Here is a 125,622-nt window from a genome sequence, read left to right on the forward strand (position 1 = left end):
CCTCCCCACCCTCTTGCTGTCCCCAAACTCTTTTTCCTGGGAAAAGCGGTAAATACCCTGAAGGCACTCTGTGGGATGCAAGCTATTGGAGTGCAAATGCTCAACCCACATCAGCAGGCCCCGCCTCCTGCGAGCCTGGGAACGCAAGGCCTGACAGGGGTGGTAGTCCGGTGCCTCCACTGCATCCCGGTTCCACTGAGCCCAACACTACAACTCCCAGGATGCCTCTGATCCCCGCCCCGCCCCGTCGCCCCTCCTCCCGCTAGAAAGCGTGTACCACCGAGAAGACGAGGCAACATGGCTCCCGGAGGTGGAAGGCACAGGCTTCACCCGCTTTGCAGCGGTTAAGAACAGCCAGAGAGGAAAAAAAGCAATGAGACGTGACTAGAGCCCATCATCGCTTTTATCCTCGCAACCTCTTCTGAGTCCGGTCGGCCTGCCCCCGCTCCTCCGCACCCCATTCCAGCCTGTGCTCCCCTCCCCTCCCCGCCTTCATCCCACCGCTCCCAGACCCCTCCCCTCGGGAATCCTTTTCCCGCCCCCTGCCGCCCCCCGCGGAGTGCGCACGCGCCCGCCCCCAGCTTCGCGCCCTGCTCGCAGCCTTAGCCTGCTCGCGCAGCCTCCGTCTCATCTTGCCTGCCGACGAAGCATGGGCGTCCAGGGCTTCCAAGAGTTCCTGGAGAAGCGCTGTCCCGGGGCCGTGGTGCCCGTGGACCTCCTCAAGCTCGCACGCACGGTTTCTCGCCAGCAGCAGCACCAGCAGCACCACCAGCAGCAGCACCTGCACCTGCACCGCCAGCTGCCCCCGACGGCAGCCCTAGCGCCCGGAGCTCCTCGCACCACCAGGGGCTCCACGCCTCTGCAACCGCCGCTCCCGCCCGCTGCCTTTGGTGCCTATTCCGGGGGCGCAGGGCCGACCCGGCACCATCACCCCGCTCACCACTTCCACCACCACGGCCAGGCACCGCCCGGGCTGCACCCACCGCTGCCCCCGCCGCCGCCCCCACCACTGCCTGGTGCCAGGGTGCTGGTAGACGCGGGCTCGGCGCTGCCGCGGCTTTATGGCGGCTACCAAACGGATTGGGTGTGTGGCGGCCAATGGAATGCCATGCTGGGCTACTTGTCAGCGCTGTGCCAGGCTTGTGCCTATCCCGGCGGCGACGGCCTGGAACTGGTGGTCATGTTCCCAGGGGGCCTGGGCAAGGACCGGCTGGCCGAATGGGGCCGTCGGTGCCAGGCTGAGCGGCAGACAGCGCAACTGATCGTGGGACACGTGGGCAACAAGGGCACCCCTCCACCACGGGCCTGGTTCCTGCCACCGGCCTGCCTGAGCCACTGCGTGAGGCTAGCACTCATCCGCTTCCGGGTCAAGGTGAGGGAGGGGCCGGATCTTAAATAACACGCCCCACACCTGTTCCCTCTGAACTAAACACCTAACCACCTACCCGCTTCCCTGCCCCCCATCTATTCACTTACCTGCCCAATCGGCTAACCTGCTCCCCAACTACCCTCTGCCATCTTACGTCTCCTATCCCCTCCCCCTTCATACCACCTCCTGCTACATCTCTACCCGTGTCACCCTGGTGGCTTCTGTCACACTCTGGTAAGTGACCAGAGTGGACCAGCATTCAGTTGTTTGGCCTTTTTTCTCCCTCCTCCAAGTGATGTGACTTTCCCGCCCCGTTTGCAATTGGCATCTTCTCTCTCTTAAACCTTTGTTCTAGCAAATCAATGAAAAGGATGTTAATGGAACACCTTTCTTAAGCTTTGTTATTCTGTTTGCCTCGATTCTTTTTCTGTCCATCTGTCACTCAACCTTTTTCAGGCTTCTGTGCCCTCCTATGTTACCCTAAGGATGCGAGCAGGCCAAAAAAAAAAAAAAAATCCCACTGGTTTGAGTCACTGTTCAACACCTAGGGACCCACTGAGTGCCATGGCTTTGAAAAACATGTGAGGCTAGTTCTCGCCCTTAGGAAAGGACATCTGTACACACAGAACTGTGATCTCATGGTGTACATGTATGTGACTGTGTTTTGCTGCAGACAGTAAATATGGCAGCTGTTTGTTGGGAGTGCGAGGAAGGGAGGTCTGTGGGCTAAAATGGTTCCCAGGAGGCTTCCCTGGCAAAGTGGTGGCTCACCTGGCTCTTCAGGCATGCCTTGGGTTGGAATGGGCTACAGCTTTGGGGCTGGAGCGGGGGGGGGTTGCTTCAAGGGGGAAGAAGAAAATGACCAGAAGCACAAAGGAATATCAGCTGTGTGAGGCGCCCTGGGCATGTAGTTGGGCCAGTGCATGTGGGGCCCGGGGAAGTGCCTGGCAGCAGCCCCGCTTCTTGGCACCCCTGCTATTGCTCGGTGGCTTTGCCATAATCTGAGGTTTCAAGTTCCTACGTGTGGTGAATAGCAAGGCTGCACACTGTAAAGAGGGGGGCAGGAGGAAGAGAAGGATTGTTCAGGGTGGCATAGCCCTAAGGAGCAAACCCACTCTGCAGCTGAGGTTATGGGAGACATCACCACTCTAGTTTTGTGTTGGAAAGATTGATTTTGTTTTCATTGTAAAAGCATTTACAGACAAGAGGGACAGAGAGAAACATCTTCCATCCGCTGGTTCACCCTCCAAATGGCTGTAACGGCTGGAACTGAGCTGATCCAAAGCCAGGAGCCAGGAGTCTCTTCTGGATGTCCCACACGGGTGCAGGGACCCAGGGCTTTGGGCCGTCCTCAGCGGCTTTCCCAGGCCACAAGCAGGGAGCTGGATGGGAAGTGGAGCAGCCAGGACATGAACTGGTGCCCATAGGGGATGCTGCTGCTTGAAGGTGTAGGATCAGCCTAGTGAGCCACAGCGCCAGCCCTAAAAATTGCCACACTTAGGGATTCCCGACGTTGGGTGGAGTTATGGGGAGGAAGGAAATGGCTAAGAGCCTGGCTGAGCCCCAGAGAGGAGCTTGTAGCATTTGCAGTTTGTGGCCAGAATCCAGCCCCACTGGAGTCCCATGTGCCCAGCATCAAGTCTGCATAGGCTGAGCACATGATAGTTGGTTTTTTTTAAAAAAGAATTATTTTTATTGGAGTCAGATATACAGAGAGGAGGAGAGACAGAGAGGAAGATCTTCCGTCCGATGACTCACTCCCCAAGTGAGCGCAACAGCCGGTGCTGTGCCGATCTGAAGCCAGGAACCAGGAACCTCTTCCAGGTCTCCCACACGGGTGCAGGGTCCCAAGGCTTTGGGCCGTCCTCAACTGCTTTCCCAGGCCACAAGCAGGGAGCTGGATGCTGGCGGGATTAGAACCGGTGCCCATATGGGATCCAGGTGGGTTCAAGGCGAGGACTTTAACCACTAGGCCACGCCGCCACACCCAGTGGTTGGGTTTTGCTAATGAAAGATCTAGTCATGTTTGGCCTGAGGAATGGAACAAATGGAAAATGGTCTCATTTGCTTGCTCTGCTGACCAGACATGCTAAAGGAGATTCTTCCTGCCCAGCCATTCTTGCCTCCTTCCTTTTCACTGTTACCTCCCAGACTTGAGAGCTTTTAACCTGCTTGCAGGCCGTAGCAGCTAGTTGATGAAACTCTGGATACCAGGTTATCCTTAACAATGTAACAAATGAATAAATAATATCTGTTTTCCAAACGAGGAAACTGAAGCATGGTATGTTTAGAGCCTTTGCCCACTGGGCTTGGGGTTCTGGGGTTTGTCGCCATGGGGTCTGTTTCTAGAGCTCAAGCGCTTGAGACCAGAGCTCTAAGTTGAGTCTTTGGAAAGAGCCACTGTGATTTGCATCACTTCCAGATGCAGCTAAACTCACTCCTGGCTCCAAGCTAAAGACAGGTTCAGGTCCTTGATTTTGACTATGCCTTTCTTGTGCTTGCTGAGGCCTAAGTGTTCTGCTGGTTGCTGTGATTCAGAGGCAAATAAGTGGTCCTTGCCATCATCCATGAGGTCTGGGTTTCCTAAGAGACAGACTGGAAGCCCCATAGCAGATATTGTGTATCAGTTACAGATGATGTAGAATGTAGCCCCTTGGCAGGTGTGGTTAACTCTGATAAAGGGAGGTGAAAGTTGGGAAAGGCTTCAGGGGTTGCACTGAGTGGTGAGGAGGCCTGATGGTGGTCCAGGGTGTCGCCACCTCAAGTAATCAATCGTGAGCTCTCAGTAGATTTTCATTGGAGGTTGGCAGAACATGAACATTGGAATATTGATTTGTATTTTCTAAACTTTTTTAATACATACTTCATCTGTCAAAATTGGTTTGAAAGGCAGCAGTTTTGTTGTGTTTTGTTATACTTAACATAAAATCTCATTTGAAAAAATCCAGCAGATGATCCAAAAAAAATCAGATGAACATGTGATCAATCGAGGCTAGTACATGGTAGAATCTTAGTGGTAAATGGATGTTTACCAAAGAGTTATTTCAACTATGGCGTGTTTGAAGATTTTCATAGTAAAAGATTGGGGAAAATATTTCCAGCAGTCCATTTTAAGTTGCCAGGATCACTATTGGGGAAATGCTCCACAAAGCTAGATTCTAAACAACCGCTTGACTTCCATGTTCCTCATGTCTTCTGTGCTTTGGGTACAGGATACATGGTTGTCCCCTAAATGATAGGTCAGTGAGCCTAAGAGAATGGGTTGGAGCGACTTCCTGAAGCATGTCATGTGGCTCCAAAATTGCTTTGTCAAGTATCTGTCCCAGTTACCAGTGAGGTTCTCTTGCTTCCGTCACTGGCTGTTTTGCTGGTGGAGCAGTGGAAAAACTGGACGCGATGAAGACTTGGGATGACTGATTGTAGTTTACAGTGTCGCACTGTGTCGTTGGCGTGGATGATCTGTGTTCCGTTTCTTTTCACTGCTGGATCTCTCCTCTCCTTGGTGGTGTTCTTCAGGCTCTAAAGAGAGCACAAAGTAGTCTCACGCTTCTTTAGATTGAGGATGGAGAACATGGAGGTTAACTGATTAAATAGTAGAGAAGTTTCTTGTTTGCTTATCTGTTCAGCAGTAGACATTTGGGATGTCAATGGAAAGATTCAGTGTATATTGCTGGAATGAATTTTCTCATGTGGTTTCTTTTATGTGCTCAACAGTGCTTTGTGAATGGTCACGGTTAGGGGTAGGAAGATTTAATGAATGTACAGATGGCTTGCTGGGTCTCTTGCTAAGGGTTTCAGAAGTAAACTAAAGCAGTTTTAGACTGAATCAGGAAATGATGTAGGGTGATTACGGGAATGAATGCTTTATTTTTGTGAAGGTATATATTAGAAAGATACTTAGCACATGAAACTCAGCTATAGGTTTTTTAGTATGGGGCTAATTACAGGAAAAAGAATTTTTTTTGAACAAATATTAAACTGCAGTGATTAGATGTGGCGGAAAACATGTTGTTAGTCCATGAACAATGAGATCTTGAGAAGCCCAATGCTTCTCATCTTGTGCTTCGGTTCTCCAGAATGCAGTAGAGCAATGGCTGCTCTGCTTCTTGACTGTTGACCTGTCCTCAGTCCTAGACGGTCTGAAAACTCAGGGACTTTTCTAGGTGCTTTAACTGCCAGGGAAAATGATTAAAATGTATCTCTTGTTACAGTCTGAGCAACAGCGGTATATAAAGTACTTTTTAAAAACCGTTTGTTTGAATGTCAGAGTTGACACAGAGAGAAGGAGAGAACTGGTTTACTCCTTAGATGGCTACATGGCCAGGGCTCCACCAGGCCACAAAAATGAAGCCAGGAACCAGGAGGTTCTTCCAGGTCTCCCCTATGGGTCGCAGAAGCCCAAGTACCTGGGCCCTATTTCCTGGGCCACTAGCAAGGAGCTAGATCAGAAGTGGACCAGCTGGGACTTGACCCATATGAGGTGCTGATATTATAGGCAGTGGCTTTAGCTGCTTTGCCACAAACCAAAACATTGCCCCATAAAGTACTTCTAAGTAGTTCAATGAATCCTTATGGGCTTGCAAGGTACATGGTTTTCTCCCCCATTTAAATTCGAGTAAGTGAGGTGCAAAGAGAGAAAATGATTTTCTGTGGTCTGGCACCATGAATTAGTGGCTGAAAAATCCTTGTTCTACACCTTTATTACTCAAGAGTCCCTTTCTACCCTGTTTCCTTTTTTTGGGGATGGGGCGGTACATTCTTGTGTAATACACATTTTTATTGGCTAGATAATATGGGTAGGTACATGCACAAAAACACTAATAAGTAGATTTATTGAGCACTTAGCTGGTGCCAGCATTGCTAAATGTACACTCGTGCCAATGCAAGGCAAATGTGTGAGCTCACTGCCAAGCCAGTGAGTCACATGGCGATGCTATAGGCATTCAAAGCGGCAGGCCCTTTCCTTGCTGCATTTCCAGTCTCCCCCTCAGATTTCTTTCACTTAGGCATGCACAAATAAACGGTAAAAAACAAAAACTTCTCCTTTCCTTTGTTATTCCCTGAAGCCATTAGCCTTAGCCCTTTCTTCCCTTTTTACCATTTTTGAAAAAGAATAATGAAGTGCCTGTTGCTGCTTTGTTATCTGATGTCACCACTCTGAATCTCCCACATCCATTCCCATGGCCTTGCAGCCTGTCTTTGAGCTCTGCCTTGCTTTGCTTCTACATTCTTGCCTCTGATTGTGAGTCTCTGGTTCTTTCTCCTCCTCTCCTTCCTTCCTCTTCTGCCTGCTGCCTTAACTATCAGTGCTTTCAAGGCCTCTGTCCTAGTCACACTGCTTTGCTACATTTGTTTCTTCAGCAGTATCGTTCGGACTGGAACTATGTCTGGATGATTTCTGTAGCTCTCTAGCCCCACGTATTTCCAGCTCTCAGATATCCAAGGTGAAATTCACTCTTGCTCCAAAACTAGTTCTGTTTCCAGTGATTGTTTTTTAACAAGTGGTATTTTTTTTCGCACATTTCATTTTGGATACCACAAAATCCTCACTTCTTCAGTCTGTCAGTTCCCACATTGACTTATTCAGCAAATCTTCACAGGTTTATCTGAAAATACTTCTGAGTCCAGCTACTTACCTGCTTCCTGTTCCTTTATTGGACTGCAGGCCCCCGTTAACTATCTGAAAGGAAGCAGTTCAACCTGTTTCTTCCCCATCACATTCCCGGGCTCCATCCATCCACCACATCACTGTCAGACATGTGAGGGGACCTTCAGAAAGTTTATGGACATTGTGTATTATGAAAAAACTATGCCTGAATTTCAAACGTTTTGCACTGAAATGATTTTTAGATCCCGTTTCCTGTGAGTGAGCTGTCTGATGTCCCCTGATAGCATCCTGAAGGCCCTGGCTGACAATGTTGCATGGCCAGAGGTAGGCACTGGCTCGCTGTGCCTTTCTCACCAGACCCACGCATCTCATCCTGGCGCACAGCGTGCCTTTCGTACACAGTCTCCTCACAGAGTCTCTTCAGGCCACTCCTGTGCTCATTTGCTCCCAACAGCCGCCCCAACCATTCCTAACTTTCTTTGCTTAGACATGCCATGGCCTCTCACACAGTGCTTTTCTTACATAAAAATCGGCCTTTGCATAGCACGTTCCTGTTCAAAAGTTGCCACTGTGAACTCTGTCCCAGCCAACCTCTGAGCTTCCTTCGCCTGTGCTACCAGCAATTCTGTTCCTAACTCCTCTGATATCCCCCTACATGCACCGTATTTTCTCATGTTACATACATTTTTCTTTTAAATGAGTTTTGAGAGGGCAGAGCATTTGCTGTAGGGCTTGACACAGTCTACACAACAATGGTTGCTGCAATGGAGAGTGCTTGTTTGACTGTAGAGGGCTTTGAAGGTCAGGTAGGTGAGAATTTGAAATGTTTGTTTTATAATGTTATATGGTAATTCTATGTAAATCAACTCAGATTGCAAAGTAAATTACCATATTTTTTTCCTGTAGAAATTCTAAGAATCACTTTGCAATGCAGTTACACGGTGTACTGCTCTTTGCTCTTTGCATGATAGCGCACTGGTGTGCAGGCCCTGCGTCCTGTGTGTGTGTGTGTGTGTGTGTGTGTGTGTATATATATATAATTTTTTTTTTGCTGCTCCACTTCTGATCTACCTGCCTGCTACTGCGCCTGGGAAGGCAGTGAGAGATGATCGGGATGTTTGCAAATCTGCCACCCATGTGGGAGACATGCATGGAATTCCAGGCTCCTGTTTGGCCTGGCACAGCTGCAGCTTTTGTAGCCATTTGGGAGTGAACCAGGAGCTGGAAGAGAGCTGTTCTCCCTCCCTTGATGTCTCTTCCTCCCTACCCCTATAATACATAAATAAATAAAACTTAAGATGTAGCTACCTCATGGATTAAGTGTCTGCCATAGATTTATTAGGTCATTTACTTTTCACAGCAACCCCCATAATGGGTATTAAGCATTAAAATTTTTTTTTTGCTTTTTAAAAATAAAAGTATTTATTTTTATTGGGAAAGTAGATTTACAGAGAGAAGAGGAGACAAAGAGGAAGATATTCCATTCATTAGTTCACTCCCCAAGTGGCCATGTTGACTGGAGCTGTGCCCTTCTGAAGCCAGTAGTAAAGAGCCTCCTCCAGGTCTCCCACACGGGTGCAGGGTCCCAATGCATTGGGCCGTCCTCGACTGCTTTCCCAGGCCACAGGCAGGGAGCTGGATGGGAAGTGGAACAGTCAGAATAGGAACCAGGGCCCAACCATATTTTAATATGAAGAAGTTTTTAACATTTATTAGTGTTCCCATTTCCTGGTTCACTCCTCAAATTCTTAAAATGGCTAGGACTGGGGGTTAGGGTGGTTGAAACCTGGAATTGGAAACTCAACCCAGGTTTCCCATATGGTTGGCAGAAACTCAATCACTGGACATTACTGTGGCCTCTTGGGGTCTGCTCTAGCAGGAAGCTGAAATCTGTAGCTAGAGCTGAAAATGCAAGCCAGGTATTCTGATGTGGTTGCCTTAATTGCTAAGCTAAATGTCCACTCACTGTAGTTAAAATATTAGCAGGCTCAGCACAGTCATGCACGATTGTGCTGCTAGAACATGATTAGTTTGAGATTTGAGCCCTAGTCTGTTTGACACTGGAAACAATATGGTTACATTTTGTTGAAAGATTTGTTTGTTTGAAAATCAGAATTACAGAGAGATCTTTGGTCCAGTGCTTCCCACCCAGATAAGCTGTAATGAGCAGTGTGGAGCCGGGCTAAAGCCAGGGGCTGGAGGCTTTATCCAGGTCTCTCCTGTTCCTAGCAGGGACACAAGTACTTAGGCCATGCATCTTTCCCTGGTTTTCCCGAAGCCTTAGCAGGAAGCTGGATCAAGTTGGAGCAGCCAGGACATGAACCATGCCCATATGGGGTGCAAGCATTGCAATCAGTGGCTTTACTCAGTATGCCACTCCGGTTCAGTTGCATTTTGTTTTTTTCTATTTATTTTCTGTTATTTATCTGAAAGGTTGAGAGAGAGATCACTTTTCCTCCCATGTGCTTGTTCTCCAAATGTCCACAGTAGCCAGGGCAGGTCAGGTCAAAGCCAGGATTCTGCAAACTGCATTTAGGTCTTCCAAATGGCTGGCAGGAGCCCAGATACTTAGACTGTCTTCTGATGCTTGTCAGGACTGTTAAGGAGCTAGAGATCGGAAGGCCAGCAGGTGGGAATTGGATGGGTGTTGCTATGTGATACAGATGTTACAATTGGTGGTTTACCCTGCTGTGCCACAGCACTGGCCCTGAAATACTCTTTCTTATGTTTAGGTTGTATAGCTTGAGTTTGTAGCCCTGATCTAGTTATGTAACTCTAGGGAAGTTTAACTCTTTTGTGTCTTGGTTCCTTCATTTGGAACGATGAGGGTAGTCACAATATCTCCATCATAGATGTTATCAGAAGCATTGAGTGATTGATCAGAAGTGCTAGAGCATTATGGTGCATAGTATATGGCACAAAAGTAGCAGCTATGGTTATTGAACCGAGATATCATGTGTGTGAAATCAGACATTGGTCATCTTATTCTCAGGTTTTAAGTTTAGCGCAGTATGAAATGCACACTCCATGATTTGCCTCCCAATATCTAGACTCATTTCACTCAATATTTCCTTTTAAAATTAACTAGCTTTTTTTGCAAGAAAGCTTTTTTTTTTTTAAGAACATTTTACTTATTGTATTGGAAAGTGAGATATACAGAGGAGGAGAGACAGACAGGAGGATCTTCTGTCCGATGATTCACTCCCCAAGTGACCGCAACGGCTGGAGCTGAGCCAATCTAAAGCCAGAATCCTGGAGCTTCTTCTGGGTCTCCCACACGGGTGCAGGGTCCCAAAGCTTTGGGCTGTGGGCTGTCCTCAACTGCTTTCCCAGGCCACAAGCAGGGAACTGGATGGGAATTGGAACAGCCAGGATTAGAACTGGTGCCCAAATGGGATCCCGGCGCATTCAAGGTGAGGACTTCAGCCGCTAGGCCATCGTGCTGGGGCCCCAAGAAAGCTTTCATCTACTTGTTTCACTCCCCAAATTCTTACCAGTGGCCAGGGCTGGACTGCAAGCAGAGCTAGGGACTGGGGACTCACGCCTGGCCTCCTGTATGGATGGCAGGAATCCCTGTCAGAGCCTGCTGTAGCAGGAAGCCGGAGGCAGGAACTGCAGCTGGCAGTCAAGCCCCGATGCGCCGATGTGGGACGTGGGTATCCTAGTTACTAGGCCAGTTGTGTTGAAGAACGGGTTTTGTCTGTTCAATCAATATTTATTTGACTCCTATGTGTACCAAGCAGAGACCAAGACTGTGAAGATGTGAATGAAACAGACTTCTGAGCTTATGAAGCTTATAATCTATTGGGAAAAAACACAGTAAAGAGGACAAAACAGTTAATATTTTCCAGAATTGTTGTGACTGACAGTGAAGCAGGTGAGTGAGATAAGCGTGTTGAGGTCCTGGGTGCCACAAGAAGCCTGTAGTCCAATAGCGGAGGCAATTGAGAAAATGTAGTCGGCGCTTTTAGTATTATTTCTGTGGCTCTTCTTATTGGCCTGGATCATAACCAGTAAATGATAGAGCCATATTTGCGTACCAGACACCAAAACCTTGGCCTTGCCATATAGGAAATTCTTTTTTTTTTTTTTTTAAGATTTATTTTTTTTTATTGCAAAGTCAGATATACAGAGAGGAGGAGAGACAGAGAGGAAGATCTTCCATCTGATGATTCACTCCCCAAGTGGCTGCAACGGCCGGTGTTGCGCTGATCCAAAGCCAGGAGCCAGGAACTTCCTCCAGGTCTCCCACGTGGGTGCAGGGTCCCAAGGCTTTGGGCCGTCCTCAACTGCTTTCCCAGGCCACAAGCAGGGAGCTGGATGGGAAGTGGGGCTGCTGGGATTAGAACCAGTGCCCATATGGGATCCCGGCGCATTCAAGGCAAGGACTTTAGCTGCTAGACCACGCCGCTGGGCCCAGAAAATTCTAAAGGTTGTGGCAGAGATAGCAAACTGTCAGCCCATTTCCACAAACGATCCATGCCCATATTTTTGTCTTGGCCTCCACATTTTTCTTTTTTTTTCTTTCTTTTATGATTTATTTATTTGAAAGGCAAGGTTACAGTGAGGGAGGAAGAGATACACATGTTTCATTCCCTGGTTCACTCTCCCAGTTAGCTGCAGTGGCAAGAGCTGGGCAGGTCCAAAGCCAACTGCCAGGAACAACGTCTGGATGCATGGCCCCATGCATTTGGGCCATCTGCTGCTTTTCCAGACCATTAGCATGGAGCTGGATCAGAAGTAGAGCAGCCAGGACTCGAACCAGCACCCATATGGGATGCTGATTTTGCAGGTGGCAGCTTTACCAGCTACGCCAAAAGACTAGCCCCACTGTTTTTTTTTTTTTTTCTGAAAGGCCTTTTGTTTTTATTGTCATGAATGTTCACCAGAATCTGTAATGAAGAAATAGCTTTGTACTGATTTATTAAATTATCTAGTTGTACAAGTTTAACAATTGTCATTTTCTGCTGTCACTTCTCTTGCATTAGATGAACAACTTTTTAACAAATCAGAATTCTGGGCCAACTTCTAAACATTGTGAAGTGTTGCAAGAAGGCTGACTTTTCAACTATTAAGATATTAGATCCTCAGGCAGTACCAGTTGCCTGTTTTTGGCAAGCCACCTTGTCTTCATTTCTTAGTGTCTCTATTTCATGGGATCCCCATCCAAGTGCAAATTGTTCATGGTAGATATGTTCTACAGTGACTCTAAATGCTTACCACTTTGTGGTATTCATACCCTTGTGTAATTTCCTGACTCCGGTATGTGGGCTGGACTTAGTGGTTTACTTCAAATGAGCCAAAGCAATGGGATGTTGCTTTCAAGGTATGTATGTATGTATGTATGTATGAATGATATAGTACATACATAAGTATGTATATTTAAAGAAACAAACCCTGCAACTTGCACCTTGCTTGCATTCTCTTTCTCTCTGGCTCTTCTTGCTTGATCTCTCTGATGAAGCAAGCTGCCATGTTGTGAACTGCCCTCTGGGAAGGTCCGCGTGGAACCGAGGGCAGCCACCAGCCACCAACCCGCCAGAAGTTGAATCCTGCCAACAGCCACGTGAGTGAGCTTGGAAGTGGATCCTTCCCCAGTGAAGCCCTGAGAGGACTGCATCCCAGCTGACAGTTTGGTGGCAAGCCCGTGAGAGACCCCGGGTGCAAGGGCCTGCAGTGCTGTGCCCACAGCTATTCTGAAATAATAAATGTTGATGGCGCTTATACTTTTGTCTAATAGTTTTGATGAACAGGAGACATTTCTTGTACCCACCTCTTTCAAGTGAAAAAGAAATGGTACAAGAAACTCGTCACATTTCAAAGGAGACAGTAGAGAACCCATTTCTTTGTGGGATGGATGCATTTTCCTCCATATCTAAATAAAATGTGTCTGTTGAAAGACTTCAATTTCAGATACCAGTTAAACATAACAAAGCTTAGTAAGAAAATATGACCAGTATCCAAAAATGAGAATAACTTTAAAAAATATTTTACAATTTTACCAGGCTGTGTGTTTGAATATAGAAGCAATGCTTCTATGGAATAGTTATGTGCTAAATGAAAAAAAAAAATCCTACGCTGGAAAGGCTGTTTTCTAAGCAGTAGTTTTACTAAAAAGTGTACACTGAATGGATCCAAAATTACATCATAAGCATGCATTTGCAAAGGTTAGAAATACTCTTGCTTAGGGAGTTGACAAAGAGTAGATACTTTTAGGAAAAATAACACAAGAAGTCCATTTATCTAAAGTTTTGCACCTGACACAGCAAGTATAAACACCACTCACATAGCTGTCCACTTAGCTGTATATGTAGCTTAATGGTGCTCAAAGTATGCTCTTTGACCAACTTCATAGCGATACAAATTCCTAGGACCTGTCCCAGACCTACTCGAGCAGAAGCTAGGGAGAGGGTTCATCTGTCTTTGAACAAGCCCTCCAGCAAATTCTGATTCAGGCTCAGTTTTGAGAACTGCTGCACCCAAGTAAAATATGTGTGCTAAGAATGTCAGTGTAACTCAAGTCTTCAATTTACAGCCAGCTCCAGGTACATCTGGAAATGATCTAGTTTTGTGTGTTTTTCAAAGTCCTGGAAAGTTTGATACCAGCTGGTCGGAATACTTGTGCAATACTGTTACTGTTGGACTTTGGAAACCTAAATTTGAGGCAGAAGCCCTTTGCAGAGACTTAAAATTATCACTGTAGCAGCATTCAGGATTAATTTTGTGCTGGCCAGGAGCTGGTAAGGAACGTTGTGGTGTGCTCCAAGCACAGCTGAACACTTTGCTGAATGAATTACTAGGTGTGTGTTTACAGAAATTGCCCTGTTAACATAAGTTGGAGGGCAGTTGGCTTGGTGGAAGCACTGTGCTCAAGGTACTGAAAAAGGTAACTTGGTGGGCATTCAACCCATCTGCAAAGATTGAAATAAAACATTTGCCTTGTTTCGTTGGCGTTGACTGCTGTCTAGACATTTTGGCTAAAAGCAGGTTGTTCACTAATACTTTTGTAAACATACAATTTGTTTTACTCATTCCTCGCAGAATTATGCCTTTGGGAAACTCATTTGGCAAAAGAGAAACTGGCTGACCTTCCTTTGCTAAAATTAATTTCCGAGAAATGGAAAGTGATGGCCTGACTTACATTCCCATACTTGTGGAGTTGTATACTGGGTTCCAGAAAACATTTTCTGACATTTTCTGAAAATGAACTAGTGTTGTTTAATTAGTCTTTCTAAATTAACATTCCTTGGGTGAAAGAAGAGTTACAATGGAGATACAGAATTACCATACTATGATACTGAAAATGAACCATGATGTCATTGATCAAATTTTCTGCGACTTTCTTGGTGCTAGTTACCCTACTGCACTGTGCCAAACATCTGGCCAGTGATGTGGCAGAGCATGTGATAATGGCTTCCCACATGCGCGCCAGTTCGACTCCTGGCTTCTCTGCTTCCAATCCAGCTCCCTTGCTATTGCACCTGGGAAAGCAGTGGACAAATTGAAGCCAGGAGCCAGGAGCCAGGAACTTCTTTTGGGTCTCCCATATAGGTGCAAGCACTTGGGTCACCTGCTGCCTTCCAGGCCCCCTAGCAGGTAACTAGATCAGAATGGAGCAGCAGGATTCAAATTGGTGCCCATATGGGATGTCAGTGTCACAGCCGGTGGCTTTAGTCATTGCACCAGAATGCCATCCTCAAAATGCCTATATTTCTAACCAACTGTTTCTCATTATGAAATTGGGTGAAATAGAATCACAGTGGAAGCATCCAAGGGTAAATTCTGTGTTGCATACTGGGAAAAAATATGTAAGACCTAGCATTGACCAACTCCTGGCACATAAAGACATCAGGCCTCTGATTCTAAGTCAAAGGATATCAGACTGAACCAAATGTAATAATCAAATTTTTTCTATTTTAAAACTTGTTTTTCATTTCGAATGTAAACTCCCATATCTTGCATGTATATATTGTTAACACATAGTTTGCTAAAAAAATAATAAATAAAATTACACTTCTGGAACTTGATCTTTGTTAATTCAGCCCCCTCGATTCATTCGTATTAGCTGCCCACTCCTGTGAGTATTTGCAGGCAAGGACTCTTGGAGATGTCTTGTCATCTAGCCTTTGCTGTCTTCTTTACCAAGGCAAACTCTGAAGAGCCCTGGAAGCTGCCGGTTTGGTCCTGAAAATTTGCTTTGGGCAGAACAAATGCCAATCTTGGGTGATTCCGGAGGACCTCTAGACAGCAGTACTTGCCATAGATTTTTCTGAACAGATATGTTGTAGCCAGTTTTTCCAGAGCTTGTGTGTCAGATATTTTACATTAATTTCTTGCATTCAGGTAGGAATGAGCTTATATCTACATCCTGAGTGACTTAACTCTCCCAATTTCAATTTGGACATAGGTCTGCCAGATGACAAGAATTTTCTGCTGTCTACTGCTTACAAAAATCAATAGCAGAGTACAGTCTCTAGCTCACACACAAACGGCACCAGGTTAGAACTCTTCCTTTGGTTCTGCTACGTGATAAAAATAACACCCATAGAAAGAGGCCAGCTCTTGGGGAAGAGTTAATCGAAGTACTGAGATGCCAGTGAAGATGAGCATCTAATAGTGTATGCTGATCATTGAGTCTCTACTTGAAACCTCTGCCTTTAATGCTGTATTCCACGCCTGTTTTCATGTGGGTAATTAACATATCTGCAGCTGGAAGAGACGGACAGTGTATCAGTGTCAGGGAATGAGCCGTGATGCTTTTCTTGCTCCTGTTCTCCATTGTTCTTTCAGCTGATTGGTTCTCAGTGTAGTCAGCTTAATGGTTGTTGTGCTCCACGGTGTGTAATGATGAACATTTGCCTCAACAGTAGTTTCATCCTGATTCGATAGACTTCAGAGCATTAGGGCTTTGCAGAGGAGATAATAAATCAGTCACTCCAAGTCTCCTTTTAAGATGATGCTTCCTTTCCTTTTCTTTGGCCTTGAAATTGAGGTCAGATAAGGAAAGTAGCCCACTTGAGTGGGGCACCCGGTGGTGTATTTCATATGGTGGATGGGAGGGAGGCTAAGATCCCAATAGAATAGGAAGTAAGCTGGAAGGAGTCATGGTACAAAACTTTGAAGATAGCATTGTTTCTTGGTTCTAAAGTTAAATAGCAAGCAAGCAAGCGTTAAGCTCTTTCTATGGTCCAGGCAGTGTGTTAGAGATGGCTGCAACGCAGCTCCGCCACGAGGGAGTGGACCATCTCAGTCCTGTTTATGCCCCTGTGTTTATTGTGTTGTGAATTGATCGGAGTTTTGTATTTGCTCAGTATTCCAGGTGCTTTTATTAGAGAAACAACACTATTGATAACAGGAAGATTATTTTGAAAATCTGGCCTAACTGTATTCATAGCCAAGTTCTGCCACATTGGTAGCGTGATGTGGGGCAAGTTATTTAAATTTTTCGGGCTTCTGTATTCCATATTTGAAAAGGCAGTAAGAGGGCAATTAATGTGATCCCCGTTTCATAGGATTAGGAGGACAAATGAGATGTTCCTAAATTGCTTAGCTCCATGTCTGTCTTGAAGTATTTTTATAGCATTCGAATTATAGAAAGAGTTCTATCCAAATGCCTGCAGTAGCCAGGCCTGGCCAGGTTGAAGTCAGGCGTTGGGAACTTAATATGGGTTTCTCACATGCCTGCAAGGATCCAACAACTTGGGCCTTCTGCTTTCTCAGGCTCATTCATAGAGAGTTGGATTGGAGGTAGAACAGCCGGGACTTGAACCAGCATCCATATGTTATGCTGTTGCTGCAGACAATGGTTTAACTCTCTGTGCCACAACACTGGCCCCCTGCCTGTCATATTAATCACTACCATGTCAGCTCTGCTAAAGCAGGTGTATTTATTCATTTCTATATCCCAACCCAACTATATCAGCACTTGGCTGAAGAAGTACTGGTTGAAAGCTTTTTTTTAAAATTAATTTTATTCATTAATTACATTGTGTTGTAATTTTGTAGGAACTGGGATTCTCCCCACCCCTCCCCACACCCTCCCCCCATGGTGGGTTCCTCCACCTTGTTGCTTAACCTTAGTTCAAGTTCTGGTTGAAAGTTGTGTGACTATTGTATATATTGGAGATACCACAGTGAGTAAACAGATTTTTAAACCCTAGCCATGTTGAAGCTCACTTCCTAGGGAGCTTTTACATGTTGTATTTTAAAAAGATTTATTTGTTTATTTATTTATTACTTTTTTGAAAGGAGAGACAGAGAATCTTCACCTGCTGGTGCGCTTCCCGAATGGCTGCAACGGCCAGGCTGAAGCCAGGAGGTGGTAGCTTCTTCTGGCTTTTCCAAGTTCGTGCAGGGACCCAAGCACTTGGAACGTCTTCAGCTGCTTTCCCAGGTGCATTAGCTGGCAGATGAATTGGAAATGGAGCAGCTTGGCCTCAAACTGGCGCCCTGTGGGATGCCAGTGTGGCAGGTAGAGGCTTAACATGCTGTGCCATGATGCCAGTCCCTCCTAGGTATTTTTCATAGTAAATCTTCAACTAAAATATTTCTAAATAAAACAAACTATGACATCAGGGATACAAGCTCAGGTTGAAGAGAGAATCACCCATCCTTTCTGGTTATTGGGTGCTTTTTTCATTTACCCAGGACAAAGTTTAAGGAGCATATGATTTGAAAGCCACTGCTTTAGACTATTTCAGGGTGGGAAATGAGGCATTCAATTTCTTAGAGAGTGGTTGTCACTCAACTTTTATGAATAGATTTCAGTTCCTCTAAAAGAAGTCACCCCACTGGGAGGTTCGGTGTCTCCCTTGTGTGCTCACAGTACTGTGTGCTTACAGGTTCTCACGGTTGTCTTACTCTGCGCTGCCTGCACCTTGGCACTTAGGAGACCCTTGATGCCTAGTCCTGAAATGAATGGCGAACCAGCAATTAAAAGCTATAATCAATTGTTCAGACTCTCACTTCCTTTAGAACTCAAATTTGCTGCTTTTCTATTTCATTTCTGTGCTATGGTTCTGGTTTCTCTAAATCATTGTACTGCCTGGGAAATAGCAAGACTCCAGCAAGCTGGACCACATTGGGCCAGACACTGGAGATGTGTGTGCTTCTAGGTGGTGGCAGTGAGCATGCGTGTGTGAGTGGAACCAGGGTGTTCACTCTTTTGGTGGTCATGTGGCTGGAAGAGTATTTGTTTGCCTTGGTCAGAATGCAGCGACCGTCGGTCATTCTAGCTTGTGTTATGTTGGGGAGAAAATGCCATGATATGTCATCTGTTTCTCAAGTTGGTCTTGCCATGAGAATCATTGGGCTTGTTGTTAAAAAGAGCTTTGCAACCTGACCCTGTAGCTGCCGAATCGACACTGCACGGGGGAAGTGTATAGAATAGCCGCTCTCTTCAGGGAGTGGAGGTAAAAGGACTTCTAGTTTTCACCATGACTCTCCTATAGATTTCTTTTTCTTCTGCCCTGTATGTGTTCTTTTATTCAGCTGTAGTTAATCTTTTGCATTAAGCTTGTGATTCATTGTACAAAATGCGTACAAAATGTTAAAAGGTATAAGAGGATATATAGTAAAGAAATATCCCCCAACCCCACCCCCCCACCCATTAGGTTCTTCTCCCAGAGGTGACCAGTAGCAGTTTGTTATGTATTCTTCCTGGGATACTAATTATATAAAAGCATACACATTTAATTATCTACATAAATATTTACTGTAAATGTTCAAATATTTTAAAAATCTACACTTGTAAAAACAAACAGCATGCAATAGCTGATGTTCTATACCTTGCTTTTATCATTTAATATATTGGCAATATTTCCATATGTGTACTTGTGTCTTGTTATTTTTTTATGGGTCTTTACTATCTCATTCTCTGAATACATTAGTTTATCTTATTCGTGTTCAGCAGTTGTAGGTGATACTGCAGGGAATATCTTCTACATTTACAAGGCTGTGTTCACACTTAAGCATTGTTGTTCCAAGTGTTTTATCTAAAAGATAACTCTTTGGCAGCACAATTGCTGGGTCAAAGGATATGGGTGCATGTGCACACGTGTGCGTGTGTGTGTGTTTAATTATTTGAGAGCAAGAAAGAAATCTCTTCCAATGCTCTGGTCATCTCCCCCCCACACACACCCACCCGCAACTGCAGTGGTGCCAGCTACCTGAGCCATCGGTGTTGCTGCCCGTCTGCATTACCGGGAAGCTGGGGGCAGCTATCAAACCCTGGCACCCACCCGCAACTGCAGTGGTGCCAGCTACCTGAGCCATCGGTGTTGCTGCCAGTCTGCATTACCGGGAAGCTGGGGGCAGCTATCAAACCCTGGGACTCCAGTGTGAGACTGGATGTCTTTAAGTGCTGGCCAAAGGCCCACCCCTCCTATGTGTGTTTCTGTTCATTGGGCTTGCTACTGTGCTCCTGAAATATGCTACCATTCATACTGCTGCCAATAACATTTGTGAGGGCCTGTTTTTCTCAACAATGTATTTTTTGCTAATCTTATAAATTACAATTTAAAAAATTGTTTTGACTTCTTATGAGTAAATTGATCATTTTTATATATTCATAAGTACATTGTATATCTCCTTTTGGTGACAATTTCTCTTGGATTGCTAAGGCTTTTTTTTTTCTATTAAGAAGATTGGCCATCTTTGCATTGTGAATTTTTTTTGTGGTTTGTCTTTTTTAAAAAAGATTTTTTATTTTTATTAGAAAGGCAGATTTACAGAGAAGAGAGAAAGAGAAACCATCTGTGGGCCTGGCGGTGTGGCCTAGCATCTAAAGTCCTCGCCTTGAAAGCCCCGGGATCCCATATGGGCGCCGGTTCTAATCCCGGCAGCCCCACTTCCCATCCAGCTCCCTGCTTGTGGCCTGGGAAGGCAGTTGAGGACGGCCCAAAGCTTTGGGACCCTGCACCTGCGTGGGAGACCAGGAAGAGGTTCCAGGTTCCCGGCTTCGGATCGGTGCAGCATCGGCCTGTTGCGGCTCACTTGGGGAGTGAATCATCAGATGGAAGATCTTCCTCTCTGTCTCTCCTCCTCTCTGTATATCCGGCTTTCCAATAATAATAAAATCTTCAAAAAAAAAAAAAAAAAAAGAGAAACCATCAGTTAGCTGATTCACTCCCTGAGTGGCAGCAATGAATAGAGCTGACCCCTTCTGAAGCCAGGAACCAGGAGCCTCTTCCAGGTCTCCCATGCGGGGGCAGGGTCCCAAGGCTTTGGGCCGTCCTCGACTGCTTTCCCAGGTTACAGGTAGGGAGCTGGATGGGAAGCAGAGTGGCCAGGACATGAACTGGTATCCATATAGTATGCCAATGCTTGAAAGTGGAGGATTAGCTTGTTGAGCCATGGCATAGCCCTCATCATCTGTCTTTTTAAAATATTTATTCATTTTTATTGGAAAGGCAGATCTACAGAGAGAAGGAGAGACAGAAAGATTCTCCATCCGCTGGTTCACATCCCATGTTGCTGCAACAGCCGGATCTGAGCTGATCTGAAGCCAGGAGCTAGGAGTTTCTTCCAGGGTCTCCCACACGGGTGCAGGATCCCAAGGCTTTGGGCCGTCCTACACTGCTTTTCAGGGCTACAAGCAGGGAGCTGGATGGGAAGTGGAGCAGCCAGGACATGAACCAGCGCCCACCTATATGGACTTTATCCACTAGGCTACCACAGTGGACCCCAACATTTGTCTTTTGAGTTTACTTACATTGCTTTCTCCCAAACAGAAATGTTTGAATTTTCTTTGTCATGAGGCATTCATGTGTTCACATCATGGCAATATTTGATTTTTTTCTTGTAGTTCATGGAATTGATCTTTTTGTTGTTGTTGTTACTGAATGTTCTCTTATAAAAGTCATGTACTAGCTAATGGTGAGTCCATTCTGTGAACTGCATGATTAAGGTGATTTGAGTTACACAAACCTAGTATAGATGCTATAGTCTACCATATTCCCAGGCTAAATGTCATCTGCATGCACAGACACTAGTTGATTTCCAAAAGTTCATGAGAAATTGAGTTAAAAGATTATGAGGGGCCCGGTGGCGTGGCCTAGCGGCTAAAGTCCTCGCCTTGAACGTCCTGGGATCCCATATGGGCGCCGGTTCTAATCCCGGCAGCTCCACTTCCCATCCAGCTCCCTGCTTGTGGCCTGGGAAGGCAGTCGAGGACGGCCCAATGCATTGGGACCCTGCACCCGCGTGGGAGACCCGGAAGAGGTTCCAGGTTCCCGGCATTGGATCGGCGCGCATCGGCCCGTTGCGGCTCACTTGGGGAGTGAATCATCGGACGGAAGATCTTCCTCTCTGTCTCTCCTCCTCTGTGTATATCTGGCTGTAATAAAATGAATAAATCTTTAAAAAAAAGATTATGAGGATTTCCCATGAAATTTTTGAAGCCCCTGTCCTATATATTTTGGCCTATTGCTCTGCCTATGGTCAACAGCACAACGTAAGATTAAAGAAGGGGTAGGAGAATTGACGTGATCAAGAGGATTCAGAGCAGGTGTGACACAGCGTGCTCTTGGACAGTAAGTTTTTTTGTAAGGAGTATACTCTGAAATAATAATAAAACATACATTGAAGTAGATACATAACCCAGCATTCATTTATTATCATTATGAAGTGTTAAGTATCATTGTACATATTGTACATAATTGACTGAAGATTTAGCAAGTTGGTTTATACCAGCCTCACTACAGTCATGTGAATGGCATTGCACTAGGCCATCAAGATGAATGTGATTTTACTAGGAAGGCAACAAGCATTTTCCCAGATTCATTATAATCTTATGGGAACACCATGATCTATGCTTCCCACCACTGCCCGAAATGACAGAATACATAGTATGATTATAATTGTATTCATCTTTTCAACACTCTGAGTTTCTGTGCAATTTCATCTATGGTGTCTTCTATTTTTTTAGAAAGAGATTTCTTTGGAAGACAGATTGGCAGAGAGAGAGGGAACGATGGAGACAGAGGTCTTCCATCTGCTGGTTTACTCCCCAAATCCAGGCAACATCCAGAGCTAGGCCAGGTGAACGCCAGGAGTCAGGAAGTGTGCAGGTCTCCCGTGTGCGTGGCAGGAGCTGAAGCCCTTGGGCCGTCATCAGTTGCCTCCTAGGCGCATGAGCAGGAAGCAGCCACTCCAGTCCTACATGGTAGCTTAAGCTCCTGTTCCAAAATGACGCCCTATTTTTAAAAAAGATTTAATTTATGTTGTTTGAAAGGCAGAAGTACACACACACAGCAGGAGACGGCAAGACAGACCCTCAGACCCTCTGTCTGCTAGTTTGTCCCCAGAATGGCTGAAATGGTCAGGGCCGGACCAGTCTGAAGGCAGGAGCTTCATCCGTGTCTCTCATGTGAGTTACAGGGCCGCAAGCACATGGACCAGCTTCTGCTGCTGTTCCCAGGGCATTAGCAGGATTCTGAATCAGAAGTGGAGTAGGTGGGATTTGAACCTACACCCATATGAGAAGCTGACTCTGCAGATGATGGCTTTTAACCACTACACCACAGTGTTGGCCCCTACTCTGATGCTCTTACGGCTACGTTGCTTAAAGTATGAGGTAGGAACTGCAGTTTTTTTCTCTTCAAATTATTCTTCAGGTATCCTGACACCATGTGTGAGTAATATCTGTTTGATCTATGCTTTTTTAAATTGAGGGTTTTTTCCCCAAGCAGATACATTGCATTTAAATGAAAGGAAAAAGGAGTTGCTTTAAATTCAAAGTTACCTCAGCCAAGCGCAGAATGTGGACCCTATTTGTGCCATGGTTTGAACAAACCTGCTTTCCTTCCCCCATCAGACATTTTGGAGGTAGTTGTGGGAGATACAGTAAGGTGAGGGTATTACAGTAGTGAGACACTTCATTTTATTGGGTGTGTTACCGTATTGTGATCATGTTATTTCTTAAAGTACTTAACTACCAGATAAATAATGCAGGATTTCTGAGTCAAGGAGTTTGATGTCTGGAATTTGCTTTGTAGTGTGCCAGACATGGCCACCAGCTGTGAAAAGTTACTCAGTATCACTAGTTGGAAAAAGAAATGGAAATTCAAAGCACGGTGCGTCATCACCTCACATCCGTTAGGACGGCAGCTCTAAAATCTACAAATCACACAGCAGACAGCTGTTGTGGGGGATGTGCAGATACTGGCACACTTGTACACTGTTGCTGGAACCGAAAAATGATGCAGTCGTTAAGAGCAGTGTGGAGGTTCCTCCAGAAAATATAACTGGAATTCCCGAGTCAGGAATTCTGCCACTTGGGATAGAAGTGAGAGAACTGCAGGCAGGATCTCAAAGATGTAGCAGCACACTGTTCACAAGAGCCCAGAACGGGAAGCAGCTCAAATGTCCCCGGGCTGAAGGGGTAAATGAAACGTGTGTGTGCGTGGTGAGCCCTGCCGCGCCAGAGTGGGACTCCGCGACACAGCTGGGCCGTGCACTTACAAGTGGGGATGGTGGCGCAGTTCACGTAGGTTTCTAAATACACAGGAAGAATATGCAAGAAGCAAGGGCCAAGTATTTGAAGAAAGAGTGACTTAACATTGGTTTCAATGAAAACTGGATATTCTTGTCCTGGGAGTTCATTATGTTCTCTGTATGTTTAAAATCTTCTGTAATAAAATGTTCTTAAAATGAGGACTAGAGGAGTGGGGCTTTGTGCACAAAACTGAATTTGAACCCTAGCCCCACTTTCAAAAATTTGAGACGTAAAAATCAGTCATGCTTAATGTATGCAGACAGGCACACAGTTGTCACCATTGTCTAATTCCAGAACTTTGGAAAGCTAAAAAGAGCCCTTATACCTACTAGCAATCACTCCTCATTATCTTCCCCTCCTCATGGTTCTATTTTGGGACATTTTATACATAAGGAGTCATGGAATATGTGGCCACTTTTATCTAGCGTATTTCATTTACCATAGTGATTTCCTGGTATATTTCGTTGTAGCATGAATCGTTACTTTGTTCCTTTGTGGCTGGGTAATGCTCCCTTATCTGAGTATATTACATTTGTACATTGTATATGACAGGCATTTGGGAGCTTTCTACTTTTTTCAGCTGTTATTTAAAAATTCATTTCAGGGGCCAGTGGTTGTGGTATAGTCGATTCAGCCACTACCTTCTGTGCCAGCAGCCCAAATGGACACCAGTTAGTGTTCAGCTGCTTCACTTCTAGTACAGCTCCTTGCAATTGTACCTGGGAAAGCAGAAGATGGTCTGAGTGGTTGAGCCCATGCCATCCACGTGGGCATCACAGATAAAAGTTCTGGCTTTTGCCATGGCCTGTGCCATCTGGGGAGTGAACCAGTGGCTAGTTCTCTCTCTCTCTCTGATTTTCAGAATAAATAAAAAAAAAAACACTTTTAAAAATAAAAAATCTATTTGGAAGACCAGCAAGACCAAGAGAAGTCCTGTGTCTGCTGATTCCCTTCCAAAATGACTCCTGTCTCCAACAGTGCATGCTCACAGAAAGCAGGACCAGAAACCGAGCTAGCGCTTGAACCCAGCTACTCCAATGTGGAATGCAGGTTCCCAAGCAGGTTTCTAGTCCTGTGTCAAACACCTGCCTTGACAATGTTTCTTTTTTCATTATTTGAGGGATGGAGAGAGAGAAAGGAAGATAGAAGAAGGTAAAGGGAGGGAGGAGAGAAAGATGCTTGCAGGAGGCGGATTGTTGGAAAGCAGGTGCCCCTGGGAGCTGGGAATGTACTGCAGGTCTTCCACCGTGGGTGGCAGGACCCCAATGATATAAGTCGTCACTTCTCCCTGCCATGGTTCATATTAGTAGGAAACTGTAATTGGGAGCTGGAGTTAGGACTTACAACCACGTACTTCCATGTGGGATGCCTAAACAACATCCTCAATGACATGGTAACTACTAGGCCAAATGCTCACCATGTGGACACATTTTTGTGTTGACATAGTTTTTCAATTTTCTTGTGGGTATATACCTAAGAGTGGAATTGCTTTATCATGTGGGTGTCATATAGGTCCATATATTTGGACCATCTTCCGCTGCTTTCCCATGTGCATTAGCAAGGAGCCAAAAGTAGAGCAGCCTACTCTGAAACCAGCATTCATTGGGAGTACTGGTAATGGGCTACACCACAACAATGACCCCCAAATTAATGTTTTATATTGGACCTTGGTTTTGGTGCACCCATCATATCCATGTTGTATACAGCTCCCCTTGCAGTAACCATTCAGCAGTTGTCTTGTTTGTCAGGTGTACCATGGTGGTATCAACGATGCTCTGATGTACTAACCCTGGTCTTCCTTAGTAATAAGCCCAAAGTACAAAAGTAATGATTCTGGCTGGCAATTTGAAAATAGCAAAGACAAGCTGCAAACTGTTCTTTGTAGTGAAGTATACATTCTCAACGCAGTAAAGATAGGAAAAACAAAGCCCTCCTATTCGGAGATTCCCAAGCTCAGAGGTTGAAAACAAAACGTCTTTCCTTGAATTTGTGAGGGAGGAAAAGTATGTTTTACTTAGTTTTTCTGTTACACCTGCAAATTGCAAAAGTTACAATGGTGTGCGATCACTAGTGAATTAGCATCAAAAGAGTATTAAAGGTAGGCATTTTAGAGCAAAACCAGTTTATATAGTGCTTAGTTTGAGGCATCCTCTGGGGAGTCTTGGACTGTGTCCCTTGGGGTGATGGGGGCCAGGAGCTACTGTACTAATGCCTCATGGTGTTATTGCAAAGTTAGTGGGCGTGAAGAAGTTTGGGAAGAGTGCATGGTGCATGGCAGGTGCTCAGTTGGAACCTAATACTGCTTTGCCGCTGGAGCAGTAGGTCAGCTGCCAGTCGGGGAAAGGTGTCCCTGTCATTCAGTCTGTGAACTATGGAATCCAGATGCTGAGAGGAGGCTGGCCTCCCATTGGCCACAGCTGCTTTTCTGCTCCCTAATCCCAGTAGATCTTTTGTTGCTCAATACCAGCCAACACCTGCTCTCTGTCTGCCCCTCCCCCCACGCACGTGCACACATACCTTCTGAAGTAAATCTAAAACTGGTGCTCTCAGAGGATGATGCTGTTGTCCATTCAGTTCTGTCACTGTGTCATCTGTCGTAAGTCCTGTAAGAGTGAAGAGGAAAGTATGATGAGGTTGCTCAACAGGCTAATCCTCCATCTTTAAGTGCCAGAATCCCAAATGGGCAGCGGTTCAAGTCCTGGCTGCTCCACTTCCACTGCTTATGGCCTGGGGAAGCAGTAGAGCATGGCTCAAGTCCTTAGGCCCCTGCACCCATGTAGGAGACCCCAAAGAGACTCCAAAGAGACCCCAAAGAGACTCCTGCCTCCTGTCTTCAGATCAGTTCAGCTCTGGCTGTTGCATCCAATTGGGGAGTGAATCAGCAGATGGAAGAGTTCTCTCTGTCTCTCCTCTCTATAAATCTTCCTTTCCCATAAAAAATATTTTTCAAAAAAGAAAATTTAAGCATTCTCTCAAATACATTACACAAACAAAACGACAGAAGGGGTCAGTCCTAGCCAAGCAGTTGATCTACAAGGGTATTTGAAATGTCGAGAGAGAGAGGCAGGAAGCCGTTCTGGGCCCAGAAAGCAGAAGTCAACGGCAGGAGCGTTCTTAGAAATGAGCGCTTTTATTTTTTGCTTACAATAAACAGGCTCAGAAATGATTGATTTTGTGCTGGTAATAGTGATTGCCTTGTGCTTGGGGACATTATTTGTGCATTTTGCCCAACAAGTGGTCCTTCCCAGTGTCCAATACAGCTGTCAGAGTTCCAAATCAACTCATTGGAGTACTAAAGAAAGCACGCCAGTATTCACACATGTGTTACTTGTCCTTCAAGAAGTATTATTGAAAGTTCTTATGAAACTTCTTACTTTCATTGTCCAGAAGTTAATCTTAAGGTCATGTAATTGTAAGCCAGATTTAAAAATATGTAATTTCTTTTTTGGAGCAATTGTCTACAACAATTAAATTGTATTATATTTATAAAAATGTGATGATTGACAGTAAATAATACATTCTATGAAAAAAAAAGAAATGAGCGCTGTAAGAGTGAGGCACTGGTGAATTCTGAATGAGATTCTATTTTTTTAAAGTGAGGATGCAGAATTGAGATATTAAGCTTTTTAAGAGGATTTTATTTTCATTTGAAAGGTAGAGCTGCAGAGAGAGAAGGAGAGACAGAGAAATTTCTTCCATTTGCTGCTGCACTCTGCAAGTGGTCGCATGAGCCAAAGCTGGGCCAGGCCAAAGCCAGGAGTCTGGAGCCTCCTCCAGGCCTTCCAGGTGGGTGCAGGGGCCCAAGCACTTGGACCATCTTATGCTGCTTTCCCAGGCACATTGTTAGGGTGCTGGGTTGATAATGGAGCAGTCAAATTTGAACTACTGCCATGAGAGATGTTGTTGTTGCAAGCAGAGGCTCAGCTTGCCATGCCACAGTGCCAGCCCCATCGTTGTTTTCCGTTACCACCTATCCTGCACCTGAAGTCATGGGACTTTTTTTTTTCTATTCCTGGTCCTCATGCTAATCAGGTACTCATGCCAAGTTATTTGTCCTCTCAAGGCCTCAGTTGCCAAGCAACAGAGTTCAGCCCTTCAGACTAGATAAAAATCACCAGTCTTTGGCGTTCCGGAGCTCAAGTAGCTTGAGTGGTACATAATTTGCGTCAAACCAGCTGCTGGTTATGCGCACAAAGAGCATGGCTGTGGGTCACCTTGACCCAGGTGACTGTTTCCAAGTTCGTTGTCTCAGAGCAGGGCACCTTACCTTTCTGAGCCTTGGTTGGCTCTGCTCTTAGATGCGCTGTATAATGCCTACATGTTCCGGGGGTGCTGCTAGAAGTGAGCATGGCACATTTCCCATGCACGTGCCTGGGACCAGGCAGATGCGTGCTCCACTAGGGATAGCCTAAAGCTATAGTGTTCTATCACGTCTGGAGCTACCCATAACTCTATATAAATGGATTGCAATGATTTTTGGCTCTTTTGCCTAGGTAGCAAACAAACACAGACCTTTCCTTCATTCTCTACCAACCAACATCCTTCCTTCGGAGTGACCTAATGTGTGATGTGCCTTTAACTATGACTAGACTCTTTCCATAATCCTGCAAAAAATGTGATGTGTGAGGATTCCTGTTAGACTCCAGGAAACTATGACAGTTAGATTAATTGCATTCATCAAAATTATGTAGTTCCATGGTCTCTAGAGCAAAAATATTAGCTTTGCTCTTTCTAGTCCTATGACCTTAGGGTAATAAAAATCGCTGTGACCTTATAAGATTATATTGTTTAGCAAGCTAATGCATGTAAGTACTTGGAGCATTACTTTGCACTAGGTACATATTCAGTCACTTGGTCATTGCTATTCTATTATTTTTTTAAAAAGATTTATTTATGGGCCCGGAATGGTAGCCTAGTGGCTAAAGTCCTCATCTTACATGTGCCGGGATCCCATATGGACACTAGTTCGTGCCCTGGATTCCCCAGTTCCCATCCAGCTCCCTGCTTGTAGCCTGGGAAAGCAGTCAAGGACGGCCCAAGGCCTTGGGTCTTTTGCCTGGGGTAGCAAACAAACCTGCCTGGGAGACCCGGAAAAACCTCCTGACTCCTGGCTTTGGATTGGCTCAGCTCCAGATGTTGTGGCCACTTAAAGTGGCCAATTGTTGAAAGATCTTTGTCTCTCTTTCCCTCTCTGTATGTCTACCTTTCCAATAAAAATAAATAAACATTTAAGAAAAAGCTTGGTGTGGTGAGCCAGTGTACAGCTAAATTTTAGTAAAGTCCCAGTGCCGTTCGAGTCTGGCACAAGAAGGGTACTTAACAGTCTGCCAGGCCTGTCCCTGTGGCACACCTGCTAAGCTACTGAGTCCATTCTTTGTGAGAGCCACTCTGAGTTCTGGTTGCTGCATGGCAGACCTGGATGGAGTTCCATGTGTCTCCTTGGGGTCTGTTCAAGTCATCACCTTTTAGCAACTTGGGAAAATTAACCAGCTTACAGAAGAGCTCTTTCCAGCTCTGGTTCTCCCTCTATCTCTGTAACTTCCTTTAAAAAAAAAAACTTTTTAAAACATAATGTGGGGCCTGGCACAATAGCGTAATGGTTAAGTTCCTCACCTTTAATGTGCCAGGATCCCATATGGGCGCCGGTTCTAATCCTGTCAGCTCCACTTCCCATCCAGCTCCCTGCTTGTGACTTGGGAAAGCAGTCGAGGACAGCCCAAATCCTTGGGACCCTGCAGTTATGTGGGAGACCCGGAGGAAGCTCCTGGCTGCTAGCTTCAGATCAGTTCAGCTTGGGTAGCTGGGGTCCTGCCATCCATGCAAGAGACCTAGTTTGAGTTCCTAGCTACTAGCTTGGTCTTGACTCTTCTGAGTGTTTTGGGAACGTGAACCAGTGGATGAGAGCTCTCTCCATCTTTGTCTATCCATCTCTGAAACAGGTAAACAATTTGGAAAACTGAAGTCATACGGACCTTGTTAATTTCAGTATTCTGTGCAGCAAGGTGGAGGAATCCACCATGGGGGGAGGGTTTGGGGAGGGATGGGGGGGAAGCCCAGTACCTATAAAACTGTCACATAATGCAATGTAATTAATAAACAAAAAAATGCAAAAAAATTTTCAGTATTCTGATTCTGAAGCACTTCAGGCCAACTTCATTAAAGGAGGCTAAAAAAGGTTGGATAGTTGAATGACAAACTCTACAAATTCTAGGCTGGGAGAGTATTTTTCTTATTGTTTTTTAATTGTGATTTATAATTTTTATTTTTGTTTTTTGTTTGGAAAGGCCGAGAGACTGTGCTATAGATGGAAAGGTCTTGCATATGCTGCTTCATTCCCCAGATGCCTCTTACAGCTGTGCTGCGCCTGCCTGAAGCAGGGAGCCAGAAACCCAGGTCCTTCAGCAAGGAGCACTTGAACCTCTCTTCCTGACCTCACTGTGTGCATTCCCTCAGAAACAGAGCCAGGACTGAAACCCAGGCTCTCCACTATGGGATGTGGGTGGCCCAAGCAGCACTGGAACCGCTATACTGGAGAGCTTTCCTGGTGATATTATGTGTCCTTTTTTTTTCATGTAATTATTCTGTTGAAACACACATAAGCTTAAATTTCACCAAACTCTGCAGTGTAGTTCTTAACCTTGCTAATTTCTAACAAAATCTGGATCAATTTCAATGGCGTGACGTGTTCTCCTCTGCTTCCCCTGCAGGTCTTTCAGAGCCTTGAGGATCACCATCTGGAAGTGGTAGCATTTTTCAGGGAAAATGGTTTCCATGGCCTTCTTGCTCATGACTCCGAGTACGCACTCTACAATATCCCCTCTTACTATAGTTCCCACGCTCTGAAGCTGAGCTGGAATGGCAAGAACCTCACCACAAACCAGTTCCTGATGCAGGAGGTGGCCAAACAGCTGGGCCTGAAGCGGATGAATTTTCCCATATTTGCTGCATTGCTAGGTGGGTAGCCCAAAGAGGAGACTCCATGAATTGGTAAAGCTTCCTCTTCTGTTATTAGCAGATTAAGAGTAAAGTGAATTGGACTGTCGAGATTGGATTTGTCTTTGAAAGGGAGAACCCAGCAGGCTATTGGGCTTCCTAGTAGACCATACTAAAACTCATCATATTTGTGTGATAGATTGCTACAGAATATTCTAGAACCTTACTCTGATTCTTGTAAAGCTTTTTTCTTGGGTTTTCATTTATTAGCTGTCTTATGCAGAGCATGATTTTGGCCAGTTGTTTTGTTAGTCCTGTACAAGTTTGAATCACTCAAAGCATTAGCATTTATTCCAAAGTATTAAATTTAGATCAGAAACAAAAATTGTTGCGTATGTTTTTTTTTCTCTTTGATTCTTTTGTGCTAAGATTTTATGGTGAAAGTTTCCAAGAAATACAAGAAATAAGACGAAATCTTTTTTTTTAAAAAAGATTTATTCATTTTATTACAGCCAGATATACACAGAGGAGGAGAGATAGAGAGGAAGATCTTCCGTCCAATGATTCACTCCCCAAGTGAGCCGCAACGGGCTGGTGCATGCCGATCCGAAGCTGGGAACCTGGAACCTCTTCCGGGTCTCCCACACAGGTGCAGTGTCCCAATGCATTGGGCTGTCCTCCACTGCTTTCCCAGGCCACAAGCAGGGAGCTGGATGGAAAGTGGAGCTGCCGGGATTAGAACCGGCGGCCGTATGGGATCCCGGGGCTTTCAAGGCGAGGACTTTAACAGCTAGGCCACACCGCTGGGCCCAGACAAAAATCTTTGTAATGAAAACCCTATATCCACCACGTGTATCTCACCATTAACATTTTATTATACTTGCTTTATTGTATGTCTATCCACCCAGCAATCTCTTTTATATATATATTCCAAAATAAATTGCAGAGTTTATGTTTTGAGTTGGTTTTCTAGTACTGGTCAGGTATGCCCCCTCTCCTCTATAATCCCAAATAACGTGATTTTGGAAAATCTAATGACGTCAGCATGAATTTTGGAATTAAGCTTCATGAGAATCACTGAATTCACATCTCCCTGGTTTGTTTCCTCTTCTGGTAGACGGAAACGTTAATAATATTCCATGGTGTTCTTAGTGGGCTCAGACAAATTGAAATGCAAGAATGCTTTTAAAAAGTCTGTGCAGAAAGACAAGTTTCTTTGGGTACAAAGCATTTCTGAAATCCATGTATAGCTCATAATGTAAACTTGCCACAGACCTTTGAAAGGCCTCGCTTATGTATGGCTTCCACATTTTTTTTCACTGAAAAGCTTACCTTTTAGTTCCATTTTGCATGAACCTTCTGAAGTTTCTTAGTATATACAATGTCCAACACTTACTGGAAATTCAGTAACAGAGTCTGCTGTAACAGAAGGCAGCCCGACTGGGTGATGAAAGCTAGCTTTGGAGCATGATGGTCCTCTTTTTTTAATATAAATTTTAAAATTTATTTTCATTTTATTTGAAAGGCAAAGGAGGGCGGTGCAAAGTTCTTGCATCCGCTGATCAATTTCCCAAATGCCCTCAGCAGCCAGGGCTGCACCAGGCTGAAACCAGGAGCCTGGTTCTCAGTCCTGGTCTCCCACACAGATGACAGAAATCCAAGCACTTGAGCCGTTGTCTGCTTCCCCCAGGGTGTGTCCGAGCACGAAGCTGGGTTGGAAGGAGAGAAAGTGGGACGTGAATCAGGCTCTTGGACAAGGGAGACCTGTGTCCCAGGCAGGATCTTCACCGCTGTGTGACATGCCTACTGCGAAACAATTCTCACTTCATAACCCAGTATAGGCACATACTAAGCAGCTGCCTTGGCCAACTTGCCAAACTTGTCCAAACATTAGTTTCCTGAGAATCAAGATGGCAGAATAGGGTAAGGACACGTTTAAATGGACGGAAAAACATTTAATCAGGATGAAGCAGAGAGGACATATTCCAGGAAATAGGAGAGGACAGAACAACAGCAGAGGGGTACCTGGAGACTGACAGACACAGGAAAGCAGCGGACACAACGGTGTGGTGTTGCAGTGACTGATACTCCAGTGGCATTCATCTAACGGCGATCTGAACTCCACCAGCAGCCAGAACTCCACCAGCAACCAGGTGGGAAGGGACTTTCACTGGGAGCTTGGGAGGTAAACCCAGACAAAGAACTGTCCATCCTACTGGTCCGTTTGATTTGACCAGGAGCAGAGACAGAGCGGCAGGTCCCAAACAGGCAGTGCGAGAACAGGGTGGATTTCACAGCCCAGTCAGTCCCCTAGAGCCGAATTGGCACCATTTTGCTTAAGGAGACAAAAGCAAGGGAAAGGACTGAGCATACGCAGAGCTGGGAATGAACTCATTTCTGATTCAGTGAACCGCAGCAACATGGCATTCTACAGGTTCCACCCAAGACAGGTCTGGGTAGTCCTCAGACCTGATGGCCAGCAGATCAAGAACTGCAGTAGTGGTATGTCAGGCACCATTTTGTACACTGTGGCAAACGCTTTAGGACTGCAGGGGACAACAGTGAACTGTGCATGTGCTGAGTTCACGAGAACTTGCTGTGTTCCGTGGATTGCACTGCACCCGCAGGGAAATAATACCGACTGTGGTATCGTACCGGTCAAAATAGGTCCGTGTGGCCCTCAGACCTAACGTCCAACAGGTTCCAGCAAGATTAGCACCACCAACAACCTAATTATATAGGACACCTGGTGTCTCTAATCCTGCGACCTACTCCAACCAGAAGTGGGATAAAGTTTGCTGCGACAATGGTGCAGCCTCAGCATGGTATCACAGGAGGTGGAGACTGGTGAGCCAGGAGTTGGGGCTGTGGAGCCCACGGTGGAAATCTGACGTAAGAACCCAGACCTGGAACTCGCTGGAGGGAGTGGCTACAAGCAAAGAGTTGTGTACCAACTGCAATAAGTAAAATCTCATTGTAGACCTGTGGTGACACAGCTTAAAAACCTGCCCCAAGGAGAAGACTCTGCTAACCAGAATGCAATAATCAACAGCAAAAGAAGAGACAAAGGCACAATGAATATTACTGAAAACTCCCCTGCAAAGGAGCAAAACCCTATGCCAACCTCAGAGTTAACTGAGGAAGACATCGAGAAAATGGGGCATACAGAATTCATAAAACTGATTTTAAAGCTGCTGATCAAAAATGAGGAACACATGCAAGAGTTCAAAGAATTTAAGGAAGCAATAAAGCAAATCAAGGCTGGTATATCAGAAATTAAGAACACAGTAGAGAGGGCCTGGCACAGTGGCATAGCGCCTAAGGTCCTCGCCTTAAATGCGCCAGGATCCCATATGGGCGCTGGTTCTGGTCCTGGCAGCTCCACTTCCCATCCAGCTTCCTGCTTGTGACCTGGAAAAGCAGTCGAGGATGGCCCAATGCTTTGGAACCCTGCACCCATGTGGGAGACCAGGAAGAGGTTCCAGGTTCCTGGCTTTGGATCGGTGCAGCACTGGCCATTGTGCTCACTTGGGGAGTGAATCACCAGACGGAAGATCTTCCTCTCTGTTTCTCCTCTCTGTATATCTGACTTTGTAATAAAAATAAATAAATCTTAAAAAAAAATCTTAAGGCACAAAGCAAACTTAAAAAAAAAAAAGAACACAGTAGAGCAAATTAAAAGTACAGTGGAGAGTCTCCAAGATAGAATGAAGTAAGCAGAAGAAAGAATCTCAGAATTGGAAGATATTTCCTGTCATCAGGGGGAAGCAAACAAAAAGCTGGAAGCAGAGCTGGATCAGGCCAAAAAAGGGATTCAAGAATTGAAAGACACTCTTAAGAGGCCAGATTGTAAGAGTTACGGGAGTCCCAGAAGGTGCAGAAAGAGAAGCTGGGTTTGCAAATGTATTTAATAAAATAATAAAGGAGGGCCCAATGGCGTGGCCTAGCATCTAAAGTCCTCGCCTTGAAAGCCCCGGGATCCCATATGGGCGCTGGTTCTAATCCCGGCAGCGCCACTTCCCATCCAGCTCCCTGCTTGTGGCCTGGGGAAGCAGTCGAGGACGGCCCAAAGCTTTGGGACCCTGCACCCATGTGGGAGACCTGGAAGAGGTTCCTGGTTCCCGGCTTTGGATCGGTGTGCATCAGCCCGTTGCAGCTCACTTGGGGAGTGAATCATCGGATGGAAAATTTTCCTCTCTGTCTCTCCTCCTCTGTGTATATCTGGCTGTAATAAAATGAATAAATCTTTAAAAAAAATAAAATAATAAAGGAAAATTTCCCTAATCTGGAGAAAGAATTGAGAAACAAGATCCAGGAGGGGCACAGAACTCCCAACAGGCTTGATCAAAAGCGATCTTCACCAAGACACATGATCATCAAGCTCTCTTCAATTGAACATAAGGAAAAGATCCTGAAATGTGCACATGAAAAAAATCAATTGACATATAAAGGAATGCCAATTAAACACACAGGAGATCTCTCACAGGAAACTCTACAGGCAAGAAGAGAATGGAGTGACATATTCCAGATTCTAAAAGAAAAAAAAAATTGTTGGCCTAGGATAACATATCCAGCAAAGCTTTCTTTTGTCTTTGAAAATGAAATAAAATTCTTCCACAGTAAAGAAAAGTTAAAAGAATTTGCCTCTTCCAAACCTGCCCTACAAATGATACTTCAAGATGTTCTCTTGACAGAGAAGAGGAATAGCACCCAGCAAAACCAAAGGCAAATGGGAAGAACATCCCAGTAAAATGACACCAGAAGCTAAACCAATGAACAAGCCATTCCTAAAATGACAGGACCAAAGTACTACACATACATATTAACTCTGAATGTAAATGGCTTAAGCTCAATCACACGTCATAGATTAGTAGACTGGATTAAAAAACAAAACAACATCTATTTATTGTCTAGAAGAGACACACTTCAACAAAAATCAGTGGAAACTGTATCACATGGGTTTTGTTGTTTTCTGTTAGTTTCATCTCTTCAAAACACTTCTGGTTAAATGATTCAATGACTCGTAGATCATACAGTAGCATCATTTTCTTCAAGAAGGTTCTTGATTTTCATTTCTTCAGCTACACGTTAGTCATTTAGTAGCATGTTATTTAACTTCATGGTGTTATTTATATCTTTTTTTTCTTCCTTTGTTGATTTTGTTTTGTGGCTTTTCATTTAAGGGGATGTATAGTAGCTGTGTAATGGAGACTATCCTATCCAGATGTGAAGATACAATGTAGTATGCATTTCTACTTCCAGACAAAGATGGACTTACAATGAAACTGTTCACTATATCTTGACAATAGGATGCTGGACTCTCTGCCATTGTCCATGCCCGCAATGATGGACATATGACTGTGTATGAAGAACTATATGTTAGTAATGATATAGAGGAACTAGGTTGGGGGAGAGGGAATTGGGGAGGGGATAATGCCAGGAGCCTATGGAACTGTATCATAAAATGATAATAATAACAATAAAATGTAAAAATAAGTAAATAAATAAATAAATAAATGAAAGAAAGAAAAACATTAGTTTCCTTTTCTAAAAAGATGGGGATAATGTTGATGTGCAAGTCATGACAGCAGTGACTCATTTTAGGCACTTGATACCTAGTAGGTTATCAACATATAGCTACTACAATTATGGTAGGAGGAATATGGTCCCTTGGGAATAATGTGATCATTTTCTGCTCCCAGACTCCTTTCATGGCCTGCAGGTTCTAAGAAAACCTTGTAAACAATCAATAACCAATGTGCTTTGTAGGCAACCACATTCTCCCAGATGAGGACCTGGCTGCCTTTCACTGGAGCCTCTTAGGACCAGAACATCCGCTTGCATCACTTAAGGTAAAGTACCCCCGTCTCCCCAATTCCTGCCCACCGCGATTAAGGGGACATCTGGTTTTGACTGGCTTTCTGATGTAATAATCGGCATGGAATTGCAAGAATTTCAAATATGTGCAGATAAAAATTAGTTATGGTTTATACTTTTCGTATCTTAAGAACTCATAGAAATCTGTGAAGAACGCCAGTACCTCAGTAATTCAATCACAAGAAAAGAACAGCGGCAGGAAATTCACCGCAGGGCCATGCCATGGCCAGTTACAGCCTGAGCTCCGCAGCGAGGAGGAACGCAGATTAACAGAGCAGTGTGGTCACAGTTTTAAGCACACATTGAAAAGTTTCTCCACCTATTTCTGTGAAGGCTGGAGCAAGAGATCCTCATGCATTTCTGGTGGTTGTGTGAAAATTGTGTTCATTTTAACTGTTTCATTCTTTTCGTCCCTCCCCCAAGCCACTAACACTGGCGCTCTCTCCTCATTGGCTCACTCTCAGTTCATGGGCTTATCTGCTATTTCAAGGACAGAATGGGGGCAAGGAGCAGCGGGAATATCTCCACAGTCTCTTGATCTCACCTGTAGGTGTCTGTGTGTTCTGCCTGCCTCCTGTGAACTGAGGGTAGCCTATCCACTTACACTAGCGCCTCGCATTCTCACCAGCTGAGGAACATCAGCACAATAGTTCTCCCACACTGCCTCTTGCATCATCCATTTTTCTCTTTCCATTATAAACATACAGCCAATGGAAAAAAAAACAGAAAGAGAAACTCACTCTTGCTCTCACTTTCCCCGGCAAAGCTCCTGCTCCTGTGAAGTGTTGTCTCTAACCCGACCTGCTCACTATCCTCTTCCTCTGCTCTCTCTTCCATCTGATTTGCTGAGGTTGCCCTGATGAGGTCTCCAGGACTCTCCAAGTTAAAAAGCTCGCTGGCCAGCTGGCAGTTTCCATCTCTCCTGACCATCAACAGCATTGTTTAGAGTTGCTGATTCTTCACTTGGGTATAATGTCACTGCTGTCTTCTAGCTTCTTTATTTATTTAAACATTTTTCCGTTTGTATTGGGAAGACAGATTTACAGAGAGGAGGAGAGACAGAAAGGTGTTCCATCCACTGGTTCACTCTCCAAGTGGCTTCAATGGCCAGAGCTGGGGAGATCCAAAACCAGGAGCCAGAAGCATCTTCTGGTTCTCCCACTTGGGTGCAGAGTCCCAAGGTTTTGGGCTGTCCTCCTCTGCTTTTCCAGGCCATTAGCAAGGATCTAAAAGGGAGGTGGAGCAGCCAGGACATGAACCGGTGCCCACATGGGATTCTGGCACCTGCAAAGAGATAGTTAAGTGAATTGAGTCATTGCATCAAGTCCTCTAGCTTCTTTCTCAATTTGACAACCGCTTTTTTTTTGCCTCCTGTGCTGGTTCTCTATCTTCTTTTATAATTGTTTTTGGTGAAATTTTCTTCCATTGCTTTTCAAAGGCAGAGAGACAGAGAGACCGGGAGCCAGGAACTTAACTTGGTTCTTCTTCATGCGTGGTAGAGCTCTGTATTAACTGACAGCTGGGTTGAGCACAGTATCTGGCACTCAAAGCAGGTCCTCTGATAGGGAATCCATGGTTGCCAAGTAATAACATAGTCTCTGAGCAAAATGCCTGCCCCTCCTTCTACCACTGTAATGGTAGCATATTCCAGAGTTCCATCCCGATTCCCTTCCCTTCTCTGTCGCCACACATGAGTTTTCTCAGCCGGGATCAGGAGTGAATACTATCTGCCATTAATGACTTCCAAGTTTGTTTTCTACTTCTGACCTCCCTTGAACTCTGGATTTTAAAATCAAACTGCCTGCTGAACTTCTTCATTCATATACCTAATAGGTATCTGAAAGTATTACATCCAAATGGAAACTCTCGGACTTTCTTCAAAACACTCGTGGGCCTGGCACGGTGACCTGGTGGCTAAAGTCCTCGTCTTGAATGCGCCAGGATCCCATATGGGCGCCAGTACTATTCCCTGCTACCCCGCTTCCCATCCAGCTCCCTGCTTGTGGCCTGGGAAAGCAGTGGAGGATGGCCCAAAGCCTTGGGACCCTGTACCCACGTGGGATACCCAAAAGAGCTCCTGGCTCCTGGCTTTGGATTGGCTCAGCTCCAGCCGTTGCACTCACTTGGGGAGTGAACCATCAGACGAAATATCTTCCTCTCTGTCCCTCCTCCTCTCTGTATATCTGATTTTGCAATAAAAATAAATGAATCTTAAAAAAGCACTCACAACATCTTTTAGCAAGTATCATTGGCTCCTCCTTTAATGCTTTTTGAAACTTAAAGCAATTTTTTAAAAAAAATTAACAGGTATAGAAATGATTTATGTGGAATTATGTAGCCTCATTGGCCAGGGCTATGCCAGTCCAAAGCCAGGAGCCAGTTGCTTCTTCCAGATCTCCCATGTGGGTACAGGAGCCTAAGCACTTAGGCCATGCTGTGCTGCTTTCCCATGTGCGTTAGAAAGCACCTGGATCTGAAGTGGAGCAGCTGGAATTCACTGGTCCCCACATGGGATGCTGGTATCACAAGTGGTAGCTTAACTTGCTATGCTATAATGTTAGCCCCAGCATCGAACATTTCCTAGCTGAAACTATCCTCTAGTTTTAAATGTTTTTTTTTAAAAAGTAGGAAATAAACAGTACATTACCGTTATCTGTAGTCATCCTACAATTCAGTAACCCCCAAGAACTTCTTATTCCTATTTACCTATACCTTAGTACTCAGTAAACATTTCCCCATCCCTTCCCTCCTTCTTCCCAACCCATCCTTTGGTAATAATTGTTATATTTTAATTTTTAGGAAATCTATTATTTAGAGTCCACATGAGTGAGAATCCATGACGTTTGTCTTTCTGTATCTGGCTTATTCCAGTTTCATTCGTGGTGTTGTAAATGATGACATTACATCCATTTTTATGATTATGTACTTAGTATTCCACTGTGTGCATGGACCACATTTGCTTTAACCATTTATTTGTGGCTAGACACTTCAGTTGTTTGCATGTCTTGGCTCTATGAATAGTGCTGCAATAAGCGTGGGAACGTAGAATGTTCTCCAGCTGGCTATCACTTCCCTTGGATACATTATATATATGCATGAGTGTAGCATCGGTGCATCGAATGGTAATTCTATTTTTAATATGAGGGGAGCCTCCCTACTGTTTTCTACAATGGCTGTTCTGATTTACATTCCCACAAGCAGTATGAAAATTTCCCTTTCCTTAACATCCTCCCAAGCACCCAGTGTCTTTTGTGTTTTTGATAAAAAGGCAATGTTACTAGAGTGAGGCTATCTCATCATGGCTTTTATTTGCATTTCCATGGCCATTAGTGATGTTAGACACTTTTTTTTATATATTTCTGGTAGCCTGTGTATGTCTTTCTTTGAGAAATATCTATTTAAATTTACTAACCATTTTTAGGTTTCTCTTTTGGTTAAAAAAGATTTTTTTTTTTGAAAGACATTTTACAGGGAGAGGAAACACACAGAGGGAGAGAGAGAACCTTCCATTTGCTGGTTCACTCAGTCAGAGCTGAGCCAATTCGAACCCAGGAGAGGGGCTTCTTGCAGGTCTCCCTCATCAGTGCAGGGGCCCAAGGCTTTGGACCATAGTCTGCTGCTTTCCCAGGCCACAGGCAGGGAGCTGGGTGAGAACTGGGTGAGAACTGGATCAGTGGGAACGCGAGTTGGTGCCCATATGGGCTGCCGATGCTGTGGGTAAAGGATTAGCTTTTGAGTTGAGTTCCTCATATATGCTGGATATAAATTTGCTATGGCTCGCAAATATATATTGCCATTTGAAATTTACTTCTTTACTCTGTTGGTTGATTCTTTTCCTCCTGTAAAAGTTTTCTGGTTTGTTGAAATCTCATTTTTCTATTTTGCCTTTTATTTCCTGTGCCTTTGGTGTTTAATCTAGAAAATCCTTGTCCATTCCAGTGTCTTAACATATTTTCCCTACATTTTATTTTCAAAATGCATTTATTAATTTGGAAGGTAGAGTGACAGAGAAAGGCACACACATGTCCACTCATGCACACACATCTTCTGTCCATTGATTCACTCCCTTACCAGGCGCATGAATAGCAATCTGAGCCGGAAGCTGACTGGCTGGGACTGGAACTGGCACTCTAGTAGTGAGATGCCACTGTTATGTTCTATACCATACTGCCAACTCCTTCCCTGTAGTTCCTTCTGGTTTCAAAGTTTCAGGTCTCATATTTAGGTCTTAACTCCATTTTGAGGTGATTTTTATATATGGTGAAAGATAAGGATCTAGCTTTATTCTTCTACAAATGGATATCTAATTTTCCCAGTATGGTTTGTTGAAAAGACCATTCTTTTTGGATTACATGTTCTTACCACCTTTGTCAAAGATCAGTTGGCTGTGAATGTTTCGATTTGTTTCTAGGGTCTCTATTCTGTTCCGTTGATCTATGGATCTGTCTTTATGCCAACACACACCATGCTGTTTGGTTTGGTTTTTTTTTTTTTTTCGGGGTTTGAGGAATCTTTATTTTACTTATTTTACTGTTTCTTCTAATTTGTTTTTTTATTAATTATTTTGCATTATGTGACAGTTTCACCATGCTGTTTTAATCACTGTGACTTTGTAAAATTTTAAAGTCACGTAGTGTTATGCTTCCTGCTTTGCTCTTTTTGCTTATGATTGCTTTGGAAATTCATGGTTTTTTATAGTTCAATATAAGTTTTTGTAGTTTTTTTTTTTTACTATTTATGTGAAAAATGTCATTGCTGTTTGAAAAGGATCGAATTAAATCTGTAAATCACTTTGGATAATGTGCACATTTCAATTATATTTAGTGTCTCAGTCTGTGAGTGCAAGATGTTTTTCCAGTCCTTTGTGTTCTTTTCAGTTCTTTCATCAATGATTTACAGTTGCATTGTAGAGTTCTTTCACTTCTTTGGTTAAACTTGCTCCCAGGTATGTTTTTGTACGTATTCAGAATGAGATTACTTTCTGGATTTCTTTTTTAGATGGTTCAAAATACTGCTACTGATTTTTTACCTTGCTTTTGTATTTTTTTTTAAGATTTATTTATTTTTATTACAGTCAGATATACAGAGAGGAGGAGACACAGAGAGGAAGATCTTCCGTCTGATGATTCATTCCCCAAGTGAGACGCAACGGGCCGGTGCTGCGCCGATCCAAAGCCGGGAACCAGGAGCTTCCTCCAGGTCTCCCACGCGGGTGCAGGGTCCCAGTGCATTGGGCCGTCCTGAACTGCTTTCCCAGGCCACAAGCAGGGAGCTGGATGGGAAGTGGAGCTGCCAGGATTAGAACCGGCGCCCATATGGGATCCCGGGGCTTTCAAGGCGAGGACTTTAGATGCTAGGCCACTGTGCAGGGCCCCTGCTTTTGTATTCTTAAACGTTGTTCAGTTTATCAGTTTGGATAGCCTTTTGGTGGAGTTTTCGGGCTGTTTATGTCAGATCACATCATCTACGAACAGAGAGAGTTTGATTTTTTTTTTAAAGATTTTATTAATTTATTACAAAGTCAGATACACAGAGAGGAGGAGAGACAGAGAGGAAGATCTTCTGTCCGATGATTCACTCGCCAAGTGAGCCGCAACGGGCCGGAGCGCGCAGATCCGATGCCGGGAACCAGGAACCAGGAACCAGGAACCTCTTCCGGGTCTCCCACGAGGGTGCAGGGTCCCAAAGTTTTGGGCCGTCCTCGTCCAGCTCCCCACACAGGTGCAGGGAGCTGGATGGGAAGTGGAGCTGCCGGGATTAGAACCAGTGCCCATATGGGATCCCGGGGCGTTCAAGGCGAGGACTTTAGCCGCTAGGCCACGCCGCCGGGCCCGAGAGAGTTTGATTTATCCCTCTGCAGTTTGGACACCTCTTGCCTAACTGCTGTAAGACTGTGTTGGATCAAAGGGGTGAAAGCAGTCATCCTTCCCTTGTTCCTGATCTTATCTTATGTATGGCCTTTATTAAGTTGAGGTATTTTTTTTATCTAATGTGGTCAAAATTTTAATCATTAATGAATGTAGATTTTTTTCAGTGTCTTTTCTGCAGTTACTGAGATGATCATATGACATCCCTCATTCTGTTGGTGTGATATATTTATTGATTTACATGTCTTGAAGCCTCATTATACCCCTATAATGCATCCCATATGATCAATGTTGAATACAATGTGCTGTTGGATTTGAGTTGCTAGTAGCTTTGCATCCATGTTCATCAAGGATCTTAGCCTGTAGCTTTTTTCTTTAAAAGAGGTATCTATCTGTCTATTTGAAAGAACTGCAGAGAGGGAAGGAAGAAGGGAGGAACAGAGAGAGAGAAATTTTCCATTCACCGGGTCACTTCCCAAATGGCCACAGTGGCCAGAGCTAGGCTGGTTTGAAGCCAGGAGCCAAGTGTCCCACATGGATGAAGGGTCCCAAGGCTTTGGGCCATCCTCTACTGTTTTTCCAGGCCATTAACGTGGAACTGGTTTGGGATAGAGCAACCAAGACTTGAGTAATCGCCTTTATGGAATGTTGGCATTGCAGGCAGAAACTTAACCCAATATGCCGCAATGTTGGATCCAACTTTCACTTTTTTGTTGTATGGTTGTGTGATTTTGATATTCATGTAATGCTGACATCATAGAATGAATTTGGAAGAATTCCCTCTTCATTTTTTTTGAAATAATATAAAAAAATTGGTGTTAACTTTTTTTAGATAATTATTTTTATTGTTGATGATTTTTATATAGTTCATTAGGGGGCAAAGGTTCAAGGGCTACAGTGGGGTGGGTGAGACCATTATTCCCACATTCTCTTTTCCTTCCTGTATATGGGGGAAGGGGGAGATAAGGGCATAAGCCACCCCCAGCCTCCATACCCTGGGATGGAGGACAGTCACCAAATGCCATCTCAGGGTCCCTGTTGTAGGGCATGCTCTGAGGTTCTGCTCAGGTGATTTTGATATTTCAACAGTTCTGAATTACTGCCAGTTTTGCTACTCCAAGCACGATGAAACCTCTCCAGAATCCACTGGCTGACATAGTCCACCTTAGAGTCTTCGTTTGCCCAGGTATTCACTGCCAACACTTGGCTGGGGTAGTTGATCCATTTATTCAGTCCTCTGTCCTCTCTTATGGTACCAGGTGTCCTCTACAGGCTCCAAATTACTGCCCTATCCTTCATGTGCACCTGGACATGCTGTCCACTGCTCCATCTGAGCCACTGAGGCGGCCTAGCTCTGACACATGCATTCCACAGTCAGACCGTGGAACCTTCAGTTCTTTCCATGGTTGGAGTTCAGTGAGTCAGTTGGGGCGATCCCCAATGAAACTTCATCTGAGGTGATCCCAGACCTGATTTTTATGAGTGCTCGCCAATACAGGGTCCGACACAGTTCATTGCATCGCCCCAATCAGCTCATGCACATGCTGGTAGTTGTAATTGCTGGATCAGTTGTGTCTCCATCCCTCTACACACACCAGGGTCTGTTGCAGCCAACCCCAATCCTGCCCACCACACACTTGGCCCTTATGCAAACCACTGGGAGCTACGGCCTAGTAGGAGCAACCCGTAATAGCCCCCACCAGGTCCACCCCTGCCCTGGTTCCCATGCTTGCCAGTATGTACAGCAGACTTGTCCAGTCTGTCCCACATCCCATTCAGTTCTCATACATGTCAATGGGCATTGAATCCTAGTTCATCCAACCAGCCCCACTATCCAGCCCACACACATGCTGGCAGGTGCCACTCTGTCTAGCCACGCCTGCTCCAGTCCTAGTTCTCATGCTCACCAGTCAGAGTGGCAACTCAAGAGGGAGGTGCCCACTGTTGCCCTACTGGGCCCACTCTCACTCCAGGATCTTGCACTTTCCAGGTGGTATTGCAGTTCAACTTGACAGAATTAGTATCCTGTGCCAGCATCTGCCAGCTGATGATGCAGCAAGCAACTCACATGAAGCCAACATGTGTTACTGCCCTGCCTGGCCTGGTCTGCCCCCATCACAGCTCTCACGTTCACCAGTGGAAGTAGTGACCCAACAGGGGAGCCCCATGCATCCCCCCCACTGGATTAGCCTCCTCCCCAACTGGGTCTCACATGTGCTGGTTGGGTGGTGTTGCCCAGTCTGGCATGGCCCGCCTCAACTCAACATTTGCCAGTGGGTGCTGTAGCCTGGCCAGGCCCAGCCCACACCCAATTCCAGCTCAGTGGTGAGGGCTCCAGCCTAGCCAAGCCCAGCCGCCCCAGTCCTGGCCCTCATGTGAACTGGCTTGTGTTGTGACCCAACCCAGGTGATAAGATTCACCAGCTGATGATATGAACTTGGCCAGACTAGTTTGTCCCCGACCCATGCCAAATGTATGCCGGTGGGTACCTTTCCCTGGCTTGGTCTGGGCTGCTCCCTATTGTGGTTCTTGCACTCACCTGCAGGGACTGTGTCCTGCCAGAGGAGTTGCCCAGGCTCCTCCATCAGACCCTCTCCCAGTGCCAGATCTTGCTCATACTGGTGGGTCCTTGGGCCAGCCCTGTTTAGTCCACCTCCTGTCCTTGCGAGAACAGAGACCTTTCCTGACTGACTTCCACTCATTCTGGTTTTTACTTTTGGGTGTTACAGCCCAGCCAAGCCTGGACCACATCTCAACACAGCTCACACATGGCTCAATAGAGGCAGAGACCTAGCCCAGCCCATCCTACACCTACCCTGGTTCTCACAAGCAGCAGTGGGTGCTAGAGTCTAGCCCGGTCTTGCACACCCCCGACCCAGTCCACACTTGTGCCAAGGGGCACTGCAGCCATGTCCAGTCCAGACTGCAGCCCCCACTCAGGCCTGTGCACTCACCAGTGGTAACCACAACCCAGCAGGGGTGTCTCGTTTGCTCCGCAACCAGTCCTGATCCCAGCCATTGATACTATGTGTCCCAGTGGTTGCTCTGACCCAGCTTGTCATAGTCCCTTCCCTGTCTTGGCCCTTGCCTTTGGATGTTACAGGCAGGCCTGACCCAGCCTGCCCACAATCCCAACTCTTGCTGGTGGGTGCTGGAACCTGGCCCTGCTCAGTCTGCTCCCATCCCTGGCTCATGCAAAATGGTAGGTATGACAGCCTAACCTGGCATGACCTGCACTCCAGTCTGGTTTCTGCTCTTGCCAGTAAACTAAGGTTTGCTCAGCCCTGCCTGGTCTGACCCCTTCCAAAACCAAGCCACACATTTGCCAACAGTTGGAGCTGCCTTGCCCAGCCTGCCTGATCCCCAATCCTGGACCATGTGCTCACCTGTGGAAGCTACGACTCCTAGGGGAGTTTTCCAACTTCCCCCAATTGGCCCATTCCCAGACCCAAATCTCATGCATGCCAGTGGTGCTAGACCCTTGTCTGGCGTAGCCTGTCCCTCCACCTTGGCTTGTATGAGCTGGTGAATGTTATGGTCAGGCCCGCACCACACCCTGTTTTAGGATGCATATGCGTGTGCTGCAGCCTAGACCTGCCCAGCCTATTCTCTGTCCCTGTGCCCGTGAGTGATGGCAGGTTCCATGGTCACACCTAACTCAGCCCATTCCCACCCCAAATCTTAAGCTAATCAGTGGGACTTGTGTTTCCACAGGGTTGGGCCCAGTTATCCGCCATAGAATCTACCCCATACCTGGTTCTCCCGTGTTATGGTTAGTGTCATGACCCTGTCTAATGTGACCCATCCCCTGATCCAACACTCACTGTCAGGTACTGCAATCTAGGCCTGCCAGAAAGGTCCCCAGCCATAGCTTGCATGTGCACTGGCATGTGGTCAATAATGTTCCATGCAAACAAACGTAACCCAGGACTCCCTTATGGGCTGCTATGTGAGTCTGACCCATAAAGATATTCAGGTTTCTCCCCGCCAAACCACCAGGTCTCAGTCCCCTTGCTTACTTGCAAGTACAGTTGCCTGTTGTTGGGAGTCCCTTAGGATTCATTCCTCACCTGCACGTACAGTGGCCTTATCCATGGATGTCCCAAGGCAGCAATTCCACTCCCCTAGGTCCCCAGAACTCATTACTGGGTGGCCAACAGGTGATGCCCACAAGCCCAGGATTCGTCCACTGCTTGGCAGTGGTGGCTGGGGCCAGAACCTCAAGTATTGAGCCTGACCTGGCCCAGGTCCTCCTGGAAGGCACCATGCTTGCCGGTAGGTCTATCCACTAAAGCCCTGAGATCGAACTCTCCTGGGACTCTCCCACCTTAACTCTTTTTTTTTTTTTTAAGATTAATTTATTTGTTTGTCTTTATTTGAAAGTCAGACACACAGAGAGGAGGAGAGACTGAGAGGAAGATCTTCTGTTCGCTGATTCACTCCCCAAGTGGCCCCAGTGGCCAGAGCTCAGCTGATCCAAAGCCAGGAGCCAGGAGCTTGTTCAGGGTCTTCCAGGCAGGTGTAGGGTTCCAAGACTTTTGGCCCATCCTTGACTGCTTTCCCAGGCCACAAGCAGGGAGCTGGATGGGAAGCGAGGCTGCCAGGATTAGAACCAGCGCCCATATTGGATCCCAGCGTGTGCAAGACGAGGGCTTTAGCCACTAGGCTACCTGGCCTGGTGTTAACTCTAAAAGTTTTGTAACAGGGTCCAGTGCTGTTGTGCAGCAGTCTAAGCCTCTGCTTGCAGTGCTGGCATCGCATAAGGGCACCAGTTCAAGTCCTAGCTTCTCCCCAGGCAGAGGATGGCTCAAATCCTTGAGCCCCTGCACTCATGTGAGAGCCCGGAATGAAGTTCCTGGTTCCAGCCATTGTGGTCATCTGGGGAGTGAGACAGCAATTAGAAGATCTCTCTGTCTCCTTTTTTCTCTGTCATTTTTCTATTCAATTACCATTCATAGCTGTTGTCTGTATTCTCCTTAAATGAAGATTTTTGTTGTTGTTGTTGTTTTGTTTTTGACTTGTTAAGCATCGGTTTTGGTGGAGTATTAAGCCGTCTTATTGTAATGGAAATTTATACAAATTTGTACTATGTTATGTCAACAGCTAAAATGTCAGACCGTGAGAAAGAAAGAAGGAAAGAGGGTGGGAGGGAGGAGATGTCATTATGTTCTTAGAATTGTATCTACAAATGACATTGAATCTGTTAAAAAGTATCTAAAAATGTGAAAAATAGCAAAAAAGGACATTTTATAGCATGCAGCAGCGAGGTCTACTAGTCCTGGGCTTTTCTTTGGCAGGACATGTTTTTTTATTATTATTATTATTATTGTTTATTCCATCTCACTACTCATAACTGATCTGCTTAGATGTTTTGTTTCCTCAAGGGTCCTTCTTAGTAAGGTAGGTATGCCCAAGAACTTGTCATAATCTTCTAAGCACTTGAATGTGTTGCTGTATAATTGTTCGAAGTACTCTCAGCGATCCTTCGTAGTTGTGCAATGTCACAATCTTTCCATTTTCAACTCTGGTTCTATGTATGAGGAGTTTTTCTTGGTTTGTCTAGCTGAGAGTTGATCACTTTTCTTTGTTCAATGAACAAGCTTTTTATTTCATTGATTTTCTTTTGTACTGTGCTTGGCTCAAGTCCTGGAGTCCTTTCTTTGTGTTCTGAGTTTTATTAGCTTTTTACTTCTACCAGTTTGGGGTTTGATTTGTTCCCAATTTTCTATTATTTTGAGATGCAGGCATTGATGTGCATAAAATTCCCTCTTGTACTTTTGTGGTACCTGTAAGTTTTGGTATGTTATATTTCTGGTTTCATTTATTTTAAGAAATGTTTTCATTTCCTTCTTCATCCATTGACTGTTCAAGATTAAGTTGTTTAACTACCATGTGGTTGTGTAGTTTCCAATGTTTCTCTTGGTAGTGACTTCCAGTTTTGTTGCATTGTGGTCCTAAAAGCTATTTGGTATGATTCTGTGCTTTTAAATTTGTTGAGACATGCTTTGTCGCCTGTCATATGATCTATGCTGGAAGATTTTCCCTGTGCTGCTGAGACAGGTGGGGAGTCTGCTGACGTTGGGTGGAAAGCCCCGTAGATGTCTGCTGGGCCCAGGGATGAAGACTGCAATCTAGCTCTTCCTCTTTTATGATTTTCTATCTGGATGCGGTATCCATTTCTAAAAGTGGAATGTTAAAGTTCTCTAGTGTTGCAGTATTATGATATCTTTATAATTATTATATAATATATTATTATGATACAATAAGATCACATACTATATAGTAAAAAGATTATATACTATATAATAATAAAGTATATTATAATGTTATAATATCTGGTATTGTGTCATCTCTGCTTTTAGTTCTATTAATATTTGCTTTATGGGAGTTGGCATTTTGGCATAGTGGCTTTAAGCCACTACTTGCAAATTCCAGCATTCCCATGTGCTGGCTCAACTCCTAGCTGCTCAACTTCTTTCTCTGTCCTTCCCTCTCTTTGTAACTCCTGACTTTCAAATGAATAGATGATTATATATATACAAATACATATAAAATACATATGCATACACGTATGTATTATACACACACATATATTTGTTTTATGTACTGGGTGCTCCAGTATTGAGTACATACAGTTTATCAGTGTTATTTCCTCATAGGGATTGAATCCTTTATATAAAGACCTTCCAATTCTCTTGCTCCTGGTTTCCAATCTATTTTATCTGATATAGGTATGGCTGTGCCTGCTTTTTTGGGGGTTCCATTTCTATGGAACATCCTCTTCCATCTTTTCATCTTTGGACTATGTGTCTGCAGAGGTGAAATCAGTTCTTTGCAGCAGTATACATACAATTGGGTACTTTAAAAAATCCATTCAGTCATTCTCTGTCTTTTAATTGGAAAATGTAGGCCATTGACATTTAAGGTAATTGTTCTTGGGTAAGATCTTACTACTGTCATGTTGATACTTCATTGTATTTTTATTGTAGTTCCTCTCTCTGCCCTTCTAACCACAGCTTCACTTGTGGTTAAGTGGTTTTCTCTAGTGGTGTACTTTGATTCATTTCTTTTATAACTGTTATAGCTTCTTGCTTTGTGGTTTCCATCCATGAGATTTATAGCAAAATTCTTTTAGCTATCACAGGCCATCTTAGATGTAAGCAAAGAAATAAGAAATAGTAATAATAAGGAACTTTATGCTTTTCTGTTCCTCCCCACATTTTGAATTTTTGACAGTACACTTATTTTAATATTGCCTTAAGATTTTAATATAGTGATTATAAAGTTTTTGATCTTCATAGTAAAAATAAACAGCACATTTACAATGTTAGAGTAAAGCTTCTCTTACCAGTGAGTTTTCTGCCCGCTGATATTTTCTACTTATTTATTAAAACCTTCTCCCAGTTTGAAGAATTCCTTTTAGCATTTCTTATGTAGCATTTATCTGGTGGTGATAAATTTTTGAACATTTGTCTGGGAATCTCTTTGTGTCTTCCACACATGTGAAAGATAGTATTGCTGGAGACAGTATTTTTTTTTTTATTTGAAAGAGTTACAGAGGCAGAAACACACACACACACACACACACACACACACACTCTTTGGTTTCCTGCTTTATTCTCTAAGTGGCCGCAATGGCCTGGGCTGAGCCAGGCTGAAGCAGAGCTGGATTGCAAATGGAGCAGCCCGTGTGGGATGCCACTGTCACGGGCTGTGGAGTCACCCATTAGGCCACAATACCAGTCCCTAGGGACAGTATTTTTGACTGGCATTTTTTTTGCCTCAGTACAGTATCACATTTCTCATTTCGCACGATAAACTTTTCAATTGACGAATTTCTATTTTAATTCCATTTTGGTTGAATCTCTGTTGGAACATCGAATTATTTTTCTGTGTTCTCTTGACATGTTTAAGTGTTTGTAAATGGCGGTTGCTGGATGGTTGCTCTCTGGCAACTTTATCTTTTGATGAGCTCAGCGTTCCCTGGGAGCCCTGGCTGCTTGTTGGTGTGTGACTCCACTGCATGTTGAAGGATTAGTTTTTAGTTATCTAGATTCATCTGGGGCCATCCTTCTAGAAATCTAAGCGGTCTGATGCTTTTCTGTGAGCCTATGGATGTCTCTCTATTTCTGTACTAGATTGCAACTGAAGTCACAGTCTACTCCATAACACTGCTAGAATGTTCTTACTGACTCATTTCTACACTGCTCCCCAGATGCCCTTGTATCTGTAATCTGCAGTTGCTGTGTCATTCAATATTACTGGGAAGCACCTGCAAACAAGTAGCCTGTCCCTTTAAGCCTCTCCCTTTTGCCTATGGTAGTCTCAGATTCCTTGTCCTCCATGCACCAATGTCATGATTCTGTACCACATCTGGAGCCCACCAAGACCAGTACAGCATGGGGTCAGGCAGTTAGGCACAAGGGTCACATTAGCCAACAGCTAATGAGCGCTAGAGTGTAGGAGTGCCCACCTGGAGCCGTGCATCAACATAGGCGGAGGTCCTGGGGATAGGCACTGTTAGGATGTGTTCCAGGCTGGATTTCTTCAGCCTGGTACTAGGTCCCCAAACAGCTCTGTGATTCCTTGCGGCATTCCCTGAGATTGCCAGGCGTGTGGTATGGGCCGCCCGTCAGCTATGCAGGCAGGCCCTAGGTGGATCTCACCTGAGTCTCACAGTTACCAGGCCCTGTGCAAATATTAGGGACACACCAGGGCTGCCAGAAGCTCATGCTACACACCAAAACAACTAATATGTCTTCCCAGGCTAGAGAGGCTTGGTGAGCTGCAGGTGTAGGCTGGTCTTTGCGCTCCCTGGCGCGATCCTGAGCTCCCTCTTGTGGCGTCTCCGCACAATTGCACTTTGACTTTCTGCAGGAGATGGCGGGGGTGGGGGGGGGGTGGGAGGCGCCTAACTTACAGTGGTTCCCTCAGACAAAAGTCTGGGGTTGGGTCTGGGGTGGGAAGGCGGAGTAGTACAAGAGAACTCTGACCTAGGCAATTTTTTCACAGTGGGCCTGACACTGGCATTCAGTCCGCTCTCCTTTTCCCAAGCAGGAGTGTGTGTCCACGTTGTGTTCTTTACAGCTGGGGGCAACATTAGCACAGCCAATGCTTTCCTTGGTTGCTTTCTTCCCTAAGACGTTGCGTATGATTGGAACGCAAGGAGGCGCTGTGCTTGGCTTCCTTGGTGCTTGTGAAGGTGGCTTGCCCTGGCATATGGCTGCTCACATTGCTGGCGCCGGGGGGAGATGTTTGCCGTCATGGTTCCCCCTTCTTGCAAACTGTATCTGTTGCTCATCATTTTCCACACAGCTACCCTTGGCAACCCGCCATGACTTTTTGTTGTTGTTAAGATTTCATTTACTTACTTACTTAGTTACTTGAAAACGAGAGATCTTCTGTTCTGTCTCCACCACTACTTTGGGCAAACCACCATGATTTTTGTTAAGATTTTAATTAATTAATTAATTAGAGCTTCCTTCCGCTGAGTGAGTGCCTAAATGACCATAACAGCCAAGTCTCCCATGTGTGTGGCAGGGGTGCCTTTCTGGCCTCACTGCCAGCCAGGCAGCCTGGGCTCAAACCAGAATTCCTATAGGAGATGCCAACATCATGAGCTTAACGCGCTACGCCACAACTCCAGCCCCACTTGCTTGGATTATTATAATAGTTTGTTAGCAGTTCATTTTGTGCTTCCTCTGTTCACGTCTCTTCATATATTTTCTCAATGTATCAGCAGTGTAAGGCTTCCCCCCCAAAAAAAGAAAAGAAAAGAAAGAAAAACTGACTCATACCCTGTCACCTCTGTCTGAAATCCTCCAGTGTCGCTGCGTCATGCCCCAGGGCCTCGGCCGAGGAGGCTCAGCCCGTGGGCCTGGTGCTCTGTCTCATCTTCGCCCTTGCTCTTAGGAACTTGACACTCAGCAGGCCTTCCACTTAGCAATGCTTTTGCCTCCCGTCCAGCTCGCTTCGCCTTTCCAAAGGTTTGCACAGACGTCATTTGCTCAGGGAGGCCTTCCACTTCCTGCCCTGAAAGGGCACACGGGTGCACGTGCACATACACACACAGGCGTGCATGGCACCGCCCAGCTCCTTGCCCGCTCACCTGTTCGCCATAGCACTGAGCTACCTGGAGCACACTGTGTGTTCCTACGGATTTCCCTCTTTTGACCCCTTTCAGCCCATCCCGGCCTACAAGGACGGGCCTTTGCTGTCTTGGTCACTGCTGTGTCCCTGGGACCTGGGACAGTGCTCAGAGTAGGCAGCAAACATTTTTGAACAGATTGAATGATAATGGCCTTTTAGCAAAGCCGTTTCTGTAGAAATGATTGAAGTTGTTTATGCCTATGACTCAATCATGACAATTCACGGGAGCTTGCAATTAACTGACTGGAACGTGGGCAGCAAGCTACACTCGCGTTTCACCAGAGCAGTAACATTTTTTTTTCTCCTTAAAATTGCAAGTGTCATACGAGCAGGGAAAGGGGCCTTATAGCCTAGTGAGTCAGCATTGTGCCATCTCCCAGATTTGACGGCTGGCAGGCTGCTGCCACATTTTCTGGGTTTCATTGTTATCATTGCTAATGTGATTCAAGGCACACAGCGTATTTCAAGGCACTTCATTGCTATGTCCTTGTGTATGCATCACTAAAACACCTGGGTACTATCTTCCATAAACATGAAAGACCTTGATAATGTCTTAATAGGCATTCCATTTTCCTGATGGACTCTTAAAAAAACCCCACCTTTATGATGTTGCTTCAAGCACGTTCTGCACGTGGCAACATTATTTTTTTAGACAGTTGTTTGAAAGAAAGAAAAGCAGAGAGAGAGAAAGAGCAAGAGATGGATCTTCCATCTGTGGATTCGTGCTCCAAGTGGCTGAGACAGCCAGGGCTGGGCCATAGCAGAGCCAGGAGCCAGGAGCTGCACCCTAGTCTCCCATGTAGGTGCAGGACTCTAGCACTGGGGCCATCTGCTACTTTCCCCCAGCTGTATTAACTTGGAACTAGAAAAACCAGGACTAAACACCAGTGCCCATACAGGACGCTTTTATAGGTGGTAGCTTTTACCCCTATCCTACAATGGCAGCCCCACAATGTTGCTTTTCAAAGCACAAATGCTGGAAGCAGTCAAAATGTCTTAGGTGATAAATGAAGATGACAGCATAAGGTAGTAGTTATCGCTATAGGAGGATTATGGAGACTGTGTTTTTATATCTACAACTGTTCGGTCTCTTGAAAGTGTACCTACACTGAGAATAAGAGAGGGGAACTATTTTTCAAAATAAAAATAGTTTTACTCCTGTGGGTCAATGGATTGACTCGCTTTGCAGTCCTCATGTCATCCGCCTTACGCTTTTCCTCAGTTATCCATCTTGCATATCAATGCCCCTTCCTTGTCTTGCCTGTTCTAGGTTCGAGCTCACCAGCTGGTTCTCCCTCCCTGCGATGTGGTGATCAAGGCTGTTTCCGAGTATGTGAGTTCCATCAAGGACCCCTCAAACCTCGATGTGGTTGGGAAGGATGTTTTCAAGCAGTCTCAGGTGAGCCAGCGTTCCCCTTTCTCAAAACTGGGACAGCCAGCCTCTCTCCTCCCAGCTGCTTGTCCCGGACAGGCTTACAGGTTACACCCTCAGCGTTTCCTGGGCTCTCCGAAAATATCACTAGGCCTCAATTGAGAGAGTCCTATTTTGTACTAGAATGATGAACATCCAGTCTGGGAAATTTGGAACATGGGGAAATCACTTAAAATCTCACTGGGCAGAAAGCCTGCTGACTCCTCTCCCAGTTTTGTTTGTTTTTGTTTGTATGTATATGTGTATGCTAAGGTAAAGCAGACCTCCCTTGGTGGATTTGATAGTGGGCGATGAAAACGGCCCCTAGTGAGTCTGCATAAAACAAGAATGGGGCAGGCATTTGACACAGTAGTTCAGACTGCTCTTGGGACAGCCACATCCCCTATGGGATTGCCTGCTGCTGTTGCCACTCCTCCAACTCTGCTTCCCATCCAGTTAACAGCTGATAGCTGAGTCCTTGGCACCCACATGGGGAACCTGGGCTGACTGCCAGTCTCCAGCTTCAGCCTGGCCCAGCTCCAGCTGGCAAAGGCATTTGGGAAGTGAGCCAGAGGATGGGAAATCTCTCTCCTCTCTTACCCTTCAAACAAATCACAGTCAAAATTTCATTGTTAATTGTGGAGAAAAAACTCAGCTGGTAATTTATCCTCTTAAAATGAAACTAACTTTTCGAAAAATAACAGTTTTATTTATAACAATTTGATTTATACTTACAACAGTGGATTTTTCACTTTTCTTTTTAATATACAAGAGAAACATAAACTTCTGTTGAAGTACGTCCCCAAATTTCTCATGTTATGCCTCTGTAATAACACCAAGCCTATCCCTGGTTCCTGGTAAGTCATGTTTGCTCTCTGTCGCAGTAGTTATGCCTTCTAGAGAAAATTCGTATGAATGTAATTCAATAGTAGGCCATTTCTTGAGAACAGCTTCTTTCATTCACATAATGCCTTGGGATTTTTCTAACTTCTTAAATATTGACATTCGGATGATTCATTTCTTACTGAATAACATTCATTCTGTGGATACACCATAAATTTCACGGGATAGTGAGACTGACTCCAGTTTTTGGTGCTTGTGAGTAGAGCTGATATAACATTTATGGACAAGTATTGGTACTAACATAATTATTCATTTCCCTAGCGTAAGTACCCAGAGGTGGGATTTCTGGTAACACGGTGAGTGCGTGTGCAAATTCTTATGAACCTTGCCAAGCCGTTTTCCAGAGGAACTGCTCCATGCCTTTCTGGTACTTGGTACTCACTGTATTTTTTTTTAATTGTCAAATAAAATCTCTCTATATTATATACAACACATCAGTTTGAAATATGCATATGTTTCGGAATGGCTAAATTGAGCTGATTAACATACACATTACTTCACATGCTTTTCCTTTCTTTGTGATAGATACTTAAAACCTACCCTTGGGCCCTGTGCAATGGCTTTGATTGGCTAATCTTCCACCTCCAAGAGCCAGCATCCCATATGGACACCGGTTCATGTCCCACCTGCTCCGCTTCCCATCCAGCTCCCTGCTTGTGGCCTGGGAAAGCAGGGAAGAATGGCCCAAGTGCTTGGGACTGCACATGTATAGGAGACCTGGAAGAAGCTCTTGGTCTCAGATTGGCTCAGCAGTTCATAGATCCTCTTTGGTGGATGGTCTTTTCATGAGCAGTCTTTTTCCTGTTTCATTTAATGTCTTTGCTTGTTTATTCACTGTTGAGCTGGGATAATTCTTCACATATTTGTATACAAGTCTTTGTCAGGTTTCTGGTGTGAAAATATTTTCCCGTCTATTAATTCTTTAAGATTTATTTCATTCATTAGAAAAGCAGAGTTACACAGAAAGAGGGGGAGACAGAGAAAGATCTGTCATCCACTGGATCACTCGCTAATTGGCTGTGACAATCGGGACTGGGCCAGACCAAAGCCAGGTGCCCAGAATTCTGTCTGGGTATCTCATGTGAGTGGCAGGGAATAAAGTACTTAGACCATCTTCTGCTGCCTTCCCAGGCACATTAGCAAAGAGATGGATTGGAAGTGTAAAAGCTGGGACTCGAACTGGTGCTCTGATATGATATGCTGGTGTTTCTGGTGGTAGCTTAATGTGCTGTGCCCCAACACTAGTCCTATTATCAGTACTTTTGACAACATCTATTACAGAATAGAGTTTTTGATTTTCATCTAGTTTTATCTCATAGATCATGCTTTTGATGTTTTATCCAAGAGTTCTTTGCCTAATTTTTTCCTGCTTTCTTTCACATTGTGGGCTAATCAGTGTACAATGTACTAGTTTTTTATTTGTCTCTTTGAATATGAATGCTTGATTATCTGTACAGTTGATGGAGAAAACTTTTATCCATTCACTTCCCTTTTCACTTTTGTCAATAATCGGGTAGTCATATTCATGTGAGGCTATTTCTGGACTATCTTGTTCAGTTGCTCTGTGTCCTTTCACAGTAACACACATTCTTGATTATTGTAGCCTTATAATAAGTCTTTAAATTGGCTAGTGACTCCTCTAATTTTATTCATTTTCAGTACTATTTTTTTAAGTTCAATTGCCTTCCCATGCAAATTATAGAACAGCCTTATTTATATATACCAAAACAGAAATCTTAGGGTTTAGATTAGAATTATGTTAAATAAGTATATAGATGATTTTTGCTGAGTGTCTGAATCCATGAATATAGTATGCCTCTCTAGTGAGGTCTTTGATTTCTTTCAACAACTAAAACTCTCATAATTTTAAACATGTAAGCCATGTACATGTTATTTTATATTTAAGGTAACCAATATAAAGACTATTGCTTTGCTCATTTCAATGTATAGGAATATGATTGCATTTTATGTATTGACTTTATACTCTGTGAGCTTTCTAAACTCACTTATTAGATCTAGGAGGTTTTTTGGGGGCAGATTTGATGTTGTCTGTGTTTGGGTACAGCTTTATTTTTTTGTTTACCATCTCTGTGCCATCTTTTGACTTACACACTGTTTAGGATTTCCAAGTAATCTTGACTAGCAATACTAAGAGTAGGTATCCTTATCTCATTTCTGATCCTTAGAGTGCTTAGTCATCGTTAAGTGTGATATTTCGTATTGATTATGTACATGTATGTAATCAGGCTGAAGGAATTCTTATATTTTAAAATATGATTTATTTTATTTGAGAGGTAGAGGCCTTATGGCCAATGATGCTGGCATTTGCATGTGGAGTTTAATAAGCCTTTTGTACAAACTTTTTGAAGTACCCACATGTATGTATGTTAGTAGCCAGTATGTGTCTATTTCTGTCTCTTTAAAAAAGAAAGAGATTTATTTTTGGGCCCAGCACAATGGCTCAATTAGCTACTCTTCCATCTTCAAGTGCCAGGATCCCATATGAGACTGGATTGTGTCCTGGCTGTTCTATTTCCCTTCCAGCTCCCTGCTTGTGGCCTGGGAAAGCAGTCGAGAACGACCTGGGGCCTTGGGACCCTGCATCCTCGTGGGAGACCTGGAAGAGGCTCCTGGCTTCAGATCAGCTCAGCTCTGACCACTGTGGCCACTTGGGAGGGGTGGGTTACCAGCAGATGGAAGATCTTTTTCTCTGTCTCTCCTTTTTTCTGTACATCTCTGCCTTTCCAATAAAATAAGATTTGTCAAATGAGAGTGGATGAAGGAAGGGACAGAAAGAGATCTGCCAGCCACTGGTTTACTCCCACAAATGGGCCCAAGAGTCAGATGTTAGGTAGGCTGAAGCTAGGAGCCGGGAACTCCATCTGAGTCCCCTGTGTGAGTGGCAGGGGCTCAGTTACTCGGACCGTCATTTGCGGCCTTCCCAGGTGCGTGAGGAAGAGCCGCATCAGAAGCGGAGCAGCTGGGACTTGAACTGGTTCTCTGATATGCAATGCTGGCATCCTGAGCATCAACTTAACCCACTTGGCCACAGCAGCTGTTGCTGTCATGTATTCTTAAAATGTGTGATCTGTTATCAGATGGGCAGCTCAGGGTGGGGAAGTCCAAGAACTCCTCAACAACTTTTTGTAGTTGCCGTTTGAGCTCTTGCATGTCTGTGACTTCTTCACCACTTTCTGCCTAGGGGCCACTCCCTTTTCAGTCCACCTGTCATTAAGTCAGGAATTTAAATTGTTCAACTCTTCCATGTCATTTTGGGGACTGTCCTTGTGGCTGGTACCAAACAACAGAAGGACAGAGGAGGGCAGGGAAAGCCAAACCAAATTTTAGTTTCCTGCTGTTCCATTATTGTCATTGCTGCCTCCAAAAGGTTGTTCTGGGTTGACATGTAACAGTTGCAGCAACTCCCCTCACCCTCCCAAGACACCAACCTGAGGCAGTAGCCTAGTGATTAAAGTCCTCACCTTGCACACGCTGGCATCCCATATGGGTGCTGGTTCTAATCCCAGTGTCCCCATTTCCCATCCAGCTCCCTGCTTGTGGCCTGGGAAAGAACTCGAAAACAGCCCAAAGCCTTGGGACCCTGCACCAGCATGGGAGACCCGGAAGAGGCTTCTGGCTCCTGGCTTTGGATCAGCTTTGCTGTTGCTGAAGCAGCCACTTTGGGAGTGAATCAGCAGATAGAACATCTTCCTCTTTGTCTCTCTTCTTCTCTATATATCCGAATTTGCAATAAAAAATGGAAATGGTATGGAAAGTGGAGCAAGCTGAGACACGAGTCAGTGCTCATATGGGATCCTGGCATGCGCAAGGCAAGGACTTTAGTTACTAGGCTACCACACTGGGCTCAGATTTCCTTATTCTTAAAAAAATAATAATAATAAAAAATAAAAAGAACACCAAAATCGGGACATAGAGGCCTCATTTCTGGTTTTCCTCCTAGTCTCTCTATTTTGATAAGATGATCATCTCAGTGAAAATCTTTTAAGATGCAGTTTTGGCTTAGCGTTATAGTCCATACTTTTCACTAGTGCCGCATGATCCTTCAGAAATCCTTTTTGCCAGCTGCAGAGTTAGGAGGAAATACCCAGGAATGGCTCCAGGCAGCTGCCCGAGGCCGCTGTGCCTCTACTCCGCCAAGGACAGAGCACCGTTAAATGCCATCTTAGAGCGCATGCGGAGTGAACTGCTGTATGCAACATCCTGCGCTGGCCCTGGACAGGAATGTGAAGAAACCGTTTAACTTTTTAATTAGTTAAATTTTATTTTTGTTTTGTTTTTATATTTTATTTTTTTTAAAAATTTTATGATACAATCCCTTTTTGTTTTTGTTTTAAGGATTTACTTGTTTTTATTGGAAAGATGAAGTTACAGAAAGAGGAGAGAGAAAGATTGTTCATCTGCTAGTTTCCTTCCAAAGTTGCTACAAAGGCCAGAGCTGAGTTGATCTAAAGCCAGGAGCCAGGAGCTTCCTCCAGGTCTCCCATACCGGTGCAGGGTCCCAAGGCTTTGGGCCATCCTCGACTGCTTTCCCAGGCCACAGGCAGGGAGCTGGATGGGAAGCAGGGCTGCCGGGATTAGAACTGGTGCCCATATAGGATGCTATCACCACGGGCAGAAGCTTAGTGTGCCATTGCACCATGCCATGCCCCAGAAACCATTTTCTGTCCTTCCAAAACTTGAGGCTAAATGAAGGGGAGGCAGAAGCCAATCAGTAAGCCCGATAAAGAGAACACAGATGATGAAGCAGGAAAGGGATGTCAGGAAGATCTTTCGAGAAGTGGGACTCAGGAAGGGAGGGTGTTCACCTGGCAGGACACAGAGCAGGACTGTGTGCGAGGGATGTGCGTGTGTAACTCAGGATATCTGGAGATCGGATCGTAGATCTCAACTTACTGGCGTTAAATATTCTGCAAGACATACAAGGGCTCCTTAAAATGGTAATGGGAAGTGTGTATTATAAAAGTTATGCATGAATTTCAGAAGGTTTGCACCATAATAAACCTTTATTTTGTAAATTCGTATTTATTGAAAGAGATAGAAATCTTTTTTAATAAATAATTTTTAAATTATGCTTTTCCTGAATTTGAAAGACAGAGTTAGAGAAGGAGGGACAGAGAAAGAGACAGAGCATCAATCTGCTGCCTCACTCCTTAAATGGGTACAGAGGCCGGAGCTAAGCAGATCTGAAGCCAGGAGTCCGGAGCTTTATCTGGGTCTCCCAGGCACGTGCAGGGACCCAAGGCTTTTCCAGGCCACAAGTAGGGAGCTGGAATGGAAGCGGAGCAGCTGGGACACAAATCGGTGTCCATATGGGATGCTGATGGTGGAGGCTTAGCCTACTCTGTTGCAGGACAGTGAGGTCTTGATTTCTTTTGTTTGTGCATGTATTCATGTAAATGAGGGAGGCTGGCGTTCCAGAGAAACGTGGCGCACTAGCACTCTTAGGCTCTGGGAGATGGCACTGTAGATGCTTTAAAATTTTTTTCCGTCATGGGTTCAAAGTTTTCTACAAGAAACAAATACTCTTTTGCAATGGTCAATTGTTTTTGTAAAAAAAAAAAAAGAAACCTCTTCAGCCTTTGTGCTGTCTGGCGAAATGAGCATCCTTGGCTGCTGATGGGAGGAGTGTAGCTCGAGACATGTGTTTTGGAAAGAGATTTGGTACCATGTTGTCAAGAGTCTGTTAACATGGTAACACCCTTTGACCTAGTAAATTGTACTTCTCAGAAGCTTCCCCTATTAAATAATTCAAAGAGATTTATTTATACATATGTTTATGAGAGCTTGTTTTGTAATGAGAAGGTAGAAATGACTAAAGAGGCCCAGCGTGATGGCCAAGTGGCTTAATGCTTGCCTTGCATGTGCTGGGATCCCATGTGGGCGCCGGTTCATGTCCCGGCAGCCCCACTTCCCATCCAGCTCCCTGCTTGTGGCCTGGGAAAGCAGTCGGGGATGGCCCAAAGCCTTGGGACTCTGAACCTGAGTGGGAGACCTGGTAGAAGCTCCTGGCTTCGGATTGGCTTAACTCTGGCCCTGGCGACCTCTGGGGATTTGAACCAGCAGACAGAAAATCTTTCTCTTTGTCTTTACTTCTCTTTGTAGATCTGTGTTTCCAATAAAAATAAATAAATCTAAAAAATGACTTAAGGATAACATAGTCTTACAATCCATTTGATCAAAATAGCAAGAGGATTTCTAAATAACTGTGGAAAGGGCTTGACAACTGAAGAACTCCTCAATTGGCATCCCCCCCAAGAAATAAACAGTAATTTTTACCTGTTCTGCCATACATTACATTAACAGAACTTTATATGTCCTCATATGTGTCTCTCCTTTTATTCAGTATGATCATATCAAGGACATTTAGACATGTCATTGTGTATATCAATGCTTTTTCTTTTTATTGCTATATGACATTCCTCTGTATGATTATACTGTAATTTATTTGTTCTCTTTTTGATATATATTTGATTTATCTCAAGTTTAAGATATATATAAATGAAGGTATATTAATAGCCTTCCATGGTTTTTTTTGGTATACATATCTGCTAATTTCTTCTGGGTCATGGTGCCAAATGATAAGATATGTTTAATTTATTAAAACATTTATTTTGCTTGGCAAATCAGATTTACAGAGACAAAGAGATACAGAGAGAAAGATCTTCCATCCACTGCTCATTCCCCAAGTGGCCAAAATGGCTGGACCTGAGTTGATCTGAAACCAGGAGTCAGGAGTCTCTTCTGGGTCTCCCATGTGAATGCAGGGTCCTAAGGCTTTGGGCCGTCCTCCACTACTTTCCCAGGGCACAAGCAGGGAGCTGGATGGGAAGCGGAGCAGCCAGAATACGAAACAGCACCCATATGAGATCCCAGCATGTGTAAGGCAAGGATTTAGCCGTTAGACCATCATGCTTGCCCCGATATATTTAATCTTATAAGAAGCTACCATAATGTTTTGCAAACTGTACCAATGTGTTATCCTGCAAACAGCCTGCTGGAATTCAGTTAGGTATATTCTTGAAAGTGCTTCACACTGATAATCTTTCATTTCAGCCATTCTGGTGAATATGTGCTTTTAAAGATTTATTTATTGGAAAGTCAGATATACAGAGAAGGGGAGAGACAGAGGAAGATCTCCCTCTGATGATTCACCCCCAAGTAACCGCAATGGCCGGTGCTGTGCCAATCTGAAGCCAGGAGTCAGGAACTTCTTCTGGGTCTCCCCCGCGAGTGCAGGGTCCCAAGGCTTTGGGCCATCCTCTACTGATTTCAGGGCACAAGCATGGAGCTGGATGCGAAATGGGGACACTGGGATTAGAACCAGCATTCATATGGGATCCCGGCGTGTGCAAGGCGAGTACTTTAGCCACTAGGTTACTGCACCAGGCTGAAATATGTGGTTTTATACACATTTAAGTGCTTTTAGACCTTTTGGACCAATATAATTTAATTTTTACGTTATTGTCCTAAGGATATTACCTGAAATCCACAAATGACTTATATGAACAGTATCTACTCTTTGTAGATACCCTTTTTAGCATTTTTAAATTTTATTTCAAAGGCAGAGAGACAGAGATTCTCCACCTGCTCTTTTACTTTCAAATGTTCACAACCAGTGGGACTGGTTCACGGAGCCTAGAACTCAATGCAGGTCTCCCCTGTGGGTGACACAGACACAAGTACTTGTGTCATTACCTACTGCCTCCCAAAATTCACATGAACAGGAATTAGTTCAAAAGCAGAGCAGCCAAGGCTTGAACCAGGCAGCCTGATTTTAGTGCCTCCTTGGCAGCTTAACCAGTGACCCTCCATCCCCTGCTTGACTTATAATAGCTAATAGTGTTAGAGTTAGATAAATGTTCAATATTAAGAAAATTGTCCCATAATTGATGATACATTCATAGGGATAAAATATGTAAGCCATTCAAAATTATTTAAGTAGTTTAGTTTAATGTAATAAAAGCAAGACAAAAGGGCCAGCATTATGGTGTGGTAGGTAATGCTGGCATCCCATGGGGGTGCTGGCTTGACTCCTGGCTGCTCCATTTACCATCCATCTTGAGGCTAATGTGTTTGGGAAAGCAGCAAAAGGCAGCCCATGTGCTTAGGCCTCTGCATCCTCATGGATGCTCGTTCAAATCCCAGCTGCTCCACTTAAAGATTTTTTTAATTTGAAAGACAAAGTCACAGAGCAAGATCTTTCATTCGCTGACTGGTTCACTTGCCAAATGGCCGCAATGGCCAGAGCTGAGCCAATACAACCAAAGACCCAGGAAGTTCCTCTGGGTCTCCCATGTGGGTTCAGGGTGCTAAGGATTTGAGCCATCTTCTAATGCCTTCCCAGGCCACAGGCAGGGAGCTGGATTGCACAGGTAGGATCTGGAGTGCAAATTAATGCCATATGCCATGCTGGCACACAATTGAATCCTTAGTCTACCATGCCAAGGCATCAGCCCTGCTTCTGCTCTGGAGGAAGCTCCTGGCTCCTGACTCCTGACTTCGGATCGGCTCAGCTCAGGCTGTTGTGATCATGTGGGGAGTGAACCAGCAGCTGAAGATTTTTCTGTCTCTCCTTCTCTCTGTAAATCTGCCTTTCCATTAAGATAAATAAATCCTTTTTTTTAAAAGCAATAGTGTAAGTAAACAGCACATAATATCTTTAGATAGTGCTACCATGTGATTTTTCCCCTGATCCGTAGGCACTTTTGAATGATCACGGAATCATTTTCAATAGCAAACAATATAAATCAAGTTAAATTTATCTAAGGATTTAATAGTATTTGTTTTCGAGGCACAAAGAAAAAGAATGAGAGAGAGAGAGAGAGAGAGAGAGAGAGAGAAAGCTCCCCTCCACTGATTCAGTGTGCAGTTGTCTGCAGTGACTGGGGCCAGAACCAGGAGGCAGGAACACAACCAGGTTTCCCATACAGGTGATAGAAACTCAATGACTTGCATTCTCACTGCTGCCTCTCCAGGTGGCCAGTGGCAGGAAGCTGGTGTCTGGAGTCGGAGCCTGGGCTTGAATGCAGGCCCGCTAGGATGGGACACAGAGACCTGAACTGTTTAGGCTGAATGACCATTGCCTTTCCTCTTATGTCTCCCTGCCTGATGTTCTGTGAAGTGGAAATCTGTTCTCTTGTATTTAATAAAATAATGATTTCTGCTGTTGTTTTGACTCCCAGATTGTAAGTTATATGAAACAGATGCATTCTCATAGTTTCTTCTAAAAAGTTGATGTTCTCTCATGCAGTCCAGGACCGAAGATAAAATAGAACGATTCAAGAAAGCCGTTGAGTACTACTCAGTTACAACCAAGCTCTCTTCGCTGCCAGTGGGTCCCTCTTTCCTTGGTAAGGTTGCCATTTGACCCCCAACTACTTTGTTACTGTGGCAAATTGAGGTGATCTCTCAGGAACACTGCGGTCAGAGTAATCACCTGTTCATGTTGTGCTGTCTTAAATGTCACTCCTATGTCATGGCAGTTAGAACATAAAGAAGATTCTTGAACTCTCCAGTTGATAGATGAGGTACAATTGCTATTTCCCTAGCGTGGCTGCCGGGCGCTCAGTACCTGTTCTTGCCTGACCTATGTGAAGTGGCCCTATCTTTAGGGCTGAGTTTGAGTCTGACCTCTGCTGTTTCCCAGCTGTGTGACTGTGGCAAGTCACTTTTGTACGAAATGTGGCTCATGAGTCCTACTCATAGTTATCAGAGTAATATACATAAACTCCTAGCATAACACATAGTAGTTATTCAGTTCATCATAAATTATTTCTTGATAAATTTTCATATGCTATTGTGTTAGCAGAATGTAACGTGATCAAATTATTGGGCTTGAATAAAGTATAGATCTTTCTGTTGGCCTTTAGGCTTTCGGAATAATCGCCTTGGAAATCCTCCCCTTCCACGAAATCAAATGGGCACCATTTCTACTGGAAAGCCAATGGTAAGCGTCCTTTCCATGGTCCTGAGGCTCTTTGTTAGTGCTGCTCAGTTTGCTTCCCAATCTTTTTTTTTTTTTAAAAGATTTATCCATTTTATTACAGCCAGATATACACAGAGGAGGAGAGACAGAGAGGAAGATCTTCCGTCCGATGATTCACTCCCCAAGTGAGCCGCAATGGGCCGGTGCACGCCGATCCGAAGCTGGGAACCTGGAACCTCTTCCGGGTCTCCCACGCGGGTGCAGGGTCCCAATGCATTGGCCGTCCTTGACTGCTTTCCCAGGCCACAAGCAGGGAGCTGGATGGGAAGTGGAGCTGCCGGGATTAGAACCGGCGCCCATATGGAATCCCGGGGCTTTCAAGACGAGGACTTTAGCCGCTAGGCCACGCCGCTGGGCCCGCTTCCCAATCTATAATCTTGGGCTAAGGCATGAGAGCGATTCAGTATCGGCAGAACTCCAAAGCTCTCTAAGCCTATAACCAACATTCTCCACTTGAGGCTGGCACACTATGTCACGAGAACATCCAAGTCCATCACCTGAGGACTCTGCAGAGATGGATTAGCTGATGTCAAAGAGTGGTCCTTGGAGACCCTGAGCAGGTTCCTTCTCCAGCCTCTGGAGGAATCTGTCCCTGTGCCTCTATTAGAATTCTTCCTTGTTCCTCCATTTGTATCTCAACACTCCCTGCTCCTGGCACCAACTACTGTATTGAAGCTACTGAAGGACCCACCTTGGAGCTGATGTTAAATAATTTTTCTGTCTGCTTCATCCTTTAGTTTTCTCACCAAGTACCCCGGAAAATGAAATATCCACCACCATTCCCGATGGGACCCAGCTCATCACTTCTCTTGTCTCCCCACACTTTGGGGGAGTCACACGCTTTTTCTGAGGACCCCGTGCTTCAGGACAGCCCCTTTGCCAACTGGGCTGTCTCTTATGACTCATCTACATCTCAGTTCCCCAATTACCTGCCTTCCAAAGCATCACCGCCTTTGAGGCCAGACTCGTCGCACTCATCCTCTTCTGATGGTGATGAGCCCAATGGAGCTGGCTCTGAGTAAGTATGTGTATGGATCAGCAGCCTCTGCGTGCTTGTGTTGGGAACCTGGCCAGAGGGTGTGGGCAAAGTGTGCCTTGTTGGATTTCCTCTTAAGAAAGTAAAGTGGGAAACCATTCTCTGCACTTACTCACTGCATGCCCACTTGACCCCATGCTTGGGGGTGATTTTCAGCCCCTCAGGCTGCTGAAGTGAAAGGCAACAAAAGTGGTTGGTGAAGGCAGCATTGCCATGGATATGGTGCGTGTCATGACTGTCACCTCCCAATTCTTGAAGGAGCTGGATAAGCTTGGTTGACTACTGAAAGAGTTTCTCCCCAGCTGTAGGCAGCTGCCTAGGTTGGGGCTGAGTTAGTCTGTTAGAAGCAGGTGTTATACTGCTGGGAGTAAAGCAGCCAATAGCTGGCATTCATTCTGGACCTGGATAACGCCAGTGTGCCAGGATAGTTACCTATTATTATTATCATTATTATTACTATTACTATTTCAGATACGTAGGGAAGACAAGGGAACGCTGGGCAGGGACATACCATCAATCCCCTAGGCCAGGGGCTGTGGCACTGCAGATTGCCTGGGGAAGGAGGCTCTGGGGATGTATTGGTGTGGAAACAGCTGAGGGCATGTATGACAGGGGAAGAATGACTTCTGAGATCTTTCATAGACCAAGCCAAAGTACTCACAGATATGCGACAAAGCTGAGATCAGGTAGTTTAGAGGGGAAAATCCAAAGGGCATGTCCAGGTCAGGCCAAGGCACCTGTCCACGTGGGAAATCTGGGCTGGGCTAAATAGCATCGCCCACTTCCTACTAGCACATGCAAAAGCTTGGTCTTGCGGGGCATGCCTGGCTGGGCTAGGCCGCAGTACTCACCCACAAGCGTTAGGGTCCAGAGTGGGCCATATCAGCCTAGGCTATAGTACCTACCAGAATGTGAGAGAACTGTATATGGGGGCAAAATCTGTAAGGAACTTGTGGGCCTCTGGGGGACTACAGTACTCACTGGTTTATGCAGAGTGCTGATGGTGGTGACAAACTGAGCCAGGCTGGACCGTGTAACTCACCTGACACTCTTGGGAGCCAGGACTGAGAGGGGTGGGCCAGGCTACTTCATCTGCCAGGACTGAGAACATACCTTGCAAAGAAGGGTCACAGCACCCACGGGCACACATGCAATCTGGGGCTAAGAGCAGGTAGGGGAACTTGGAAACTTTCCTGCTCTGCTGCAACTCCTACTGGGGAACACAAGGGTCTGGGCTGGGGCTGGGCTGGGGCTGGGCTGGGCTGGGCCAGACTGTACTACTTGCTGGCACACATGGGAACTGGAACTTGGGCCAGGCCAGGCCAGGCCAGGCAAGGCTGAAGCACTTGTGTGAGCTGGGTCTAGGGGCAGACCAGGCTGAACCAGGCCACAGCACCTGTTGCATGCACAAGAATCAGGACAGGGTGTGGGCTGTGCCCAGGTGGGCTAAGCTGAAATACTTGCCATTGAGAGCTGAAACTATGGGTGGGCCATGCCAGGTTGAGTTGAGCCTCCACCAGCATGGTAAGCATCCGCTGTAGTATCCACCAGTGAGTGCCAGGACTGGGGGCCAGCCATGTCATGCTGGGCCACAGCATCTGCTGGCACATGCAAGATCTAGGGCAGGGATCAGGCCTGGTACGGGAAGTTGGAAAATTCCTCTGCTAGGTTGCATTTCCCACTGGTAAAAGCAAGAACTGAGTCAAAAAAAAAATTGAGTCTAGGGGCAGGGACAGGTCAGATTAGGCAGCAGCACCTGTTAGCATATGTGTGAGTGGAGCCTGGGGATGGGCTGGTTGGGACAAGTCCACAGCACACACTGGCACAAACAAGAGCCAGGACAGGTTGGACCCTAACACCTGCCAGTTCACACGAGGACTAGAGGTGGGCCAGGCTAGGCTGCTGAACCCACCAGCAAGAGCAAGACTGGGTATGGGCTAGGCTGAACCATGCTGTAACACCTGCTGGTGAATGCTGAGACTGAGGGCAGGCCATCTCAGACTGGGCCACAGTGCCCACTAGCACACATAGGAGCCAAGACTGGGAGTAGGCCTAGCAGGGGATCTTCAGGGATTCCCTTGCTGCACCACTGCGTCCACTGGTGGGCATGAGAGCTGGGACTGGGAGTAGGCCAGTCTTGGGGAGGGCCAGCCTGGGCTCAGCTGTTGTACCCACTGACAAGCATGAGAGCCACAGTGGGTGCAGGCCAGTGGGCTAGGCCACAGAACCCTCTGGCAAGTGCCGAGACTGGATGCAAGTTATGTTAGGCTAGACTGCAGTAACCCCTGGCAGGGCTGGGTTACAGGGCTGGGAGCAGGCTTGGTAGGGGAACTGTGGGCACTCCCTTGGTGGACTGCACCTCCTGCTGGTGAGCGTGAGAGCCAGGGCTAAGGGCTGGCCAGGCTGGTCAAGGTGGCAGCACCTGTCGGCATTCATGTGGGCCAGGTCTGGGGGCAGTTTCAGCTTAGCTAAGGAGCAATACCTATGGGTGTGCAGCCTGATGGGATGTGGTACAGACTGGGCTAGGCTGCAGCACATGCTGGCACAGGCAAAAACTGGGGCTGGAATGGCCTGCTGTGGTTATTGGGGGTCACCTCAACTAAGCTGTGACAGCCAGTGGTATGTGTAAAGTCCAAGCCTGTGGTGGACTGGGTTAGGCTGGAGCACTGTCAGTTCACATGAGAGACAGGGCTAGGGTTGGAACTGAGCAGGCAGCTGCATCCACTGCTGTCTGCACTGGCTGGTGAAGATGAACCTGACCCTGCACTGGCTGGTGAAGATGAACCTGACCCTGCACTGGCTGGTGCACACAAGAGTCTAGTGAGATCACTGCAAGCGTGGTTTCTTGAGGGAACTCTCCAAGCAGACCACTGGACCCAGACCTTGGCCACCCTGGAAAAATCACAGGTTGTGTGGTCCGACCTTGGAGTGCATGTATCAGGACTGGGCCTGTTCAGTGGTTGATGCCTGTGCAGTGGACAGCAGTTGTGTCGGGTAAATGTGGCCCTGAAGGCAGTGAGCCTCTGAGCGGAAAGAGGGCAGGTTGAATACTCAGCCTAGGAGATGCCGTAGGATCTCTCTACCAGACTCACTTTTCTGTTTTTTTTTTTTTCCCAGTCATATCACAGAGGCACTTCAACAGCAGCCTGGATGGACAGATCCCAGTGGCGAGCGGGAGTCTTGGGGACAGCCCATGGATGCTGGAGTTTCAGAATCCAGCCTCGGGGACGGAGAGCCCCACATCCCGTCTCTGCTCTCTATGTCCACAAGGAACCACATGGATATCACCATCCCACCCTTGCCTCCAGTCGCCCCGGAAGTCTTGCGGGTTGCGGAGCACAGACACCGCAGGGGTCTCATGTACCCATACATCTACCACATCCTCACAAAGGTAGGCTGGCACGCCCCGCCTCCTCCAGGAGCTTAGACCATATTACATCCTCCCTAAGACTGCGCGAACCAGAGGGAACTCAACCACCAGTGTCTGAAGGGAGGAAAAAAGAGACCAAAGGTTCTCTGTCTCTCTGGTTTTTTTTAAAGATTTATTTATTTCTATTGGAAAGGCAGATTTACAGAGAGAAGAAGAGACAAGGAGAAAAATATTCCATCCACTGGTTCACTCCCCATGTGGTCATAACAGCTGGAGCTGAGCTGAGCTAAAACCAGGAGCCAGGGACTTCTTCCTGGTCTCCCATGCAGGTGCAGGGTTCCAAAGCTTTGGGCTGTCTTCTCTTGCTTTCCCAGGCCACAAGCAGGGAGCTGGATGGAAAGTAGAGTAGCCAGGATATGAACAATGCCCAGATGGGATCCTGGCACTTGCAAGGCGAGGACCTAGCCAATGAGCCATCATGCTGGGCCCGAACCCAAGGGTTCTGGTAGGAGCCTCATTCTATTCAGGGCCTCACCTGATGAGAAACCACTAGAAGATGGGACTGAGTGGCAAACTAAGCCCCCAGAAGAGGAGTGTAACTGATATATTTTTAAAATGTCATCTTTCCTTTCATCAATTTGAAAGGCAGAAATCTTCCATATGCTCATTCACTTCCCAGATGCTGCCAACAGCCCCACACTGGAAGCCTGGACTTGCATCCAGGTCTCCAACATGGGCCCAAGCACTTGGCCCATCCTTAGCTGCTTTCCCAGATGCATTTGCTGGATCAGATATGCAGCAGCCTGGACTTCGGCTGTCACTCTGATACAGGATGCATGTGTCTGCAAGTGGTTGGTTCCCCTCCCGTAGGATGCCCAGCCCTCACTGTGGACTTCTGCAGGGTATAGATCCCATGCTGCTGGACTGCAGATCTGGGAATGGATACAGCCTAAGGAGAGGCTTTAGGCCCTGCTACCTTATTTCTTCCTGTTTTACTATAGAGTTGCTCTTCACATGTCATGCATAACCACATGTACCCAGCCCCAGCAAGGCTTCCAAAATGGTCCTGCCCACTAGTCAGCTACGGATGGTCAAAGCTGACACTTTAAAAATAGAATGTACTGGGCCTGGTGCCATAGCCTAGTGGCTGGGGTCCTTGCCTTGCACGCACCAGAATCCCATATGGGTTCCCGTTCATGTCCTGGCTGCTCTACTTTCCTTCCAACTCCCTGCTTGTGGCCTGGGAAAGCAGTCGAGGACAACCCAAAGCCTTGGGACCCTGCACCCACGTGGGCAATCCGGAGGAAGCTCCTGGCTCCTGGCTTCAGATTAGCTCAATTCTGGCTGCTGTGGCCTCTGGGGTAGTGAACCAGTGGATGAAAGACTTTTGTCTGTCTCTCCTCTCTGTGTTATGTCTTTCCAATAAAAAATAAGTCAATCTTGTAAAAAATGGAATGTAGCTTAAAATAGGCTGTGGTGGGCTGGGTTACTTGGGCTTCCTGTTAGTCCAGCATTCTGTCTGAGTATAAACAGAGAAGGTAGCAAGATTCACGGAGGCTTCTGTCATTGAGTTGATCTCCTCAGGTCTGTTCTAAAGCTTGCCGTGACTGATTTTTCTCCGGGGCCCCGCACTCTTCTCTCGTTAGGGGGAGATTAAGATTCCTGTGTGTATCGAGGATGAGTGCAACATGGAGTTACCCCCAGCTGCTCTCCTGTTCCGGTCAGCTCGTCAGTACGTGTACGGAGTTCTCTTCAGTCTGGCAGAGACCCAGCGGAAAATGGAGCGCCTGGCCATACGGCGCCGGCTGCCTGTGCAAAGTAAGTGTGCTGCTGAAGTTGGCACAGCTCTCCTGACTTGACACATACATTCTACGTTTGGCCCTGGAGCAATCTTGAAGAAGATGTGTCACTCACCGGAGTATAGATTGGCATAAACGATACATGGAGTGAAGCCTGATTCTGAGTGAGTTCTCACTGAAAGAACTGTGCTGGACTTGGAGAATGTACAGGTGTATCTGGCACAATTTCTCCTCCATGAGTTTTTGTTTGTTTGTTTGTTTGGGATTTGATCCTGTGGGAATTTAAGGCCTTGAGATGTTTTGAAGCTGTAGAGTGACACAGTGAAATTAGCATATTCAAATGAACACTCTAGCTTTCTGCTTCCAGGAAGATGGAGTATATCAGAATTACTGCTCCCTACCCTGCCTGCTAAGTACAACTGAAAGTCTAGGGCATTATATGGGAAACAGGCACAAGGTATTCCAGGGGGGAAAGAAAAGGCAGACTGGCTGAAGACCTTGAGGCCATAGAGTGACCTGGCAGTACAGTGATGAATTCCCTGGGATCTCTTTCTCTTTTTATGACTTATTTGCTTTTATTGATAAGGCAGATTTATAGAAAAAGAGAAGAGAAACAGAGAGAGATCTTCCATCTGCTGGTTTGCTCTTCAAACGGCTGCAATAACCAGAGATGAGCCAGTCTGAAGCTACCACTGCTTTCCCAGGCCCCAAGCAGGGAGCTGGGTGGGAAGTGGGGCAACCGGGGCATGAACCAGAGTCCATGTGGGATGCTGTCACTGCGAGCAAGGGATTAGTGTGCTCCAACTCCCTAGTTTTCCTGAACTCACATTTCCAATACTTGGGTGTTGGACAAGCTGGCATCGCAGCAATGGCAATAGCTCCAGACATAAAAGTCCTTGAAAAGCCTGTTTTCTCTGTGTGAAAGACCAAAATAAAGGAGTAACCTGACTAGATAGTAACCCGTGAGCCACTCCCACCCTCATCAGCAATGCCCACGGAACAACTTCAGACTTCTACCCTGACTGGGCTGTAATGAGGAACCTCACCTGCTCCTGCTAGGGAGGACTCAGACAAGGTCAAGTCAAAAGGCAAGATTTCCACTCACAAATGGCCATAGTTAGGCGGTGTCCCCTTCACCTACTGCAGAAAAGATATGCTAACACGAAGCTTTTTTAATAAAGAGGTGTTGATTTATTATAAAGTCAGAGTTACAGAGAGGGAGAGAGACAGACTGACATGGTAGCCATTGGTTTACTCCCCACATGGAGTTCATCTGGGCCTTCCCATAGGTGACCAAATTCCCCAGGCCATTCAGTGAGACCAAGAGGCTTTTAAAATAGTCCTCCAAATGTCTGCACTTTACTAGGAAATTCCTCATTATGCCCCAAACCAGAAAGATTTCAAATTTACATCTCACACTGACTGAGCGACAGAAGCTGGACTTCCCTGTCGAGGATTTCAACACAGTGATCGTAAAACTGTTTTATAGAAAATTAGGTATCTGCTTGAAATGAATGCAGGATCACTCAGCCAAGGAATAGAAGACGTGAAGAAGACCCAGCAGAAATTAAGAGTCAAAAAAAAAAAAAAAATAGAATACCCAAACTAAAGTACTTGACAGCCCAAGGACTTGAGCCATCCTCCACTGCTGTCCTAGGCCCAGGTGGGCAGGGAGTTCGATCACAAGTGTAAAAGCTGGCACTCATATGGGATGCTGGCACCACCGTTGTAGGCTTAATTTACTACGCCATAGCACTGGCGCACAAAATTGCTTTTTCTTTATTTAAAAGGCACGGGAGAGGGGAGAGACTGAGACTGACATTGCTCATCTATCAACATGTTCACTTCCCAAAGGCCTGCAGCAGCAGCTAGCACTATGCCACCTCATGCTGGAAGCCAGTAACTCAATTCAACTTTCTCATGTGTGTGGCAGGAGCTCCTTGAGCCAGTGTCTTGAGCAGTATCTGAATCGTTATGTTAAATGCTTTCGCCAAAATAGCCACGCTTGACTTTTTAAAAAATATTAAAAATATAGCTATTTGGGCCCGATGCGGTAGCCCAGTAGCGAAAGTTCTCGCCTTGCATATGCCAGGATCCCATATGGATGCTGATTCTAATCCCAGCTGCTCCACTTCCCATCCAGCTCCCTGCTTATGGCCTGGGAAAACAGTCAAGGACGGCCCAGTGCCCTGGGACCCTGCACCCGTGTGGGAAATCCAGAAGAACCCCCTGGCTCCTGGCTTTGGATTGGCTTAGCTCCAACCATTGCGGTCACTTGGGGAGTAAACCAGCAGATGGAAGATCTTTCTCTCTGTATCTCCTTCTCCCTCTATATCTGCCTTTTCAATAAAAATAATAAATAAATATTTTAAAAATAAGTATTTATTTATTTGGAAGGCAGAGTGCTGGAGTGCACTGGCGGCATCCCAGCACCCCACTGGGCCAGGCTGAAACCCGGAGCCTGGAACTCCAGCCAGGACTCCAGTTGATGGCCATAAGCAAAGCTCCCAAGCCGTAGCTGTTGCCCTCCAGGCACATTACTAGGAAGTTGGATCTGAAGCAGAGGATCCAGAACTCATACCAGCATGCCACTGTTGTGTGTCTTGGTGTCCCAAGCAGTGACTTAACCCACTACACCACAAAGACACCTGTATGTATAATTTGGTACCTAAAAATCTAAAACATGTACTGAAAAGGATACACAAAAAAGATACACTCAAAAACAAGTGTGTTCAAATCAAAGTGGAATTTTAAAAGTGTTCAAGTTATTCATAGGAAGGGATGAGCAAGAAAGCAGAGAAATGAAAAATGGAAAAATTTACAAGGACAGACTTAAGCCTACCTAATGTGACTAGTATACACCAATTAAAATGCAGGGATTGGGAGCCTGTGCTGTGGGTGAAACTGCTCACCTGCAATGAGTGCAGAGTCAAGTCCTCCATATGAGAAGTTCAAGTTCCAGCTGCTCCGCTTCTGATCCAGCTCCCTAGCGAGGATAACAAAAGTGCTTAGGTGCCTGCCATGCATGTGAGTGACTTGGATTAAGTTCCTGGCCTCAGCATTCCCCCGGGCCAGCTGAAGCCATTGCAAGCTTACAGAGAGTGACCAAGAGATGAGAGCTCTCAGTCTGTCCTCTACCCCAACCGCAGTATAGACTGAATAGACAGAATAGACTGTCAGATCACTGTGGAACCCAACTGGAAACCAGCAACAGCAATAACAGGAAAATATAGCACTACTTGGAAAAATATCGAAGCATATATCTGTGTCTATATATCTATATCTATACACATGCACATAATATATATAATTCCTGAGTCAAATATATATATATATATATATATATAAAATATATATATATATATATATAATTCCTGAGTCAAATATATAAAATTTTCAAGTCAAAAAGGGACTCTCAAGAGAAATATATTAATCTAAGTGAAAGTAGAAATCTAGGGGCTCCTTGATGTACGATAGGATTACATACCATGAAGCCTATTATAAATTGCACATATCCTAGTTTGAAATGCAGTTAGAACACTTACTAAACATCACAGCTTGGCAGCACTCTGCACTGTAGACTCTTGGTTGTTTATCCTTGTGATCACATGAGTGGGAGCTGCGACACACGCCCACTGCCCTGGAGGAGAAGATGGTATTCTACTTCACAGGAGTAGCCTAGGGACAGAGCAACATTTAGAACTGAAAAACAACTTCTACCGAGTAAACCTGTGAACACCATGGAGTCTGAGAACCAGCCAAGCTGAGCCGTCATAAATCAAGGACCACCAGCACAACCTCCTAAGATTTGTGTGATGGAACTGAAGCGCTGCTGAGAAACAGCTGTAGCGTACAGCTGCTGACGCCAGGGCATGCGGGGAGTAGTTGAGGAGCAAAGACTGGCTTTGTGGTTCATGGGAAAGATGTCAAATTTTAGATCGAGAGTGAGTGTGCTGTTACAAAAAATTAGTGACAGTCTAGTGTGTGGCTATGCACTTGGCCTCAGAGGACTTGGTGGCTGCTTGGTGACGCTCCAAGAACACTCGGGATATGATGATGCTGGAAAACGAGAAAAACGTTCATCTCCGCGGGTTCTGCAGTTCCCCAAGGGTGGCAGTGTGAGGCGGGACAGGGGCGGAAGCTGTGCGAGGTGAAGGGCAAGAAAGTCGGCAGGGGAGCTGTCTCGAGTTGATGCAGGAGAGAAATTGGATGGATGTAGGAACGTGGCAAGGCCTTTGCTGACGCATCCATGCCCCTCATGCGTCAGAGAATCCATTCAGGTGAGAAACCCCAGAGATTTATTGGTTGTGACAAAGAGTTCAGCCAGAAATGACAGCTCTTGAAGCAGCACATTCAGTGAGCGACACAATAAATGGAATACACTGAAGACGCTTTCCCGGAAAAACATCTCATTCTCTAGCAGCAGAATCATAAAAATAGAAAGTGACAAGGCTTTTCAGCAGCAGAGTCCGTCATGAAAATAACCCTAGCAGTTCAATTTATATGGAAAAACTTGTCATGAATTTCATGTTCTGTCCTACTGATTTCACAGATAAACGTTTGAGTTATAGACAACTTTATAAAATATTGAAAGTTGTGAAACATTGACTAACATGGCAACAGATTGGCTGCACTTACATGTAATAGTGTGCAGTGCCCCCGATGAATAATCTTCACACCCAGGACGGCCCAAAGCCCTGGGACCCTGCACCCACGTGGGAGACCCGGAAGAGGTTCCTGGTTCCCGGCATCGGATCGGAGCACATCGGCCAGTTGTGGTCACTTGGGGAGTGAATCATCAGATGGAAGATCTTCCTCTCTGTCTCTCCTCCTTTCTGTATATCCGGCTGTAATAAAATGAATAAATCTTAAAAAAAAAAAAAAAGAAGAAGCCAGTACTATTCTAACGTTAAAACCAACCTAGCATCAGCCATTTGGCATTGTGGTTATGACACTGCTTGGGATACCCACAATGCTTCTTGGAGTGTCTGGGTTAGAGGCTAGCCCCAAGTCTAGCTTCCTGCTGATGGACATTCTGGGAGGCAGGAGATGATAGGCCAAGTAGTTGTGTTTCTGCCACCCGCATGGGAACCCAGGTGCGGTTCCTGGCTCCTGGCTGTGACCTGGCCCAGCCCTGGCAGGTGCAGCATGTGAGGATGAACCAGTGCATGACAAGGATCAGTCTGTCAGTTTCTCTCTTCTCTATTCTGTTCAAATACAGGAAGTAAACAAAACATTTCTTTACAAACACTGGACAGTACATACACTTCATGCCAATATCCACCAATATATTTTATGGACTGGATGTTTGTGTTCCCTGCACATGTTTTTGTCGAAATGCCTACTCCCTATGTGATGGTTCTAAGATTAGCCTTTGCTAGGTAATTGGGTTAAGGGGTTCGAGACTTCCTGATAGGATTAGTGTTTTTAGAGAATGGGCCTGTCACCGCATGGGTCATGCAGGAACATCGTTTTCAACAAGAAGGTTTTTGATTTTTTTTTCCATCACTTTGGTGATGCATTGGTCATTCTGTAGCATGTTTGACTTCATGTTGATGTAAATTTTCTGTTTTTCTCCCTGTTGTAGATTGTGTTTTCTGGCTCTGTATTTAAGGGGATGTATAATAGAAGTACAGCAGAGACTGACATGTCCAGATGTGGAGACATAGTGTAGCATGCCTCTCTGCATCCAGACCAAAGGTGGACTCCCAGGGAAACTGTTGAAAATATCTTGACAGTAGGATGCTCCGACAGTAGGATGCTCCGACATTGTCCATGCCTACATTGTTGGGAAACACTTCAATAACAGCATGATGGACTTAGGACTGGTGATGAAGGACTACCTATTTTGATACTAGAAGGAAAGTCAGTAGGTGGCAGGGGACTTGGGGAGAGGGATAGGAAATTCCAGAGCCTAAGGAACAGTATCATAAGATAATAATGATGATGATGATGATGATGATGATGATAAAAGACAATGGGCCCAAGAAAGCTGTCCCTGTGTTCCACCACCTGCAAGCCAGGCAGCTGACTCTTCCCAGATGCCTCTGCCAGCATCTTGAGGTTGGACTTCTCGGCCTCTAAAAACTATGAGAAGTGGATATCTGTTAACAGCCACCCAGTCTATAGCACTTTGTTATCCCAGTCAAAATTGACGAAGACAATATCAGTGCAAAATTGTTAAACATTTTATTAGGGAATAGAATTCAGCATTATATAAAAAGAGTAATATGTCAATGCCAGATGAGGGCCATCATTGCAAGGCTGGTTCAATGTTCACACACTCACAATCAGTGTGGATTGTCATATAAAATGGAAGAAAATCACATGGTTTTATCAATAGGTGCAGAAAAAGCATTTGACAAAATCTGATATTCACTTATAATAAAAAATTCTCTGGAAACTACAAATGGAAGGAATATGCTAAATGATATTTATGAAAAAATCTTACAGTTAATATATCTAATGGCAACAGAGTAAATGTTTTTTGTTTGTTTATATCAGGAACAAAACCAGGAGGTTTTCTCTTTCCACTGTTCTTCAATAGAGTACTGAGTTTTAGCTGCAGCAATAAAGTAAGAAAAGGGAATAAAAGGCATAACACATTACAACAAAAGAAAAAATGCAAATTATATATAATGTATTTAGAAAATGACAAGGAATCTACAGTGAAACTTCTGGGACTAATAAGATAGTTTATTAATGCTACAGGATTCAAAATAAACATATCAAATTTTACTATGTTTATATTACCACTGAATATGTGGAACTGAAATTTAAAAAATAGCATACTGTTTACAGTTCCTCCAAAGAAAATTAAAAATTTAGTTATTTAACAAAAGATACTCAAAGTCTGCATAAATCAAGTTACAAAATTATGAAAAAAATCCGCAAAGGTCTAAATAAATAAAAACACACAAATATTCACGGATTAGAAGAATCAACATAGATATAAGTTCTCCCCAAATTAATACACAGGTTTGGAACAATTCCTATCAAATTTTCAGCACAATTCTTTATATAGACCAGATCATACTAATAATTATATAGAAAGACAAAGGATTGAGATGATGGCTCAATGGTTAAATCCTCACTTTGCAAGCACCGGGATCCCATATGAGCCCCAGTTCTAATCCCAGCAGCTCCACTTCCCATCCAGCTCCCTGCTTGTGGCCTGGGAAAGCAGTGAAGGATGGCCGAAGGCCTTGGGACCCTGCACCTGCATGGGAGACCTGGAAGAGGCTCTTGGCTCCTAGTTTTAGATTGGCTCAGCTCCAGCTCTTGCGGCCATTTGGGGAGTAAAACAGCAGATGGAGGACGTTTGTCTCGCCTTCTCTGAATAAAGCTAATATGCCTTTCCAATAAAAATAAATAAATCATTTAAAAAAGAAAAAGAATTTAAACAAGCTAAAATGATAGTGATAAGGAAGAGTAAGTTGAACTTGATTTGTTACACGACTTACATAGTTAAATAAAATTATTCTGTATTGGCAGAGACATCAACACAAAGATCTGTTTTCATCCTGTTTATTATTTGAAAGGCAGAGTGATAGACAGCCAGAGAAAGATGGGGAGCAAGAGGGAGAAAGTAGAAGGCCTCTAGCCACCGATCCACTTTCCAAGTTAGCAGAGGTGGTTGTGGCGGTGCAGCACTTCAATACAATGCTTTAATGGCAGTATCCCATATTATAGTGTGGCTATTTTTTTTTAAGATTTTTTTATTTTTATTGGGAAGTCATATTTACAAAGAGAAGGAGACACAAATACAAAGATCTTCCATCTGCTGGTTCACTCCCCAAGTGGCCACAGTGGCCAGAGTTGAGCCAATCTGATCCCAGGAGCTTCTTCTGGGTCTCCCAAGTGGGTGCAGGATCCCAAAGATTTGAACCATCCTTGACTGTTTTCCCAGGCCACAGCAGGGAGCTGAAGGGAAAGTGGAGCTGCCAGGATATGAATTGGAGCTCATATGGGATCCTGGGGCATGCAAGATGAGGACTTCAGCCACTAGGCTGCCACACCAGGCCTGATGCAGTGCTTCTGATCCAGTTCCATACTGATGTGCCTAGGACAGCAGCAGAGGATCCAGGCTTTGGCCTGGCTCAACTGGATGTTGCAGGTATCTGGGAAGTGAATCTGGAGGTGGAAGATCTCTGTGTTTCTCAACATCTCTGTCAGTCTGTGAGAGAAGTAAATAAATCTTAAAACAAAACAAAAAAGAGTAGCTCAGTCTCCAACCAGCTCTCCCATACAGGAGTCTGCCACTACAAGTGGTGTCTTTTTTTTCCCCCATGTATTTGTTTTCAGGTGGTGTCTTAATCAGTGTGCCACAACACCAGCCGTAATAGCTACTGATTTTTGAAAAGCTGTAATAGCAGTTCTTTAAAAGGAGGAGGAATTTTTTAATGATGGTCAATCAAGTAGACATCCATAGGCAGACAAGTATATATCCAGACTAAAATCGGAAATATTTAAACTCTGAAAAACTTAAAAAAATAACGTAATTTAGAAAATTGCCAAAAAAGACATCAATGAATTTTTTTTTTAAACCGGAGAAGATACATATCTTAAGATCTTGTGACCCTGCACATACAAGGGAGAACCAGAAGAAGCTCCTGGCTCCTGGCTTTGGATCAGCTCAGCTGTCGCTATTGTGGTCATTTGGGGAGTGAAGCAGTACATGGAAGACCTTTCTGTCTGTCTCTCCTTCTCTCTGTAAATCTGCCTTTGCAATAAAAATAAGTAAATCTTCAAAGTGGCTATGGTGAATGACATGATAATATCTGCATGCCCAAGTATACAGAAAATTGAATCATTTACAAATTCCTGCTAGGAATGTAAGAATGAGACCACCACTTGAAAAGATTAGTCCTTTGCAATACTAAAAATCAACTTACCATACAGGCAAGCCTAGACATGGTTGGACATTTATTCCAGAGAATTGAAGATTTATTTTCATGCAGGGGCTTGTTCACAAAGCACCTTTATTAATAGCCCAGCCTGGAAACATCACAGATACTCTTCAGTCATTGAATCATTAAACTCCGTTACATTCCTATCATGAATTAGTATTCATTCAGGTAAAAAGGGAATGAACCATTGATTAAACCACGTGGATGACCCTCAAGGGTATTATGCCGAGTGAATATGACCATCTGAAAAGGTCACATATTGCACGATCCTGGTTATGTAACAGCCTCAACATGGCGAGCTGGTGGAGATGGAGGACAGATGATTACCGGTGTGAGTTAGAGAATACTAGAAGGCACTGGGTGTGACAGTGCAAAAGTTCTGTAGCTCAATTACAGTGGAGGTTGCATGAGTCTGTACGATCTGCAGCCTTGTGTACATGTTGTCCCAGTGTCCATCTCCTGACTTCAATGTTATAATCATTTCAAATCCAACCCTTGGGAAAATTAGGTGACAGGCATCTAAGACCTCAATACAACATTTTTTTTGCAACTCCCTGTGAATCTATAATTGTTCCAAACAAAGACTCTTTTTCCTGAACGAGTGTTCTAGAGCAATGGATGTGAGGTGGGCACCAGACAGGGTGAAAGTAGGAACCTTCCAGCTGGAGACTTCAGGAAGTGAAAGGACCACGACAGTGTTTGTCGTGATGGAGTGAAGGGGACAGAGAGAAGGCTACTAAGAGGGCAGTCGATAGGACCTCAACAATAGGCAAGCGTGTAGGAAGTGAGAGAAACAAGAGGCCAGGCTGACTCCTGGGGCTCCATCTTCGGAGGCTCGGATGTACTACAAGTAGGAAGAAAATGTTAGTTTTGAGAATTTTGTGAGATTCCTTAAGTTCTTTGTGCTTCTTTCTTTGCCCAGCCTGATAGATACTCTTAGGAAATTAGTTTATTTTTCTCTGAAATGAGTTTGTTTTAAAATTTTGTTTATATAATTGAATGGAAGAGAGAGAGAGAACACACACTCCCATTGGATGACCACTCTGCTGATGAAGAACTGTGGGGCACTGGGCCTTCATTTCTTCATCCACAAAAGGAACACTGTGTTTTGTGATAATGTCATAATAGTTCTGAGATTCCCTGAGGATTAGATGAGATGGAAGGTGCTTAGCATGCGCCAAGCAGGTAATGCTTCCTGTTCTTCGTGTTAGTATTGCTAACAATAAAAACGATAGTCATAGTATATATGAGTGTTGAAATGTCGCGTGTATGAGTATTGTTAACATTTTCCAAAAGATGTGGTTGATAAAAAATTATGACATGTTGAAATACAAGATGTTGTCATTTGTGATCAGTTTCAGAAATACTGAGACAATGGCCAGAGGCCATTTTTTTTCCCACTCAATCTCTGTTTTCCAGTTCCTTCGGTGATCCTTAAGGAGTGGTCTGCCTACAAAGGCAAGTCACCTCAAACCCCTGAGCTTGTGTCTGCCCTGACATTCCGGGAATGGACTTGCCCAAACCTCAAGAAGCTCTGGCTCGGCAAAGCCGTCGAAGACAAGAACCGAAGAATGAGGGCCTTCCTGGCCTGTATGAAGTCAGACACACCGAGCATGCTTAACCCAGCTAACGTTCCCACCCACCTGCTGCTCATGTGCTGTGTACTCCGGTAAGCCACATGACTGGCAGGCGGCTGGTTCCCTTCACCTTTAAATTTCTGGTATTTTCGTTATACAGTCTTTTTAAAAAAAAAAAGTGTTTCAAGTCAGGGAGAGTGTTTTTGCTTGTTGTTTAGCTCTAAGGAAAAACAGAGTGCTTTCAGCTTATGATCTGTCAGTGTATGATCTATTTTGTGTTTAGTTTTCTTTCGTTTTTGTTCACTTCAGCTCTCATGCCTCATCCGGTTCCCCTCTCCTGCGTATCCAGGCAGCCCTTCTTGGGTGTCTGGGGTGTGTGTCCTTCCAACCCTTCTTGCATGTGTGTATTTAAACCATCTGTGTGTTTATGCACACAACAAAAGTTTGTTCATCTGGTAATTCTCTTCTCTGTTATCCAGGAAAGGTATAGTGCTTTACTTCTTAATTTTCTTCTTCTTCTTCTTTTTTTTTACTTTTCTTTAATTATTAGCATTTTATGATACAGTTCCATAGGCCCTGGGATTTCCCTTACCCCCTCCCCAAGTCTCCTCCCCTCTCCCCCCACTGAGTTCCTCTGTATTATTACTATAGTATAGTTCTTCATACACAGTCATATGTCCATCATTGCAGGCCTGGACAATGGCAGAGAGTCCAGCATCCTATTGTCAAGATATAGTGAACAGTTTCATTGGGAGTCCATCTTTGATCTGGATGTAGACATGCATACTACATTGTATCCTCACATCTGGATAGAATAGTCTCCATTTCACAGTCACTATATATCCCCTTAAATGAAAAATAAACAACAGGAAGAAAAATAGAAATTTACAATGCCATGAAGTTAACATGCTACTGGATATGATAGTCTCCATTACATAGTTACTGTACATAACCTTAAATGAAAAGCAACAAAACAGAATCAGCAACAGGAAGAAAAGAAGAAATTGAAAGCATCATGAAGTTAAATAACATGCTTCTGAATGACTAATGTGTCACTGAAGAAATGAAAATCAAGAACCTTCTTGAAGAAAATGATGCTACTGTATGATCTATGAGTCAGTAAAGAATTTAATGAGGAAGAAAGTATTTTGAAGAAATGGAATAAATATAAAACTATAAAAATCCACGAGATGTAGTTTCTGCTGGTCTTTGCTGGTAAAATGTGTCTCCTGTAGACAACAAATAGATTTTAAAAAATTTTTAATCCAGTTTACTAATCTGTGACATTTGATTGATGAGTTTAAGCCATTTACATTCAGTGTTAATATGATTGGGTGATATTTTGATCCTGTCATTTTAGCAATGGGTTGTTCATTTATTTAGTCTTCTGTTGTTATTTTGCTGGGATGTTCTTCACATGTGCCTTTGATTTTGGTGGGTGCTATTCCTCTTCTCTGTCAAGAAAACATCTTTAAATATCCTTTGTAGGGCAGGTTTGGAAGAAGGATATTCTTTTTTTTAAAGATTTATTTATTTTTATTACAAAGTCAGATATACAGAGAGAGGAGGAGAGACAGAGAGGAAGATCTTCCATCCGGCACAGTCCAGCACTTCAATCAAGCTGGTGGTTGCAATTGCTGGGTTGGTTCTGTTTCCAGCCCTGTCTTCCGCTGGAACCAATGGGTGTTGCAGTCCAGCCTGATTCTGCCCAGCACACACTCAAGTGCCTTATATGTTCTTTAAGATATGTTTATTTTTAGAGTTGGACAAAATGGGATTGCTTTATTTGATTTCTTCTTCAGAAAACTCACTATTGGTGAATAATATCAATACTGATTTTTTTTAAAGATTTATTTTTATTACAAAGTCAGATATACAGAGACAGGAGGAGAAACAGAGAGGAAGATCCTCCATCCGATGATTCACTCCCCAAGTGAGCCGCAACGGGCCGGTGCACACCGGTCCGATGCCGGGAACCAGGAACCTCTTCCGGGTCTCCCACGTGGGTGCAGTGTCCCAATGCATTGGGCCGTCCTCGACTGCTTTCCCAGGCCACAAGCAGGGAGCTGGATGGAAAGTGGAGCTGCCGGGATTAGAACCGGCGCCCATATGGGATCCCAGGGCGTTCAAGGCGAGGACTTTAGCCGCTAGGCCACGCCATTGGGCCCTAGTACTGATTTTTGTACATTGATGCTCTAATCTTTAACGTTGCTGAATCTGATCATTCTGATCATTTTTTCATCACTTCTTTGGGTTGGAATTTATATATATGTGTGTGTGTGTATATATATATGTATATATATATATATTTTTAGATAATGTCAGAAACTGACAATTTGACCCCTTCCTTTCCAATTTGAATGGCTTTCATTTTGTTTCTCTTGCCTAACTGCTATAGGACTTTCAGTACTTCCACAAATACATAAAGGTTTATTTATTTTTTTATCTATTTGAAAAACACAGAGAGAGAGATCCTCCGTTTGCTGGTTCACTCCGCAAATGGCCACCATGGCCAAAGCTGTGCTAGTCCAAAGCTAGGTAGGTGCCTAAAGCCTCTTCTGGTTCTCCCATGTGGGTGCAGATGCCCAAGCACTTGGGCTGCTTTTCCATGCACATTAGCAAAAGTGGAGTAGGTGGAATTCGAACCAGTGCCCATAAAGGGATGCTACTGCCATACGTGGCAGCTTTACTCACCACAGAGCTGGTCTCTAGGACTTCATTTCTATGTCCAATAAAGGTGAGACATCTTTAACATGTTTCACATCTGAGAGAGAAAGCCTGCAACTTTGCTCATTCCGTATGATGCGCTAGCTGTTGGTTTGTTATACTTGGCCTTTATTTAGCTAAAGTAGGTTTCTTCTGTGCTTAATTTTTTTTCTCTGTTTTTATCACAAAAGAATGTTGGATTTTATCGTATTTTTTCTACATCTGTTGAGATGATCACATGATTTTTGTCCTTCATCCTATTGTCATGGAATATTGCATTTATTGACTTATGAATGTTGAATTATCCTTGTATCCTTGGGATGAATAATCTTTTAAATGTGTTGTTGGATTCAGTTTGCTAGTATTTTGCTGAGGCTTTTGGCACCCACATTCATCAAGAGTGTTAACCTTAGCTTTTTCTGTGTGTTGAGTCCTTGTCTAGTTTGGATGTCAAGGTAATGCTGATCTCATAGAAGGAGTTTGGAAGAATTCCCTCCTCTTCTTTTTTCTGGAGTATTTTTTCTTAATATAAAGAGAACAGAATTTTATTCATTCCATACATGCAGTTGATAATCAAATTTTGATCACTGCTTTGTTTCCCCCACTCCCCTTCTTCCTGCCTGTATCTTCATTCATTTTTACTAAGATGTAATTTTAATCCACTTGATGCTTGGTTTAATTTGTCACAAGTTCTAACCCTGAACAAGTAAAAAGTAGGAAGACCCCCGTTCCATAGAAGTATAAACATACCCAAGAGACCCTTTCATTACTAAACGTTTTTTGAATCATTTAAGAAAAGTTTGTGTTAGCTCTCAGTGTTTGGTTAACTTTCTGCAGTGAAGCCATTTGATCCTGGCCTTTTTCTCTAATATGTGGTTAAGACTTATTTATTCAAATATATATGTATGTATTTGAAAGGCAGAGCGACAGAGAGATGGAGAGACACAGAGAGATCTTCCGTCCATTGGTTCACTCCCCAAATGGCTGCAGCAACCAAGACTAGGCCAGGTCAAAGTCAGGAACCTGACCAAGCTTCATCCCAATCTCCCACAAGGGTGGCAGGGACACAAGTACTTAGGCCAGCATCCACTGCCTTGCTGGGCACACGAGCAGGAATGCTGGCTTAGAAGCTGAGTAGCTGGTACTTAAATTGCTATTTTGATATGAAGGTGCAGAGTCCTAAACAGAGACCTAAACTACTATACCACAATGCCCACCCACCATTGTCTTTCTGTCTTGTCACCAGTTTTATTTAATTCTTCTCTCTTTTTTTCTTACTTACATAGCGACTTTATCAATGTTTTTTATTCTTTTGAAGAATCATCTCTTTGTTTAATTGATATTTAATATTTTTCTTTTGGTCTCTGCCATTTATTACTCTCTTTTTGTTTAAAAGAAAAAAGGATATTTTTTTAAGGCAGAGTAGGTATGGGATGATGGCTATATTGGCTAATCCTCCAGCTCAAAGCACTGGGAACCCATATGAGTGCCAGTTCGTGCCATTGCTGCTGCATTTCCTATCCAGCTCTCTGCTTGTGCCCTGGGAAAGCAACAGAAGATGGCCCAAAGCCTTGGGACCCTGCATCCACATGGGAGACCTGGAGGAAGCTGCTGAATACTAGCTTCTGGCTTCAGACTGGCTCAGCTCTGGCCTTTGTGGCTACTTGGGGAGTGGACCAGCAGATGAAAGATTTCTTTCTGTCTCTCTCTCTCTCTCTCCTTATCTCTATAAATGTACCTTCCCAATAAAAATGCAGAGCAACCAAGAAATGTATATGTATATGTATATGTATATATTCTGTCTACTGGTTCACTCCTTCCCCAGATGCCTGCAATAGCTGGAATGGAGACTGAGACTAAAAGCCTGCAACTCTGTCCTGGTCTCCCACATGTGTGATAGGGACTGAACTACTTGCCATAATCTACCTGCTTCCAAGATGCATTAGTAGGAAGCTGGATCAGAAGCAGAGTAGTAAGCCCTAATGAGGCACCTAACATTGTATGCAGGCAAGCACCACAAGATGCAGTCTCATTTACTGCACCACAATACCCTCCCCTATACCATCTGGTCTGCTCTGAATTTCATTGTTTCCAGCTACTGATTTGGGATTTGATTTGTTTTCCTTTTCCTGGTTCCCTAGGGTTGAGTAATATGAGTCCCTGTCATCCATGTGGAAGTCCTGGATTGAATTTCAGGTTCCTGATTTTAGCCAGATGGAACTTGAACCAAAAGTTGGAGGATTCTCTTTATCTCTCTCTCTCTCCCTCTGTTTTCTTCAAATACATTTTATTCTATTTTTATTGCATTGTGACCAAGAAAGATACTTAATAAAATCTTGTTTTTAAAAGAGGATTTACTTATTTGAAAGACAAGGAAGACAGAGGGAAAACTTTCATTCATTGGTCACTCCCTAAATGCTCTCAATACCCGATCCTGAGCCAGGTGCTGGGAACTCTAACTGGTGGCAGTGATCCAAGTTTGGGGCCATCATCTCCAACCTTCCCATGTGTATTTGAAAGGAGCTGGATCAAAAGCCGTGTAGTGGGACTTAAACCAGCACTCTGATATGGGGAGGCTGATGTTCCAAGCAGTGGTTTAACTTACTGCCCTGCAATGCTATTCCATTCTTTAAATTTTGAGACTTGTGACCTGTGATATGATCTGTTCTAGAGAATGTTCCATGTATCACATTTATGGATTTCCGAATGTTGAACCATCCCTGCATTCCAGGAATGAATCCTACTTGATCCGGATGAATGATCTGTCTGATGTTTTTTTGAATTCTATTGGCTAGGATTTTGTTGAGAATCTTAGCATCAATGTTCATCAGAGAGATAGGTCTGTAGTTTTCCTTCTCTGTTAGTTCTCTATCCGGTTTTGGGATTAAGGTAATATTGGCTTCATAGAATGAGTTTGGAAGGGTTGCTTCCTTTTCTATTGTTTTGAAGAGTTTGTGGAGGATTGGAGTCAGTTCTGTTCGGAATGTTTTGTAGAATTCTGTAGTGAAGCCGTCTGGGCCTGGGCTTTTCTTTGTTGGGAGATCTTTAATCACTGATTCAATCTCGAGCAGGAATCGTCTAAGGGCTCCTGTAGGTCAGTTGTTCTTGCACGGTAGGAAGGATGTGGCTGAGATGGTTATGCTTTGGAGGAGTTACTGCTGTCAAAGTTTGTTGTGTTTTCTTCTGTTTGCTTTGACATGACCAAGAAACATTTACTGATATCTGCTCTTTACTGTGTACCGTGCTAGATAGATGACAAACGGGGCATCTTAAACAAAGAGGAACCAGTTTTTAATTTTTTAAAAAAATTTCTCTTTAATATTCCTTACCTAGTTGAGAGGGCTGCATCCCCATGAGGACCTCTCATCAGGGTGTGGTTTCAGGAACAGAGGAAGTTGGGTGGGGCTTATGCCTCAGTGTCCTTTTTTTCCTGTATTTCCAGTGGAGAAGGGGAAGGGGCTGCTCCTTGCTGTGAAACTACATCAACACCAAGGACAGGGAACAGTCGTCAGCTGATGCCTTAGAGACCCCTATGTAGGAGAAAGTGCTCCAAGGGGGTTATTCTAGTAGTTTTGATAGTTCTGAGAAGTTGTTTGTGGATTTTCTGTCTCACCCCTTGATTCTAGGAGTCTTAACTCTTACCTTCTTATCATTCCCTCTCAGAAAAGCTGTAACCAAGTACTTGGAAGCCTCCCTGAGCCACCATTTTTCTCCCCTGGAGTGCTTATAATAGTATATGTGTGAAGTCATGGCACCAAGTCTCCTGCTTTTCTCTCATTGTCCTTTGTCCTGCTTTATCCACTCACCCAGCACACTTTTTCAGTCCTGTTTTGACCTCAGTTTGCTGCAGTGTTATCTATGCCTCTTGTTCTTGCCCTCTGAACCACCACAAATTATTAAATCAGTTGCTTTTACTCTTTTGAAAATCTCTTTTGTTTGTTTGTTTAAGGTTTATTTATATTAGAAAGGCAGGTTTACAGAGAGAAGAAGAGACAAAGAGAAAGATCTTCTGTCTGTCGGTTTATTCCCCAAGTGGCTGCAGTAGACAGAGTTGAGCTGATCCAAGGTCAGGAGCCTCTTTCAGGTCTTCCACATGTTTGCAGGGTCCCAAGGTTTTGAGCTGTGCTCAACTGCTTTCCCAGGTCACAAGGAGGGAGCTGGGTGGAAAGTGGAGCAGCCGGGATATGAACCATCACCCAGTATATGCAAGGCAATGATTTAGCCACTAGGCTATTGTACTGGGTCTCTCCTCTGAAAATCTTTAAACATCTTGCTACAGCTTCAGGATAAAGGTAGAAATTTCTTGATCCTAATTTGAGACCCTTCATGATCTGGTCTACTTTGTACTCCCACCTGCTATCACTCCAAACTTGCTTACTCTGCTAATATATGACCTGATATCTTATACTGAAACATAGTTCCATGACTTCACACATATACTATTATAAGTTTTTTTTTTTAATTTGAAAGGCAGAGTTACACAGCGAGAAAGAAAGACTGAGAGAGATGTTCCATCTGCTGGTTCACTCCTCAAATGGCCATAACAGCCAGAGCCGAGTTAATCCAAAGCTAGGAGCCTAGAACTAGAACTCTCCCGTGTGGGTGCAGGGTCCAAGCACTTGCACCATCTTCTGCTGCTTTCCCAGGCCCTAAGCAGGGCGTTGAATCAAAAGTAGAGCAACTAGGATTTGAACTGGTACCCATATGGTTTGCCAGTGCCTCAAGTGGTGGCTTATCCTACTATACCATGGCACCGGCCTCAGCATGTATACCCTTCTCTCAACCTAGAACATCCTCCCCCACTTTTTGTCTCATTGAATACCATAAACCCTTTAAAACTCAGTTTGTGCTGACTTGTTAGCATACTTTCCCTTCCTCTTAAAGTCGCAGCCCTCCATGGGCTCCTTCTCATCTACGTGACTCTTAGTGTGAGATCCAGTCACTGATCTAGTCACTGACAGTGCCTGTCTCACTTAGCTGCAAGGTTGCAGGTAACCACAGGTAACACTTTTATCCTCAGTTGGAATGTACTAGCCGGAAGTGTGGCCTAACAGGTTATTAGCTTAATGGATTGATCTAATTCATAAGCTATTGTTGCCTACTGATGATACTGTCTTTTTCTAGGTACATGATCCAGTGGCCTGGTGGCCGAATCCTGCATCGCCATGAGCTAGACACCTTCCTTGCCCAGGCAGTGTCAACCCAGCTTTATGAACCAGATCAACTCCAAGAACTCAAGGTGATTTGATCTACCCTCATTTATATTCATTTCTGAGCTCATAGGTCTACTTTGGGGTTTCTTTTTCCCTGAAACTAAAGAGTAAGTTCTACAGGTAAGCTTATGATATACTTTAGCTAAACAGATTTATGTCTAGTCATACAGGTGCTTGCTATACTGTCCCATAATGATGGATTCACATCAGAAAAGATGTACAGAAAAAATGAATATCATGTAAAGCAAAGGAATTATGGCCCACAGACTTCAGTAAGGTTTCTGTCCTTACAAGACATTCCACGGGGGACTCATCCTATCGTTTCCTGCTTGTCCCTCAGTAAATGACCACATTCCCTCCTTCTAATAATCCAATTTGGGTAATGGGAAAAAGTATAAAAAAATAAGAAAAAAACTTCCATAAAACAGAAGGCAGTAGAACAAAGTGATAAGCACAAATGAATAGATTTCAATTCTTTGCACCAAAACAAGCTTAAGTTCATTTTTGCACAGATGTTTTCAAGTACACTAGCAGAGATATGGGCTCTGAAGCCAAAGTACCTTGAATTTTAATCCTGGCTTCATTACATCCTAGCTATATGACCTTGGGCTAGTTACTTAGCCTCCTTAACTTCTGTGTCCTTGCATACAGGACTGAGAGTATGAAGTAAAAGGATGCCTTCCTTATATAATTTCTTAAAAGAAATCCATTTGTTTTTATTGGAAATACAGATATACAAAGAGAAGCAGAGATAGAGAGAAAAATCTTCCATCTGCTGGTTCACTCCCCAAGTGGCTGCAATGCCCAGAACTGAGCCTATCCAAAGCCAGGAACCAGGAGCTCCTTCCGGGTCTCCCACATGGGTGCAGGGTCCTAAGGCTTTGGGTCATCCTCTACTGCTTTCCCAGGCCACAAGCAGGGAGCTGGATGGGAAGTGGAGTAGGCAGGACATGAACTGGCACCCATATGAGATCCTGGCACGTGCAAAGCAAGGATTTAGCCACTGAACCATCGTGCAGAGCCCCTTCCTTGCATATCTTAAGTACACAGTACTTAATATATGTTGGCTATTAATATAAGACACTCCTCCCCAGACTTAAATAGCCAAGGTACTTTGAGGTCCTAATAAGGCCTCCAAATCTTGATTTATGTGAAATCAGCTAAGGGAATGATAAAATAGTGTTAGGCAAATAGTGAATGGTTCCTTTCTTCAATAAATGTAGTATTACTTGGTCCTAGAGCAGATATTAGTTACAGACTGCAATAAGGAGGAAACCTGCAGATAACTTCTCTTACTATAGCTGTCCCAGGGGCCAGTGCAGTGGCATCATAAGCTAAGCTTCTGCCTTTGCCACTGATATCCTGTTTGAGCACTGCTACAAGTCCTGTCTGTTCAACTTCCTGTCTAGCTCCCTTCTAATAGCCTAGGAAAGCAGTGGAGAATGACTTAAGTCCTTGGGCACTGGCACCCACCTGGGAGACCAGGAGGACGCTTCTGACTCCTGGCTTGGTATCAGCTCAGCTCTGGCTGCTGCAGCCATCTGGGGAGTGAGACAACAAATGAAAGATTCATATTCTCTCTCTCTCTCTCTCTCTCTCTCTCTCTCTCTCTCTCTCTCCCCCTCCCTCCCTCCCTCCCCCTCCCCTCTTTCCCTGCCTCTGTGTAACTCTGCATTTCCAATGAAAATAAAATAAATCTTAAAAAAAGTAGCTGCTCCAGGACCAATTTCAGATAACCAGTATCGTGGCAACTTTGATGTTTTCTTCCAAACTCTGGCCAGGCAGTCCTCACACTGTTGAAACACTTTACGTCATTGTATACAGTCAGCCCTCCATGGCTGTTGGTTCCGTAGCCAGGCCAAGGGTCAGAAATCCTCAGGGCAAAAACCTGCATCTTGATATGGCTGTTGTGCTGCAGCAGATTAAACTATCTCTTGGCATGCACACATCTTGTTATCAGAGTGTGTTTTGGGTTCCAACTTTGCTTCTGATCAACCCTCCTGATAATGCGCCTCCTGGGAAACAGGCAGGTGATGGCGCAAGCACCTGAGTTCTCACCACTCACATGGCGGGGTGGAGACTTGGATAGAGTTTCAGGCTCCTCTCCGAGCCGTGGCTATTGTGGACATTTGGGCTATGAGCCAGCAGGTGGAAGATGTGTGTGTGTGTCTCACTGTCTACCTCATTTCTGCATTTCAAACAGATTTGTTTTTATTTTAGTGTTTTTTTTTAAAGATCTGTTTATTTGAAAGTCAGAATTAAAGAGAGAAATCTTCCATCCACTGGTATTTTTGTTTAAGATTAATTTTTTTTAATACAAAGTCAGATATACAGAGAGCAGGAGACACAGAGAGGAAGATCTTCCATCTGATGATTCACTCCCCAAGTAAGCGCAACAGCCGGTGCTGTGCCGATCCAAAGCTAGGAACCCAGAACTTCCTCCAAGTCTCCCATGCGGGTGCAGGGTCCCAAGGCTTTGGGCCGTCCTCGACTGCTTTCCCAGGCCACAAGCAGGGAGCTGGATGGGAAGTGGAGCAGCCGGGATTAGAACCATTGCCCATATAGGATCCCGGGGCTTTCAAGGCGAGGACTTTAGCCGCTAGGCCACAGCGCCAGGCCCCTCCTTTATTATTATTACCTAAATAATAAAATGCAGTGGTTACTTACATGACATTTACATTGTGTTCAACATCATACAATAATTTGGAGAAAATTTAAAGGATATGGGAGGATGTGTGAGCAAACACTGCACCATATTTTATTATGGACTTAAGCCAACTTCAGTGAATTTTGATGCGTTTGGGACCCTAGGACCAAGTCCTCTATAACTACTAGACAGCTGTATGAGAGTTTTCAGTCAATATCAGCTGTATTTTCTGTGTCTCAAAACTTTTAGTAAAATATGATTCTGTTGATGTGGCATTTAATTATTATAAGATTGACAATATTCATTTGCTATTGGGCCTGGCATGATGGCTCAGTGACTAAGTACTCACATTACAAGTGCCAGAATACCATATAGGCACCCATTCGTATCCTGGCTGCTCCACTTCTCATCCAACTCCCTGGTTGTGGCCTGGGAAAGTAGTGGAGGACAATCCGAAGCCTTGGGACCCTATACCCACGTGGGAGATCCAAAAGAAACTCCTAGCTTCGGATCAAGCTCATCTCTGGCCAATGTAGCCACTTGGGGAATGTACTAACAGATGGAACATTTTTTTCTCTTTCTCTCCTTCTCTGCATAAATCTGATCTGCCTTTCCAATAAAAATAAATAAATATTCTAAAAATATATATTTATTTTTATTGGAAAGGCAGATACACAAAGAGGTGGAGAGACAGAAAGGAAGGTCCTCCATCTGATGGTTCACTCCCCAAGTGGCCACAATGGCTGGAGCTGAGTCAATCTGATGGCAGGAGCCCTGAACCTCTTCCAGGTCTCCCACGTGGGTGCAGGGTCCCAAGGCTTTGGGCCATTCTCGGCTGCTTTCCCAGGCCACAAGCAGGGAGCTGGATGGGAAGCGAGGCTGCCAGGATTAGAACCGGTGCCCATATGGGATCCTGGTGCGTTCAAGATGAGGACTTTAGCCGCTGGGCCATTACGCCGGGCCCAAAAAGATTTCTTAAAAATTTTCTTGATATGTGTTTCTTAGTTGCAGTATAACTTCCTCGTGAGCTTTATATGAGTGTCCGTTTATTTCACTGTACACTCATCAGCATTCAGTATTGTTTCACTCTTCAGTTTTTGAATATTTTCTAATTTTACAGGCAGAAGAAAGGTCTTCTCTTCATATCTTTTTTCCATTTTAGTGTAATTTTTATTGATGAAATATCAGTTTGCATTCATATCGTTAGTTTCATTATTGTTTGACATAAGTGAGTAGGTGTGGCGCTTGCGTGTGTGCCATAGTAAATGTGAAGACAATGCAGTTTGACGGGCCTGGTGAGCAAAGTGTCACCAATTTTACAGACAAAGAGAACTTGAAGCAGGAGCAGTCATGAAGACAACATTCCTAGAAAGAGGCTGTTTCCCTTCTAGGAGGGTAGCAAGCGTCTTTGCCATCATCTCAGGGGACAGCATGGGCAGAAGCCACTGGTGTGCTCGTATGTCAATAGGGAAGTGTAGCATGCTCAGGCTGAACTAGGATAGCCGGCAGAAGAGGAGTACCAGCAAATGTGGTCAGTAAAAATACAGGTTGGCAGGGCCCCACGCGGTAGCAAAGCAGCAAAAGTCCTTGCCTTGCGCACACTGGGATCCCATGTGGGCACAGGTTCGCTTCCCAGCAGCCCCGCTCCTGGCTCCTGCCTTCAGCTCAGCTCAACTCTGGCCATTGCAGCCACTTGGGGAGTGAATCAACCAATGGAGGCTCTTCCTCTCTGTCTCTTCCCCTCTCTGTATATCTGACTTTCCGATAAAAATAAATAAATCTTTAAAAAAATAATACAGAACAGCTATCCCTTATTTGTAATGTGTGGAACCAGAATATTTTTGAATTCCATTTTTTTTTTTTTTGTTTGCTTGCATTTGGAACATTCCCATGTACCTAATATGACAGCCTGGGGATGGGACTCAAGTGTAAATAGAGAATTTATGTTCCTTTTTTTTTTTTTTAAAGATTTGTTTTTATTACAAAGTCAGATATACAGAGAGGAGGAGAGACAGAGAGGAAGATCTTCCGTCCGATGTTTCACTCCCCAAGTGAGCCGCAATGGGCCGGTGCTGTGCCGATCCAATGCCGGGAACCAGGAACCTCCTCCAGGTCTCCCACACGGGTGCAGGGTCCCAAAGCTTTGGGCCGTCCTCAACTGCTTTCCCAGGCCACAAGCAGGGAGCTGGATGGGAAGTGGAGCAACTGGGATTAGAACCGGCGCCCATATGGGATCCCAGGGCGTTCAAGGCAAGGACTTTAGTTGCTAGGCCATGCCGCCGGGCCCGGTTATACTCTTTTAAGAAAAGATTTATTTATTTTTATTTGAAAGGGATATTTACAGAGAGAAAGAGAGACAGAGAAAGAGATCATCCATCTGCTGGTTCACTTCCTAAGTGGTCACAGTGGCCAGAACTGGACTTTTCTGAAGTCAGGAGCCAGGAGCTTCTTCTGGGCCACCCCCCCTTGGTGTACAGGAGCTAAAGCACTTAGCCCATCCTCCACTGCTTGTCCAGGCACATTAACAGGGAGCTGGATTGGAAGTGGAGCAGCCAGGTGTCAAACTTACATCTGTATGGGTTGCTTTCTTTCTCTATCTCTGCCTACCTTCCTTCCTTCCTTCCTTCCTTCCTTCCTTCCTTCCTTCCTTCCTTCCTTTTTTCTTACTGGAAAGTCAGATATACAGAGAGGGTGAGAGACAGAGAGGAAGATCTTCCGTCCGATGATTCACTCCCCAAGTGGCCGCAATGGCTAGAGCTGAGCCGATCCAAAGCCAGGAGCCTCTTCTGGGTCTCCCATGCAGGTGCAGGGTCCCAAGGCCTTGGGTCATCCCCAACTGCCTTCCCAGGCCACAAGCAGGGAGCTGGATGGGAAGTAGGGCTGCCGGGATTAGAACCGGCGCCCATATGGAATCCCAGGCGTGCAAGGCGGGGACCTTAACCACTACGCTATCGTACCAGGCCTCTTCCTTCCTTTTTCGTACTAGTTTCTGACTAGTAATTTTTCCTTTGTGTTTGTTTCAGATTGAAAAACTGGATGCCCGAGGGATTCAACTTGCTGCTCTCTTCATGAGTGGGGTCGACACAGCTCTGTTTGCCAATGACGCCTGTGGCCAACCAGTGCCTTGGGAGCACTGCTGTCCCTGGATTTACTTCGACGGCAAGCTCTTCCAGAGCAAGCTCATTAAAGCAGGCCGAGAACGCGTGTCCCTGGTTGAGCTCTGTGACGGCCAGGTACTGGCATGCCGGAGGTGGTGGCTAAGGCCCCTCTGTGTTCTGCTGTGGGGACGCATGGCAAGGAGGGGAGGGGGCAAAGACAGGAGGGACAGGCGGGGAGCCTGCAGTCTGAATATATGTTATAAAATTGTGATGTCAGAAAAAGTTATGATGAGCTGAGAGTCTTCGTATGCCCCTCTGTTTTTTGTGGTATAGATTTTTTTCCTCATGGACTACTCAGATATACTCATATGCCTCTCCTCCTAGTTTGGGGATTTTATTTCGCTTATTTACGAAAAAAAAAAAAAAACACTGTGAAGTCACTTTGGCATTGATGCTGTTGTCACTAAAGGGACTGTGTTTAGGAGTGGAAGGCACTAGTGAAAAGCACAGGTGGAGTAGAGGCTGACTGGTTGGCAGGGCAACCTTGCGGAAGGTGAAGGAAGGCAAGGGAAAGGAACCTACCTCATTCCTTTACCCATTTGGCGGCAGTGCATTGAGGGACCAGGACAGGGGTCGGCAAAATACCCAGCCTGCCCCCGCTTTTGTTTTTTAAATAGTGCTCATCCTGTACTTGTTAAAGAAAAAAAAAAGCTTTATTGGAACCCAGCTATATTCATTTTCACTTACACTGCTTTCATGCTATAATGGCAGAGACAACATGGCCCCTAAAACCTAAAATATTTACTATTTACTATCTCACCCTTTTCAGAAGAAGTTTGCTGACCTCTGGACTAGAGGTATGGACTTACCCTGGACAGAGCCCAGGGTCTTCAATCCTGGGTATGGGGAAAATGGTTAAAAGGCTTTGTGCACTTCAAGATCTCTTCCACTTTATCTTTCTCTCTCTTTCTCTTGCAAGTCTTTTACCTCTTGCATTAAAAGAATGACTTAGTCCATTGCTGACCATGTACTAGATCACCAATAAGTCCTTATTGTTACAAGGGCCTGAAGCGTGGGAGAGGGGCAATAAAATTGCAGTTGCTGTTATTTTGTTCCTCGTTTGAAGGCTGACCTGGCAACCAAAGTGGAAAAGATGAGACAGAGTATCCTTGAAGGAGTCAACATGAACCATCCACCACCTTCGGCTCTACTTCCGTCACCTACTCTTGTGCCTCCTATGATGCCCCCTCTCTACCCTGTTTCACTTTATTCCCGAGCTATGGGCTCAATGCCACCTCACGCTCAGGGAAGGAGCCGAGGCTTTGCAGGTCAGTACCTCAGAATGAGCTATTTGTCATCCTCAGTTTCTTTTATAATAACCCATGCAGTCATTCTTGCCAAGTATCATATAGCAGTTTCACATGTGTCTTATCTCGCTTACTTTCCATTCTGGGTTGTGGCAGACAAATGAACAGCTTACCAGCATGGAGGGTGGAGAATAAAGCTCATTGGATTCCCAGTCCTCTATCTGTGGAGGTCTTTGGCCCGAGGAATTTGCTTCTCACCAACCATACTCAGGCAACCCCTGATGCGGAAACCAGGAGTGACTTTATTAATATCTATGACTCATATGAACGGTATCTTCATGGCTGCTCTTAATATATTCATCCTCTGTAGGCAGATGCACACAGGAACTTGCAAGAAGAACAACAAGAATTGATGGCCAGCGTCGATAGCTCCTTGTGCCCATTTCCACTCTGGGGGTAGATCTGACATGTTCCCCTTTCCTTCAACTTCCAGATTCGTGGAGAGAAAAAAGTCATCATATATGCCCCTCAAAGGGTTGCAGTTTAGTAGGGAAAATAAACATGCATGCCTAAATGCATATACCTGTATGAGGGGTCTTCAAAAATTTCATGGAAAATGCCTTTGTAAAAAAAAAGAAAAAACTACACAACTATACATGGCTTTCCAAAAGATTGTTCACCAAACTTAACTTCTTAATTCCATTTTTCCACAGACTTTCTGAAGTACCCCTGTATATGCATACACCCATACATATGTATTAACTGTGGGGACACCTGAAGTGCCACTTATGGATGACTAGACAGTCATGTTTAGGTAACTCAGACACTGAACCTGAAAATTCAACCAACCTGTCCCTGGTGAAACACGATATGTTAGTAGGGAATTTTAACATGAAATAGCAGGAGTCTGTGATCAGGTAAGAGTATGACAGCTGTGAGTGAATGTGTCTGTTGTCTATTATTGCTTGCTTTAGAAACTACAAAGCTGGACTTTGAAGGTAATCTCTTAGGGTCACAAAAAGTCAATGTGGCTGTGATGTTCCAGGCTGGGCTTAGATAAGCAACAGGAAAATCTGCTCTGGCAGCTCCCTTGTCAATCAGGTCATGACAAAGTCTCATCGGCCCTGGAGCCAGGCAGCTGCCCCTTTTGGGGTAACTCTACAGACCTCTGCTTCTTTGAGTGTTTTCTTTCCCTGCATCTCAAAAAGCAGGCTTAAGGTCAAGTGCTCAGGCAGGGCTCACACTCTTGTCCCAGCCACCAGTGATGTTTGATTTCCAGGTACTGGTGGCTCACAGGATCTTTCTTGCCTGCCTCCAGGAAAGCCGTGCTAACAGCCCCAAATGCAGATCTCCTGTCCCTCTTAGGAATACTTCCTTGTTTCCTGAACTCTCAATTTTACATAAACCAAGCATTGTTTACATGCTCAATGGCCTGATGCTGGTTAACATTTGATTTCTTTCCATCAACTAACATTAAAAGCCTACTAGAATTCTTCTGTGTGCTGTGAGGACTCACTTCTATTCCAAATTATGTAACTCAAGCATTCTTTTGAGTTTATACATGCAGAGTTGGGATTTCGTCTGGTTTCAAGAGAGATTGTTTTGAATTCTTTCTGGCCTTCAAATGTTGTTTGATATGCTTGCTTTTCAGTGATAAATGACTGCTAGTTTAGTTCCATTATCTTCAATTTAATTTGGTGTCCAACTGATTGTACAGTGTGTGTAGGGATATGTGTTTATGCCAATGTGGTTTTGGCCTGTAATTTTCTAAGACACTTGAATCTGTGAGCAAATATTAAATTGCTACTGTATGTCAGGCCCTGCAATTGAGAAATGAATAATCCACACCCACTTGCTAAAGTGAACGTGTACAGATCTTCAACCCCTAGCCCTGCGTTTGCTGTCATTGTGACCCCTCACTGTTAACACAGTCTTTTCATCAAAGAGACATGGAAACATGAAGAGTAAGTGGGCTCTAGGATCCCTTGTTCTCACGTCTTGTCCTGTATTCCACTTTGCATTCATAACTGACTTTCTTCCTTTCTCACCAGGTCTCCATCCCATCCCAACCCAAGGAGGAAAACTGGAGATTGCCGGGATGGTGGTGGGCCAATGGGCTGGCAGCAGATCCTCCAGGGGCCGAGGATCCTTTGGCATGCAAGTGGTGTCTGTTGGTGGGCCAGGAAGGGGGTACGTATTCACATAGAGTGCTCTGAGCTAGTGCCAGTCAGGGAGTCCTTGGGGAAATGGCCCAGCTGTTGAATCCTTTTATTAAGGTAGGAGGCATTTGATGACTTCCCACTTTGAAAACTAGTTTTACATCTAGTTTAACAAACATACAATGAATAAATTTCCTGTTACTGAAAATGAGCTTTTGCCCTGTAGGAGGACCTGAGTTGTAGAACAATGCAATGTAATGTAAAAATGATAGAGATTAGGAGCTTGGCAGTGATAACATTGCCGGGGTGAGGGAATAGGGAGGTGGAAAAGTGGAAATGGGGGTGGTTGGTGTCTTAACTCTAGGAGGTCAAATTTAGAGGCGATGAACAGTTGAAGGGGACTGCAGACTCTTTATTTCTCATGATCACTTTTTCTCTGTCTCGCTCAAGGCATGGAAAAGAACAGACTGGTAGAGGAATCAAAGGACACAAAAGGAACAAACAAGTAAGCCCCGTCTTTTGACATGTTCTAGCTTCTGTTTGCTATCCCTTGCATTTTCTTTCTTTTTTTAAAGTTGTTTACATTTGTTTTTATTTGAAAGAGCTACAGAAAGACACACAGAGAGAGAGAGAGAGAGAGAGAGAGAGATTCCATCTGATGGTTCACTCCCCAAATGGTCACAATGGCAGGAGCTGAGCTGACCCAAAGCCAGGATCCAGGAGCTTCTTCCAGGTCTCCCATGTGGGTGCAGGGTCCCAAGGACTTGGACCATCCTCCACTGCTTTCCTAGGTGTATTAGCAGGGATCTGGATAGAAAGTGGAGCTTTCATTACTTGAACTGGCTTCCATAAGGGATGCCAGCAATGTAGGTGGAAGATTAGTCTAGTGTGCCACTGTGCCAGCCCCCGACACCTGCATTTTCAACCAGATTCCAAGAGATCAGCTGAGATGTGGAAACCTGAGCTGCTCAGGGAGCTTTCATTCCTTCTCCAAGTGTTGGATTTCATTGCCCTGCTCTTCAGTCATCTAGTAAGGATTAGCCTGCCCAGAACTCTTTCCATAGAGCTGTAAGTTTCATTTTTTTCCCTGAGTGAAGTCATAAGATAGAAACCAGGCATTTGTCCTGAGGCCTTGTGTCTAACATACTTTGTGTTGCATACAGCCAGAAGAGGGCCCACATGAAGCCCGAGGGGCCAGCAGAGGTGCTTGCAGCATTTGGGCCCTGGCCTTTACCGAGCATGGAGAGGAGGGGAGAATGTTGCTGCTCTGCTGTTGCTTTTTTACTTCATTTATATTTTTTGGCATGTAAAATTGTGACTTCTTTGAGGAGCAGACATAGAGACAGAGAGAGAAAAAGCTCCCATTCTCTGATTCACTTCCTGAATGCTGAAGAGCTGGGAACTCCAATCAGATCTTCCCCACGAGTGACAGTGACCCAGTACTGGGGTCATCACCTGCTACCTCCAGCATGCACATTAACACATTAGTGGGAAACTAAGATCAGAAGCAGAGCTGGGCATCAAACCTAGGTATTCTAAAATGGGAAGCAGGCATCCTAAATGGCATCTTGACTGCTATGACAAATACCCACCCCTGCTTGTTCTTCTTTTTTTTTTTTTTTTTTAAGATTTATTTATTTTTGGGCCTGGCACGATGGCCTAGCAACTAAAGTCCTCGCCTTGAACGTGCCAGGATCCCGTATGGGCACCGGTTCTAATCCCAGTTGCTCCACTTCCCATCCAGCTCCCTGCTTGTGGCCTGGGAAAGCAGTCAAGGACGGCCCAAAGCCTTGGGACCCTGCACCCGTGTGGGAGACCTGGAGGAGGTTCCTGGTTCCTGGCTTTGGATCGGCATGGCACCAGCCATTGTGCACACTTGGGGGGAGTAGTGAATCATCGGACGGAAGATCTTCCTCTCTGTCTCGCCTCCTCTCTGTATATCTGACTTTGTAATAAAAATAAATACATCTTTTAAAGAAAAGGAACATAAATTCTCTATTTACACTTGAGTCCCATCCCCAGGCTGTCATATTAGGTATATGGGAATGTTCCAAATGCAAGCAAACAAAAAAAAATTGAAATCCAAAAATATTCTGGTTCCACACATTACAAATAAGGGATAGCCATTCTGTATTATTTTTTTAAAGATTTATTTATTTTTATCGGAAAGTCAGCTATACAGAGAGGAGGAGAGACAGAGAGGAAGATCGGATCCCATCATGTTCCAAGGCGAGGACTTTAGCCGCTAGGCCACTGCACTAGGCCCCTTGCTTGTTCTTAAATCAGGAAGGTCTTAAATTTTCTTTATGGTCTTCATTAGATAGCCTGCTCCTTCCCCAAATATAAACTCTGAGGATCTATTCTTGTAGTGGGCCATGATCTTATAGTGGACTAAGACTGCTGGGTCCCTCCTACTACAACAGCTTTCATTTCTTGGGCGTGTAGCTTATACCAAGCCCTGTCTACTAGACATTTCTAATCCTAGGCAGTTTTGACATCAGTTTTCAGTCTTCACTGTTCTCCTGCATACAGTCAGCCCTTACTTCCTCCATATTAACCTCTGCTATCTACTGTTTTCTCAAAGACTACCAATTAGCTTTAAGGTTGTTTAGAGCCCAAAATGAAAGCAGAATACTAGCTCCCCTACCCACAGCATTTTATAATGTGCTCCAGAGCTAGAAAGCAGTGATGATAGGATCTTTTCCAAAACTCTCAAGCTCTTTCTAGAAACTGCTCAGGTTAGGTAACAGGACTGTGCCTACAGGGCAATCCCCACATGATCTCCCCTAAAAGGCGTAGTCTTGGTAAGTGCGTAATTCAAGATATGATCATCAGGCATACAGTCTGAAAATGCTGATATTTTTGGCATAACTAACAGTAGATCCATCTTTCAGTGGTTGATTCCACTCCCGAAGACTATAGAAATATCTTTGCGAATTAGGCTAGGGGAAGGGAGAATGAGGGAAGTGATTAAGTTCTGATTTACAATCAAAAATAATTATTGTGATATATTGTACATGTCCTCTTTGCCATTTGCTGTCACAAAAACATGAGCTCGTGGATGCCATATAAATGCCCTAAGAGGTATTTAGTGCTTTCCATTTCCTTTTTTTAAGATTTATTTATTTGTATTTGAAAGGCAGATTTACAGAGATAAAGAGAGATACAAGGATCTTCCATTTGCTGATTCACTCCCCAGATAGCCACAACAGCTGGAATGGAGCTGAGCTGATCAGAACCCAGGAACCAGAAGCTGCTTCTGGACCTCCCAGGTGCAGGGGTCCAAGGACTTGAGCCATCTCCACTGCTTTCCCAGGCCATATTCATGGAGCCAGAAGGGAGGTGGAGCAGCTGGGACATGAACTGGTGCCCATGTGGGATGCCAGTGCCACAGGTGGGGAATTAGCGTGCTATACCACTGCACTGGCCCCTATCCATTTTCAAAAGGAGGAAACTGAGGGTCAGAAGAGTAAAGTATGTTGCCCCAGAATGTCCAAGAAGTCAATACCAGAGTTAACATTCTAGCCTGAGCTAATTCCAAAGGCCAGTTGTGAGCTAATTGCAAGACAGTATAAAAACTCTTTCAATTGTTGGAGACTAAAGTGGGCCTGGCTGCTCCTACCCATGGTTTGTTAGAGCTTTCTCTCTCTAAGGGCAAGTTTTGAGGTGGCACATTGTAACAGAAGCTTTCTTGGGGCCTGGAATCAGAACAGTGATGCTAGCCAGGCATGACTCAGTTGTTATAGTGTGTCAGACACTCTGGGCATATCCAAGTGTCTTCTATGCAGGGTCTCATTGAATCCTTGCCATAACCTGTGAAGCAGGCACTGTGGTCCTGTCTTCCTGAGCTTACTTCTACCCCCCACTGGAATTCTATATATGCTCACATTCGTACTTAAACCATTTATTTGCAGTGTTTTGATTTCATTGATGGCTCCCATTGTTTTTTGTTTTTTTTTTTTTTTTTGTAAAGATTTATTTATTTTGCCCGGCAGCGTGGCCTAGTGGCTAAAGTCCTCGCCTTGAACACCCTGGAATCCCATATAGGCGCCGGTTCTAATCCCGGCAGCTCCACTTCCCATCCAGCTCCCTGCTTGTGGCCTGGGAAAGCAGTCGAGGACGGCCCAAAGCTTTGGAGCGCTGCACCCACGTGGGGGACCTGGAAGAAGTTCCTGGTTCCCAGCTTCGGATCGGTGCAGCACTGGCCGTTGCAGTCACTTGGGGAGTGAATCATCGGATGGAAGATCTTACCCTCTCTCTCCTCCTCTCTGTATATCTGACTTTGTAATAAAAAATAAATAAATCTTTAAAAAAAAGATTTTTAAAAAAAATTTTTTTAAAAAAAAGATTTATTTATTTTTATTACAAAGTCAGATATACAGAGAGGAGGAGAGCTAGAAATATCTGGTCTGATGATTCATTCCCCAAGTGGCCGCAACGGCTGGTGCTGCGCCGATTAGAAGCCAGGAGCCAGGAAACTCTTCCAGGTCTCCCACACGGGTGCAGGGTCCCAAAGCATTGGGCCATCCTCAACTGCTTTCCCAGGCCACTAGCAGGGAGCTGGATGGGAAGTGGAGCAGCTGGGATTAGAACTGGTGCCCATATGGGATCCTGGCACGTTCAAGGCAAGGACTTTAGTTGCTAGGCCATTGCACCAGGCCCGATGGCTCCCTTTGGAATTGGGTGGCATATTCCATCCCCGTGTGGCATTTTAATGCTTCCATCTGATTGTTGGGTTTTTGGGCAGCGTTTCATAGTGACCGCCGTATTTTTTTTTACAGACTTTGTGGAGCCAAATGATTTAGCTGTGAATCTAGTTTTGCCATTATTGACCAAAATTTAAAAGGTATTAGATTTCTACTATGAATTGTACCTTAGTAAAAATAATAAGCCTAGGAAGTCAAACAGGCTAGGATGTAATCTAGGCACGTCAGTGACCTTAGGCAAGCCACCTTTCTTGTCATTTTAATGCTTTTAAAACAAATGTGTTTACTTTTATTTGAAAGGCAGATTTTACAGAGAGAGAAGGAGAGACAGAGAATGACAGCTTCCATCCCCTGGCTCACCCTCCATATGTCCACAATGGCCAGAGCTGAGCCAATGTGAAGCCAAAAGTTCCTTTTGGATCTCCCACGTGGGGAGACAGGAGCTTCTTCTAGGTCTCCCACGTGAGTGGAGGGGCCCAAGGACTTGACCCGTCCTCTGCTTTCCCAACTAATAAGCAGAAAGCTGCATTAGAAGTCGAGCAGCTGGGACTCCAACCACTGCCTACATGGAAAGCCAGCACCAGAGACAAAGGGCTAGCCTACTGTGCCATGGCACTGGCCCCTTAAATGCTTTGTAAAATTTGGGGGGGGCGGGGGACAGACAAGGTAAGAGAAGGTGAGTACTGGTTCACTCCCCAAAACAGCCCCAACTGGATTGAGCACCAAAGCCAAGAGCTGTGTATTCAGTTCAGGTCTCCCATGTGAGTAGCAGGAAGTTCATTCACTTGAACCCACATCATTGCTTCCCAGGATCTGCATTAGCAAGAATCTGGAAGTAAGGAGTGGGGCTGGTTATAGAACTCCAGTACTCCAGTATTTGACTGTGGGTATGTTAACCACCCTCTAAATCACTCACCTGAACACTCACCCAGTTTTACTTTTTGAGTGAGCCTCTGTTGTCTTATCTATAAAATAACCAACAGAGTCTGTAGCCACTCTCAGCAGCAATCAGAAGCCATTGTTATCATTAGTGTTCATTTAGAGCCAGCACTATATTGCAAGGCAATAATGCAGTTCATGTGATTGTTGTTAGTTATAAAAGATTCTGTGGACTATTTTTTTTTTAGATTTATTCATTTTATTACAGCCAGATATACACAGAGGAGGAGAGACAGAGAGGAAGATCTTCCGTCCGATGATTCACTCCCCAAATGAGACGCAACAGCTGGTGCGCGCCGATCCGAAGCCGGGAACCTGGAACCTCTTCCAGGTCTCCCACGCGGGTGCAGTGTCCCAATGCATTGGGCCGTCCTCGACTGCTTTCCCAGGCCACAAGTAGGGAGCTGGATGGAAAGTGGAGCTGCCGGGATTAGAACCGGCGACCATATGGGATCCCGGGGCTTTCAAGGCGAGGACTTTAGCTGCTAGGCCACGCCGTCAGGCCCGATTCTATGGACTATTAAACAGCTCCTCCTCATTTGTTTTTGTGGGGTTTTTTGGTTTGTTTGTTTTTTCATTCATTCAGTTGTCAGCACTGGGCAGTATTAAAAAGCAATGCAGGAGACAAGCTAGTCATGAAGGAAAGAGAGGATTATTGGGCTGATGGTTCTGGGGGAGGAGGCCCATGGGGTGGGTATCTGCTGAAGTGGCAGGTGTCAATGATACCATGTGTCAAACACGTGTAATTGGATTCAGTTCCAACCTTCTTAGTATCATTGACTTATGAATTTGGGATTTGATATTCTGCATGAATTCTGGAACCAAATCATGTCTAGCCATAGCAGCAGACACTAGACTTTGGAAGCTGAGTGAGCCAGGGTAGAATCGAATTCCTGCTACTTCCTGTATGGGTGTCCTTGGGCAAGTGACTTCAGTCTTCCCAAGCCTTAGAGTCCTTTTCCATAGGATGAGGGCATCATAACATGTGCCATTTAGGTTCCCTAGGAGTACTAGAAAAATGTGTCACAAAGCTCTGTAAGCAGTAACTGTGTCATTATTTGTATGGTCATTGCCATGGAATTCTGGTCAAGTCTCAGGATGAGGTCCAAATGCACTAGGTGTCAGCAAGCTTTGACCTTTCTGATAGTTTTGCAGAACAGAAGCAACTTTTCTCAGTTAGCTTTCAACCATGCTGGAGACAGGTTTTGAAATGTTACATTCACACAGCATCTCTGAATCTCTGTTTTTGACAGGGCTCTACAGATGGAGTCTCTAAACCCCTGGAGCTTCATCCAGGGCGGCCACGCTTACAGTTAAATGGGAATGATGGCACATTGATCAAGGAAGAAAAGAGTGATCGTCTTCCTGCTCCGTCACAATGTGCCTTATCCAGAGACCGCAACATGTGTAGTAGTGGAAACCGCTGCCTCCCCGGGAAGAATGGGGAGAAGAGCCACTTACAAGAGCAAAAGCTGGAAACTCTGGCACAGCAGAAAGAGGAGTGACGACCCGAAGATGGCTTCACCTGATTAGGAAGAGGGGAAAACCTGTACTTTTCTGATTCTAGGCCTAAACTAGAGGAGGCTGTAAATGTTTACCCTGGGTTTCCCACTGCATTTGGATGAGCTGTCCTGCTGCAACCATATTGTCTCTCTTTTGCTGGGCTTCCAGGCTTAGAATGAGGGGGAAGTTCTGGTAAAAGATGAGTGGCAGCAACAGGGATAGTTCCTATTCTCCAATTGAATGTGTAGTGCCAGTATTTTCATTATCTCCCCCTCTGGGAGCCTGTGAAGGCAATAGTGGTCAGCAATTGGATGTGGTCATGCAAGCTACTAGAGCAAAATCCCAGCCTTGGTTTTCTGAATATTTACCAGGATCCTCAGCTACAGAGCTCCATGGTCATTGGATGGGGTTTTGGGGACAGCTGTCTGTGGCTTCTTGCCATAGAATCATTATCATCTGCCTCTTCTTTCCCCTCCCAACATATTCACCCCATAATTTTATACCACCACCTCTAGCTCTGGCCTACCAATCAGATTGGTAGATGTTTTCAAAGAAGTGACGCAGTGTTGGTTATTTTATTTTAGTTTTTTGTCTTATACACTTTAAAAATAACTACCAATGGCCTTTGTATTGGGAGATTCAACTGAGTCGGAAAAGTGCCGGGCAGATTTTTCCTGCCTTTCAACCACTTCTCGCTGCCCACACCCAGAAAGGGTGGTAATCGATACAATGAAATTGAGTATGAAAGGGACTCAAAAAGATTGTGTGTGTGTGTGTGTGTGTGTGTGTGTAGATGTGTGTTTGAGTGTGTGGGAGTGGATGTTTGAATGGGTGGTTGAATGGGTGGGTGTACATATGAATGAGTGTATATGTGTACACGTACCCTTTATATAAAGAGACAGATCTATTTATCTATACATATTTTATATATATATATAAGTGTGTTTGTGTGTATATACATATACATGTATATGTATACGCATGCATACATGCATACATGGTGATGTCCCAAAAGATTTACTGAATTTCCCAGAATTGTTTCCACTGCTATGGAGTGGTGGGTTTCAAAAGACCACACTTTAAATCTGAACTCCTTACTAAGTCACAGCCCATCACAGTTATGAGAACATGGGCTTTTTCTAAATCAGACAAAAAAAAAAGTACTTTCCAGAGATTGCCTGTTCAGAACAACACACACCTGGGTCGCTACCAGCTGAATCTTGAACAGAGCCCTCACATCCCATATGGTGAAAATAAGAAGTTGGAATGGGATTGGGAAGAGTTGTGCAATTCCTTCTGAAGGTTTGGAGAGCACAAGGGGGTGGGAGGCAATTACCATTTGAAAGGGCTTTCAGCCAATTTGGAGAAAAATCTCTTCTGAAACTCCAGAGTCAATTTGACTAGGGATTACTTGACATGAATCCCTGAAGGAGAGAGGCCTAGCACTGGAAAGATACGAGGTAGGGAAGTGTGAGGCAACTGACAAATTTGATTTTACATGCCTAGATTATTTCATTTGTTCATTGACATTTTGACTACTGGATCTTTTCATTTGCTTTGCAAGGAAGACTTCAGAGGACTCTAGCCTGGGCCTTGAGAAGTATTCTGTTCAAGATCCTGAGTACCGTTTGGTGGCCAGGATGTGCCCAGGATAAAGAGGCTGTTCCTCCTTGCTGGAGATGATCTTGAGACAACCTTGCATTTCCAACTTCCCTCCTTGATAAATTATGAGGGATGAAAACATGGCTAGCAACAAATTAGCATTATGTCTACATTCAGAGATTGAGGCTGGCAGCCTCACACACCTCCTTTTGGGCTTTGTGATATTCTTGCCCATAAAGTACCATTTCTACAGGAATACAACTAACTAGACTTGTAGCAGGTTCTCTCTTTTGGAAAAACTCCATGCACATTAACCCTCCACAGGTCCTTGTGATGATTTTGTTTTCCCCAGACAACCAGAAGACTGTGTGCTCACTGCCCACTGGCAATGACCATGTCATAAGAACTTGAAAGAGTCAGACTGTTTCATTCCAAGTCTGTTCCAGTTTATAAGAACCCATAGTTTGTAGGGGCAGGGAACTCTGGAATGCCTTGCCCCATGTCCAGATCATTCTTCCATAAACCTATATATGACAAGCATGTCCACCTAGCCAGCTATTAGCAGGGACAGAGTTACAGAAAAATAGCCTGTTTGGAATCATCTCCCCTGATTTGGTTCCCCTTCTCTTGGACCTGCTTACCTTTCACATCTTCAAGGCTAGGACTTCTGTATCCAGCAAGGGAGGGAATTAGTAACTAATTTAGATGGCTTGAAATTTTCTTTCTGGAGCGCGGAGGGCTCCAGAGGGCTTTGAAGCTCTACAAATAACCAGAACCACTAAGCTGTGATTGATAAATATCATGTGTATATATCCAGTCTCTAATAGGGAAGTATGTGGAGTTAAGTGGTAACATTGGTTTGCTTCCTGTTTCTGTGCATTGTGACTCTGATACACTCAAATGACAGTATTATTAACTCTCGCGATGGTAAAAAGATGTTTTGTAGGTATTCACTGCGAGAGGTAAAATTGCTGCTTTGACAGGGATTATTCCAGTTTGCCAAAAGGCTTGCTTTTCTCCCTTCTGCACAAACTCTACCTTCCTCCAGCCTGGCCCAGGGTGAAACAAGTTGACTCGCTTTCAACCTTGATTTCTTGTTCTGAGTCAACATTTTAGGTTTGGAAGGTTTTAAGAGAGAACCTTAAAGGGCCGCATTTCTAGATTTTCATTTATCTGCCAAAAATATACAACTTTAAAAGCCAGCAAAACTAAGGTTCCTCACTGGGAGATGAACTTTGCCTAATTGGAGAAGCCATCAGGGAAGGTGGAGCCATGATCTCTGCTGTTCCACTTGAGGAGCCTGGCATCCTTCACTGGAGGTCCCATTTCTGACTGTGAAGTGGCCTCTCTCGATCAAAGTCATGTGGGAACACATAGAGGTGACCCCTTTCCTTTGGAGGGTCACAAGCAAAAACACCCTGGTTGTGCATAGCTGCTGACCCCCAAGGACATACCATTCTTGATTTCTGTTGGTGTATCTTGGGGTCGGCCTGTTATTTCTACCCTTATTCAATGGCCAGTCTGATCTGGACCAGGCCTGACAAACTTCTGTTCCCTTGCTTTGTGTTTCTTCTGAGCCAGTAGGACTCTGGGTAGACTTTGAAGCCCAAGAAGTAGTACTTGCTTTGGCTAGGGACATTTGATTTTTTTTTGGTCTCCATCTTGATTTTTCTGGCATTGTTGGCCAAGTCACACTAGCTTTTTTTGTTGTTGTTAGCTCTGGGAAACACACGCTGGAAGAGACATTAGGGAGGGTGATTAAGGTCTGGGGGTGGGAGGGCATCAGTGCTTATGAAGGGGTAGAATGAAAGTGGGAGTAGCAGTTTAGTTATGGTGATTCAGTCCTTTGGAGCCAAGAAGGCCCCTGTGGCATATCAATGCTACCATTTCAACCACTAAGACACCCCCTCCCCATTCCTTTGAAATGGCAATACAAGTAGACCACAGTTGTAAGTAGGTAGTATAATTTTACTAAGGTTTAAACATTATACTTGTTCCCTTCCTGTTGCATATTTCCTAAATATGCTTAGGATTGGGGGTTGCGGGGAGGTGGGTAGTTTTCACGGTTCCATTGTGTGTCACTCTCTTTTTCTCCCTCCTGTGACTTTGGCATCTTCTCATTTGATTTTCTATTTTCTTTTTCCCTTGCCTTATTGCAATCGTGTGCTGGTCAGGTAGAGAGCTCAGTGCACCCATTCTCCTATTACTGCTAATTATCTTCGATATTGCCAGAGGTTATTTTGGTGTTCTAGGAAAACAATGTCATTTTTTCTGCAAGATCATCTGTTCCAAGTTAAAAAGCAAAATAAAACATCCCCTGTGCTAGGGTGCCCATTTCAGCTTTTGACATTGCCCCTGTACTTTAATAGATGCTCTTTTTGTCCGTGTTGGTAGTAACTAATGACTAGTGAATTTTCATGTAAATGAAGCAAATTAAGTATTTCCAGTTTGATTAATCTCTCATAACCCTGCCAAATCTGATGACTTTATATTACTTCCCAGAAGGCACTTTCCCCCTCCTACCTTTTATTTTCTTCTATTCTATTTTTAGACTAACACATTAGGTAAAGAACTTTAACTACAATGAGTCAGTGATTTTTTTTTTAGTGCTCCCTAATAAGTGATGTTATTGACAAAAGTAAGAAATTCTTTCATTGTTTTTTTTTTCCCTGTGATCCTATCTCCTCTCCTGTGCTCTTGACAGTGTGTTTAGTGGACGGATAATATGTATTTCTCTTCCCCACTCCAAGATTCCAAATTCCCTGCCTTTTTGGCCCACCTCACCACAAAAGCTCCATAGTTCATTAATGTAAGTTTGAATGGATGCTTCTTTGGGGAAACTACAGGAGTCAATGGAAATGTTTCAGAAAGGAAAGAGATCGCCTCAGGAGTTGTTCTGTGATGGAATCTGGTCTGTTGTTCTGTTAATGCTGATGGAAAGAAACTTACAGCGCTTAATAAAAGTTTATTCTTTTAGTAAAAAAAATTGTGAAATAATTTTAGTGTGAAGTGTGATTTCTTGACAGTGTGATTTCTCTGGATCCTTTGGTGCACATGGGGAATAAATGTGTCAATTGCACAAGTGTTGCACAGAGATTTAGGAGTCTGTAGAACAGCATGACAAGAGAATCCTTGAAAACAAGAGCAGATTTTACATCCTGGTTAGCTTCTTCTAAAGGCTCTGTTAACTCCACCATTTCCCAAATGGAACCTACCTTTCTGAAGCCTGCTTCTCTCCACGAGGGACATAACCTGCAATACTCAGTCACACACATCACAAACTGCGCTGACTGGTCCTTAGCCTGTGTGCTGACACGCTCCTCTATGTCTGACATTCATATTCATTCTCTCTCTCTCTTTTTCTTCTATCTCATTTTCTTTCCTTGCTTCCATGCCCCACATGTTTTCAGGACATTTTGCCTTAAAGACAACGTACCCTTTCATGAGGAAAGAGCCCATATCTTTTTGTTATTGTTGTTGCTCCTGAAAGGATTTGTGACACAAGAAAAAGAATCGTTCATTTGCCACATCGCCTTTCAAAGAAACAAATCTAAAAACAAACTAAATAAAATGGGTCTCAAAAACAAAACAACAAAAAAAACCAAACCTTGAGCTCTGAATTACTGTTGGAGATAAGAGGGACAGTTGGAGCAAGGCCTGAAATTCAGACCCCGGCATTCCTGTTACCTTGATACTTCTCTGGAATGGTGTGAACTTGGCCTCGTGTGTAGAGATTGTAAAAGGAAACAGCTGTGCCCAACAGCTGTGAGACTTGGAGGCTTGCTCAAGTTTGTAAACACTTAATCCTGAAATGAAAAATCTGGTATTTACTACTTAGTTTATTTTCTGTAAGATCATTCATATCTGCAGACGTTCTTTCCCACCCCTTTGATCTGGGATCTCAGAGGATTTAGTGGCTGGAAATCTTGGGCATGTGCTCTTTAAAGTGATCATTTATCAGTAGTAGATAATTCTCGTTTTTGCCCTGCACAACATTCCTTCTTTTAGCTGGAAGTACAACCCACTTTTTTTCCTATGAGGAAGCATTGCTGCCTATCTTGGGATGAAGGTTAGGCTGACCTTGAATCCTATGACTTTACCTCCTCCTGCATGGAAATGGAGGGGTGTGTGACCCGAAAAAGGCTACTTGAGCTTTCTCATGTACTTGATTGAGAAAGTGGCAAAGAGTGAAAATGACTATGATCACAAGCATTAGGACTAATGTGAATCCGGAATGCAGTCTTCTGCCTAAATCTTCAAAAACAAGTCTTCATATGAAAAATAGGAGAATTGCATAATCTTTTGGTAAAAGATACACAGAGAGGTATCCCTAAAGTTTATAGCCTCTGTTCAGGATTCAGGCCCTATGCATTCATAATCCCATTCTAGAGGGAAAAAAAGTAAAATGTATCAGGATAAGCTAAGTTTTGCTGCAATACCATCCCCCAAACTCAATAACTTAACAAAGGTATACTCTTCTTTGTTTAATATTTATTTAAAAGAGTTACACAGGGGCAGGTGTGTTGGCTCAACTGGATGATTCTCCACCTACAAGTGCCAGCATCCCCTATGGGCATTGGTTTGTGTTCTGGCTAGTCCACTTCCCTTCCAGCTCCCTGCTTATGGCCTGAGAAAGCACTGGAGGATGGTTCAAAGCCTTGGGAGACGGGAGGAGGACTCTTTGTCCTGGCTTTGGGTTGGCCTGATTCTGGCTGTTGCCATCATATGGGGAGTGAGCCAGCGGGTGGAGGATCTTTCTCTTTCTTTGTCTCTTCTCTCGGTAGAGCTGCATTTCCTATAAAAATAAATAAATCTTTTTTAAAAAAGAACATAAATAAAGAAGTGACCCAGAGAGAAGGAGAATCAGATCTTCCATCTACTGGAACATCCTCCAAATGGCTACAACAGCTGAGGCTGGACCAATCCAAGATCAGGAGCTTCATCCAGGTCTCCCACATGGGTGGCAGGGGCCCCAAACACTTGGGCCATCTTCCACTGCTTTTCCCAGTCCATTAGCAGGGACCTGGATTGAAAGTGGAGCCACTGAAACATGAACTAGTGCCCAAATGGGATGTTGGCATTCCAGGCAGCGACTTTACCCACTGTACCACTGTACCAATCTGAAATGAATACTTTTGTACATGTCTTCTGCACCTGTGTGGCAAACCTGGAAGAAGCTCCTGGCTCCTGGTTTAGGATTGGCTCAGCTCTGGCTGTTTCAGCCATTTGAGGAATGAACCAGTGGATGGAAGATCATTCTCTATATCCCCTCTATAAATCAACTCCCACTAAAAATTTTAAAATTTTTGAAAAAAAATAATAGGGAGTGGAGCTAATAATGCCTACCCTACTTCCCTTAATATATATTTTGGAGAATAACATAATCTAGTGCATGTAAAATATAATACACTGGAAACAACCCAGATGGCCATTGAAAGAGGAATGGATAAACTGTGAGACGTCTACTCAGCCATTAAAAAGAATGAAATCCAGGCCCAGCGTGGTGGCCTAGTGGCTAAAGTCCTTGCCTTGAACATGCTCAGGATCCCATATGGGTGCCGGTTCTACTCCCGGCAGCACCGCTTCCCATCCAGCTCCCTGCTTGTGGCCTGGGAAAGCAGTCAAGGACGGCCCAAAGCCTTGGGATCCTGCACCCGCGTGGGAGACCTGGAGGAAGTTCCTGGTTCCTGGCTTCAGACCAGCGCAGCACCGGCTATTGTGGCAACTTGGGGAGTGAATCATCGGAGGGAAGATCTTCCCCTCTGTCTCTCCTCCTCTCTGTATATCTGATTTTGCAATACAAATAAATAAATCTTTAAAAATATATAAATAAATAAATAATAAAAAGAATGAAATTCTACCTTTTGCAACAGAAAGGTCCTGACTGGAGACCGTTATGCTCAGTGAAATAAACCAATCCCAAAAGCACAAATATCATATGTTCTCTTTGATATAAGGCACCCTTCATGCAAATACATAATAAATGGTTACTTGTGTAGATAAATATAACCTATATTGTTATAGATGAACTCTATAATGGAGACTAGCATTCCGGGAAGTGAAGATACAGTGCAGGATGCATCTCTACTCCTTAATGAAAGGAGGACTCCCAACAAAACCATTAAATATACCTTGACAATATAATGCTAGATTTTCTACCTTTGTCTATACCTACAATGTCATGATAGTAGAATGTCAAACGTGTAACTGTTACTAAAGGACTATAGCACTGTAATAATATGGGGAAAAATTATTGGAGGGAAAAAGAGAGAGAAAGTAGAGAACGAGGGAGGAATCTGTATCATAGAAAGTAATAAACATAAGTTTGAGAAACATACAACATGTTGAGAATACATACTTGACATACTGGGTTTTTTTTTCTTTAAGATTTATTTGAAAGAGTTAAAATGGGAGAGTGGAGATCTTCCATCCACTGGTTTACTCCCTAAATGGCCACAATGGCCAGAGCTGGGCCATTCCAAAGCCAGGAGCCCAGAGCTTATTCCAGGTTGCTCACAAGCCCATGGGACTTCTGTTGTATTCCAGGCAGCAGCTTCACCTGTTGTGACACAGTGCCAGCCCCTCTACTCCTGAGTCCCTGAAATTACCATATGATTGAACCTGGACTAGCTTTCTGGGCTAGCTTTCCCAGCCCAGACCACCCTAGACCTGTCATCCTGCAGCCAGATAGCAGATACATTAGTGAGCAGATACATTAGTGAGCCCAGACAAGATGAGCCAAATCTGCTGCATTCAGAGCAGCAGAGCTATGCAATCAATTCATGGACTCACGAACAATGATAAATGGTTGTGGTTTCAAGCCACGAGTTATGAGAGGGTTGATTATACAGCAATGGCTAATTCACCATCAGTAATGTAGTATGAATTATGCTTTACTGCAAGGTCTACTTGTTCTGTAGATAAAACGTCCTTCACATTATCTAGTCTGTACTGCCTCCCTCACTGCTGCTTTCCTTCTTTAGTTGATCTGTTAATATTAACAATTGCTGAAGTTTCTATGCTCACCTGTCTCCACACTGTACTCTCACTGGTCAGTTTCATCCTGTTCTATGGCCTCAGTGTTTAACATGTATGCAGGTGACTCCTAAATCTACTGAACTCTACTCAGCTCCAGAGGGACAGTTCAAAGAGACTGCTGGGCAAGCCCACAGAACACTCTTCCAGAAAAATCACAGGATGTTCAAAAGTGAAGTCTTGCTCCTGCCCCTCCAATACATCCTAGACTTCCCCATCCCTTAGTTTCATGTCCTTATATACAGTTAATGTCATCACCATGCTCATACTCACCCAGACCAGAAACCCCAGTCACTTCAGATTCTTCCTTCATGCTACCTGGTTAGTCACAACTTTAATATCTGTCCCGTTTCTCCAGCTTTATGTTCCCTCCTTTTTATGAGCAGTGCCCCCCTCCTTTTTCCTGCTTCCTCTTCTTTTTCCTATTTCAAGAATGAACAATGATTCAGCTACATTAGCATCACTTGGAAACCTGGAACAAGCGCAGACTATCAGACCCCACATCATATCTACTGAGTGAGAATCTGCATTTTAACAACAGCTCTAATTCAAATGCACATTCAAATATAACAAGTGGTAATCTAATTGCATCTCAGCTTGGACAGATGTACATCCTCATCAGTTATAGCCTATGCTCCGTGACAGTGGCACTCAAACCTGACTATACATCAGTATACTCAAGAAGTCTTCACTTTCTGTTCTTTTCATAATGTATGATGTGCATTAGTTGTTCTCTCACACAGAGATAGAAAGAAGAAAATTAAACTCAGACTATGCCAGACAGTTCAAATAACATTTTCTTAAGAAGAAGAAAATTTTGATTTTAAGCAACAAACTCACAGTTATAGCCATAGGATAGCCAAAATGGTTCAGTTTTCTATTAGTCCCTCTTTCTTGCTGGCCATAACTTAGAGCTTATCCAAGTTGTTTTCTCAGGGTCACTCTGCCCACATCCATGAACTGGGAGCGGCACCACCACCTGGTTAACAAACTAAGTGATTTTTGAATGCATACTGAAAATTGAAGATTTCATTGCTGTAGCCAAGGAAATAAGAAATATGATTACCAGGGAGCAATGGAGGTTATGAGTCTGTTCCTTCAAGGTCAGCAGAAAAGAGAAGACTGACCCACCATTCCCAGCAGGATTTCCTAGGCTCACCCTATATTAGCTCACTTAAGTCACAAGTCCTCTGCTGAAAAATGTTGTTGAACAGAAGAATTTGGAGTAGGATTAGCTTATCCTAAAACTTTTGGTCTAGCAGTGCAGAGAATTGATACCCAAATAAACATCTGGTGACTACTAGGAAGGAAAAGGGATTCTTGTTGAGAAGGTATTAGCAATGGGCCCGACGCAGTGGCCTAGTGGCTAAAGTCCTCGCCTTGAACGCGCCAGGATCCCATCTAGGCGCCGGTTCTATTCCTGGCAGCCCCACTTCCCATTCAGCTCCCTGCTTGTGGTTTCGGAAAGCAGTCAAGGTCGTCCATGGCCTTGGAATTCTGCGCCCACATGGGAGACCTGGAAAGAAGTTCTGGGTTCCCAGCTTTGGATCGGCACAGCACCGGCCGTTGCACTCACTTGGGGAGTGAATCATCGGACGGAAGATCTTCCTCTCTGTCTCTCCTCCTCTCTGTATATCTGACTTTGCAATAAAAATTAAAAAAAATGAATCTTTTTTAAAAAAGAAGAAGGCATTAGCAAAGAACACAGGGTTCAGTTAAATATGTGCATGGTTTATTTTAGTATAAACTGCCAGATTACATCCTCAAAGATTGCAGTAATGAATAAGCTTCCCAGCAGTACATGATTTTTTCATGATGTCATCACTAGCCCTGTGTGTGATCACTTTACAATATGCTTCCCAATCCACTTCGTAAATATGGTGTTTTATTGTTTTGATTTGTGTTTCTTTAACTGTGGATGAGGCTAGACAGATTTTCAAATCTTTTTGGTGTGTGTTTATCTTCCTTGGTAAGGTATCTGCTTACTCCTGTGCTCCTATCTATTGGGTTTTGCCTTTTTCGTGTTGTTCTTACTTAGAGATTAATTTATTTCAAAGGCAGAGTGGTACACAAGGAAACAAGTATTCCATTCGCAGGGGCTGGACCAGACCAAAGCCATGAGCCTGGAGCTTTATCCAGCTCTCTGCGTTGGAAGCAGGCCCTAGCACTTGGGCCATTTTCTGCTGCTTTCCCAGATGTGTTAGTATGTGCTTTGATAAGGGATGCTGAATCATGCTGAATCACAACACCTGCTCCCCCGCTTAATGGTTTTTCTGAACTTTTTGTAAACTAAAAACAATCCATTTGTCATATATTAGGGTATTTCAAGAAGTTCATGCAAAATGGATTTAAAATAAAAGTTTGTTTTGCTGCAAAAATCTTAACAGCCAGGCTGATTTTTTTTTTTTTTTTTGCATAGACTATATTTTTTGTGAACATTTTGAGCAACCCTTATAGGTTGAAAATACGCTTCCTCATTTTTGTTTTTCTTTTCCATGCTTAAACTTCATTTTTTTTTTAGCATTTGATTTCAAAAAATTTTAAATATGCAAAACAAAAAGTGTGGCATAACAGGTTAAACCATCACCAGATGGGCTCTATTTCAAGTGCTGGATTCTCCACTGCCAACGTACTTCAGAAGGCAGTGGAACATGGCCCAGGTACTTGGGCCCCTGCCACTCATTAGGATACCCTGCTGGAGTTCCAGGCTCCTGACTTTGGCCTGGTCCAGTCTCAGCTGTTGCAACCATTTGCAAATTTAACCAACCGATTGAAAGAGCTCGCTTGCTGTATCTGAGCTCGCTCTATCTATCTATCTATCTATCTATCTATCTATCTATCTATCTATCTAAACTCCATTTCTCTCTCTCTCTCTCTCTGAACTTTGCATTACAAATACATAAAAATGAATTTTTAAAAATTGTGAGCTGGGCCCTGTGTGATGGCCTAGCTGCTAGGGTCCTCGCCTTGAACGTGCCAGGATCCCATATGGGTGCTGGTTCTAATCCCGGCAGCCCCGCTTCCCATCCAACTCCCTGCCTGTGGCCTGGGAAAGCAGTCGAGGACGGCCCAAAGCCTTGGGACCCTGCACCTGCGTGGGGACCCAGAAGAAGTAGCTGGGTCCTGGCTTTGCATTGGCTCAGCCCCAGCCATTGTGGCCACTTGGGGAGTGAATCATCGGACGGAAAATCTTCCTCTGTCTCTCCTCCTCTCTGTACATCTGACTTTGCAATAAAAATAAATAAATAAATCTTTAAATATATATATATAAATCTTTAAATATATATATAAATAAATCTTTAAATAAATAAATCTTTAAATATATATATTAAGTAATAGATATTTTAAAGTATATATTATATATGTATATAAGATACATATTTTTATAAGTTTATATATATATATATAAACATTAGAGGTAGAGAAACGGAACTTGCATCCTCTGTTTCACTCCTCAAAATGCCAACAAAGTGCAGGACCAGGCCTGGTTGAATCTGGGAGCTGGAAACTTATTTCAGGTCCCTCACCCACGCAGCAGGAGTTTACTTACTTGAGCTTCCCAGGGTCTGCAACAGCAGGAAGCTGGAATCAAAACCCTGTCTCAACCTGAAGCTAGCTACTTTGATATGGGTTGTTGGCATCACAGTCAGGGTCCTAACTGCTGTGCCAAATGCTGGCCCTACCAACTTCAGTTTTTAACTGATACAACTGAGACAAATGTCAATCACAAGACCGCAGTAAGATTGGCTAGCTTTTCATTTTTTTAAAAGATTTATTTTATTCTATTACAAAGTCACATATACAAAGAGGAGGAGAGACAGAGAGGAAGATCTTCCATCCGATGATTGTGCGGTCACAATCATCCCAAGTGAGCGCAACGGCCGGTGCTGCGCCAGTCCGAAGCCAGGTACCAGGAACTTCTTTCCAGGTCTCTCACACGGGTGCAGGGTCCCAAGGCTTTGGGCCGTCCTCGACTGCTTTCCCAGGCCACAAGCAGGGAGCTGGATGGGAAGTGGAGCTGCTGGGATTAGAACCGGCGCCCATATGGGATCCTGGCGCGTTCAAGGCGAGGACTTTAGCCACTAGACCACGCCGCCGGGCCCAAGCTCTTCATTTTGAGGAGGATTTTCTGGCACTACAAATATCGTTGGCACTGTTACGAGTATGTTGTAGGCAGTGACAATATCAGGGCTAAATTATTTCAAAATTCAAATTTCGGTACATCCAGAACTGAGAATTCTTGCACAATAGTTTTTCTAAAAATAGTTAACTCTTCACAGAAATTAGTTTCATGTATGTGAATCTAATTTTAAATATAAATGTAGGGCCTGGCAGTGTGGCCTATTGGTTAAAGTCCTTGCCTTGAACACACCCCGGGATCCCATATGGGTGCTGGTTCTAATCCCGGCAGCTCCACTTCCCATCCAGCTCCCTGCCTGTGGCCTGGGAAAGCAGTCAAGGAAGGCCCAAAGCCTTGGGACACTGCACCTGCATGGGAGACCCTGAAGAGGTTCCTGGTTCCCGGCATCGGATCGGCACGGCACCGGCCATTGCGCTCACTTGGGGAGTGAATCATCGGACGGAAGATCTTCCTCTCTGTCTCTCCTCCTCTCTGTATATCTGACTTTGCAATAAAAATCAATAAATCTTTCAAGAAAAATATAAATGTACATAATACTGTTTAATGCTTTCTCTGATATTTCTGTTGTTGATCTCTCTCTTCTGTTTAAGGAATTTATTTTTTTAGTTTGGAAGTCAGAGCTACAGAGAGTGAGAGGGAGAGACAGGCACACACACACACACACACACACACACAAATTTCCACCTGCTGGTTCACTCCCCAGATGGCCGCAATGGCTGGTGCTGGGCAAGGTCAAAGTCAGGAGCAGCAGCTTCTCCAGGTCTCCCATGTGGAATCAGTGGCCCCAACACTTGAGCCATCTTCTGCTGATTTTCTTAGGCCATAAGCAGGGAGCTGACCTGGTCCCCATATGGGATGCTGGTGGATGTCAGCATCACAGGCAGTGGCTTTACCTGCTGTGTCATGACACTAGATCCTCTGACATTTCTTTTAACTTACCTAGGTCATAAAAAGAAATGGAAAATGCATTATTTGTGCATAATTTTAAATGTCTATGGGGCCGGGTGCAATAGCCCAGCAGCTAAAGTCTTCACCTTGAACATACTGGGATCCCATATGAGTGCCGGTTCTAACCCCGGCAGCTCCACTTTCCATCCAGCTCCCTGCTTGTGGCCTGGGAAAGCAGTCGAGGACGGCCCAAAGCCTTGGGCCCCTGCACCCATGTGGGATACCTGGAAGAAGCTACTGGTACCCGGCTTCAGACTGGTACAGCACCGGTCGTTGCGCTCACTTGGGGCGTGAATCATCGGCGGGAAGATCTACCTCTCTGTCTCTCCTCCTCTCTGTGTATCTGCCTTTCCAATAAAAAAAAAAATCTCTTAAAAAATGTCTATGCATTTTCCTGTTCTATCTTCAAATGCAAGGAAAAACTTTTATCTTTCTCTTTAATAGCTGATTCATCCAAATTTTTGGCCTAATGTGTCTATTATGACAATCTTTAAATTTAATTTGTTTCTCTTCCCCACAGCATATTTGCTGCAATGTTGCAACACTTTTTCAAACTGGAGATTCTAAGCTCTTTGATAACGTCTAAGAACTCATGCGCATGTATCTCGGCAATGTCCGAGGGTATATTATTAATATTTTGTAATAATTTCCTGGCAAAGTTTACTGTCCAAGTACTAGCAGTTCCTGTTCCAGTGTGCAGGCCAAAATGTTCATCTTTGTCCAGCTACTGTAGGGACAAGCTCTGGCGACAAGACTACCCTTTCAGCACAGTCCCCGCCAGCCCGGTGCGAGGCCCTCCCTCTCTCCCAGGGCTCTGGCGGCTGGGAGCTCCTCGGCTGCCACCCTCGTCGCTGGTCTAATATCCTCCTCGGGGCCCTGTGGTGTTCTGGAGTGCTCCAGATGTGCCTGCGCATGCCAGGTGGCCTGGGCAGTTGTCAGCACGCACACTCCCTGCAGCACACACAGGCTGAGAGCTCTGACACTCCGTGTGTCCCCATCTCTGCTCACATGCACGCTCTGTTCTCACTTCCGTTTACATTTGCGAAATGCAACGTCGAACATAAAACTAATAAGAAATATAAGACAGTGACAGTAGTGCATGACACCACATGGCACACCCATTCTACTGATCCTGAATGGATAAACTGGTGTTATTCAACTGCCTTGTTTGGTGTCTAGGGCACCATTCTGCAAAATGTAAAAGATGCATTTTATTTTCACTTGAAAGGCAGAAATACAAAGAGAGAGACAGATCTTTCATTCACTGATTCACTCCCCAAATGGCCTCAACAACCAGAACTAAGCTGATCCGAAGCCAGGAGCCAAAAGCTTTTTCCAGGTCTCCCCATGTGGGTACAGGGGTCCAAGGACTTGGGCCATCCTCTGCTGCTTTCCTAGGTCATAAGCAGAGACCTGGGTGGGAAATGGAACATTTGGGACTCGAACTGACACATGTATGGTTTGCTGCCACAGCAGACAGAGGATTAGCCCTGCTAATTTGTTTTATTCTAAACATGCATAACACCCTGTTTTCTTTCTGCTGTTCAGATTAAGTGAAGAGCTGTTGATTGATTGACTACCTTCCTCCATGGCATCTATCCTCCGGTTGTTAAATCCACACCAGTGATAGTGATTGTTGGCATGCCTTGATTCTATACATACATCACCAGGACCCTTTACTTGGATACATACTAGCTACGTGACCTGGAGCAAGTGCTTTGAAATCTCTATATTCAGCTTCTCTCTCTGTAAAATGTGAATCCTGCCAACACCTGTCCCATGGGGTGACTAGGAGATTGAAGCGAGCTAATGCATGCAAAGAGCTTATAACCATGTGCCACCTAGTCAATTCTCAGATTTGTCATTTTATCTTTTGTTCTAACTGTCCCTGTGCTATCAAGTCCTTTTTAGGGTTAAGACTTTAGGGTTGGGCCCAGCGTGGTAGCATAGTGGCTAAAGTCCTTGCCTTGCACGTGCCACGATTCCATATGTGCACTGGTTTTAATCCCGGCAGCCCCACTTCTCATCCAGCTCCCTGCTTGTGGACTGGGAGAGCAGTTGAGGATGGCCCAAAGCCTTGGGATCCTGCACCCACGTGGGAGACCTGGAAAGAAGTTCCAGGCTTATGATCAGCACAGCACCGGCTGTTGCGGTCACTTGCGGAGTGAATCATCGGAGGGGAGATCTTCCTCTATCTCTCCTCCTCTTTGTATGTCTGACTTTGCAATATAAATAAATAAATCTTTAAAAAAAAGACTTTAGGGTTACTTCCTCATGTATGCTGTTCTTCCCCTCTACCCACCCACTTAAACCCTCATCATTTCTCATCTCACCAGCTACAGTACTTACATGCAGAGAAATGAGTTGGCTAACAGCCCGCTGGGGAGATAAGCAGGGCTTGAGTGGTGGTCAGGGGTGAACTTCACCCCAGCTCTTTGAATGCTTACAAAGAAAATGTATGACTATTACTTGTGAAATTAAAGCAGAAATGTTTCCAATTATTACATGAAAGTGGCTATGTTATTAACGGTTCCAGAATGGCCTCCTGCTGAGGCAGTCAGTTCAGATCATGCACTGCTTCCTGTAACATAAATCAGACCACAACAGGGCAGCAGCTGGCTGACTCCCAAACTTGGCAGTGAATGGCCAAATCAGACTTCCTTGGGTTCAATCCCTTGGCAGCTTTGTGTTTCATGGTATTCAAAGTTCTCTCTTCCCACCTCTCAGGAACACTAGGAACTTTTTTTTTTTAAAGATTTATTTTATTTTTATTACAAAGTCAGATATACTGAGAGGAGGAGAGACAGAGAGGAAGTGAGGCTGCCGGGACCAGAACCAGCGGCCACATGGGATCAAGGCGAGCACCTTAGCCACTAGGCCACGCCGCCAAGCCCAACACTAGGAACTTTTAAGGCAGAGGGTTGGTACCTGTATTACTCAGGTTTCATCACTATAATTAAATATCTGAAACAAGCTACTTACAAAGGAAGGTGGTATATTTCAACTCATGGTTTTGAAGATTTGCAGTCTATGATCAGGTAGCCCGATTGATTCAGTATCTGATACTGGCATTCTTGCTGGCAGAGTCCCTTGTAAAGCCACTGGGATTTAACTATAGGGCTTTAATGATTCCAACAAATTCAATCACCTCCTGAGGGTGATTTAATTGGATGATGGCTCTACCTTTTCAGTACCATGAATTGAAGACTGGGGCGGGGGAAGAGTGGTATGGTGGCGTATTGGCTAAACCTTCACCTGCAGCACTGGCATCCCACATGGGTGACAGTTCAAGTCTCGGCTGCTCTACTGTTTTTCTTTTTTTATAATAGATTTTTTTTGATGATGTTTACATACTTGAGAAGGGCACCTGGCCTTGTGGACCACCAATTAGGCTGGGAGGGTCAAGGGAAGGGGGGAGGTGGGTGGGATAACTGCTTCCAGTTATCCTTTCCATTCTTCCTGAATCTGGGAGAAGGCGACTCCCAGCAGCCTCACCACACCAGTTTCTGGGGATGAGGGATGGCTGGCTACTCAATCTCATCCCAAGGTCCCTGATGTGGAGCATGCTCCAGGGTACTGCTTAAGTGGTTTTGAATAGTTCTGAAAGGTTAATTTTGTTGCTCCAAGGTTGAGGGAATCCCTCCAAAGTCCATTGGCTGACATAGTTCACTTCAGAGTCTCGACCAGGAGAGTTGTCTAATTTATTCTGCACTCCATGGTGCTAGATGTCCTCTGCAGGCCTCATTGATCTGTTATGTCTTCATGTGCTTCTGGGCATACCGTCCACTGCACAGGCCTCAGCAACCTAGAAGGCCCAGTTCTGTCACATGCACTTCATAATCAGACCACAGACCCTGTGATTTTCCCTGTGGTTGGAGTTTTGAGTCCCACTCAAGTTCTTGGGCCCCAGCACCCACGTGGGAGACAGGGAAAAAGTTCCTGGGTCCCAGTTTTGGATCAGCTCAGCTCTGGCTGTTGGGGTCATTTTGAGGTGTGAACTAGTGGTAAAAGATCTATTTCTCTCCTTCTCTTTATAACTTTGCCTTTCTAATAAAAATAAATAAACCGTAAAAAAAAAAAAAAGACTTTGAGGACCAAGCCTTTAAAACTAATGTGTTATTTTGGCCCAGCATGATAGCCTAATGGATAAAGTCCACACCTTGCATGCGCCGGGATCCCATATTGGCGCTGGTTCGTGTCCTGGTAGCCGCCCCCCCTCCCCACTTCCTATGCAGCCCCGTGCTTGTGGTGTAAGAAAGCAGTGGAGGGTGACCCAAAGCCTTGGGACCCTGCACCTGCATGGGAGACCTGGAAGAAGTTCCTAGCTCCTGGCTTTGGATCAGCTCAGCTCTGGCCATTGCAGCAGCTTGGGGAGTGAATCAGCAGACAGAAGATCTTCTCTGTCTCTCCTCCTCCCTGCATATCTGATTTTCCAATTAAAAAAAATAAATATTTAAAAAAATACTTACTTGGGGGACATTCTATAGCCAAAGTAACATTCAAACCATAGCTGCACATAGGCAAATGCTACCTCCTGTCAAGCCTTTTCTGACATGCTCATTGTACATATTGGAATTAATTATAACTTTTTGTTCCAAGCAGCTCATACTTCAGGTAGCACATAGCTTTGATCTTTTCCAGCCCTGTCGTTCATTTTCCTCATCTCTATCATTAGATTATATGCTCCTTAAGGGTCTTTTGAAACCAGTGTCATAGCAAAGCAGGTTAGGCCACAATCTGTGACACCTGCAACCCAAATGAGCACAAGTTCAAATTCCAGCTATTCCATTTCCAATCCAGTTCCCTGATAATGCAGCTGGGAATGCACCAGAAGATTGCTTAAATTCTTAGACCCCTGCCACCCATGTGGGAGACGCAGATGGAGTTCCTGGCTCCCAGGCTGCAGCCCTTTGGCAAATGAACCAGCAGAAGGAAGATCTCTCTCTCTCTCTCTCTCTCTCTCTCTCTCTCTCTCTCTCTCTCTATCAAATAAATAAATAGATCTTGTGGTATGGTGGGTAAAGCCGCTGCCTGCAATGCTGATATTCTGTATTAGCAGCAGTTCATGTCCTGGTGGCTGCACTTTTGATCCAGCTCCCTTGTTAAAATCCTGGAAAAGCAGAGGAAGACAGACTGACTATTTTTGCTCCTGCACCCATATAGGAGACCCAGCTAAAGCTCCCAGCTTCTGACTTCAGCCTCACCAATCACTGGCCATTGTGGCTATCTAAGGAGTAGACAGTTAATGAGATCTCTCTCTCTCTCTCTCTCTCTCTCTCTCCAACTATGACTTTCAAAATAAACAAATAAATATTTAGTAAAAAAAAAAAAAAGACTCATTCATATTTAGCCATTCTACCCAAACTCCTTCTGTATGCCACACAGTCTCCCTACCACACTTTTTTGGGCTTTTGTACTCTTCTATAGTGTTAGCTCACGTGTCACTTTCTCTTTGAAATGTTCTTTGATAGGTCTACCTATAATACACTATTTTCTCCTAAATCATTCTCAATCTCTGAATTTGTACTCTTTTTCTGATAGTACAATTCTGATAGGAATTCTCTTCTCTTATTTGCCTCACTTTCTTGTCTCTCTTCCATGCTGGAAAGTGACTCTGAGAAAGACAGAGACCTTGGCTCAGCCCTGAATCTCCTGTGCTGAGTACAATGCCTGGCCTACTAGTAAGGGCTCATTAAATGCACCAATCAAATTGTGACCATTGGATGATTCCTCCTGCGAAATGTCAGCGTTAGGAAGGTTAGGATCTTATCTGCATACTTCAACATTCTCCGCACCCAGCACAGGGCCTGGGGCATAGTGGACAATTAATAAAGAATTACTGGGGCCTGAGCCATGGTGTTTTAGGCTAAGTCTCCACCTGCAGTACCCGGTGCACCATATGGGTACTTGCTCGAGTCCTGGCTGTTCCATATATATATATATATATATATATATGCCCTGGGTCACTTCCATCTGCTGGCTCACTCCCCAAATGGTGGCAATGGCTGGAGTTGAGCCCATCCAAAGCCATGAGCTTCTTCTGGATCTCCCAGTGGGTGCAGGGTCTCAAGCTGTAGCCATCCTCTACTGCTTTCCCAGGCCATACATAGGGAGCTGGATGGAAAGTAGGCAGCTGAGACATGAACCAGCGCTCTTGTGGGATGATGGTATATATATATATTGGAAAGTCAAGTCTGATTTACGGGAAGAACGAGTGAAACGTCTGCCTTCATGGCTGGTCCAGTTCATGGCTGGTCCAGCAAACGCAAAAAAGGTGGTGGAGAACCGGGCCCTGCTCTCCTGGAAGCT

At 44.6% G+C, this 125,622-nt stretch overlaps 1 protein-coding gene across 2 annotated transcripts; it reads left to right on the forward strand.

Moving 5' to 3' along the window:
• The first annotated feature begins 292 nt into the window (after positions 1–292).
• On the forward strand, positions 293–110,180 carry FAM120C (family with sequence similarity 120 member C). 2 transcript variants are annotated; one of them, XM_004598304.4, is made up of 16 exons: positions 293–1,372; positions 30,180–30,426; positions 36,175–36,257; positions 53,569–53,697; positions 63,884–63,983; positions 64,503–64,579; positions 65,356–65,636; positions 68,772–69,045; positions 70,671–70,842; positions 81,152–81,401; positions 89,140–89,254; positions 94,899–95,108; positions 96,100–96,301; positions 98,332–98,470; positions 98,890–98,944; positions 105,338–110,180. In XM_004598304.4, exons 1-16 carry the CDS (start codon positions 650–652, stop codon positions 105,587–105,589), a joined length of 3,309 nt encoding a protein of 1,102 aa, XP_004598361.2. In that variant the 5' UTR covers positions 293–649; the 3' UTR covers positions 105,590–110,180. The 2 variants fall into 2 exon arrangements, with proteins under 2 accessions (XP_004598361.2, XP_058514419.1); XM_058658436.1 differs by lacking the exons at positions 96,100–96,301; positions 98,332–98,470; positions 98,890–98,944; positions 105,338–110,180 and adding an exon at positions 95,803–96,019.
• Positions 110,181–125,622: the final 15,442 nt, after the last annotated feature.

This window comes from Ochotona princeps, chromosome X (genome assembly GCF_030435755.1).
Source record: "Ochotona princeps isolate mOchPri1 chromosome X, mOchPri1.hap1, whole genome shotgun sequence".
Classification (NCBI taxonomy): Eukaryota; Metazoa; Chordata; class Mammalia; order Lagomorpha; family Ochotonidae; genus Ochotona; species Ochotona princeps.

Coding starts and splice junctions, on each gene's coding strand:
- FAM120C (XM_004598304.4), top strand. CDS start 650: ATGGGCGTCCAGGGCTTCCAAGAGTTCCTGGAGAAGCGCTGTCCCGGG. Junction 36,258..53,568: donor ATCCGCTTGCATCACTTAAG/GTAAAGTACCCC, acceptor TGCCTGTTCTAG/GTTCGAGCTCACCAGCTGGT. Junction 81,402..89,139: donor CTCATGTGCTGTGTACTCCG/GTAAGCCACATG, acceptor GTCTTTTTCTAG/GTACATGATCCAGTGGCCTG.